The 142,916-nt window shown below is 38.7% G+C and overlaps 8 protein-coding genes across 9 annotated transcripts in view; 4 read left to right on the forward strand and 4 right to left on the reverse strand.

Annotated features, from left to right (window-relative positions):
- Positions 1-22,821, forward strand: part of LOC140941246 (1-phosphatidylinositol 4,5-bisphosphate phosphodiesterase zeta-1-like) — a 24,091-nt gene extending 1,270 nt beyond the window's left edge. The window contains exons 2-30 of the mRNA XM_073390228.1: positions 251-413; positions 1,246-1,340; positions 3,120-3,171; positions 3,465-3,565; positions 4,386-4,440; positions 5,654-5,770; positions 5,971-6,044; positions 6,416-6,489; positions 7,294-7,426; positions 7,800-7,898; positions 8,324-8,416; positions 8,941-9,083; positions 9,823-9,880; positions 10,234-10,390; positions 11,340-11,413; positions 12,117-12,188; positions 12,357-12,506; positions 13,283-13,336; positions 14,177-14,230; positions 15,383-15,469; positions 16,245-16,274; positions 16,543-16,687; positions 17,791-17,925; positions 18,344-18,430; positions 18,893-18,963; positions 19,131-19,238; positions 20,624-20,695; positions 21,007-21,106; positions 21,531-22,821. Coding sequence (XP_073246329.1) covers positions 251-413; positions 1,246-1,340; positions 3,120-3,171; positions 3,465-3,565; positions 4,386-4,440; positions 5,654-5,770; positions 5,971-6,044; positions 6,416-6,489; positions 7,294-7,426; positions 7,800-7,898; positions 8,324-8,416; positions 8,941-9,083; positions 9,823-9,880; positions 10,234-10,390; positions 11,340-11,413; positions 12,117-12,188; positions 12,357-12,506; positions 13,283-13,336; positions 14,177-14,230; positions 15,383-15,469; positions 16,245-16,274; positions 16,543-16,687; positions 17,791-17,925; positions 18,344-18,430; positions 18,893-18,963; positions 19,131-19,238; positions 20,624-20,695; positions 21,007-21,106; positions 21,531-21,673 — 2,796 coding nt within the window. The 3' untranslated portion in view covers positions 21,674-22,821. The remainder of the gene's footprint in view (positions 1-250; positions 414-1,245; positions 1,341-3,119; positions 3,172-3,464; positions 3,566-4,385; positions 4,441-5,653; positions 5,771-5,970; positions 6,045-6,415; positions 6,490-7,293; positions 7,427-7,799; positions 7,899-8,323; positions 8,417-8,940; positions 9,084-9,822; positions 9,881-10,233; positions 10,391-11,339; positions 11,414-12,116; positions 12,189-12,356; positions 12,507-13,282; positions 13,337-14,176; positions 14,231-15,382; positions 15,470-16,244; positions 16,275-16,542; positions 16,688-17,790; positions 17,926-18,343; positions 18,431-18,892; positions 18,964-19,130; positions 19,239-20,623; positions 20,696-21,006; positions 21,107-21,530) is intronic.
- A 5,862-nt stretch (positions 22,822-28,683) lies between these two features.
- On the reverse strand, positions 28,684-47,442 carry LOC140941029 (uncharacterized). The gene is made up of 9 exons (XM_073389978.1): positions 47,340-47,442; positions 38,712-38,843; positions 37,590-37,935; positions 36,569-36,610; positions 32,377-32,517; positions 32,027-32,173; positions 31,105-31,257; positions 29,507-29,676; positions 28,684-29,040 (listed from the first exon to the last, which is right to left on the reverse strand). Exons 2-9 carry the CDS (start codon positions 38,841-38,843, stop codon positions 28,876-28,878), a joined length of 1,296 nt encoding a protein of 431 aa, XP_073246079.1. The 5' UTR covers positions 47,340-47,442; the 3' UTR covers positions 28,684-28,875.
- Positions 47,443-69,743: 22,301 nt separating this feature from the next.
- LOC140941236 (uncharacterized) lies at positions 69,744-75,653 on the forward strand. Its single transcript, XM_073390214.1, has 4 exons — positions 69,744-69,892; positions 71,521-71,706; positions 74,126-74,240; positions 75,112-75,653. The coding sequence occupies exons 1-4, from the start codon at positions 69,781-69,783 to the stop codon at positions 75,413-75,415; spliced, it is 717 nt and encodes a 238-aa protein (XP_073246315.1). The 5' UTR covers positions 69,744-69,780; the 3' UTR covers positions 75,416-75,653.
- Positions 75,654-77,237: 1,584 nt separating this feature from the next.
- LOC140941735 (evolutionarily conserved signaling intermediate in Toll pathway, mitochondrial-like) lies at positions 77,238-80,737 on the reverse strand. The gene is made up of 3 exons (XM_073390749.1): positions 79,825-80,737; positions 78,381-78,573; positions 77,238-77,687 (listed from the first exon to the last, which is right to left on the reverse strand). Exons 1-3 carry the CDS (start codon positions 80,629-80,631, stop codon positions 77,548-77,550), a joined length of 1,140 nt encoding a protein of 379 aa, XP_073246850.1. The 5' UTR covers positions 80,632-80,737; the 3' UTR covers positions 77,238-77,547.
- A 453-nt stretch (positions 80,738-81,190) lies between these two features.
- Positions 81,191-86,929, forward strand: LOC140940825 (small ribosomal subunit protein uS2-like). The gene is made up of 7 exons (XM_073389783.1): positions 81,191-81,249; positions 82,587-82,759; positions 83,044-83,162; positions 84,347-84,490; positions 85,029-85,259; positions 85,765-85,866; positions 86,611-86,929. Exons 2-7 carry the CDS (start codon positions 82,627-82,629, stop codon positions 86,857-86,859), a joined length of 978 nt encoding a protein of 325 aa, XP_073245884.1. The 5' UTR covers positions 81,191-81,249; positions 82,587-82,626; the 3' UTR covers positions 86,860-86,929.
- Positions 86,930-87,649: 720 nt separating this feature from the next.
- LOC140940251 (uncharacterized) lies at positions 87,650-91,904 on the reverse strand. Its single transcript, XM_073389153.1, has 3 exons — positions 91,629-91,904; positions 90,268-91,061; positions 87,650-88,989 (listed from the first exon to the last, which is right to left on the reverse strand). The coding sequence occupies exons 1-3, from the start codon at positions 91,803-91,805 to the stop codon at positions 87,963-87,965; spliced, it is 1,998 nt and encodes a 665-aa protein (XP_073245254.1). The 5' UTR covers positions 91,806-91,904; the 3' UTR covers positions 87,650-87,962.
- Positions 91,905-91,992: 88 nt separating this feature from the next.
- On the forward strand, positions 91,993-108,453 carry LOC140940252 (cytochrome b-c1 complex subunit 2, mitochondrial-like). Its single transcript, XM_073389154.1, has 20 exons — positions 91,993-92,141; positions 92,325-92,426; positions 95,065-95,214; positions 95,957-96,021; positions 96,124-96,180; positions 97,331-97,391; positions 97,748-97,811; positions 98,023-98,056; positions 99,305-99,368; positions 99,566-99,623; positions 101,283-101,381; positions 102,384-102,447; positions 103,098-103,137; positions 103,970-104,025; positions 104,495-104,537; positions 105,139-105,219; positions 105,512-105,588; positions 106,134-106,206; positions 106,623-106,703; positions 108,204-108,453. Exons 1-20 carry the CDS (start codon positions 92,076-92,078, stop codon positions 108,288-108,290), a joined length of 1,422 nt encoding a protein of 473 aa, XP_073245255.1. The 5' UTR covers positions 91,993-92,075; the 3' UTR covers positions 108,291-108,453.
- Positions 108,454-114,652: 6,199 nt separating this feature from the next.
- The window catches only part of LOC140940068 (uncharacterized), a 66,442-nt gene continuing 38,178 nt past the window's right edge, over positions 114,653-142,916 (reverse strand). Inside the window, exons 2-3 of one of the 2 annotated variants that reach the window (XM_073388949.1) lie at positions 116,160-116,254; positions 114,653-116,085 (exon numbers count right to left, since the gene is read on the reverse strand). In XM_073388949.1, coding sequence (XP_073245050.1) covers positions 115,616-116,085; positions 116,160-116,250 — 561 coding nt within the window. In that variant the 5' untranslated portion in view covers positions 116,251-116,254 and the 3' untranslated portion in view covers positions 114,653-115,615. Of the gene's footprint in view, positions 116,086-116,159; positions 116,334-142,916 lie in introns of those variants that run through there. The other variant, XM_073388948.1, reaches the window with a different exon arrangement.

Below are 142,916 nucleotides of genomic sequence, written 5' to 3' on the forward strand. Positions count from 1 at the left end.
GTCTTTTGCAAAGGTTCTCAAATGCTCCAACAAAACAGTGGATATAGGAGCAATAACCCTAGCCTATGGTCTGGAGAACATTTGGGATCAGGGATCATGTACAGTACTGTACATCGCCTTTGACTTTTTCTCCTCTTTCCTTATTCCCTCTCCCCATGCTCCTTTTCCTTTCTCTCCCCTCTTTTTCCAACTCTGGACACTATGTTTGAAAGAGGTTGCAAGCATCAATACAAAGTTTATTATCATCCAGGAAAAACTGAAAGGAAGTCTACCATTAGCTGCCATAGACACGGTAGAGAGACTTCCTGAAGACAATTGCTCATTTAGAATCACTGGACCATTTAAGCACCCACTGATTTTACAAGCCTGTAGCAAGGAAGAGTGTCAAGAGTGGATAAAGGCAATTGAGAATGGTAAGACCACCCACAAATTTTAGCTTGTGTGGATGTGCAATAGAGAAGAGAAGTATGACATCATGTTACCAAGGTAGCAAAATTTGTGGATCACAACAAATGGGAGCTTAAGCAATGACAATGGGGACAACAATAGCAAAAAAGCAATAGGTTTATATTAGCAAAACAACAACTTTGCATGTGCATCATGCCTTTTTTTAGATTTCTTAACCTTCATTGCATGACTGTGACATGAAACTTCCTAATTCCATGCGCCTCCTTTATGGGCTGGGGGTAGGTGAACACAACACAAAATTCTCTTTTTTCTTTTTTCAACCTTTCGGATTCAACCCCAGAAAATGTCGTCAACATTAATAATATTTGACAAATTAAATGAAATTGAATATGATCGATGAAGTTTTTAACATTGGGAATTCACTTAACTCTTAATGCATATATTATTTTTAAATAGCTTATGATATTATAATATAACAAGAAAGTTAAGGTCTAAGTAAAAGAAATTGGAATCCAAGAGAAAATTTGCAGTATCCTGGTGCTTAAATTTTGTGAAAACATATATTTATGTTAACGGTAAGATATTCCAATAGCTTTAGAATATTGTAGCCCCAATATCTGTTTTTTTTTTAAAGTAATTATTGAACTGCTCACAATGATGACTTTCTTAAAGGAGATACCATGTACAGTCAGTCTTACTGAATTTTACACTCATATTTTTCTTTATACAGACCTTTTAATGGTCATAATAAACAGTATCTATGGATATAGGTCCCTTGGGCCTGGAGTGATTGTCAATTTTGGGTCTTTAAGTGTTAAAACCTTCATTACATTTTAGGAATTCAACAGTGGCGTCTAGATTCAGATTCTGGCACTCCAGGATTTAACAAGAAAGATGAAATTTACAGCTTTCAGAATGTCCCTGGGATTAAGGTATCTTAGTGAAAAGTGTTAGCAGTGATTTTTTGTTTAACAAATAAAGAAGCCTTGACGTTGCTCCGTTCTGTTGTAAAGCATGCAGGAAGCTGCTAGAGTATGAAAAAAGTAGGGGAAACATGAGACGTAGTTGAGTGTTTCTCCTTAATTCTTGAGTGGATGGATTGTACTTCCGGGCCTTTAACTGAGTAGCTAAGCAGCCAATTTTATTTGATTTTTCTCCTTTCTAATCAGGCTCATTTTTTCTAGGGCATACTTGCTTTAAGCAAAGTTAGGTTATTTAGGTTTTACACTTATTTGCTTTGGCACCCACTTCTGGTGAAGATTATTATTTGTCGATCTCTTGAGGGCTATGCTTCAAGTGACATATGACATAAATTATTTGCCTAGAAGTTCAAGTTCTACACCCAATTATAAACATGAGCTCTCTTTAATAAAATCTCAATACTGCGAAATTTGTTGTACAGTATGCTTGCATGCACCCTCATATGAGGTGCGTGTATTTACTGCTGCTATTGTTTCATTCATTTTGATTTTTTGATGGTATCGTTCTTTATCATTCACTATTGTTCATTCCAAAATGTAAATTTCAGACTTAACAGTGTCTGTCTTACCTGACATAGGCTTCGAATGGAAATAAACATCTTTTACCTTCCATCTTCAGTTTGTAAACGGCTGAGTGGTAGCAAATGTGTGAATGTTCAGCTAATGTGTAGGGTGGAAAATGAACCTTACAAAACACTATCTACATCATAAGTTACCCAATGCCTTTATAATTTAACTGCTTAGTAATGCCATATCAGAGATAGGTATAAAAAAATAACAGTAATTTAAAATAAAAAGCATATTGTTCAGGTTTTCACAATTTTTGTCGTCCATGACTGTTTGTGAAGTTGTGAACTCAGCAATCTTGTGACAGAGGATTTTTTCTTGTTTGCTCAAGAATTAAAGTCCTTGAACTCTCAATAAAAGGGCTTTTGTATGTACTTAAATGTTTTAAATCGATCTTCTGGTGAATGATTTATTACACAAAATCTTACAAATTAAAAGTAATATTTGGGAGCTGATACAACACAATGGATGCAACAGAAAAGTATTAGGCTTGTGGTTTCTCAATTAAGCGGATGACTTAATGTTTTCCCTCTCATTTAGTGATTAATACCTGCCTTTTAAGGGATTTTTTAAAAGGCAAGCTTAAAGTGTAACACCTTAGAGTTTCATTTGTTGACTAAAATATGTTGGTCAGATCAATCATGACAGAAATAACAACATGGATGTACTTCTTCAGTTTTCAAAGAACTGACAAAGGAAAATAGAAACTATAATGTCATCTGTTGAAAAAACAACTCATCCTGTCCACAAGAAAGAAGGTTACTGTTTATAATGAACATGTGCTGAACACAGTCTTTACTAACACAATAATCCTAGCAAATCAACCACAACTTTGTCAAACTTTGCTTTCTTGAGTTATTGTTCATTATGTCCTTAAACTCCAATAGTATTAAATGCTGCCAGGATTAAAGCCACTAAAGATCTTGTGATCTTTGGGTGATCAAATACTATTTTATGGTTGACTTTGATTCTATATTTGGCTCAACATTTTTGTGAAAACATTTGGTAAGGCTTTAAATTAAACTAAGATACTAACATTTATTTCTCTTTAGCTTTGATTTTTTGTGCTTGAGTGTTACATAATATACTTATAAGCAAGATCTTGTTCTTTGGATCGGAGTTGTTTTCGTGCTTTTGACTTTAGTGTTTTTGTTATTAAAACAGATGCTCTATCCATCTTTGTGCTGTCCAGTTGGAGATAAAGTGTCGTTCTCAGGTACAGTAGACAACTATTTATAGGTAACTCATTGTTAAGGCTCATTCAGTTCAAGCCATTGGATAATGAAGACCTGGGAGCGTTTTTTCTCACCCTAGATGTTATACTAGTCCATTGCAATGTTAAGCATTTTATCTGGCTGGAGAGAAATAGGAACTACAAAATAAAAAGTTACAAAAGAAAAAGAAAAACAACAACAAAAAAAACCAAGGGTAATTTTGAGACAAGTAAATTAGAAAAAAATAAATAACTTTTGACCCACTAACTGTACCCCTTTTTTCTAAATTTCTCAGCTGCCAGTGAGCTTCATCATGAGTTTCCAATGATAAAGTATGCAAGAGGAGGAAGATCCATCCCACATGAAAGAGTCTTTAAACTTGATAATGACAACTTGGTAAGAAATAAACCATTGATAGACGTTGTTATTATTAATCCACAGCAAGCAAGTGAAGCCACTCCTGTATAGCCTGAGGGGTTGTTTGAATCTTTCTCTTTTTTTTTTCTTTTTAAGGACAATAATCTTTTAATAAATAAATAAAAGTATTATATAGTATTTTTTAAACTTGATTTCAATTTGTTTTTAATGTGATGGCTATGACTCAGTTACATAGAGAGTCTACTTTTTTAAATACAAACAATGTACTTAATAATTATTTCAAACAATAGGAGGTTAGAATCAAAGCAGGTCCCCATATTACATATTACATATTTTCTTGTCAAGTTGCTCTAAGTTTTTACTTAGTAAATTCAACTCTTCTTCTGACGTGGATTTTATGATCTTCAGAAAATTACATCCTCTGAACCAAAACAAATGAAGGATTTGTGAAAGTAATGGCCCTTAACTGAAACTTTAAAAGGTATTTCATGGCTGTCACTTAGGGCCGGCGGGGGTGGGAGATTTCCTCAAACTACCATAAGTATGAACCCCAGCTATTTTCATACAAAACAAAAGGAAATCACAACCAAAAGAATTTCCTTTTTTTGTCTAATACCCTGCCTATTTATTGCACATACCTATATGTGGTAGCAACTGCAAAATAAAAGTTAAGTGACATTCCTTTATTAAAAAAAAACAAAACAACAACAACAACAACTTGCTAAACACAGAATAAACAACCACAGATACTAGTACTAGTTTTCACTTACTCATAACATTATAATAACAACTTGCTCATTTATTAGCATCTAACTGTTTTTTAAACACCTGCCTGCAGCACATTATGTGGAAGAAAAGAGGGAAAGCTCACAGTTTTAATTTCGCCAATACCTGTAAGTTCCTTTTTTAGGAAAGCTGTTGTGGTTTAATTTTATCTTTGGTTCAAAATTATTGTATAAAGAATATTTTATTGAAGAAAGTGAAAGGATAAAATAGAATTGCAACTGTTAACACTCTGTCAACACTGCTACTTATATCAATTTAGATGGCAATGTATGATTACCTTCCCTTTGTCACATCCCGGTTATACACGTATGCTTATGAAACAAACAAGTGGTCACTTTTGATGACATCATAGCAACATTCATACCCAGCTTTCACACATGCTCGACAATTGAGCAGAAAGTACCCAACTTCAAACAGCTGTTTAAACCCCAGGGGGTGGGGGGGGGGGGGAGTACTCATAAAATTTTTGTTTAGGTGTGTGCTGCCCACACAGATGTGAAACAAATTAAAATTGAGACCCCATTTAAGGCCCAAACCTTGAAAATGAGACTTAGTTTAAGAGAAAAAAGAAAACTAAGAATTAATGAAAACACAAAAAACTTCCATGAATCACTGTCCTTATACTTTGAGGTAAAGTTCAGTTTTAACAGATGATTTGTTTCTGGTGTAGCTGGGCATTTACGCACTTGAATTTTAGCTTATAGAATTACCCTACCCTATCTAAGGAGCATAACAGGAACACAGCGGCAAAAATGATACCTTTTAAGAATGGAGACCCACAAAAACCATACCCTATTGGGCAGCTCATACCCTATCCAGCTCTTACACTCACTGTATATGGGAGTACCCCACAGGGTATGGACACATCTGCTGGTCCCAATGGAGGCTCAACTGTAATACTATAATTGCTATTACTGTTGTTATGACTGTTGTTATGCTATTATTATACCACTACATGAGAAATTTCTGCAATTTGATTGGTTTAGAGCAGTGGTATTTCACCTTAATTTGAAATATATACCTACATGTGAAAATTACAAACCTTTTACGGTAGTAGTATAAACAAACAATAGCATGATTTGTACATGATAATTATTTGGAATAAACACCACTTGTGATATTTCAAAATTGTCTCAAATTAACGGCTCATGAAATTACGTATAACAATTTCGAAATTAAAAAAAAATTCGCTCACGGTATTTATGCCAAATATCACTACTAATCATGCTATTATCTATACTAACATTATCATAATCTGACATACATTTAAGTAGCAGTACTAACACTGCATTTTTGTTTTTTTTCTTTGTTGATGTAAAGTATGCCTAGATAGAGTGATTGAGGTACGATGTGGTCAGCAAACCAGAAACTTTTTCAAGTTCCCTTACACTGAGGTTGAAAGCCAGTCATTCTCGCTCATGTTTGAGAAACAGCAAGGTATTATGTTATCATTTAAATACCGTACATTTTACTGTTCAGCATGCATACATTGTAGGTTTATATTTTTTCATATCACAATTTTGATTTAATGTAGCTGTGGTATGCACCAGGGCTGGTAATTGGAAATAGGTTATAGGTAAGATAGGAGAAGTGGGGATTATTACAATGTAAGTCTTCCTTTTTTTAATGTCGTGTAGGTGAGTGGAGTCAGTTATGTTCACTGGATCTAATATGTGACTCATCTGCGGCATTTGAAAAGTGGTCTAGTGCTGTGAGTATACACCGTATGATTATAGTTAACATTTATATATTATATGCATTTATTATATAAAATTTTATCTATTAAATTATAGGTATTTAGTTCATATTTGATAAATTATGTGTGGTTGTATAATCCACACCCTTGTGCAAAAAGCTATTGACTTCATTATTTTGCATGGAAGGTCACTGGAAATTCTTCCACTGTAATCTATCAGATTCTTCTACATACCCTGATTTTGTCAGCTGGGTGAGATGAAAATTGAAAATAATCATGGAATTTTGTCTATTTCCTGATTGTTTCATAAGAAAGAAGCCCTGGCCAGGTGGCCCTTAGTGACAGCCCTGAGTTATACTAATTACACACAACAAATTTCACTTCAGATGAGGGAAATTATTTATGGCCAAGATCAAAGAGTGAACCGCCATAAGTTTGATGGTGTTGATCCAGTTGTTCTGTATCCTTTAGACATTTATTGTTATTGTATATATGCATTGGATCTCAGTCCACAATGAATGTGGTGAGGAGAATGACCTCATCTTTTGACCTCCTTGCTTTTTCATCTCCTTTTATCTTGCTGAATCTTGTATTCATTCACCACGTTGGGCAGTTTAATGTGTGATATATTGTTTTATAAATACTATGTGAGCGAAGATGAATGTGATTTTTAATAAACCAGCTTAATACTAGATTTCAGCTGATCACTTACATATGCGTGTATTATGTTTATCCTCTAACTAATAAAAAGAATCTTTAACAATGCACAAAATAACTATTTTGGGCATTGAAGAAAGCACTTTTTTACTTTTAAACTAACGTACATGTACTTATCAAGATCAGAAATTCTTTATACCAGTCTTGTGCCCAGGCATCTTAATACAAAGGCACACTAATAATAGCGTGAAATAATAATATTAGACCTTGTAGGTTCTATTTGGAGCAATACTTAGGGCGCTTTCCATGTGGCAGAACTGGCCGGCCGGACCAGTCAGTTAGGAAATGAAATGAACTTTTTCCAGAGGGTTCTGCTGAAAAACCATCACCTTTGTGCATGCCATTTAGGATTTGACTGATCCTGGTTGGATAGTTTTGATTAAAAGTGAAATTCTCATTACGACGGGAATGGTCTGGCCGGTCAGTTCTGGCATATGGAAAGCGCCCTTAGTTTGCAGTATACCTTCAATATCTAACCTAGGTACATGTGTTTAAGTGCCTTGCTTGAAAAAAGGGAGCAGAAATATTTCCTTAATAGCCTTTAAAGGTGGTTGAAGCGACATTGGTCAGTGATGTCATCACGGCGGAGTAAAGGAATTTCAGTGGATCAGGCCTTATCATTTGCTCAACACTGCTGCAGTGGAGCTAAGAAGAAACAGCAATTAAGAAATTATATAAAGGTTGTGGTTGAATATTAGACCATTCATCAGTGATCTTTGTCAGTTAAAACCTGCTGATCAGCTTTTCATTTGCTTGAGACTGCGCAATATCTAATTCAGTTTCTTGTTGAGAGGAAAAGCACTGACAGCATAGAATTAATTTAGTGGTACTTAAGTTTGAATTGTGAACGGAGGGAAGATAATAGAAGGCAAAGTGAAAATTATAGTTTTTTGTATTTTTTCTTATTTCTAATTTTTTATGATTCCCAAAATTTGTTTAAAGCTAATCAAATACATATTAAATGTTACAAGCCTGTATTATTAAAGTGTTTTGCTGTTTGTCTGAGAAATTGTTTAGTTGTAACTAACTTTATTATCCGCAATGGCTTTGCAGGATGTTCTTGAGGTGCAGTGTGGAATTATTCAACACAATGAAAATCTCTTGTGGAACTCGTTTCTGATGTTATTCAATAATCTTAATGAACAGCCAAATGTGAGTGTGATAATAAATTTTGAAACTAAAAAGCCAAGTCTGTTTGAACTGGCAGTATTCAGTACATCTCACTGGCTTTCACTTGCAGGTTTTATCCATAGGCTCAAAACTAACCAACACCTAATACAGTTAAATAAACTGTTTCACCACATGAATTAAGTACAGCTTGGTAGCTTTTATTTGGATGATCACTCTTGAGTCTTTCATCCCAGGTTCAACTTTTAGTCAAAAACCCCAAAAATCGCCTTTTGCCGATTTTTTCACCTGATTTTACATTAAATAGCCAGATTGGGTTGTTTTATGCTGAAAAGTGGATTTTTCTCAAAAAGCTTGGTACTTTCCTTAAGTTGACAATTTAAAAATTGTTAATATACTAGTAAATAGTTCCAGTGCTGACAAAATATAACTTTGCTGTCGTCTATTAGTTGCTGAAGATCTTCTTTAAGTATGCAAAGGAGCATCCCAACCTTGGTATGACACCAACTGAGTTTGCAGAGTTTCTTCACAGAGAGCAAGAGGTCAGTCACTGAGCTGTCTACTGTGTGATTGTAGGTGTCCTCATTAGGAAAATTTTGCAGGCTGAGGAGTATAAAAGCAATATTTTATTGCATTGAGATTTAGGGATGAATTTTGTTTGTCTTATTCCCCCAGCCTGGGAATCAAGTTTGAATTTTGATGATTTGCAACTGGCCCATTAGCGTAACGAGGGCTGCTCCATAAACCAGTTTGTTTATTTGTTTATTTGTTTATTTTATTTTACTGAGAAGAATTTGTGCACATGTAGTCTACATTTTTGGGCAAGTTTTCATGCTTGCTACGTGCTTTGGGGAGATCAACTAGCATCAGTGTATTCTGGGATGAATTGTATTTTCCAGAATTTACAGAATACTTCTTCTAAAGACAATAATTATCACATAACACCACAGTATAGCCAGTTCACTCCTCATAAAAGCTGGGGTAGCTGTACTTCATGAGTGATCTGATGTGAAGGAGATTATTTATGTGTTTCTTTCTATGTTGTGTTGTCATTTGTTGCTCTTAGGAGTCACTTAGTTTGCCAGCCTGTGCAAGACTGATGTCTGTCCATGACAACTTTCATATGACGTACAAACAGAGATGTGCAGGAAACGACCCAGTGTCCTTTCGACTGAGCAAGTCTTTTTTGTCATTTCATGGCTTTCTGAGGTGAACATACAGCTGATGAGAAACAAATGAGCAAGCTGACAAAAGCTGTAAAATCTTTGAAACCAAGTACTAATTCACATAAAGTGAAAAGAAAACTTCTGCAGCATTATTTTGACTCTAACATATTATTTAGTTTTAATAGCACCTTCTTGCAAGAGAGACACAAATCACACCACGAGCCACACCCTGTATTCAGCTATGTTTTGTTTGTAGTTGGTGCACTTCTCAGTAGCTTTAATCTTAGTTGACAGATTGGGCTGCTCAATTGGGGTAGTGGTGCATCATGAGGACCATGTTGAACTGAATTTTCAACCCTGAATCTGAACCTGAATCCCTACCACCTACTATTTTCTTTCCAGGAATACCATAATAGTAGCCCAAATAATTTAGCACTCCTGTTCCACACGTGTCTTGTGTTTCATGCTTAGCTACTCAGAGATATTCGCCTCTATCATTAGTCTAAAGTTCATGTTAAAATGAAGCTCATGCTTGTATGTATGTAGCTTTATTGTTGTAGTTCAATATTTTCCTTGGTTTAAATTTTATTCTCTTTTGTTTAAAACGCGTTATCATACATTACCATACCCCAAAACAAAGGAAAATAAAATTTGATCCACAACATAGCCATCTCTCACTTTGCATTAGGGTGTGTCTTATGCTTCATATTTGGCTAATTAATACTTGTTGACTTTTCTCACCACTCGCTACAAATCTCACATTTTTGTGACATGTTTTCCAGTTATCTTCGCAGTAAGGATAATTCTGCTGTCAATCCAGAGCACAACACTGTTTATCAGGTCAGCACATGTCTTTCTATCGTTGTGTCTTTCTCCAAATCGGTTTTTTGCCTCATTCTTTCTTTTTTAAGCAGCAATTTTTGAAAAGTAAGCAACAGGTTTAATTTAATCCGTTCTTAAAGTTGGTTTTTTTAAGTGTCCCTCATCTTCTTTGAATACACTATGTAGACTTCAATGGGATGTGAAACCAGATTCTCTTTTAAATTTTCTAACTACTGAGACTTACATTTTTTTCTTATTTCATCCAAACATTGAAAAATAGCCTCCAACCTTCAAGGCAAGAAGGAAACAGGTCACATTAGTTTAAAGTTAACTAAACTAAGCTTAAATGTCTTCTACCCACGTATTTGCAGGATATGGACCATCCTTTATCAGATTATTTTATCAACTCTTCTCACAACACATATTTGACGGGAAGGCAACTGAAAGGCCATTCCAGCCTTGAAGCTTATGTGAGAGCTCTGCTTCAAGGCTGTCGCTGTATTGAACTTGACTGTTGGGATGGACCAGGTACATTAACAACCCCTAGAATAACAGAAGTTCCTTTTTAGGAGATAGTGGAGCCAGAAAACATCATGAAACACGCAAAAGGACACACAGTGTGGGGGCATTGTCTATCTCCCCGTTCAGTACTGTATTGTGTTTCTCTTACTCCACTTTTACTAACAAAAAGACTACTTGTGATCAACCATTGTGATCAACGGGCCATTATACAGGGACGGTGGAGCTGGGGGGCCGCCTTCCCCCCCCCCCCCCACCACCACCACCTTTACCGAAAAAATAAAGCCTTGCTAAAAGGAGAGTCAATTCAGTCACTAATCAACACCCCCATCCCAACTCAACTGGTAAAAATGTAAAAATGTTCCCCCGTTCCAGTTTAAACATGGTCAACTTCATGTGACATTTGCAGTTTTACTTTCATTCTGTAATGCTGAAAGAAAACCACCCAAAATCCCTCTTGAACTTGTTTAAGTGGGGGCTTATAGCCAGTCCATTTAAATAATGAAGGTGCGGACCTGACGTTATGTTGTATTGAAACTTATCAAGCGAAGAAAGAAATCTGGTCACTCTGTTGGTTCTTCACAGTTTCACTGTTTACTGGCGGATCCCAGACCACCCTGATAAAATACTTCTCTTTCTTAGGCGTCAAGAATGTCGGAAGTGTATCGAAAATTTGGGCCCAAAATAATGGAATTTAAGGTCGCGGAAATTAGCGCTTCACTTAATTAACGGCACGGAAACTAACGTTAACAAATATTAACGCTACTTCAACTGACGCGAATTATTGAAATTGGCATTAAATTCATGTAGCTTTAATTTCCTATAATAAGGTAGGAAGTAGAGCACTTCACGAGCGTGTGCAGCGTAAAGCAACGCAAAGGCGTGACCTTAACAGGCCCCTGCGATGCTATACAACCACGCTTGTTAATCACAACAGAAGTTGCATTTTTCTTTTCAGATGAACCTGTCATTACTCATGGACTCACATTAACTTCCAAAGTCAGATTCAGAGATGTGGTTCAAGTTATAAGAGTAAGAAATACATAAATCAAAACCTCATTGTTGTAACAGGGCCCCAAAGACAAAATATATGATTGATCGAAAAGTTTTGGAAATACAGTAGAAACCCGGTAACACGAACTCTGAAGGGAAACGAAAAACAGTTCGAGTTAGCGGGGAATGCGAGTTAACCAGTTCGAGTTATCGGCGTTCTACTGTAACTTTCTTCGATATTCCCCACCGAAAGCGTACATTTAAGCCCTTCATGTAAGGCGACTTATGGTTAAAAAAAAAGAGAAAGCAAACCATCTGTCCTTTACGTGCCACTTATCTTATTCCAAATTGGGGACAAGATGGCGAACAAACGCAGGCGCACTCATTTGTCACTTTTTAGCTGTACAATCGTTTTTGCCAACAGTATATCGCATCGTGACTCTTGTACATGTATTCCGATTTGTATGGTAACTTAAGAGAGTGATATCGTGTCCTTATATCATAATTCGTATATTATCTTAAGAAAATGTATAATTACAGCCCTAGAATTAGCACTATACACCGGTCGTGGCCTCTGGGTCGTGGCTTAGTAAAGAACTTGTTTTGGTCTTACAAGTCACTTCAACGTACAATTTCCTAGCTTTTTGCCTGGAACTGGACAATATGTTAACAGTGGCCAAGTGTCACAAAACAAGGAACACTAATCAGAGGTTGCCAATGAATATGTTTGCTTATTTTCTAGGAATATGCTTTTGAGGCATCCGAATTTCCCTTGATTTTGTCGCTGGAGAACCACTGCAACAAGGAACAACAAGTAAGTCTCCGTTCAACATTATTGCAAGTATTTATAAAACTCATTTGTTTGGTGAGCTCCAAGACCGTTCCTCTCCAAAAACTATGGTGGCATACAGCACGCAGCGATATAAATGGGATGTCCAACAAGATGTGCTTGTCTTATTTTGAATATGTCCTCCACTTTCAGGCTATAATGGCGGACATTTTTGTAACAGAGCTTGGTGATATGTTGGCTACAACTAACCTCTGTGACGAGCTAGGTGTGAATACCCTTCCTTCTCCTAACGATCTGAAGCGTAAAATTTTGCTCAAAGGCAAAATTAAAACCAAGAAAAAGGTATAAGTAACATTCGTTTTCTTAAAAACGGCTCATATTTGAAGTAATCAATGGCTATTGCTTTTATTAGTGTTTTAAAATACTGTAAAAACCGGTGAGTAAGAACCTGTTTTGTAAGAACCTTAGGCTGAGATTGCCAGTTAGGTCCCCTCTTTACAAGAACCTGTTTAGCCTAAAATCTGAAACAGGCTCTTGTTGTTTAAAATCTATTAAAAAGTTATGTACACTTGGCCAAATAAGATAAGTCAACTTTCAGGACCCTCTTCGGAGACATAGGTGCCTTATCCCCTTCAACTGCAATGTAATGGTATGTAGATTTTACATGAGGAATAAGCTGAATTTCACTAAATACTCTTAGCTACAATTTTTTTTCTTAATAAAAGAAGATCCTATATAAAACCTAAATATGTGTTCAGCACCATTTATGTAAGAACCTGTTTAGGCTAATTTGGAAAAATGCAGGTTCTTACTCGCAGGCTTTTACTCTATTGGTATGCTAAAAGTGATCACGCTATTTTAGGCAATTTCAGCTCTTACGTCTGAAAGATCACTGTATTGACTTAAATATCAAAATAGATGTTCCAAACTGTAGAACACAGATGAAGTACAAAAGAGCCAAAAAGAAGAACGGCCGAATGAGCGAACGTGAAGAAGATTCAAAGGAATTTGCGTTTAGTTAATGTTGAATAAGGGAAAGAATCTTGTTTTATAATTTGTTTTAGACTGCGCATGTATTTCTTCCTTAAGTGTTAACCCTTCGCTTTTTTCCACCACAGCATAAAATTTCAACTTCTATCTGGCCCGGAGTGAATGTCAGTCCTATTATTTCTGTAAGTGCTATCGTTTTAGTAAAAAAATTCTTGAACTGTGATGCTACTTGTAAGGAATTCGATACCTGTAATTTGATTTGTCTTGGCGAAATTCCATTGGTTTTTGTGGAATGAAGTGACTCATGGCTGATGAGGTCTTTGTCACAGTATCTGTGTCAGTAGACTGTATTTTGCTGTGCCGTGTCCTTGGTTTTCCAGCAGTTGATTGAAAACTGCTCCAAAATTCAGTCGCAGCCAAGCCAAAAAGTGATGTCTGTCCCAGAGTGCCCTTGGAAAAACCATAACACTTTTGTAGTGACACACAATAACGAAGAGGACCCTTCAGATAATGCACTGTGCAGTTTGTTTATATAGGGTACACTGTGCACGTCGACTGTCCATCCCCTCCTTGTAAGCAACATTTTAAATGTCACGCTCGAGGCTCGAGGTTTAAACCCTGTTCTATTAATATCCCGTTTTATGTATTTATTTATTTCTGCTTTTCAACAAAACGTTTTACTTCTTTATGTAAGTTAAACACATGTCATTTTGTATCAGTTAGCAAATTTTACGTCGTAGTCGTGTGATAATGGCAAAGAAATTTCTTGTCTACTTATTTTATATTTTCTGCTGTATTTTTACATTCGTGTTGCAAATAAATAAAGGAAAAATTCATAAAACGTGTGCTGCTGATGCAGAATTATTGTTTTCCTTATTATCCTTTTTCTTTTCGGCGTTCTCGTTTTCGTCGTCGTCGTGTTTGCTTAATTTTCGGCGAGTTAAACAGGCCCTGCCTTTGGGTTTATTTAACCTTTATTAATTGACTTCACGAAATATTGACTTGTTCTTTTTTTCGTACAGAACATTTCCACAAGAGTGAAAAAAACAAGTAGGGGCGTGCTTATGTCCAGTCAGGTGAGTTTTAAGACCCTTGCAAACGGACGCATCATCGTTGGCCAACAACTCTCAACACTGTTGAATGTTACATGTTGCGTCCGTTTGCACACCCTGTTGCATGTTGTTGGATGTTGTTGCGCAAAGTTTGAAACCGGTCTAACTTTTCAGCCATGCAACAACTCCCAACAATTCTTTTGTTCCGTGATCGCCGAAGCGTAGCGCAACAATGTTGGATCCGTTTGGACACCCTGTTGCATGTTGTTGCGTCTTGTTGGGAGTTGTTGCACAGAGTTTGAAACCGGTCAAACTTTTGAGCCGGCAACTCCGAACATTTGTTCCGTGATCGCCGAAGCATAGCGCAACAATGTTGGATCCGTTTGCACAGCTCTTCCAATATTGTTAGGGCCACGCACGCGCATTACACATGGTCTCGAAAGTCTTATGGGTTGTATCCTTCCCACGATGCACTGCAGGTCCAAACATTGTTGGAAGTTGTTACATGCGTTTGCACGTAGCTTTAAGGTGATGTTAAACGAGACGATTCGCAACGACGATTTTTAGCGCAACACAGCGTTGCAACATTGTTGCGACATTGTTTCGAATGGTTGCAACATCGTTCCAACATTGCAGCGCTGTGTTGCGCTAAAAATCGTCGTTGCGAATCGATTACCTTTAATCGATGTAGGTTTGCTCTTAAGTGCAACTGTTGTTTTCGTATGTATTTACTAGTTCATGAAAGTGAAAATCAAACACACCTATTGGTAAAAATGTTTTCGTTTCGTCATCAAATGACATATTTCATGTTTGTTCCTCTTAACTGTATTATTTTGAAGTCCCATGTTCCGTTCCAGGTATTTTATCATGGTGTGACATTGTGAAGGACACCCACGAGCAACATACCGCATCACGACAGTCACTTCTTTCGTGTTTCGCCCGAATCAGAAAAAACATTTTTTTTCTTTAAAAAATAATAAAAGCAAGTATTGACTTTCGAAAGTAGTTCATGCAGAGGTATCGCGTGATAGCTTAGTTACCTTCTGCTTCTTTCCTCTGTTTTGTTTTTGTTACTCTTTGACATTCTTTAATTAGTCACTCACATGGGTAGTGACGTACAGGAAGCGTTTGAAATGTCTTGGTAACACACTGAAATCTTTCTTTTTTTTGCCGCAGTCTGAAGCAGTTTTTACTAGATCAGAATCAGCGAATTCTCTCAGTTCAGGTCGGGTGCGATCATTAACAAATGCAACGATTGCGACAGTGGTAAGACATTATTAACTGTGTTAATAACCAAGTCGTGTATGTAATTGTTTTATGGCTGGAATTTTTTTCCCAACATCGAGCGCTGTCATTGGTTACTTCAAGGTCACATGACATCTAACAATAAACTGTTTCCCGCCAAAAGCTTGTAAGTGAGTAACTTTGCAAAATTTCTGACGTCAGAGTGTATCGGTGCACTGGTTTTCGCTAATGATGGCCGCTCGGTGAGATTTACTTTCATAAATTGGTACACGTGGAAGGGTTTTCTTCGAGGGCTATTTAAGTTTTCCCCCGGGACCAATCACAAAAAAGAGTTCAATATATAACAAATAAACATGTTACGTTCATAAGAAAAAATCTCTGCGTCTCTGACGGTAGTCGAATCATTGACCCTGAGGAAACCATTCTGATGTCAGTAAATTTGTTGTCAGTTGTGTGTCATTTACTACTAGGTTTGTGTGTCACGTGCTCTGTTTACTACAGAAAAGAAAGGTTTGGATTCACTGAAACTATGCAACTGTGGGGGGACGGGTGGTAACTTTGCCGGACAAAGTAGCAGCCTCGCAATTCTCTGAAAAGCAACTGAACACATTTCTTCATAAGAAAACTCTTAATGACAATTTAACGTTAAGTGCTTTTGAATAGCTCCATGTGAAGTTCTTAATGTTGTTGGGGTTGTTGTTGTCGTTATTATTATTCTGATTATTATTATTATTGTTGTTGTATGCAAGGCCGCTTGTGTACTTATTTTGGTTTCACGTTCGATTCATAATAGGGCTCAACAAGCGAAGATCAGTACAGTATAGTAAGTACCTTGCACTGCTGTTATCCTCATGCATGTGGTAAAGTTTATTCGAGGGTGGCAATAGTTCATGATATTCATTACAGAGCGAAGAGGAGCTCTGTTTGATTTTGATTCCAATTTAATCGAGCTGTGACGTAGTCTAGAAAATTACTCCAAATTTTTAGTAAATGAAAATAGCTCTGCGAAATTATGAAATTGTTTCTTTCGTAATGTGTTGTACATAATGCTGATTACATCGTCGTTAGTGATTTGGACTGTGTTTTTGTAGATCCCGTTGGAAGATTCCATGGGCAAACTAATTGTATATTGTCGTGCAGTGCCTTACAAAAAGCATGAAATCTCAGGTGACTGCTGTGAAATGTACTCTTTCAATGACGGCTTTGCGCAAGATTTCATCACAGGTCATCCTCGAGGTACAGTGTAAATTTATAGACCACTTTACAAGGGCCATTTAAGATGTTTTCTTTTTTGATATAAGATTTTTTCTTTTCAAAAACAGACGTTTGAACGTAAGAATGTGGCCTCTGTGGAGACATGCAAAGTAATTTTTGAAGGTTATTTTTCCTGCGCGCAACAACTTAATGAAAATTTTTAGCTACCAAGTTTTTCAAATGCGTGTTGGTTATGTTTAAAGAAGAACAACTTCATGCCAAATGCGGGGTGAGATTAAAGAACTTCTATTTATTAAAGTTACTGTGTATTTGCCGTTAAAAGTAAAAAGTATAAAAGTAGAGTTCTGAAGCTTATCTGCTGAAGTTAGGGAAAAATCTGTCGTTGGATTTCGAAGTTATTTACATTTTTTATAAAAATGCGGTTTGAAATACATGCCGATATCTCAAAAAAATTATACCTACAAGAAAATACAAAACATTTTCTTTAAGTTCCATCATTCTTTTTTAAGGATACCAAAAATCATAAAAATTGGTTAAATCGTTCCTGCTGAAAAACGAGATTAAAAAACATAACCAACAAACATATAAATCGGTTCGCGCCACCTTAACTACAATACTCGTCAGATTAGTTGGGACAGTAGTGGTCAGTATTTTCTGCCCTCTCAATGTTGGTTTTTTCGAGTTGGCATGTCAGAAGCAAAAAAATCAACACTGGGAGGGTGGAACACAACTTTTTGTCGGAATATGGGTTCAGCACGGAGGTGTCCCAACTTCATAAACCAGAAACGCAAGCACAGTGAGATACGCATGCGGATTTGAGTATCACAAGATAGAGAAAGTAATCGGATGTATTGGAAAATGAACCACCTCAACGCAACATAAACGCAAGGTTCAACCCATGAAACGGACGATTTCCATTTTATTACTCTCTATATTGCGCATGCGCTTTCTTTGTGGGCGAGCACTGTTGAGTTCGTTGTTGATTTTCTCCTTTGCTCCGAGAGGATTTTTCTCTGGTACTCCGGTTTTGCCCTCCCCTCAAAAACCGACATTCAACCAGGAATACGGTAGACGAAGAACTACTAAGTGGATGTACTACTGCCGGCTTTCCCTTTTCTCGATAGATATTTTGTCGTTGGCTAATAAGCACATTGTGAGAACATACCCGAAAGGATCAAGAGTCGATTCATCAAACTATAACCCGCAGGTTATGTGGAATGCCGGACTTCAAATGGTGGCCATCAACTTTCAGAAGCCAGGTACTATATATTTCATGTGGTGTTCAAGTGACATTTTTTCATAAAGTGTTTCTTTTGTCATCGCTCGATCGACCAATTTTTGGGAAAAATGAAGAAAAGAGAACAATTTTCTTAAATTAATCCAAGAGCAAGACATCCTTTTCTTCTATTAAATCAAACGTAGTTTCCATCCATAAACGTTTGTATAACTGTATTTCAGTTAAGACGGGTTCGTGCGGGAAAACGTAAACAACACATCCTGCCATCTTTTTCTCATTTTTTCACATACTCTACTCTAACGATTTGAAGAGTGTGGTCCTGACGCTAGTTATAACTTTATTTTACGTGACCAACCAAGCCACTTAAACGAAACGGAGGCTGGTACAGAACGAGTGGCCTAACCGGTTTCTTCCATTGGATTTTTTCTTCTTTGTGCCAGACTGTGGCGTGCATCTCAATCAAGGAAAGTTCAGGAAGAACGGTGGATGTGGTTACATTTTAAAGCCGGATTCTTTGAGAAACAGGGGTAAGTAAGGGAAAAGCAACAGGAAGTGAAGTCACCAAGAGCAGGAACTCGTGCATTGCTTATACAATAGCCCATGTTCGATATATTAAAATTCTAAGATGACTCTGAGGCTTTCTGGTCATTTTTCTATAATTGACTTGGTTTTCTTTGTGCTCAAGTCACTCCTGGGTATTGCGAGACAATGGAGTCGTAAAAAATTTGCAATTTTCTACGTAAAGCGTCAGAGTCATGTTAGAATTTTAATATATCGAAAGTGGACTATTCTCAGGTTTCCAGGTCCCCAACCACGCGGATATGAAATAACGGTTGACTCTTGTTCAATTTAGATCCCTTCCCACATAAGAGTGTTAAATTTACTAAGCTCAGTCTACGCGCATTGTGATTGGCAATCCTTGTACTTAATTCTCTTCTTCTGCATGGCATCCTTTCCTGATCTTTTGTTATTCTTGCATTTCTTGACAGACAAGTCTAATTATTACCCAATGATTAAGGAAAGTCCGAAAGGTGGCAAGTCGTGTTACTTCACAATAGAGGTAAACGCCCCAGTCTGTAAATAAGACGGAGAATGGTAGTCAAGTGGTCGGTAGAAAGGATACGATCCTTGTTAGCGTTTTTTTCAACTGAAGTTTTCCATATTTTTAACAATTAACTTTACGATGTACTTGTGTTTAGCTGGATTAATTGCGCGCTTTAATGTCAGGTCTTGTCGGGACAGTATTTACATGGCGAAGAAGATTCCCAGCTTCCAATACGTGTTGATGTGGAGACAGTTGGTGTCCCAGAAGACTGTGGTATACTAAGCACCGAGGTTAGACAACTTTCTGTTAAGGTTAACTGACTGAGAATAATGGGTCAAAGAGGAAATGTTAGGGCGTTGACCGGGATATGTGAATTTCACTTTTAAGTTATTATCAGAGGTTTTAATTTAACTGTAGTCTAATTTCTGGAACGTCGGCACATTTTAATCGGCTGCCTCAAAGCAAACATTGCAGAATATTGTAATGGCGACACACCAAGAGAGCATAATTTCCTAGTATTCTTCCTTGACAACACAGAATAAAAGTTTGCGGACCTCTCCGAAAACCAGCTTCCGATTAACTTTAAGCGTTTAATTGGTCCAAAAATAACTTTGGTGACATTACATATCCAAAGGGCTAGACTGGGTGTGTCCCTCTTTGTTCCATTATTCTCTCTTGGGTTGACCTAACTGAAACAAACATAACGGCAAGACAGGCTATAAACTGTTCTGTGGAAAGTTTGATACCTCACTATCCAGTTGTTATAGTTATGTGCTGTGTTTCAGCTTTTTCCTCAATTTAAATGTTATTTTTCTTTGGTATTGCGTATGGTGATTTATTATATAAACACCAATGAAATACCAGGTGAGCTTTCGCGCGAAAACTTGATAGCATCACATGTGAAACTTCACATGTGAAAATATCACCTATGGCTACATAATAAATCGCGCCTTTCACACCCAAAAAACTATTAAACTGAAATGGTTTGGTATTTCCGCATTGGTGTTTATATTTTGTTGAAAAAATATTTCACTCGTTCGCTGCGCTCACTCGTGAAATATTTTTCAACACGAGAAGAGAAATTTCGTATCTCCAAGCGGCCATGTAATATCCTCTATGTACGATAAAAGGGCCTTTTGTAACTGGCAAAATTTCAGGTCACGTGATCAACTTTCTGTAAGCACGGAAACAATTCTTTTTGGAAAAATTGATTTCAGCAACAGCTGAAAGAGCATATAAAAATTAGGTAACTTGTCAATTTTCAACCGTATATCTCAAAAGTAGCGATTGCAACGGACTCCGAAAGTTATACGGATTTGCATGGGAAAAGCAGCTCTTGCCACCCAGTCACGGTTGAGTAGTTTTCCATTCAGATGCCTGTAAGTGTCGAAATTTTTAAACTGTCGTAAAATCTTTCCCTTGCGCATTACAGGGCTCGCATTTTTTGCTATAAACAGGAAATTTGAAGACGAGATGAAAACGGTTGCGTAGGAGGTTAAGTTGCGATTACCATTTTCTTCATTCAAGTTATTTTACGACTTCCCCCACTTCTACACATCCTCTCTTGCGTTGGATCAATATTTTCAAATAAAATGGTACGATATATCAAACAATGCGCATCATTTAAATCGAATCTAAATTCAAATTTTGATTTGTAGTTTCTTTTCTTTTACAGCCCACTATGGACAAACTGAATCCGCAGTTTCATAATGCCAAGCACCTCTTTAAAATCATTATGCCAGAGCTAGTAAGTGTGTTATATTTGACTGATTTGATAAATCAACACAGTTTATTCATTGTCCTGTACGTAGGTTATTGCGTTTAATTGATTTCAGTCTTGTAATCGGCATGGCCGGGGGCCCGGGGGGGCGGTTACTGCCATATATGGGCTCTACACTGGTATAGGCTAATGGTTCCAGGGTCCCAGCGGCACATCCCCACCCAAAAATTCCTAAAGTACCCCCCGGGGCCAGGGGATAACAACCAAGAGAACACAGCACTGGAACGAGCCCTTTCTTTAGTTTATTAATTACTAATTGTTTTTCTTTTAAATTTCAGTGCCTTGTTTACTTCAAAGTTCAATTGTTAAGCAGCAATAAAAGTAGGATACTAAGGCTGCTTTTTCAAGAAGTTATCTCTTTGGACAGCCTTAGATCAGGTAAGGATAATGATTGACTGTTATAATTGACAGCCATGGAGTGGCCAATCATAGCCAAATCATGGAAATAAATAAATAAATCAGATCCAGTCAAACAAAAAACAACAACAACAAACCCGAAAACGCGTGTTAACGACGTCTTGTGCTTGGCAGGAAAACGTTGCGTCAGTTTGAATCTTGACGTCGCAACTACGGAAATATTTCCGCAGTTGCATGGCGTCGGTTCTAAGTATTTGCGTCGAGAAATATGTGCCACTGTGGTTTGATAAGAATTATCGGCCCTCGCGAATTTACAGCATTTACAGCATTTTTTTTCGTCCACAAAAAGAAACGAGAGAAACCTTTGAAATTCTAGTTTGATTCTCAGAAATAGTCTCTGTTTAGATTTTTATTTGTTTTCACTCAGTTTTGATTTATTTATCAGGAATCCGCTACATCCGTCTTCGAAGCCTGACTGGTGTTGAGATTCCTCACAGTGGTTTGTTTGTTCGTATGAAGCTTCAGGATTTTCAACCCGCCACTTTTGAAGTCAAGGGTACCTCACGAGAAAGGCTTCTGACATTTTAGACTGATTTTTACTGAATTTTATTTTTTTCAAACTTACCTTGAACTCGCTTGACTCACAGATTTTCAGCTCAGTGAAGTCATTCAGTGAAGTCAGTCAGTCCTCTCACATTGAACATTGAAATCAATGTTTCAATTTGGCTCATTACCTCCTGGGCTATTTAACCAGTAAAAATACGTGCGACTGAGGTGGGATTAAGTTAGGCTCAGTTAATTGTGATCTGCCAGGATCTGCCTTTATATCGCCTCATGTAAAGTACTTCGGATTCCAGAATTCTAATCCGGGAAATTTTTGCTTGTGGAATCCGCAATCCTGGGCTTTGGAATCCGTAATTTAGCTCAGGGAATCCCGAATCCCGCTTACGATTCGAATCCGGAATCCAAATTCCACTGAGAACGAATCCGCAATCCAGTACTTGGGATCCGGAATCCAAAGCGTGAAATGCAGAATCCAAGACTGTCTTGGATCAACTTACATGGGTCCGCGATCAATATGTTAAGTTTTAAAAAAAGACCTGCGAGCGGAATAGCTTGTTACAGTTTAATCGAACATAACAGACAGTGTTCATATGGTCCAAAACCATTCTTAAGGGTAATTATGGGGAAAACCTTTTTACTTTTTAAATGGAACTGCGATTTTTTGTTTAATTTGACTTGCTCGAAAAAGTTGTGAAAGGTGCCTTTCCTTTGTATTGGACTTTGTGTTTATTTCTTTTTTGCGAGGTAATGGGAAAGGTAAATAACTTATATTAGATTTTAGTGAAACATTAATAACTCTTATTTTATTCAGATTGAAGTGGTTTACATGAACAAAGGATGATGATATATCTTTGTCATTTTTTTAACGGTTATCATGATATAAAAAGTACCATATCTCTATTTTCTTCCATATCGGTCGTTTTTAACTTCGTTTTACATGTCTTTCGACATTTTTCGATATGCATGCGTGCGTACTTAAGTTTCCTCAAGACAAACATGTGCAATTTTTTTGGGGGATCACACCTCTGTATCTTAAAATTACCAATCAAAACCTTTCGCTTGATTGTAATATAATTCTGAGGAAACTGTTTTTAAATCATTGTTCGTCAAAGTGTATCATACGTGCATCTCAAGGATCTGTTGACTTAAATACATATCTTTATCAAAAGGAATTATTGTTACTTCTACTTTTTTAAGTAGTAAAAAATACTTTGTGTCAATGTAAATAGCACGAAATTACTAAGTGAGGATACTTTATGTCGTACGCCCCGGGGGGTACTCCTAGGAATTCTTGGTGGGGATGTGCCGCCCGGCTATCCAAATCCTGACCTTTTAGCAACAACTACGACGGCAACGAAAACGTCAAAAGTGAACTCGCGCCCCTTCAAACTTTATCATGTTTATTCCATCTCGTTCAACTCGTCAAATGTTGGCAAAATTTTTTGGAATTTAATTCCTTAAGACTCTATCGAAGTTCAGGAAAAGATACAAAGTCTTCGTCTCACGTCCTCACAAAGCTTGAAATTAAACGCACATTCACGTCGTAATCCGAAATCGTACTGTGACGGAAATGAAATGTACAAAAAAGCGTGAAACACGTGCAAAGTCGTTATTTTGCTTATCTAAACCAGTTGCCTTTTTGCCGTTCTCGTCGCTGTCGCTGTTGCCGTAGCTTAAGTTCCCAAATGCCCAAGCTCCGGGGCCTGCATAAAAATAATGACCGAGCGCGCAGCGTGAGGTTACTATCTTTGAGAAAGTCATGTCGAGGAGCGAGGACATTATCCGATTTAATGCACCTTTCCATTGTTTTAGAACTAGTTGGTCATTATTGTGGTCACTGAGGTGGAAGAGTAGGTGTTTTTCGAAAAAACAACCTCCTGTTTCACCTCAGGGACATGCTCCTCTGTTTATCGAAAATATTAACCTGCTCAAAATAATAGACAGGTGCATTGATTTAATATAGATATGCAATGTTTTAACAATTATTGGACGAGGTTGAGCAAAATATCGTGATTTGTCTGTGGCGTGCAGATCAATTATTTGCCGAAGCCGAAGGCTGAGGTAAATGATTGATCTGCGAGACACTGACAAATCACGATATTTTGCGATAACCGAGTTCAATAATTGTTTGATCATTCGATCACCGAGTTCGTTTTTTTAATGAATATCCTTGGGAAGCGAAGCGGTCGGCCATTTTCACGCAAGAGCGATCGCACGACGGAGAAAATCACGGTTTCTTTTACGCATGAGCAGAATATTATTTGCAGCCAAATACTTAAAGCCAAACACAGCTGGACGGCATTGCGCATGAGCAGACCATTATTTGTATGCAGTTTTTTTGCAGGTCAGGTGCATGGTGGGCTCTCGGCCAATGAAAAGAAAGAAAAATTTGCTTCGAATGATAGTTACTTTTATTTTTATTCTTTTACTTCTGTAATTTAAATTAAGTAACGAATCAAGAAATAGTTATAGCATCTCTGTTACAGTCATGCAAATGAAGCTGGTTGCTGTTGTTGTTGTTGTAACAATGTGCACGCAAGAGCGTGCTCGCCCCCTGAACCATGGCAAACGATGGTAGGGGCGATTTCAGTCGCAGTTGTGATCGTTTAAAACGAATGTCATGTTTTGCTTTCTTGCTCTTTCTAGAATAAGTTTGGTAACGACATTTTTGATGAAATCATTGAAAAATAAAACTTCTTTAAAGGTCTGGACATCAAATTAGAAATTTTGTTCTTCTTAACTTATTGAACCCGTTGTTTCTACTGTTCAGTTGCCACCTTTACGTTCCACATTACGGAGTTTATAGATACAAAATGTGGTAATGTGATTAACTTATGTCTATTTAACATAGATCCGGTTTTATCAACTAAGTTGATAGGGTAGATTGGCCACCATAGGGAGGTAGAGAGGCTGATGTCTTGAGAGTTAGCTCTTCGTTAGAGCTAAGGACTAGCGCTCGAAACCTAAGTTTCTCTATCTACCTATTGAACTGGACTGGACTGGCACGAGCGCTCTTTCCGCGCTTCCGGTGCGCTCGAAGTGCCGGCGAAATTTTCCTTTTTGCAAACCTGAAATCCTATTTTCTGTCTGTAATTTCAACCGCCCTGCTTCGAACATACGAAAAACGGTGAATTCAGCGCGAGTACGAAAAGAGGTTATTCTTACCGTCAACCGTCCAAAATGCAGATTAATATTAACCGTCGAAAAGTTTCAATGTATTTCAAACCTCACTATTTCAGCTGATCTTCCAGAACTTCTGGTTCCTAAAGAATTCCAAAACTGGAAAAACCATGCAGCCCCCATGTTCTCAAAAACTCTCCCTCTAGACGTTAGAAGACCTTACAACTTGCTTATATCTAAAAATATTTCGAATTTTTATGTGATCATGAGGGCCAAGGCAACCTCAAAAACACAACAGTTAATATAAACTTATACAGAGACCTTATATTTACTTAAGGGGTTTCCATGCAGTTTTTCGGAGACCATACCGATACTTTTCAAAAACTATTAAGCTAAAGAATAATAAGTTATTAATATAAAAACTAGAGCCTTAAAAATGTGTATATTACAATACAAAATGCACTGTAACACAGGGTAAAAAAGTATGAGTACAATGTAAAAAGTTCTACAATGCAGTCCAATGTCCCCACCTTCTAGAAGTTTATGCTTAGATCCAGTATTATAATTATGAAAACTACTATTAAACAAACATTGATCCGAATGCATAAAAAGGGTATTAATACATTTGTAAGCGCTCACCGGCGCTGTAAAGGTTTCCAACGGAGTCTCCCAAGATTGTCACTTGCAGAGGCCTAACCCTAAAACAGCTTTGGCCATCCTCTTTTTTTTTTCTCCGTTTAGCATCGTCCGACCGACCCAAATTTTGGCATTTTCAAAAAAAAGGTAACGACGTAGTTCAACCATTTTTCACTTGAAATAATTTTTTTAATCTGAAAAATGAGCATAGTAACAGCATAGAGAAAAACAGGAACAAAAACAGAAACATTTTTTACAGTATATTGTGTATTTTGTTAATCCAAATATGTGAAAAGAAGATAGATCCCGACCCCGCATTTTACTGACACCCTCCAGGAAGTGACTGATCACAAAAAAAGTTGATAAATTAAAGTGTACACTAGTCACCATGACGACAGCTTTCAAAATATAAACTATCCCACTTCACCTAGATCGATGTGATGCACTTGTGGGAATTCAACACACAATAAGGCAATGATAAGTTAATAATGATTTTCTTTATACATTATCTAGCTGGTTGAAATAACGACTGCCGCAGACTCCGAGGTAGTCTGCTACACAGCCGTTTTTAGTGTCGTCACGCAATGCTCCTCCCCACTAACGGCCGCTGAAAACCGAACTACATTCCTTTCCCGTGATTAGCCAAATATAATTCAGCTCCCATTTTCTGGAAGGTGTTCGCGCCACCTTTGCGGTACTGTGACTCCTCCAATCACAGCTTTGCTTTTATCGTTGCCCCATGTGTCGAGCATAGCGTTGTGTAATAAAAATAAGTTGTGCAACCTGATTTTAAGGTATCCATTTTATTCACAACCGTTTGGGGATACCAATATGGCGGATGTGACGTCAGGTCTCTTTATATATCTCTCCCTCTCTCAGCAAAAACCTATGACTATTAGAGTGCCAACAGAAATTGTCGTTTATGTCGTTGTTTTCAGGAGCTCTATTCGAGTTCAACCAAACAAAAATCACGGAGGACGAGGGTCTAGGTTTTGATGCAAGACTGATTTTTTACGTGTTTTAATATGGAGATATCGACCTTGTTGCGGCTAGCTGAAATCAGGTGAGCCTGCGTCGCAGACGTAATTTAACCCCGGTTAGTAACGTTCGCGAAGCAAAATCCTTGTTGTGGGCCCCCAAGGGTTTGCGTTTGCGTTTCGAATTTCCTTTCAACCTGATTGGCAAATCGACAATGACTTTTTTAACAGGCCAATCATGGCGAGTACTCAAATCCTGATACACAGGAGGGGGCCCTGAACAAGGATTTCGGCGCTGGGCGCAGGCTAACCTTGTGGAAGTTTCCTATATATTATCTCGTGCTTGAATTTTAGAAATCACCATCCCGGGCCACTTATTGCTGAAAACTTATCAATAATATTTACAGCCGGAATTATTTATATGCCGATACAGTGTTCATGGGCGGATTTAAAGGTTGGCCGAGAGGACCGAAGCCACCCCTTTTTCTATGAATTTTTTTAAAATTATTTTTAAAGAGTTCTCAGTAAAATAAATAATAGCTATATTGCTGGCAAGAGTCCTAGCCGCCCCTTTCTGAATTTTCTGGATCCACCCCTGGTGTTAACATCATCATCATTGCCATCACCATAATCATCGTATACATTTCCCAACGCAAAGTAATGATAGCTGCAACCAGTTGCAAAAACGTTGAGACAATCGGACGAAAAAAAGACCTTTCTTACTTCAAATCGCTCACCTTCCGAGCATGGGCAGGCCAGTTAAGCCAAGGTACAGTGTCTTTAAGTATTTCTGCCAGTAGTTGTAGGAACCTTTTGACGTCAAATTTGATGCTGATTATCCTTAGGGCTTAAGGGGCTAAAGCGTCATTTATTTTGGGAAATGTATGTGAAGATTAACTTTTCCGTCATCTGAGATAATCAAGTCATGTAGGGCTACAAAAGTTGCTTACGACCCCACTTTCTATTACCGACAGTTAAAATCTTGAGTTCCCCATGAAGGGTAGCAAAGGTCAAAAATTAAATAGTCGTTTATGGACTTATTTTGTAAATATGGATTCTTTTTCGCATTTAGGCTTAGCGTGGAGAATATAAACGCCACTGATGAAGACCATGGGTTTGGTCCGTACTTGCCACGGATCTATACTTTCCCACCCGGTTAAAACGTGTATTGGTTTGACTTTTGGGGGTGGTTGATTGATGATTTAGTCTATGAAGGTGATGAAGCATTTAAGCTGCAGATATCTCTTGTGGATCCACCATCCCAACCCAACAATGTGATAGGAAAACAGGACACTTTAGTTGTCGTAATCAAGGACAACGATCCAGTATTTTAGCACACGTTTTTGACGTGTCAGAAGTTTGCGTGAGATTTCTGATACAAAAACGAGTGAGTAAATACTATAAAAAGCGCTTTCCAATTGGTGCTTAACATATACATATACCGTAACATTCATGAATCTGTCATAGTCTAGCTTTCATTAAATTTTTTAAGTACTGAAATGGTAAAATTTGCCGCTAAACATCGTGCAAGGAAAACAACGTAAACTTTCAAAAACTAAGAGTAAAAATATTAAGGTAACAGTACCAGTCTCATGAATTACTAGAAACTTTTTTTTCTAAAGCTACAGTTCAAAACGAGTGGAAAAAAACTAGTTTCAATAACAGACAACAAAATAGCTCCTAATGCACCTAAAGGCTGAAAATTTGACGCGAAGCCCCGACCAAGGCACTGCTGCGGCTTCTGATTGGACATATCATTGTTTTTCAAGTGGGAAAAACATTGTTCGCTATTCTGATTGGCGAACTATTATTCTCACTTGTGAAAAACATCGTTCGTTCCTCTGATTGGCTAAAACTCATTTGGAGTGAAAATTTTCTCACAAAGTTTTTCATTGAGTAGTCTCAGTATGCACATAATAAGTCCCAGTACCTAAGGCTGACGCGTTCGTTGGTTGGCACGAACTTCCTCACTACTTGAAAAGGTCTTGACCGGGTGGGTAAAAACCTCAAGCACTAGCTACAGGACGTTTTCTTGTATTAAACTAGTAGAGTTTAGGGAGTTGTTGTAGACGAAATCCTAATCATTTATCTTTTGAACTTTTACTTAAGCTTTGTTTTTCACCTTCAGTGTAGCACCTCGCTACGTATGAGGCGCGTCAAAAAGAGAAAGGTAAAAGGATAGAATTAGCCGGGGTCGTTAGAAATGTAAAATTATACCCCACATAATTTATTCCATACGAATTTGGCAGGGTGTGGTTGTTTCGGTTTGGATTCACTCACTGTTTACAGGAATACGCTACCGAGGTTTACATTTGCTGACTTAACGACTTTGCTCACAAAACTGCCTACGGGCCTTGATCAGACATTTCTCAAAATAAAATTCTAGTAAGAATTAATTTTTATTTTATGTTCTCTACTCAAATGCCTAGTCTTTGCATCGTATTTTTTTAGTAGTCAACTTTCGAATAACACTGTTTTGTTATGTCTGTTCCCTTAAACACTCAGTGTAATGATTTTAATGGTAACGCCGTGACGGTTTGCAGCCTTGCAACTGTAAACTCCCGCGTCTGCTCTCTGAATTCCTTTGATGCGAAGTTGTAGCTGTACAGCTGCGCCTTTCAAAAACGCAGGAGCATTGGGAAGTGGTCCAAGGATTACCTGAAATACAACAGAGAGAACATTTATGTCACAATTGGGCACGAGAGAGTTCGTTAGCCGGGAATAGGGCCGCATTATAAGGTATTGGTCTTGTGGTGTTATCTGCTAAGGAACTGAGGACAAACAAAAGGAAAACATGGGCTTGTGAATTAAGCAAGTCGTAGTGGCAGGATGAATACCGTCGTATTTTTTCCAGCATTTTTCATTCTCCTCACTTTCTGGTGTAACACATTTTAGAGAGTTGTCTGCACAATAGAGTCGAGTTGGTAAGATGACTCATTAATGGCAGGGACCAGATTAGGAATTGATCTTCTCATAGAATCGACATAGAAAAAGCCGAAAAAACGAAGAACTGTTAGACGCTCGAGTGAACGGAATTCTAAATGATCCTTAAGATTGGTCCTCTTTATGATATGTCTTCGTGTTCGTTTAAGAAGAAAATTCCATCAGTCATACGAAGGCCTACCTTTCTTCTTGCTGATGGTGTAATTAGTTGCTGCCCATGACTCCAAGTTACAGTTGGCACAGGCAACCCAACAACTTGACAGTCAACGGTAAGGTTTTCCCCAAAACGGTACTTGTGACTTGTGGTGTGTGTACCGTTGACCAAAAACTTCACAGACATTAATGGTTTTGCTGCATTGTTAAAAATAGTGGTACTACAGATTACGTGTCTGTTAACAATCGTAACTTTGTTGCCTTATTAGCAAATCGAGCGAGACAAAAGTTCCAGGTTCTGTGAGGCGAATATTTGAGAACTGACAATTTGACTAACAATAGACGACTGTTTAACCGTGACAATAGACGGATCGAAACTCACCAATCACTGATTACGAGTCTTCATAGCCAATAACATCACGGCTTAACTGACAGACGACCAAAAACATCGCGACATAATTGACCAATCAGATCAATAACCACAGTATAAGACCATCAACTGACGTGATACAACTCACTTTGACTCTGAAGATGACTACCGCACAGGTTGTCGAAACGTCAGTCACTGTCAACAACAACAGTCCTATTCAGGACTACGTTCACCCGGATGATCAAACTCAACCTTTTGATAAATTATTTTCTCTTGAAGTCTTGAAGATTTTAACATACTAGAAGCTCCAAACAACAAACCTAAGCATTTAATACTCAGTAACTCGTACAAGAGTTTTTAGGAGAGTCTGTTGGTGATATAAAACGATCTGCACACATGACCGGCCTCATTCGTTCTCTAATAGTGGTTAAATACATTGACTTCATGATCTCCTTCTTTTGGCGGAGTACCCGACTAAACGTCTCTACCTGCGGCAAAACATGATTCTCCAGTAAGGCCGAACGTACTTCTACGGCGCAGATGCAAATTGAAAGTCCCATTTCTCCCGCTTACAATGAGCGCTGCAAGCTCTCAGTTTTCAATTTTCGAGCCGCTGTTGAAAGTCGCCCTCTCAAGTTACACAGTTTATTCCAGTTCCCGCTCTTTCATCCTTATGGACTTGTCAGAAATTAGCAGTGGGTAGGGGAGGTGGAAACAGAGGGAGGGTCACAACTTTTCGAGACTGCAGAAAAGGGAGGGGTCATGAAAAACGGGCCGTTAAAAGGGGAACGGTCATGCAAATATGTGTCCGTGATCATGTAGAGGTTCACCCACAGAAGAAAAAAGGAGTTCTTTATTTTGTAAAAAAAAACCTGGGAGAAATAGGAGAGTCGAGTGATAAGCTGACAGAATCAGAGTAGGACTCAGCTTCATGCTGTCATCTAAAATGTATGTATATGGCATTACAAAGAACAGACTAGAAATGTATTTTGAGCTTTCATAATACTGACTCACCTAAGTGTATTGCAAGAACGAGATTTTATCATTTATGCAAGAGGGGGAGGGTCATGATATTTTAGGCCAAGGTCAAGGGGAGGGTTAGAAAATTTCACTCCCATTGCAGGGATGGGTCACCTCATTTCCGAATCCAAATTTAAAATTCCCACCCCCCTCTCCCCCTGCTAATTTCTGACAAGTCCCTTAACATTTACGGGCCACTCGTCCCCAAGCCTTGCGAATTTAGAAATAAAACTTACACTCGATCCTCAAGTTGTGTATGATCCCAGAGAAAAAGCGCACGTTTTGTACGATACACATAAATCTTCCTGCGTCTCCGAACGTAGTGTTATGGATCATCAAGTCTCCACTGTCGTCAAGTGTCAGACGCCGGTTAATGGTCTGCTTGGAACCTGTTAATGAGCGAAAGTCAACACTTTCTGAATCAAAGCCTCGCAATCCCCTAGCCCGTCTCCTCCAATCCGTTCATTTAAAAGTAAAGTAAAGTAAAAAGTAGTAAGGTAAAGTAAAGTAAAGTAAAAAGAAGTAAAGAACAGAAAGAGAGTGAGAGTAAGTAAAGTAAACTGAGTAAGTAAGAAAAGTAGAATAAAGTAAAGTTATCTAACTAAGTAAAGTAAAATAAAGGAAAGGAAAGGAAAGGAAAGGAAAAAGAAGTGAAGTGAAGTATAAAGTAAAGTAGAGTCAAGTAAAGTGAGGTAAAGTAAAGTAAAGTGAAAAGAAGTGAAGTGAAGTATAAAGTAAAGTAGAGTCAAGTAAAGTGAGGTAAAGTAAAGTAAAGTGAAAAGAAGTGAAGTGAAGCGAAGTAAAGTATAAAGCAAAGTAAAATAGAATCAAATCAGGAAAGGGAAGACAAGAAAAGTAGATGGTCCTTCCATTCAGCCGAAGGCTATTATTACACCTAAGGGCCATACGACAAAAAAATACACTTCGTTCAAAATTATCTTTACATGTTTTAAAAACTAAGGCACGTTAAAAAACTAAAACTAAAACACAAATTGCATTAAGGTTAGTTACTAAAAATTTATGATACGAAAACATGTCTTGCTTAGCGGTAGAAAGTCTAATGAACTAATGAATGAAGACACAGTTGATTGTATGTAAATATTCTGAAGTTAGCATGAAAACTTTAGGGGTATTTCATGTCGATCAGGCTTGACTTACCATCTGTTCTTTTTACGGCTATAATCCTGTTGTTTATTCGCCAACTGACAGTGACTGGGCCAGAGGCACTGTAGCGACAAGGTAATGTTGCAGTCTGAAAAAACAAAACTGTGACATTGCTGGAACGGCTTAACATCTTTGGAATATCTGCAAAAATAAAAAAATACAAGTAGCTGAATAATTTACCCCTTATGTTTTACCACACAGAAATGGTTGGTTGATATAATCAAGTCAGTCAGGTAATGCATGGTTCAATTCTACTGCAATTCAGCTTCTTAAAAGTAACCTTCTTCATTATAAATTTTTCTTTATCGAAGGGAAAGAGCGATGATATGTAATCACTCCAATACCTTTTTCACAAAGACGAAAGTCCTGTGAGGAGACCTTGTATCCCGGTGGGCACTTGCATTTGTAACCACCGTGAGTGTTAACACATCCGTCCTTCCACGCACACAGAACCTTGTCTTTATGTACAACGCATTCGTTAATATCTAAAACAAAGAACAATGCTTAATGAAGACAATGACAGGCTGCTTACAGTCTGTTTCGCTCTTCGAATATGTATCTATTGGCACATTTGGAAGAGCACATATTGGAGCTAGTCGTAGGCACGTCCATATGCGCTCACTTTTTGAGAACATGCAGGAGCCCATTTATGGAACGTGCTACTGTTCTTGAAGTGGCTAGTAACCTATAAAGGCTAACTATGAAAATACTTCAATCGTTATCAGACAAAGAAAGCCTAATACGAACCATTTTCTTTCAACCATGTTAGCACTTAGCATTAATAGATATTTTTATTATATGAAACATGATACTTAACATCAGATAATTAGTACTTAGTAATGTTATTTTATTATTTCAGTATTATTTCTTCGAAGGCATTAGCTTTTGAGCTACTCTGTAAATTTGAGGTAAAATAAAGTCATGCAATGTAATGTAAGAAAAATAAACATGTAGTCACCAGAACAACTTTTTCCATTTCCTGAGTAGCCAGTTTTGCAGGCACAGAGATAGGATCCCCAGGTATTTCTACACATAGCGTTCATGTGACATGAGTGGGTGCTGGTTGCACACTCGTCAATACAGACGGTCAGAGCCCCTGGGGACAATGTCTTACCAGGCCAGTTCCAAACGGTCGCCGCCGTTCTGGCTTCTGATTAGTGCCAGAAAAACACAAGTTTTCAGTGTGTTTTTCTGGCACCAATCAGAAGCCAAAACGGCGGCGACCGTTTGGAACTGGTCTGGTAAGACATTGTCCCCAGGGGCTCTTCTCGCCGTTCTTTACTTTTCTTCGTGCCTTATTTTTCCGCCCGTTTAGTCTTTCCCTCACCCCCACTATCTGCCCTTGGGTCTCCGAGGATGCTTCCTGGGGGGGTGTCAGTAAAATGCGGGGTCGGGGCAGGAGCCCATAACCTAATGAGGCTAAGTTACTACCGAAACAGGTAGACTGTTTTTTCGCAGAGGCGCGAAACAGTCGCCTCTGCAGAGAAACATATTTGAACTAAGCGCACGTGATTTATCCCTGACGCCTCAAATGTAAGCACACGTGATTGCATTCCTTCACATTCCTGAGAATTAAACGATGGCGGGCTTTTCCATAAACAAACAAGGAAGGTCTTATATCCGTGGTAAACACTCTATAATTTATTCCTTACGATTCGCATGAGATCATCGAAGGTAGACATCTCATTTTCGTCCACTGTAATTAGTTCGCATCGATCTTCCGGAAAAATATTATAGAACACTTTTAGCTGGATCATGTTGTATTTAATACTAAACGAAAGCGGATAAGCGACGATAGATAGCCAAAGCGCGAGCAAAAAATGCGAAGGAATGTTATCACGTGCGTTTGGCTTTGGAGATACTATCTCTATAGACACGTGACCAAAAACGATCACCTTTGTCACTAACGGCAACTGTTACGTACGTCTACGAAAAAACAGTCTACCTATTTCGGTAGTACTCAGAAATTCCAGCCGTTTCAGTAACGTGCCAACTTGCAACCGGGGGAGGGGGGTATACTCAGCCAATTTTTTTTATAGGGAAGCCTCCGCCCCAAAATCCAGCCCCTTACCCTTTAAATATACCATTTTCGATAGAAAAGGTTCCCCTTTAGTATACCTTTTATGGGCAAATGGTACCTCTTTCACATACCTAGTTCAGAACTTTTCATCCCTCTTACAGCAATGCTCTGTCGCGCGTGACCAGTAAATTCCGACAATTCAGACAACGTTTCAAGTTTTGTTTACCATATTTAGGTGTTTTGGTGTGATCTGGGAAATTCGAAACGAAATTACAAAATCCGTAGAAAGATTTGAGGATTTAACGAACTTTCACAATTTTCAGACCTATTGATTATAACGCTTTAGATCGAGAATTCAGGCCAGGTAAACCTCTCAGTACGGAAATCAGAAGACAGATAGTTGATTTGTATTTGAGCGGAGAGGGACCGAGGGAAATCTCACCAACAGTTCGTGTTACTTATCAGGGGCACCCAACGAGAAAATAGTTCAAAACAACTTATACATAGTATTGCTAAACGTATTTTAGTATTTAAACGCCAGATATAGGCATATTTTTATCCACCAAAATTTTTCATCTGTTCGGATTTCCTAGCTGAAAGTCTAGTGATCCGAAAATTATAGGGATTAAAACTTACCTTTTCGAAAATTTCAGCCAGAAAAAAGGCTCCGGAAAATTCTAGGTAACGTTTTTAGGGTAAAAATCCCTTAAAAATGGGCAATCATACCATTTTTTAGATGTTCGAAAATCCTAGGAGAGGCAGGCAAGCAAGAAATTTTACAACAAATGTTCCGAAAGTTCTAGATCTCAAGTCGTCTTCCGAAAAGAGATTTTTCCGAAATTTGATGTTGACTTATGGCGGAGTGTGTTTCATCATTCGTCATTATCTGTACGGCACATATTTTCCCCTTCGTCGAGGAGAACGGAGAAATCCTTCTAAACTTTCAGACAACGTTCTAGAATCCATAGAATTGTTCAAATTGATGAAACCTAGCATGTTTGGAAGGGAAATACGCGAAAGGTTGTTGAACGATGGCGTGTGCGATGGGAGAAACTTACCGGCTTTATCGACTGTAAACAAGGAATAAAGGTCAAGCTCCGCATAATAAATAAATAAATACTCGATAAACCAGAGGTTACATACGTCGCTATTTCTTCAGTATTTCCACAAGTATCGAACTTTCCATCTCTAATTTGAAGATCTTTTCCTGGAATTCTACATTTCAACGAAATCTCCGAAGTTTTAATGCGATCTTCGCTACGCTACTCAAAGAAGCGCGTTTATTGGAAGACTCGGATCACGTGTTCAGTTTACTGGTCACACGTGACGGAGCATCGCTGTAACTGCTGTAATTGCCCTTTCTTCAAAATATGATTAAATTACAAAACCAGAACGTTATCTCGACTTTTTCACAGCCCCGGTATAAAACGCATCTGTTAGCCCTTTTGTGCCATTTTACCGACCAAAATGACAAAATTCCCTACCCTTTCATATACATGTACTCCCTACCCTTCATATACCTGAATCCTGGAAATGGTAAAGTCTAAGGCTAGGAGAAAAGTAAACATTAAACTTGTTTACAAAATATATTATTTGATACAGCAATTTTCGTATGACTTTGAAGTGAAAACGCGCGAACAAAACAGCGAAAATAGAGCGATTTGATTCGTTTGTCGAACGGATACAAACGCGCGTGGGTTTTGGTTGGTTAAGCAAACGCTTGGCTGAAAAAACTTCATGCCCGAAGAACTTTCTAGAAATCAATCGATACTTCGCTTTGACGTCATACCGCAACACGATTGGCCAATCGAACAATGCCTTCTTCATACTGAGATTTTCTTTGGCAGGAAAACGAGGAGTCTATGTTTGATCTTTCATGTACTGGGTGATAAAACAAATAACGAACACTTACCGAAACCATTTTTCAAGGTCATACGAAAATCGCTCTATTCCTCCTCGGGATGTTGTTCTTCCCGCCTTAAGAGAATTCGAAAAGTGTTACGGTAAGGTGTTCCGTTTACACGGAATCACGCTAACCGCACGAAAATTTGAACTCCTAGCCGTTCAAAAATTTGAACGCTAAAATCGAGGTCAAATTTTTGACCGGTACGGTCGAAAATGTGAACGGCAAGGTGTGGACACCGTGGTTGCATGTATGCGTGGTTTCTCAGTTGGAAAAAGAGAGGACAATTGCAAACAGATATTGCGAGAATGGATTTACGAGTCGTGCTATTACACGCTTTACTTGGAAATATTACGGTTCGACAGCGCAAAAATATTGAACGGTTTTGTGTAAAAAAAGTGTCTGGTCAAATGTTTCAACCGGTCGAAAATTCGACCGTTTAAATGTAGCCTAACACACCCCGTATCATGCGTCATTGCTCCTTCAAAAGCTCTCACTCAGAATCTCCGCCTCAGAGAGTGGAGTCAAGCTGCGAGGCAGATGAGCAACCCACGTGACCTACCGTGTACTGACATATTCCAGAACTGACACCTTAGCAATTTACCAGCCTTACCTTGGTTACAGTTATATCCTGTGAAACCAGTTCTCCAACAAACTGTTGTATAAATAAAAATATGAGATATAAGTGAGAAGCATTAATAAGTGTTATTATTCATTCAAAATATTTCCCCAATTCTGATTGGCTAAAAGCACACGAGTAATTCACCATAACCAGTTACTGATGACCAAATTTGGAAGAATTTCGTGTTTAACAAGGAAATGACGTCAAAAATGCAGCCTTCTACAGGTTAATACACCGTTAACCGAGAAGACCTGGGGACGAGGTTGAGTTGTTTTTGTTGTGAAAACTAAGATGTCGGACACTTCACTCGTTTCAAGAGTAAGAACTACAGCTGGAACTAGGCGAAATAATTGCTAAAAACATAGTAAAAACAGCAAGAAGACAACTCGGAGGGCGACATCTGCTGTTTGGAGAATATTTGCGGAGCTGGACAAACCTAAACGTACACTATCGAAGATAAACTTAACATCGATGCAGGTAAGCATGTTTTAGCTATGTTTTTATGGTATGGTAGGAATTATTTTGAATGAATAATCAAGCAATTAATGAATTCGGCTTTCGTAGGATATGAAGAATTAAGCAGATCTTGGAGTGTGTTACCCACCTCGGCCTTCGGCCTCTATGGATAACACCCTCCTCGATCTGCTTAATTATCCATATCCTACGAAAGCCGAATTCATTAATTGCTAATTAACGAATTAATTTTTCAAAGTTTCGTTATTTTAAAATGCCAGTGGAGTGTATGCTGGAGAGATGTAAATCGTTGCATGACCAAGGATAGGTCTAAATGTGATGGTAAGAAGTATAGTATAGAGACCGAATCAACCTTCTATTTGGAAGGGAAATTACACTGACGCCGATGACGTCATAGCCTTTTGTCTTTATGCAGAGAAATCTCATTAAGATAAGGTGTGCTATTTTGAGGGTGTTTAACCGGTTTGACAGGTTCTCTAGTAATTTTTACGTTGATAAACGTTCTCAGTTAAGAGTTTTATAACTGCTGCAATTTTACCTGGTGTGCCAGCCATCTGGAATCTGGTTGATGGATGGCTAATTACTATCTTCACTTTTATGATCCCTGACCAGGGGCTCAAATTTCTCGGTATTGTACAATTCTTTCTTTTGAGTGCAGCCCATCCATCACATTTGAGTATTGCGCCATTAAACTGGGCCACAATATCTCCATTTCCATCTTGTTCTGTTACAAACTGGACATCAGAGGTCCGCAGCACTTTGCCATGGTAGGAGAAACCATTGGTCTTGAAGAATCCTCCGCCCACATTGAGATATCGCACTGTCAAACGGCCTGGTTTGCAGTACAGTGGGAACTGCACATTCGCACTGGAGCTTCTCAGTTGCTGAGGGAAAGATCCCAGGGAAGGTACTTTAGGAATTTTTGAGTGGGGATGTGCCGCTCAGACCCCAGAACCCTTAGCCTATACCAGACCCACAATCCTGGCCAAAAGGGTTTAGTACTCTTCCTTTTTCTCTCTTTTTGGTTAGGTATTTCCGAGTAACCGACAATTCTTAGTTGTAAATTCATTTCTTTCTCTCTTTATTAAGCTTCGCCAAAAAAATTATAATAATAATAGTAACATACATATACGTGGCAGGGTCACCACAGCATATAAACAAATACTGCTTTTTCTTGGTTTCACCCCCCTCCCCCCAACCGAACAAAGTTGAAGTCTAATCCTATAATCATTGCCAGATTTTGAATTGTGACACCCAAAACTGTCTAGGGGAGAGGGGGATCAGTTAAAAAATACACACATCCGTGTAGAAGACTAAGCTGACGGTCTTAAAAGTTTTGACGAGGATTGAAGTTCGGCTGAATTTTGCTACCCTAAACTAGACCTAAACTTCCAGAATCTCTCCTTATTTTCTTGAAATTACTGGTTTTCCCGGTCTAGACATAAATATTTAACCTATTGATTAGTTTGCCTTTACAGCAACACATACCTGTATATTCCATGTATCATATATGGCAGTACCCCATGCCAGTACGCCCCCGCCACCCCCCCCCCCCCCCTCCCGGGAAAGATATGAAAACAGGAACAAGATTTAAGCAAATTTCGCATTCGTAACATTTATACTATAATACATCCAATAGTTTTTCGCTGAAAATGTTTACCTGACACTTGGCTCGCTGAAATCCTGTTAAGGCTGTATCAGTCAAACCCGGTTTTCCAAAAACGTTTGCTGAGCCTTGCAGGATCAACAATACCTGGAGTAATTTGGCAGTAAACATTTTCCAAGTGAACATCTGCAAACATAAAGACAAAATAACAATTCTTTCTGCGCTGAATGATTAAATAAGGCTACATCAGCCCACACGAATCCGGATATTTTTGAAACCACATACTACTGTTACTAAGTAACATATACTGTTACTAAGTAAGTAAGTAAGTAAGTAAATAAGTATCAGTAACGTTCAAACCTCATCGTCGATGACGTGGAGAGTGATTGCCCATCAAAACTGCTCTGATCAAATGTAACGTTTTGATCAGAGATGGTAAATTGACACACTAGATGGTAAACTAGTCTAGCCGTCCAAATATTTTCTGGTATCCATGTCAGCTCGGGAATCACCTCTAAATATAAAAATCTTAGAAACCTTATATCTTCATGGTGTCCCACGCCACAGAAATTGACCACACTTAAAGGTGCTGTGTCACGGCTGTGTACGTTTATTTTCTTAATATTGCCAATTACACACACGTCCTTATTCACGATGGAACTTATCCTTAGCAAAGAAACTGCTGGCAAAGGAATAATACTGCTTCATGTCAAACCAACATGTCTTAGTCTCAAGCCTTATATAAAACGTTACAGACAACAGGAGAATGAACTTTCAAAAACACTTAGGCTGACAAGTTTTCAAAAACCACTTGTAATCCTATTCAATCTTCTTAGAATCTGCCCATCCGCGCCTTCTTTTGTAAGGGCTGTATTATTTACACCTTGTGTTAATTATGCAGTTGTGTTTATGTTTCGCTTAATTTGATGGCTTTTCCAGCCGGTTTGATAAATTTCGTGTTATACATACAGCCCGCCCCCCTGGACATATAGCCACTAATGATTACCTACAAAGAAAGCTTTTGTGAAAACTGGAGGTACGGTGACTGTGTGTATATAATCAAAATTGCAAACAATGAACGGTACTCAACTTGATGTGTCTAAAAGACGTTTAACCACTTAATCGCTCTGCTTAACTACGTCTTAAGAACGAAATGGCGATTTGTTAATTTTGACATTCACTTTAATTTCATCTGCCTTGGTGGAAAATATAATAATTGGATCCAATTCAATCAGATTAAAGCACTTAAAAACGACTCTTGAAAGATAAAGTGTTTTTTCCTGTCTTTAAAAAGCCCGGGTTAAAAAGTCAACTTGGATATTGAATGGGCTAAGATAAGTAATACAATTAAGAGCAGTTTTGGTAATTACTTAACCAGCAACGTCAACGCAATCGCTGAGGTAAAACGAATTCGCTGTCAGTCAGTTGGTGAAAACCAAGTTTTCCTAAGGTATTATTAATTCGCAGACTTGCTGAAGGTTTTGCCTTTTCAAAGAACTTTCGATTTCAAAAATGGTCGAATATATGGTAGAAACGTGCTTACTTTTGCAAGACAATATTGCGTTGGCAAAAGCACTACAGTGAAACCTGTATTAAGCGGACACCCTCTATTAAGCGGACAGTAGCCGAAGGCCCAAAATTTATTTCCCTTATTTACTTTAAATGAACCCTTTATTTAGGGGACACCTCTATTAAGCGGACGCGGACACCTAAAAAGTACCTGGAATAGTCATTTCTATTGTTACGAACATTGTAATCAAATTCCACCACCCAACATGCCAGACACCGGAAATTCGAAAGATCGCCTCGAATTTCCACCCACAACTTTTTCGATTTTTACTTTCAAAAACGTGACTTGACGAACTTATTTGATTGGTTTCACTGTACAGTACTGTTTTCTATTTTATGAACACTTATTAACAATTCCACCCAAAGCAGGGGGGAGACAGGGGGACTCGAGCCCCTCCTCCAGAATGTTTGGAAGTTAGAAACAATGTGTCAAAAAACATGCTATAAGAACAAATTCATGTACAACAACAATCAGTCTTGAATTCTTCACCTTTTTCACAACTGTTAGTGGTCTGTTAAGTAAATAACAGTTGCTTTTGCAACAGCAACGCTGGCACTCCTACCTTAAAACTGATACTATAAATCTGGTGTACGTATTTTCATAGAAGATAGATAACCACACAAATTATAGCAATGCGTACAGTATTAGCATCTATCCGGCGACATGAATCTTCGTACACCCTTTGATCATTTTTTCAAAATTTTCGACGGGTGGGGCAAAAATTTTGACTTGCCAATTTGCTCTTCCTCCAGCCCCGTTACTTAAGCATTTGCTGCGGGCCTGTATTTAACGGGAAGATAAAAATGGCCTTTCAGCCTTATTGCTTTTACTGTTTTACTGGTGAACTACATAAATAAGTGAGACAATTGCTTTATCAATGCCTATCACAATCTTTAAAAGACCTTTTAAGAGGAGATAGAAGTGATAGAATCCTCACGTACTTTGTGCGAAGTTATCTTTTTTCTTAATTTATTGTGCTGGAGAGAGTGAAAAAAGGTGGCCTCGGTTTTATTTGTTTTTTACTCAATAGTGACACATAACTGTGTTCTTGGATAAAACCTCTCTCTTCCGATCGACACTGAGCCTATAAGGACCCTATGTATTCCAATCATTTTTAGATTGGTCAATGAATGATGTGATATTTGTCGTCTGAGAAGAGTTATGGTAATACTAAAGAGTGATAGCAAGGATTTCGGCGCTGGGCGCAGGCTAACGTTGATGAAGTTTCCTATACTTTATCTCGTGGTCGAATTTTAGAAATCACCACAAACCGAAACACCGCAAGTTACCGGCCCACTTTTTGCAGATTATTGCGTTCGAGATACGAGAACGTAACCCCTAATTTGTGTTGCGTGTTCTGTGCATTATTGGGTGTCCTGTGCAATTAATAATGGAGGTTTTTTCGAGACTGCATTTGTCGTCGACACACATTTGCCTCGCTTTGAGGCGCTTGCTTACGTTTTGCCTCACTTTGACGCGCTAATTCACGCGGTGATTCGTGTGTTCTCGGCGTTCATCTTTCAAACGTTTGCTGAGGTCTGCTATTCTGTCTTCGTAAATCGTTCATCTTTTAAAAGTGTGCTGACTCTTCGTAAAACGTACATATTTAAGAGTTTGCTGAAGGTCTACTATCGATCTGTGTTTAATGAATCTTCCAAAGCGTTCATCTTTCAAAAGTGTGCTGAAGGTTTACACCCTGACTAAAATTTTACTTTGGATTAAGCCTTCATATTTTTCTTTGGAAAATGCGTGTTACGCCTGGTGCATGCATCAAACCGGGTTGTTTAGCTCGGCGTCCGTTGAGCCACAAAGTAAATTTGCCGGTGAGTTGTGAAGCTCAGGGTCTGCACGTTCTGCCACAAAGTAACTCTACTGAGTAACTCTACTGAACACTCTGCATCTGTAAGGGAACAGATCCTTAATTTAAGTAACTCTTTCAGATCTAGCACAGTTATATCGAACAACAGACACATTCTGATCGACGGAAAATCGGTGTTCTATCAAAGCCTCTTTGACAAAGGAATAATCACGCTAGAAAATCTTGTGACCGACACAAATGTTTTACTAATCAAGCAGAATCCAAATGGGTTACCTTTCACACCCCTTGAATGGTTTCACTTAATTCAAATTTTTGAGGCCCTACCGACTCAATGGCGAAAATCCTTGACATCTTGCGGACCCAAAAGTGGTAAAACCTTTTTTTTGCATGATCAAATTAAACTCTATCTTAAAAACCAAGCCGTACAGATCGAAAGCGTCCTTTCCAAGAATGTTTATTCTGAAATTAGAGCAGGATATGAAACCAGACCAACTGCACAAGCGAGATTTGAAGAACAGTTTCCTGATATAGGCCTTGATTGGCACGATATTTATAAATTGCCTTTTAATGTTCTCATAGACACCAAATCCAGAGAATTCCAGTATAGAATTTTAAACAGGTACTTGACAACAAATTCTTTTCTTCATAAAATTGGTCTAGCAAATTCACCATCATGTACATTTTGTAAACAAGAGAGCGAATCCCTTGAGCATTTGTTAATTATATGTCCCTGTACTAAGAGTTTCTGGTCGGACTTTATTACTTGGAGTAATCAATTAAACATATCCTTAAGAGACCTTTCAGACAGCGATATACTTTTTGGTTTTTGGCAAAGGAAAGAAGACTACTTGTTTATCAATCACATGTTAGTCTTAGCTAAGCAACATATTTATGATTGTCGTAACAAATGTACTTATCCTTCCTTTACAGTTTTTTTAAATAAAGTCAGTTATGTTCATCAGTTAGAAAAGAAACTTATGAATTCAAATAACAAAGTTGCCGATCAGGAAAGTAAATGGGAAAAGTTTCAGCTATTCTGCCGTGGTAGTGAGAATTAGAATGCAAAAAAAACTTATGTCCTATTTTATAGTAGTAATTGTACCTAAACAGTCTTTGTGTCAGCCATTATTTATGTATGGTAGGAAGTGTATTTTGTGTACTTGTAGTAGTATTTTATTGGTATAGATGTAGTAGTGCTTGTACAAAAAATAAGGGAAAAAAAAAAAAAAAAAAAAAAAAAAACTCTACTGAGTTGTGTAGCTCGGTGGTCGTTATTCCACAAAGTAAATCTACCGAGATGTGAAGCTCGGCGGCACGATTTCATCATGACTTGTGATATTTTCGGCACTGGACAAACGAACATTTTAGCTTTATGTTATTTATTCGGAAAAACGTGACCAGCCCACGGTAGCGCCACTCAAGCCACTGAAATCAATACACTCGACCAAATTACTGGAAAAGTTATTGACGTGAGCCGCACACACATTCTACTGAAGGCTTTGATGATTCCCTTGAAACGTGTGAAATTGAGAGTTGTAGTGTAAGTGAACCCGTGTTCAAACACAATCGTTGTGCCCCGGCATTCACCACAAAAATGTGGTCTTGGGTTCGATTGGGTCGTTCTTTAATATCATCACAGGTTAAGAAGACTTGCCAGTAACGGTTTCCGGCATTTTATAGTAAATTTCAGTAATTTTCTACATGTGGAATTCCCAATATTAAATAAAATTAACGATTACATCTAAAACTTTGTCAACTGTTTGCTTTTTAACAGTACCTGGACCGGGTTGTTAAAAAATGGGTTAAGATAACCCAGGTGAGGAGGGTTAGTGCGAAATTTGAACTCATACGTGAAAGCTTCATTTTGCCAACAAGTTGATGATTGGACGCTCTTAAAAATAACTGAGAAAATTATCCAAAGAATGTTTTTTAACAAAAGAAAAAGAAACCCGGGTTAAGCGCTGATCGGCCTTCGAACAACTGCGCCCTGTAGAACATCTATTGCGCCAGTAAAACAAAAAGTTCTTTTTACACGCCCGAAGCACTCTGACCAGTGTCTCCTCAAATAACAAGCACTTGAGACGAACCATACGATATCATGCTGATCACTAGCCTTCAAAACCTTTTCATTATGATACACAGTTTAGGTCGAGGTTTCGCTGTACGCAACCCTTACGTTCAAAATATGCTATAATCATAGTTATCTATCGCAAGAACCATCCACCTTTTGCCCTCAACTGCTACCTGTACGCCTAGCAAACATATCGAACGCACTCTCGTAAGCTCCGATTACTCCAAGTTTTTAAATAACCTGTATCAAATAGGCTGAAATGACTGGATACCTTTCGACTTCGTGTATACGATCGCTGCGGAAAAGCAAACTAAAAATTGCCGAACAGGTTGTAAGTTGCGTATGCCGCCCTTACGGTATATGAATCATTTCTTCTCTTACATTTAACGGATTGACATAAAAGAAAACACGTTTGATTTCGTGATCTAAGGTCCTTCCAATATTCAAAAAGAGAGAGAAAATCTATATAAGCTTTGATTAATTTTATTTTTTAATTTGTTTTTTATTTCCACCACTTTCAAGATTAGTCAGAAGTCATGAATCCCAGTAAATTTTAGGAGAATGATTTTTCTATCTTTTTTTCTTTTTTTAAATTTTGGGTGCGACACAGCTATCCTTAGTCTAACTGAACAATTCAAGGAAGAATTAGATAATCACAAAGTTATTAGTCTGGTGTCTATGGACCTGTCAAAAGCATTTGACACCCTTCCCCATGATCTTATTGTCAAAAAGCTTGAAGATTACGGTGGTGACTCAAAAGTTATCAATCTTGTTACGAATTATTTAAGTGACAGACATCAACCAGGGGCACCCAACGGCAATTTTCGGGAAAATATCTGTTCGGAAGACGATTTGAGATCTAGAATTTTCTACTGTTTGAATACTAAACTACGTTCAACAACGCTATGTTAAGTGGTTTTGAACTATATCCTCGTTGGGTGCCCCTGATCAACGTGTCAGATTGAGTGGACAGCACTCTTCTATGAAAACTATAATGAAGGGTGTTTTCCAGGGATCAATTTTGGGTCCCATTCTTTTTAATATTTTCATGAATGACCTGTCTTATGCTATAGATGAATGCACATTATTCTCGTACGCCGCTGACACTCAATTGTTTAAGTCTGCGGAAGATATCGACCAGGTTGAACATGCCATAAATGCCGATCTGAAAAAGGTTGATAAGTGGTATAAATTCAATTAAATGAAAAGAAATCATTCAAAATATCAAGCAATTACTTTTGGAAGGGTCGAGAGAAATCCTGTGTTGACCTGTGAAGGAGCCGTTATCCCTATTCAAGACGAAATGGAACTCCTTAGCGTCACTCTCGATAACAAGCTTAAGTTTGAGGGACAGATTCGTAAAATCTGTCGTAAAGTTAGTCAACAGGTTGCTGTTCTCGATAGTCTGAAGAAAATATTGCCTTTTGAATTGAGGATAGATATATATCGTGCTTTCATTGCACCGCATTTCAATTACTGTTCAGAGTCGTAGCATCACTGTGGTAAAAGAGGTTCCGGCAAAATTGAAAAAAATCAATGAACGAGCCCTTCGCTTTGTGACCCGTGACAAGTCAACCACCTACGAGACGTTGAACCAAACCTGAAGTCCCCACTTAATCAAAGAATTGTTAAAATGGCCACCGGTGTTTACAAAGCTATCCATGGGTATAAAGTTCCTAGAGGAATAGGAGAGCTATTGTATGAACGATCAACTAATTATAATCTTAGAGGAAAACACATCCTTGAGCTACCCAAAGTAAATACAACCACCTATGGACTTATATCGTGGCGTTATACTGCAGCTAAGATTTGGAACGCTCTTCCGGATCAGTTTCGTGCGGCTAATAAAATCGGAACATTTAAGAACTTGATGTCTAAGTTCGATTTCTCAAATTTTACATTTTAATCGCGCAAATACATGTAAATACATTTTGCTTAGTTTTAACATCATTATGTAATAATCTCGTGATCTACTCGTAGTTTTAATAATTTTTAACTGTATATATATATATATATTTTTATATAGGTTTTTATGAGAAATCTTCTCTTTCTATTATTATTTCTAGTTTATTTATTGATTTTTCGTGGCATGTCTGTAAAGTAGCTAATTAGCAAAGAACATTGACCGCGTTCAATAAAGGGTATTATATTATATATTCCAAATATCTTTTGTAGTTTAAAGATCTTCAATGTTCAAACCATTCAGAAACTCACAAAAAGATAAAAGTCTTTATTAATGACAAAATCGCGTCCACATAACAATTGTCATTGATCATTCTAGATCGCACTTCTATCTTAAAAGAAGATAACTGACTTTAAGAAAAGACAGGGCCGACGTTTATTCGAATGCAATGCCGAGTTTCTTAGCTATGATCTTCTCCAATTACTGCTTTGTTTAATTCTAAACTTAAGTCATTTTTTCTTGGTATAAGCACACTTCAGTTCTCTTAATCAGCTTGTGTGTAGTTTTTCGCTTCTTTCGCTTGTTTTTCCTCTTTTATTCTAGCATTATTTTTCTCACCTTTTCTCTCTCGTTTTTGCACTTACACGTTCAGCCTTTTCTATTTTTATCCTATTGAAGAATTGTTTTCTATGTTCCAAACAAATTGTGCGTACTAAGAGTTAAATTGCCGATGTCAGTATTGTAATTGTTAATTAGGTAACATAATTTTAAAGGTGGTCCTATTCCCTTGCCTCAAGATCATCTTTTTTAAAAATTTTATATGTATATTTTGTGTGTATAACATAAAGATAATAAAACAATAAAACAATAAAATTTTCTCTTTTTTCTTTTTCTTTACTGCGTTTCTATTCCTTTCTTTTACACTTCATTTGAGTGTCGATCTCAGTTGATTTGTGGTCAAATCTAAAATTGCAGCCAGCAATTGAGTGACCTAGCCAGCTGGTCCTTTAATTTCGAGTTACTCTTGAATTCCTTAAAACATTTCACTAAAATTTTGTGTCTTTTTATAGAAAAATATTTTGCAAGCGAGTCTTAAATCACTTGAATGAACTCTTTCTGAAACGAACCCCGTTGAGGCCAACACCGAATTGGAAACGTCCGTCGTTAGGTCTATAGGTCCCTATAAGTGTCTTTCTCTAACAAGTGTCTGTTAAGAGATAAATATGATTTTGAAGTTATTTACTAATATTCACCTACATGCTAAAAATCTATGAAACTAGAGGCATAATTTTTCCAGAAGCAAGACCAACAAAGCTTACCTTTTGCCTCAGCAAACCTGCTGCTAAAAAGGAGGAAGAGAGAAAGCAGTGACGACAACAGCACCTTATTTCCCTGCAAAGCAAATTACGTATCAGCCTTGACTCATCCAGAAAATGATAATGTGTGGATTTCCATTACTCTGCACGTAGCCCCTTTTCTTCCAGCTGGGCAAGCAAAGTTAAAACATAAACGAATTCCTGCTTCCACAGCTGTCGAAAACCAGACTGTTGTGCATAAACATTAACATAAACTGTTAACATGAACGAATTCCTGCTTCCACAGCCGTCGAAAACCAAACTGTTGTGCGCAAACTATTCCTTCGTATTATGAACCATATAATAATTATCCAATAAGCAATAACTAAATATAATTAACTTGCATTGCCCAAACAAGCTGCGTTTTACCTTCGCAGCTGGAGACATTCCCAAGGTAAACGAGCTTTTAATTAATCTTTTGATTCACACGAAACCCTGTGAAGTGATAGTCTGCAAGAAAATATTTGAAATTTTAAAATCGATGTTTAATTTGGGGTTTTTCGTTTGGTGGATGTGGTGGTTGTAAATTAAGACTGAGAGAGAACTTATTTTGACTGTTATGTTTTCGTATTAAATTACGAAACTAGCTTTATGTTTGTCTAAAGGTTACAAGCCGTCTGACATATTTGCGTTCGAGGTACGAGAACGCAGCCCCTAATTTGTGTTGGGTGTTCTGTACATTATTGGGTGGCCTGTGCAATTAAAAAGGGAGGTTTTTTCGAGATTGCATTTGTCGTCGTCGTCGACACACATTTGCCTCGCTTTGTAAATTCGTGCGTCCTCAAGCGTTTGCTGAGGTCTTTTATTCTCTCTTCGTAAAGCGTTCAACTCGTTTTAAAAGTTTGCTGAATCTTCGTAAAGCGTACATCTCAAGGGGTTTAAGGCCTGAGTTAAAGGTGTGTTGGGAGCATATGAATGATTGGCAATATCTCTCGCTAGGAGACCTAGAACAAGATGATTTCTTCCCTAAAGTAAATCTTAAGGTTTTCTTGTGCCTTAACGTTTAATTTTGGTCACGTGACATGTCGCGTGACCAAAAATAAAAAATGATGAAAATTGGCGAATTGGTGGCGAATTTACTTTGTTTGGATAAACAAATTAGCATTTCAGAAAGAGGATAAACATACCTAACTTTCTACGTTTGGAATGAATATACTCGAATTTTAAAATTAAAGTTTTAAACAATTGAAGATTAAATTTGGTCATTTAAAATGATGTTTTCCCTCATAATTTTTTATTGAAGTGTAATGTATGGTCATTCCAAACGTAAAGTGTTAGAAATATTTAATATGAATTAGAAAAATGTTATCGCTCGATTTCTTTTCTTAAACCGGCCACCAATTGGTCAATAATTTACGATTTTTAGCAAAATGATCACGTGACATATCACGTGACTTATTGACACCATATGTATACTTTAAAATGGTAAGGACAATGAGTTCTTTATGTGTGCCAAATTTTGATTCAGCGCCATCGTCTATGCCTAAGTTATAGCCAATAAATCATTTTCCACAGGTAAACCCCTTAGTCCCAGGCGTTAAACTACTTGAGTATTTCAAGACTTTAATGAAGTTCTGCTATCGATCTGTGTTTGCTGAATCTTTCAAAACGTTCATCTTTCAAAAGTTTCGACGGCCGTTGTGCCACAAAGTAAATCTACCGAGTTGTGTAGCTCGGCGGCGCCGTTTCATCATGACTTGTGATATTTTCGGCACCGGACAAACGAACATTTTAGGTCTATGTTACTTATTCGGAAAAACTTACAAACAGCCCACAGTAGCTCCACTCAAGTCACTGAAATCAACACACTCGACCAAACTACTGCACTTATTGAGACGGACCATATATTGCTGGCAAGAGTCCTAGCCGCCCCTTTCTGGATTTTCTGGATCCGCGTCTGGTGTTAACATCATCATGATTGCCATCACCATAATCAACATAATCATTTTCCAACTCAAATAAATGATAGCTGCAACCAGTTGCAAAAATGTTGAGACAATACCACGTAAAACAGACCTTTCTTACTTCAAATCGCTCACCTATCTCCACCCCTCCATTCAAAATCGTTCCTCCAAGTTTTGAACATAGTCTTGTATTGCTAACAATTTTGATAAGGGGAGGAGGGGGGATAACAAACACAAGATCACGGGCAGGCCAGTCAAGCCAAGGTACAGTGTCTCAAGTATTTCTGCAAGTGGTTGTAGCAACATTTTGAGGCAAAATTTGATGCTGATCACCCTTAGGGCTTAAAGGGTTTAAGCGTCATTTTTTGGAGGGAAATGTATGTGAAGATTAACTGTTCGTTCACCTGAAATAGTCAAGTCATATAGGGCTATAAAAGTTGCTTAAGACGTCCGAGCTTACTTTTAACATGTAATATATATTGTAAAGAGGGCACTTCTGTTGTCCTCTCATCCACGACTCCTTCGTTTCTTCACTTCCTATTACTGACAGTTAAAATCTCGAGTTCCCCGTGAAGGGTTGCAAAGGGCAAAAATTAAATCCTCGTTTATAGACTTATTTTGTAAATATGGATTCTATTTTTGCATTTAGGGTTAGGGTGGAGAATATAAACGCCACTAATGAAGACCATCGGCTTGGTTCCATTTCGCCACAGATGTATACTTTCCTACCCGGTTACAGCGTTTATTCGTTAACCTGGAGGAATTGGTTGATTAATGATTTAGTCTATAAAGGTGATGAAGCATTTAAGCTGCAGTTATCTCTTGTGGATCCAACATCACAAGCCTACGTTGTTATAGGAAAACAGGACACTTTAGTTGTCGTAATCAAAGACAATGATCCAGTTACATAGAATACTTTATGGTAAGGTATTTTAGCACTTGTCTTTGACGTGTCGGAAGAATACGTGCGATTTCTAATGCAAAAACTAGTGAGTAAATACTGTACAAAGCGCTTTCCATTTTGTGTTTCCAAGGAGCTACATGTAGTTTACGCTCAATGAACTGATGTGTGGTCATTGAACTACTGGTGTGGTTATTGATCTGTTGTGTACTTATTGAACTGCTGTGTGGTTATTGAACTAACAAAAACAAAAACTGGTTTGTTTACTTGGCAGAAGTTTTTTCAAGAACCGATGGTAAATAATTTTTTCTTAATGAGAAATGGAAAAATAGTATGAGCCTACAGTTATGTTTACTGATGCAGCAGGGGCGCACGGTTTTGGAGCTGTATTTGGTTCTCACTGGTGCTATGGTGAATGGCCTAAGGAATGGTTGGGTCAAAATCATGATTGCAATTATGGAATTTTACCCAATTGTTCTGAGTTTAATGTTGTGGGGTGACCATATTAGGGACAGGTGTATTACGTTCTTTACTGATAATGAGGCATTAGTACATGTGATAAATAAATAAGTCTACCTGTAGGGATACCTCTTTAATGATTTTTGTTCGTACATGTAAACTTGTGCTCGTTTGTTTGAAGCACAATATTTTGTTTAAAGCCAAGCATATTTCGGGTTTTAAGAACATCTTGCAGATGCACTGTCTCGTTTGCAGGATCGAACGTTTCACGAAAATCGTAGCACCAGCTTACATGGATCCCATGCCAACAGCAATCCCATCCCATCTACTCCCGGCAAACTGGCATCTATAGTTATGATCTTCTATCTGCAAGTTTACAGAAGTCTTCAGTACCAACGTACCGTAGGGCATGGAAGCTTTCTTTGTGAAGAATTTCAAATAAGTGTTTTTCAGAACTCACACATTTCTTTACCAGTGCTGCCGGCCACATTGGCATTGTTTGTTGCACATTTATTTAACAGTAGATATGCTTCCTCCACAGTAAATACTTATGTTTCGGCCCCTGGGTATTTCCATCGCTTAGCTGGTCTACGGGATCCTACCAAAACTTTTTACATTACTGAGATGCTTAACCCTTTAAGTCCCAATAGTGACTAACGCGCGTTTTTGTTTCCGACACCAAGATTAGGCACTTGGGTAGATGGAAAACTGACGCTTTCAAAAAGTATATTAGAATAACATCTCTAGAATCTGTTTCTTAATTGAATGTGTCAGAGGTTGTGATGTTGTTGCTTGCAGGGGCGGCACAACTTTGGAACCGCACTATTGATTTGATCTGAAAAGATTTTGCAGGATGCAATTTTTGTAATATTTAATATTATGTAATACCTTTACCCAGAATGAAATTTGTGCTTGGGTGGGGCGTGCCCTTGCTTTGCAAGGTCTTTGGCGGTTGATTGCCCTCACCTTTGCTGGCAATACATGTTTAATGAAAGTTTGAGTTTGTATTTGTATTGAATTTTCAGGGTTTAACAAACCGGCCATGTGCAAAATTTCACACAGCCATTTTTCTCCATCATGTTGTTTGTATTGCCTTTTCGAACAGAGCACAGCACATATTTCATTCTGATTAAGGTTTCCATTATACGACGATCAATAAATACGACATTACCTATAGACGCAATCTTGAATTCAAAATTCAAATCAGTACCCTCGATTCCATGTTCCTAGCCTCTTTCCACATTACAGTACTCATAAACTAAGTAAGGCTAAATTGTCGCATAAAATTTTTTTGGAAGACAAATAATGCGTTTAAAGAATTCTTATAAAATAAATGGTATCTATATACGGGCAAGTGTCGCAGCCGCCCCCTTCTGAATTTTAGCCCCTGTTAATTAAGTGAGACTAAATTGAATGAAAAATGAAAATAATAATAATAATAATGATAACTAAATATATGTATTTCCATTGAAAGTCTTGAGACCTAAACAATCCTTTAAAGTTAGGCTACCTATATTGATTTTGTCTTTTTTCAAGCTCTCTCCTCTCACTAGTCACCCCTCTTCAAACAGGTTTTAAATTAATCTGGGCCAGAGGCTAAGCCCGCTTTTCCACTTTTTAAAGTAAGTTTTGTTTGATGTGTGTTTGTTATCGGAGTCAGTTGATCTGGAAGAGATCTAAAGCAGTGGAGATAAGTTGAAGAAAACACAAACATAAAAAAAAAAATAATAACTTACTTCCCGGCCAGATAATATATCAGCGTGGCGGCATCTCTAGTGTCTATTCTCTTCGACACAGGCAAATTGAAACGACAGACTATACAGTCTTTTCTTCTCAACCAAAAGGTGGAGGTGACATTCGAGCGAGCCACATAACTGCCCACTCTGTTTATCTTCTCTTCGACGATCCAAAGATGTCACAACTGATATTTATATTTTTAATATTTTAAATTCTTATTTTTCATTTATTTGTCTTGTTTTTTATCTATCTTATATATTTATCTTATACATTTATTTATTTATTATTTATTTTTTTTATTATTTTCCGCCATCCGCCATCCGCCGTCCGTTTCCTCACTTTACAGACTCCCAACGTGAAGTGGTTGTGTGAATAGATAAAATAAGTAAAACTCTTAAGAGTCAATGTCAGTAAGAATCGGAGATAATCCCAAAATCACGGACACAGCTCAAAATTCGTTTTCGCTGATACTTTTTACATTGATAGAGTATTGTATCGTAGTTAACAAAATAGGGTTAGTTTTGTCTAATTTTTGCGTTCATAAGGGGAATTAAATAAAATCGGTTGGGTCCGTTTTACACCAAAATGACCTCTTTGATGAACCGAAATTTTACTATATTCGTGACTCTTTCAATTTTGCGGGGTAAAACCTATAAATGATTTCTTACTATGAATAAATAGCTTGTCCCTTGGTCAATTAAATATTGTCTATAATAACTGATAATTTATTTTATATGACTCGTAGAGAGCTTTTCGTTGAAGGCACTTCGTTGCCTTTTCTGAATCGCTCTAAAATGACATAAAAGACTTGCCTAAAACCCGGTCGGTACGCCAAAAGATATCCTCAGACTAAGCTTTCTCTACAGTTTAAGGATAGATGTTTTATGTTTCATTTTCATTTCTTTGGGATCTTTTTCAGTTTTTCGATATGACTGCCCCGAAGATTGCTAATTTGCAAGATTTTTCGATGACCACCATATTGAGACTGCGAGAAAGTACCGTACAAAAATCGTATTACTTTTGGATTAATTGAGTCTAAAATTATAAGTGCAAGTGAGATTTAGCTTGGTATATCACTAAGTCGCTGCCCTTACGTTATTTTTAAAGTTAACGGCAGTTTGGCAGTGGCTTATAGCATTGAGACTCCATGCATGATACCGTGACATTGATTTCCTACACGTCACGCACCGACCTTTGACACCGTTATTAGACTTCACATAACGTCGAATAACGTATGAGCGATTTCCGCTTTGAAATCCTCCGCTATATATTCCGTTTCCTTTAGAGGAAAGGACTTCACGAACTCTTTTTTTTTTGGACCGCACGAAGCCATTATGCAAATACAGAACACTTGTGTAAATAGTACATCGCGACTTCGCGGTTGTCAACACGGCATTTAAACTGAAACAATAAAAAATCTATGGCTAAAGATCCCTTCCAAAATGAGAAAACTTTGATTTGGACTGGCGTAAAGTCCCTGAAAATGAAAATTGGGATTGAGACTGGCATAAACAAGATGCATCAAAAATATATTTACGTTTGCAACACTTGATAATTGACTTACTTTGGCGTACTTACAACCAGTATTGTGTTATCATTGTTTCAGTCTACAAGTCTCTCTCCGAAAAACTAATTTTCACCGTAAATTTCTCAAGGAAGTAAAATAGCGCCGAGTTAATCGTTAAACGTAAACGTTGACTTACAATATTGAGCGATGGCGTGTACCTTCTCACTTTTGGTCGGTGGAGAATGTGTGGCTGATCCAAAGTCAAAGACTGCGTCGCGTAAAATCGTACCCTTGGTATCATGCTCAAAGAATATATCGAGCCACAAAAAACAGCTTCAATTCAGTGGCTGCGAAACGGAAATTGAGCTTATTCTAGCCCGCAGTGGTTGTTTCCAAAAGCTAGAAAATATCCACGACATGACTATCTGTCCGCTGCACCGCGTTAGTTTGGGTATTGGGTGGCGAAGGTCTAAGCGGGTATGCAGTGTTCCAGGCAAACTCTCTGGACACAGTGAAGAATCCAAGAAAAATGCCGAGCGGGGTTGTAGCTTGGCTCAGTCGAAGTACATATTGGAAGCCACTGGTGAATTCATTCCAGTTGGTTCAGGTAAATATAATCCTTCTTCTTTTGTAATACTTGCGGGAGTAAAACATTTGTTTATAACGTATGACGTCATATAACACATCAAACATATCTCTGCCGTCGTTAAAATGGTGAGTCAGTTCAGTTAGCTAGGCTGGTCCGTTTTATTGGAATGGTTCGGCTAATACCTTGGTTCCCTTTAAAATTTCCGTTTTGTTAAAATATGAAGCCGGACTGACCCACTTGCAGAAATCTCTCCTCAGGCAACCAGTATCTCGTCAGCCTGGTCTCTCATATAAACATAGCAAAAATTTTATCAGGACACAGGGTATAAGCCGAGCCAGCCGGATAAAGCAGGCAAGCTGGGCTAATCGGGCTGGCTCACTTCACATAAACAGGCCTTTAACCCTATGTTCACACTATGCAAGATATCTTTGTTCCGGCAAGAAAACCAAACCCGGGATAGGGCTTTTGTTCACACTCAGAACTGTGATTTCGGCGCCATTTCTGGAAAGGAGCCAAGCTGCGCCTTACCGATTTCGAAGGGTAGCGTCGCATATAGCCTACGTAGCTGGCGGTTTTTTCGATGTGTGTTTTTTTCTTCTTTTGTGGTTCGCAAAGTAAGAATTACAGCCGAGCGATACGCTGAACCAAGGTCGAAAAAGAAAACGATGAGAGAGGGGCGTGTGTAAAAATGATAAATGGCATAGCAAGAAATCAGAAATACAAGTGCGGGTGAGAAAATATAAAAAGAGTGGGTTAACATTTTTGTAATGTTTTATATTTTTTTAGCGATTTGTACTAAGTGTCGAAAGAACCTGACGAAACAAGCACATACCCCTGAAAGCAGTCTGCCACAATCAGATTTTGACGAACTTACAGAGCATCTAGGTGAGCTTACTCTGGTAAGTATGACATTCTATGATTTACGTCTACAAACTACAAAGATCTTTCCTTGTAATATTAGAAACCGTACGCAGCTAGTTTGAATCTAATTTTGAGTGCGTTCAAACTGTTTTATGTTTTACTGACAACAACAAAACTGGAAGAAGAAGTATTTTGGGGTCTTACTTCAGACTTTTTAATTTTTTTTTTTAATTTTGTGAAATTTTAGGCAGAAACTGCAGCAGCCCAAGTAATTCATGTTGATGAAAGAAGAGAGAGTATATTCATCCCAGAATCGGATTTGGAAGGTTCTGATTTTGAGAACACACCGCATAGAAGCCAAGTAGACACGGCAAAAGAGCCTTTAAAAAAGTTAAACGATTTTTTAGCCTCTCGTGATGTTAGCCCTGTTCGACATAAGTTGTCCGTTCAATGGGAAAGTGCTAACGAGCGCACAAAGAGAAGGTACAGCCGTAAAGCAAAACAAAGTGTTCAAGAGATTCTTGAAGTAATTTCTCCAGGACAAAGTGATAAATTATTGACCACATTAGGTGAAAGCTTACCATCTAAGAGAACACAAGCCGAAGAAGAAATTTTACAAGCCTTAGCAGAAAGCTATTTAAACGCAACTCACTGGAGCACGAGAAGACAAATTTTGTCCATCTTGGCAGATAAACTATCGCTTAAGGAACTGACGCATTACATTCCCGGGGTGACGCCTTACAGATTTAACATCGCGCGGCATCATAGACTGTTACATGGTAGAGGTGCGATCGTACCTACTGATATCACTAGGCGTATGAAGGTTGATTTCGCAAAAGTTGATCATTTTCTCGACTTTATTACAACTTCTCATATTGTACAAGACATGCCATTTGGAGAAAAGATGCTGAAACTTTCAACAGGGGAGGTGATTAAAACACCTAATGTCGTACGGATGCTAATACCAGAACGGATAACACAACAGTATTTTCAGTTTTGTACCGAGACCAATTTCACTCCGATGAGCAAGCGCACACAACTCCGAGTACTAGACGTTTGCTCTGCGTCAGTGCGCACCTCTCTGCAGGGCTTGGATAACTTCTCTGCACAAGGCAGTAAGTCTTAGCGAGACAGTAGACAAGATAGCAGATCAAGCAAAGTCACAAGCCTGGGCCAAGGAAATGAAACAAATACTTCGGTCTGCCAAACAATATCTGCGGTCTGATTAGAAGGTAAGGCTATCTTAATATTTGGTTTTTCTTTTAGTAGATTGTTGACTTTGTACTTTGGCTGGATTGATGCTAAATTTAAGCGAATTGGTCATAAACATGAAAGTCAACTTTCTCTGGCTACATTGTACGAACTAGTATTGAGGCTAAACCTCGAAACATTAATTAAGCTGAAGCTATCTTCAATTTGCGCCCTTTAAGCGGTTCGGACAAGCTTTAATAAGTTTCAAACTTCTTTTACTACTTTTAAAAGAATTTACCCTAAAGCAGCTGATATTAATAACGAAAAATCATAGTAAAAATTATGATGATAGTGATAACTATGATGATGACGACGATAATAATCTTTCACATTTTAGATGCACGTTACAATGGAATCAGAAGTTGCCGATCACTGTTTAACGTTTTCCCTAAGTGATCCTAAAAATAGTTGTTTTCAAGGAAAGTGTAACCATAACCACGATGAGGTCTGCTACGAATGCAATAAATTAACCGGGGTGTCTACCATAAAAGAAGCGTGCGCAGAACTTCAGTCTGAAGAAGAAAGAGATGACAGTATCTGTTTACTGGCTCAAGCTGAAAAGGACATTTTGGCATGGAAAGCTCACCAACGTTACTCCGAACAGTTAACCAGGATCAAGCAAAACATGACGTGTTAGATGTCATATTTCGGATAACCTGAGATCAGGCTCTATTTTCGTTTCGCTTTGAAAATTACATTCCGGCGGGCAAGGCGCGGTAGCCGTTAGAGAGAATGTATCTGAACCGCTCAAATTGGGCCTGATCTCAGGTTATATTTCGGAGTTCAGCATTATTAGTTATGGACTGGGCGATGAAATTCTTACCGCGAAAGTTTCGCGAATCACAGTGTGACTGGTTCGCCAAACGTGGTATTCCATGGCACATCACAGTGGCTTTTACAAGATCAGAAGCAAATGCCCCGCTTGAGAAGCTCACTTTTGTCCATCTGTTTCAGAGTTGCCCTCAGGATAGAGTTGCAGTAACCGCCATTTTACAAGATGCTATCGAGATGTTAAAGGAGCGTCGGCCACAACTGCAAAAAGTGTATTGCAAACAGGACAACGCGGGATGTTATCATTGTGGGTCAACAATTGTAGGAAGCAGGTTGAACAGTCTTGCTGATGTCAAGGTGGAGAGGTTCGACTTTTCAGATCCACAAGGGGGCAAGGGAGAAGCCGACCGCCAGGCCGCAACAATTAAAGGACATATCAATGTGTACTTAAACGAGGGGCACGATGTGAACAACGCTGCACAGATGAAAGAAGCCATTGAATCAAATGGCGGTATTCCTGGCGTTATTGTGAAGTATGTGAAGCCTCCCGAACTATCTGCTGGCAAAAACGTGATCAAATGGGACGGAATTAGTACGCTTAATAACTTCCAGTTTTGTCCAAATGGTATCACAACATGGAAGGCTTATAACATCGGGCCCGGAAAGCTGGTACCATGGAAAGACATTCAAACCGATGGTATCTTTCCTGCTACACTGAAGTTTTGGAGCCTCCTGATACCCGCTCTCAGCAGTCAAGCTTTAGAAAAATCAATCCTAGAAAGGAAGTGTAGCAAAAATCTTTGTCCGAACAACGGCTGAGTAGTCCTGACCAGCAAGAGACAGCAGGACAAGACATGGATGTAGAAAAAGAGAAAGAGGAAGTAAGCGGCCTTTTTACCTTTTTTTTTTTGCCCAGAAGATGGGTGTATTCAGACATTCCAGCGGTCCTCAAGTTTGCAAGCACATTTAGACGAAGGAAAGCACAAGCGCGCGCTAGAAAAAGAAACACTGTTTGACAAAGCCAGAAAAGGATACGCTGCGAGAATAACTGGAGCGCAAACGAAAGTTCCAACTTTTGGTTTCTACGCGGCATCGAAAATCTCAGTTGATAAACTACACTCCACACTTGAGATGGGATGGGCTCTTAAAACAACAAGGAGTAGAACCCAGTTTACAGAAGAACAAAGAAAGTTCGTCACAGAACAGTTTCTCATCGAGGAGGAGTGTGGTAAAAAGCCAGATCCACAACAGGTATCGCAAGAAATGCGAAGAGTGAGGGACGAAAAGGCTGCTCGTATTTTCAGTGGAAAGGATATTCTTTCGGAACAGCAGGTGGCAGGATTCTTCTCAAGACTGGCAGCAAGGATTCGAAAAACGTCAGCAACGTCGAACGAACAAAGTGGAAGGGAAGACGAAGAGCAGTGTGCAGTCGAGGCAGAGGCCTTACATTCGCACCTAAAGGAAGTTGTCAGCGAAGACATTGCTTTACGTCACCCCATTGTCGCCCTTTCCCGTAACATTTGCAGTTTGGTTCATACAAAGAAATTATCTACCTTAACAGTTGCAGTGCTAAGGGACATTTGTGAAGATATTGGCTTAAACGTGGATGATACGATATCACGGAGAAACGAAAAAAGCCCCTTATAAGTCGTATTACGCAGGTCGTTAAGGAGTGCTCTTGTGCTCGAGTATAATCGACTAGAACAATCGAGCTAAGAAATTGTAAGCTTGTATCCTGTTATAGCACCAACCTCGTTCCCAGGGTTCTCTCCTACCGGGTAGGAGAGAACCCTGGGAACGAGGTTGTTATAATACGTGATTATAACTTAAAGTTTTCAGGGACCACGGGTCAGGCAAAATGAAATGCCCTAATGCATCAATCAATTCCAGCTGCACCTAGTCCCCCCCGCCTGCGGGCCACTGTGGGATATTTTACCCCTTGTCGGGTCCCGGGGGTAGGGCATTAGCAAATTTTGCCTTGCCCGGAGGTCGGCCATTGGCCAACCCCTGACCACCCCGGAGGTCAGCTCGCGGGGACTGTACGCAGCTGCAATTGATGCATAAGTTCACAGCTCAGATAAAGAGACTGTACTTTTAATGCCCACTCGTTTAACCGGAATTTCCTTGCTTCTGAACAATGAACAACAAGAACAAATACAAGATAAGGCAAAGAATTGCGAACCAATTTTGTTTTTCAGCAGAGGCTTTGTACATATTAGCAGATTGCGTGGTTTTTGACCAGCCAAAAAAACTGATAGCAGCTCTGGTGACGAAAAAGAAGTTAGTTACCCTAACTTTTTCTTTTAACGAAGGATTGATATGTGAAAATCAGTAGATTTTCAAAGGCATGCAGTTTCTCCGTCATTTCTAAAAAAATGATGGTATTAGTTTCGGTTTGATATTTCTAGATATATGTGTGATTATAGTTAAAGTTGAGATCATTTAATTTACCCACATAAATTTAATTTAAGAATTGAGCCTCTGATTTAGACCGTTTTAGTGAAGGATTCACTTTGTTAAGTCAGGAAAGTTTCTTAAAATGCCGAAAAGGAGTTTGAGGAGAATTTCATTTCCGGTTCATTTGTCACACATATTGCGTGACAAATGGAATATTGTTATACGAGATGCGGGATGGAGAGTTAAAAGTGCCCATGGAATGAGACTTATCAAAACTAAAATTGAAACGGATGAGTATTGAAAGCTCAAGCGAAGGGTACACAAGTGAGACTCAGTAAAGCGCGTCAAAGTCCAAACGTTGCCAGAGTCACAGCACGGAGTCACTTTTAGTCTTAGCAGACTACGATTGTAGACAGTAATCGCCGAAGTAAGGTGCGTTTCTTGCTGCTTTTTCTTGACATTGGACTTGATTACAGGTAAATTTGGTTGATCTTAAAGCTTATGGGAGATTCTTTAGTCAAAAGAAGTGAAAAAATATGTACCGTTCGATGCCGTAGCGGTGACTTCCGTTTCGCCTGTTTCGGTAATGTAAGACATTCCAAGATGGCGGAAGGCGGAATTGTGCTCACTTTAAGAAGTATTTGTCAAAAAAGTACGAAAGATCCCAAACATATAAGCTTGTAGATAGTTAAAACTATCCTTTTAAAGAATACCAAAAGGTTTTCTGGTGTGATTCGTTGCGTACCGCGGGCATTTCTGACATGTTGTTTTGACCAGCCATTGCACCAAATTCGAGAAGGATGTTGGTGTGCTTCTTTAAAAAATCATATATTTTTTGTGAGCAGCGTTGGCGAGCTGTTTTGGGAATCAGTGGACTGAAATAGCTTTAGATTAACTGGATATCCGTGAAGACACCTTAAAACAATCGACTAAATGACTCAATAACTTCGTGAAAGTTGACAATTTTCAAGGTTATTACGACGAAAAATACCGTTTACAGTTAAAATCAAATTTCTTTGAAACGAAACAATATTTAGCGAAATAAACCTTGATTTCATATGTATAGTACCTGGGCCTACCAATGTACAAAGTAAGGGCGAAATCAAATTTTGAGCTCTGTCCGCCCGATCTTTGATCCTTACTGACATCAACTCTTAAATCCCTTTATCCATTTTTTTATTCTCCGTTTTCCCGGCCCTCTGTTAGGTCGTTCGTCATTCCCAGCCCCCCTTTAAACAACAACCAACAGTAGAAAAAAGTAGCCGATTTCGAACCTGATGTTCTGTTTATAAAAAAAAATCCTTTAAGAGCCTCTTAATTTAAAATATTACCAATTGCCACTAACAATTCGTTACCAAAGCCTCCTTTCACGTGAAAACAGGTACGTTGCTGAGAAACTATTCGGTTAAAAAAAAGAACGTGTTTTTGGCAGAAACCAATTATACTGGAACTTTCATCTAACCACCTCCCTTCACGAGTATGTCAGAAAGATTAATTTAAAATATTACCATTTAAATTGCCACTACCAAAACCTGCTTTCACGTGAAAACAGGTACGTTGCTCAGAAACTATTCGGTTAAAAAAATCTAACCACCTCCTTTCACTTATATGACACGTATGGCATCAAGAGATGAATTTTTTAAATTCATTTCTTATCCCTTTAGTACTAAGTCACGAAGTTTTTTTTATTACAAAAAGCTCTCACGACATCCGTAAAGAAGAAAGCCTTGGTTATTAAAAACCTCAGGTAACTCCCATGCGTTATATTTCTTATAAATGGCCCTCTTGCATTGTAATATGGGTACAGTGCATGAAGTGATTTGATTATAAGGTATCATTAAAGACCGTAAGGTTAAAAAGGGTTTCCGTACCTGCAGACAGCGGCGGGAAGGAGGAGCCTCATGGGCTATTGACTCAGAGCCCATTCGGGCTCAAGGAATAATTGTTAAGTACAAGGTTGTTTAAACTACGCGTACATAAGAAAAAAAAAGAAAAAAAATTAGAATGGAGAAGGGCACATTATTGTAAAACTAATTATGGCCCTTTAACAAGATTGACTTTATTCTATTATAGCTTTGTTATTCATTAAAACATCAAGTATATCTGGTTTCTGCCAAAAACACGTTCTTTTTTAGGGTTACGAATGGTCCACTCAAATTTTTAACTGCTCGCTAAATTTTACCTTTGTTCGATTTGCTTGCAAAATTTAAACGAGTGCTCGTTTGCTCGTGTTCCCCAAATTTTTGCAATTGCTTGCATGCTCGCTTTCTTGTCAGTATTGCTCGAGATTTTGTGGATCCTTCTTTGGATTAAAGTAAATGTAATTCTGTATGGTGCTTAATTAATTCCTATAAATATGGCTATCAAGTGCAGTGGAAATGCACGCAATAAATGACAACGGTAAATAATAAATAAGCTAATCTAGCTATATATGGTTAAAAAGAGAAGATATTGTTACCTTGAGTTCTTCTGAGTTTCTATACCGCTCTACTCACTGGGCTTTAATTAGGCCGGTTTGGAAGCCTTAAGATTCTTCCAAAAGAGGTTGTTCTGACACGAGGATCTTGTTCCTCTTCAAATTCTTCTTCATCCACATCAGTCATGTCCCCTTCCTCAACGCCCCTTCAGGTCTGTGAACTACACTTCCCAAACGGTTCCAATCACAAGATGTTTCTCTACCTAAGCGGTGAACTCGTAATTGAATATTGGACAATCTTCGGGATCGCTTGCGTACAGGTGTGTTTTTACTTTAGGCGAAGATCTCTTAAGGTTTTGTGCAAGCTTTCCTAAAAAAAAAGGGTCCAGTGATCTCTTTGAACTTAGCGATGAGTATCACATCGTCTTTTTAAAATATTTTCTGTTTTATTTTAAAGAAAAGGATTTCCATATGGATTGCTGCAAGTGGAAAATATAAGACGTGCTCGCTGCTCGCGAGTTGTACTCTCTGAACTGCGCGCTGCTCGCGAAGCAAATTTTTTATCTCTGCTCGTGCTCGCAAGAAAAATCGCAGTGCCCGCATGCGCGCGAATGCTCGCAAAGACCATTCGTCACCCCTTTTTTTTGATATATGTCCAGGATCGATCTTGTTAGCAATCGCAAAAGTAACAAGGACTTTTGTTGCTAGCTAAAAACACCCGTGACAAATATCGCAAAAATAACAAATGTAACAAAATACCAGACTTAGAAAAAGAAGAAGCCAAGAAGGGCCCCGAAATGTCCACAAATATCGCAAAAATCGCAAAAGTAACAAGGATTTTTCTTGATTTGCCCTCTTCTGTAAGCGACACTCCTTGCTATGTATTGTAGTTGTATGTTGATAGAAGAACGAAGCATACAAAGATTGATATTACAGTATTTTGCTACTGTCAGTAATTATAAATAGTGTCACGTTTGTAACTGATGATTTCATTTCCGCGAAAATGGAACGCATTACAAAGTTACTGGACAAGAACGTATCCCAGTTAAGATAACCATTAGTATTAGGGAAAAACAGTGATGCGCGGGTGTTCTTGGCCCCTTTCTTGCCCTTCAACAATTCTTGCCTATTCTTGTTACTCTAGCGCAATTTGTGGCATTTTGCCATATTTGTTACTAAATCTTCTCACATAGCAGTAAAATTCTTGTTACTTTTGGCAATCCCTGTTTAAAAAACTATGGGTATTGCACCGCAACATTCATGTATAATGCGCGGACCTTATGACCCGTTATCTTTCCCCCCAACTGGGTTCTTGGCCATGAAAAGTGCTTTTCACATAGCAAGAAAAATTCTTCTTACTTTTGTGATTTTTGCACCATTTGCTATTTCTTCTATACTTTTCTGATAGCAGTTTTTCTTTAAATCTTTTTTGCTAAAATTGCGAAAACAATTTGCTAGCAAATTTTTGCTAACAAGATCGATCCTGGACATAATTGTTTTTTTTAACCGAATAGTTTCTGAGCAACGTACCTGTTTTCACTTGAAAGGCGGTTTTGGTAACGAATTGTTAGTGGCAATTTAAATGGTAATATTTTATATTAAATCCATCTTTCTGCATGACATACTTGTGAAGGGAGGTGGTTAGATGAAAGTTCCAGTATAATTGGTTTCTGCCAAAAACACGTTCTTTTTTAAACCGAATAGTTTCTGAGCAACGTACTTGTTTTCACGTGAAAGGAGGTTTTGGTAACGAATTGTTAGTGGCAATTTAAATGGTAATACTTTAAATTCATCTTTCTGACATACAGTACTTGTTTTGCTCCTTTTTACTAAGGGGAAATGTCCTGTCTACTACAAGTTCATTTTTTAGGTTGCGCAAGCAAATAGACAACTTATGTCATCAAAGATGTTGGTAATCAAATGATCAAAACCGAATTAAATTATTTTTCCCATTATGAGAATGAAAGATTAGATAGTTGAACGAAAATTGGTTTTTGCAACACTTTTGATTCTTCTTTTTAAATTTACTTTGTTTTTGAAGTCCAGAGTGTTTCTGATCAAAATTCTTTTACAAATGTCATTAGATTTGTTAGTACTGAAATAATGATAACGGAATTCAATTTCATCTTTTTAATGCTTCTCCCATTAAAATAGTAAAGTAGTGCATTAAATTAGATTCTGTTCTTTTTTCATTAACAATATTCTTGAAGTCTGAGGGTTTCTTAGCAAAATTGTTTTGTACATGCTACTAGATTTGTTAGTAATGAATTAACCATAAAGGAATTCACATAAATGTAGGTGAGAAAACAGGAAGTGCTTGTCATAAGCTTGTGTCTCCTCCTTGCTCTAGCTCATCCACATTGGGTAAGTGAAACGGTTTACTATCCGGTTAAGGTGTATACGTTGTTTTAGTTAAATTCTCAACTCTAAAACTAAATGGCCCAGCTTGTTTTTACTTAACATAATGTTACAGTTTTTTTCTGAGGTAGGAAAAAAGGAAATAGAAATTTGGGGTCCGTGTTGTTTTCGTCCATTTGATTTTCATTCAATATTGAAAATTGAAAATCAAAACTTCGCGATCGTGATTTTCAATGTTTGATCCTCAAAAAGTGAAAATCAAAAATTTAAAATCTCAATTTTCAATGTTTGTTACTAAGAAAGGTAAAATTGAACATCATACTTCAATATTTTGAAAATCAAAAACTAAAAATTGAAAATGGCCAGTTAGTGGTTTTAACTTTTTGTTTTCAATTTCCTCCTCCCAAGATTCAAGCTATTAAAAATTCAAACTTAACAAAGCAATTCATGTGTAGCAAATTCTGCAAGAGACAGTGTTACTGCTGGTGAAATCCAAAATAAAAATCGTTTTTTGATTTTCGTATTTATGAACAACAAAATTGCCAACCGACCAAAAATACCTGTTATGGAAGGGGAGGGTAAAACCGGAAGTGCGCGACTGCAAAGAAGGCAGCGGTCGTCTTGAAGAGAACGAGGGTTCCGTGTCTTCGTCGCGCTTTCTTTAGAGGAAATGTTAACTCAACGCAATCTAAGACCTGCCTGTATCATGGCCGAGACGTTTTCAAAGAAATGAGCTGAATGTTTTTTCACTGGTAGTACGCTTTTGTTGTAACCTTGCAGCTTTACGCTACGCAGGGGAGAGCGTTTTAGATGAGGGACTGCGGACTGCAAACTGCGGACAACGGACTGCAGACTGGGTGTACATAAAACACGGACCAGATATATAATGCGAACTACGTGCCATGTTTTGGTCTAATAATATTGTCACTCGACCGTAACCGTGTATAAAACTCCTTTAATGTTGTTGTTAAAGTGAAGACTATGTTGGCTCTAACAAGAAAATCTTTTAGAGATCTTTTCCTTGGAATCAGCAACATTGGCGCGAGTGTTTTTTGCCTGTAATAAGGTGCTAGTGTCTTCTTAGAATCTTTTTGAGAATCGGAGTTGCAAGATTGAAAGTCGTTACAAACGGCAAAATACGCTTTTTTGATGTTTGGGTTTGCTAGCAGAGGTCTCTCACGACGACGTGAGAGACCTCTGCTAGCAGGGAAGATTCGAAGCGGACTTCGGTTAGGATTGTTTCCACAAGATCCCGGAGGTAGCCTCGTTCTGTAAGGCGAGTTACGAATTCTTTCTTCTTTAACTCCAATTATTCCATAACCGAGTTTGTTCTAAATAAGCGCAAGGCTTCTGTTCCCGCCAAATATTTTCTGGTTTTTCGTATTTCCCAGGTATTTCCTATCGAACCCTTTGTAGTTTCGTTTGCGTTATTATCTTATAGTATTTGTGGTTTTTGCCGCGGATATACCTGCGTACGTACGATTTACAAACAAAGAAATCTACTATCCTTTGTATTAGTTAGCATTGTCGAACGTGCTCAAGAAACTTTTTCAGTTCTAGTCAACGTGTCATCGTGTTAAGATCCTGAAAGTAAGGCTCAACATCAACGCTGTGAAATCCCTAAAGCGGACACAGAAGTAAGTCTTTTCTCTTTCTGCATGAGATGTTACGTTTTATAAAGCCTTTTTGCATCGTATTAATGAAATCCAAAGTTTGTTTTCGTAGTTTTAAGGTAGTTTCTAGTTAATCTAACTATAGTTTTCGCTGTATTTATTTCTTAGTTTTCGAAAGCGCTTTGTACATCGTTTTCTTCGTCTATATCTCCTAATCATCGCTTCGCTTCACATCGCCTCTTTTCAACATTGTTAACGTCTCATCGCTTCGCTTCAATAAACTTTGTTTACATCCTTATCGTCGTGAGCATCATTATTGTAGCGAAACTTCTTAAAGCGCGTCAAGAATTTTCTGTCTAAACGTGGGATTATTAAAACGATCATCCTGTGAGTAACGTTTCGAGCTCACAGCTTCTCCATATGGAAAGCCCTTCTTAACGCTGAGAGGGTAAAATGAGGAGAAATGCGTATTTTGAAACGTGTCTGTCGGCTTAAGAGGTCTCAAAATGTGTTTGAATGAATCTCGGTCCTTTAAAAACTTCAGTGTCAAGGAAAACAATCTGTTTTGATGACAGCTCGAGTGTAAAATTTATTGTTGTGCGGAAAGCTGAATTCGTGAAATCATTAAAGTTGTTGATTTCGGTTTCAGGAAGAGTCCACACTGGGAATATGCCTAAATCTCTTCCAGAGAAATGGTTTGTAAGGGCTCGCATGTAGTAGTTGTTTATCAAAGTGAGCCACGAAAATGACCGAGAAAGCATGAATTTGAATTAGTTTTCTCTTAAGATAAGTCACATTAAGTCCTCCAAATATATATGAAGTAGGTAAATTTGACTCATAATGCTCTTCGTAATGGCGACAAACGATTTCGATTTCCTCATCTTGGAGAGTGTTAGTGCAGAGAGAACACATGTCCAACGTAGCTCAAATAGAGTACCGAAGTGATGACGTCATAAAAATGAAATTTGTGAAATTATGGGATTTGTTAAGATATTCTGAAAGAACAACGTCAAAGACACCTACTCGCCAAAAATTAGCAATTCGGGGCAAATTGTCCCTGAGATATTAGCCCAGTTATGCTGTGACGACTCCATACATATCCTTCTAAATTTGGCTTGGTTCATAAGATTAGGAACCAGGTAAGATTTAGAAGGATTTGTATGGAGTCATCGGAGCATAACTGGGCTAATATCTCAGAGACAATCTGCCCCAAATTGCTAATTTTTGGCGAGTAGGCGTCTTGGACGTTTTTCTTTCGGAATATCTTAACAAATCCCATAATTTCACAAATTTCATTTTCTATGACGTCACACTTCGGTACTCTATTGCTTCACCTGGAAGTGGCGTGTTTTCAATGAAAGTGTTACACTTTCATTGAAAACTGACCTATTTCCCTTGGGAAATTTTTTGGAATTTTGACTCCCTAAAGTCCCTTTTCCTGGGTTTCTGAGTAATTCAGACAAGATATTCACTGACTGTCCAAGCCATTTTCCAGATCTATCTTAAAAAGTTTTTTTTTAAAATCAAAAATATATTTATTATACGAAGAATCTGACCGATTTCCATAAAACGGTCGAAACCGGTGTAGATCCGCGCCTGGTGTATAAAGTGTGTAGTGTCGTTGATGTAAAACTCTTGTTTTTGCGCGATTGGTCTTTTAAAAGCGAGTGCTAGTGCGATCTGTGGCGGCCACCGCTACCAGAGACGATTGGTCTGATCTGCCGACAGGAAGAGTTTTATGTATTTTGGTCATCGTGAAAAACTATGGTATTCTTGGTGGCTTTGGCTAAACTGAGCCACTTCTAATTCATTTGTCATTTCATTATAATTGTTATGACTTTTGTGGCTGTTTCGGATACAATCGGTTCATCTTAGATTCTAAAACTGGTCTTGCTATTTAAACAGGTCTTGTCAAGACGCTATGAGGGTAGGCTTGAACTTTCTTATGAGAAATGCCTCGTATAGGCGTAGATTTGGGGGTAGTTTTCACTCTTAATAATCTTGACTTCGATGCCTTTATAGTCATTGTTCTGGCAGGCGATAGAATAGATATTCCCGCGCGGAATGTAGCGAATTTGTTTAAGCAGTTTAAGTTTGAGGCCTCATTTGAACATTTTAATTTTTTAATTACTGCATCATGCTGCTGAAGGACAACCTGAACAGATTATCATTTTAGAGTGTTTTGAGGTAATGTATTGGTTGTTCTTTTCCCTCTGTAAAAATCCTTGCCTCTTTTGGTTTGCATGTGACGTAATCAAAATTTTAAACTAAGAATCATGATCAATCCTTGGGGGACTTAAGGCCCAGTTCAGACGTCGTGCTTCTGCCGTGCCGAACTAAATTCACGAATTAAGTTCGACAAAAGCACGGCGTCTGAATCAAACTTTTGAATTAAGTTCGGCAAGCAATTAAGTTCGACAAGCGCTGCCGTGCTACACGGCTCTGGCACGGCAGCGATTCAAACGTCGTGCTTCTGCCGCGCTAAACAAAATTCATAAATTATATTGATGTATTTTGGCGAGATTGCGTTCCCACGGGGAGTTGGGACAAGAATTGTTACGAGGCATCAGTAAATCCTGAATTTGGTTCGACTCTGGCACGACGTCTGAATCAAAGTTGTTTTGCTGCCGTGCTATTGTCGAACCAAATTACAATTAAGTTCGGCACGGCAGAAGCACGACGTCTGAACTGGGCCTAAGTATCATAAGAGCATATATGATCACTTAACTTTTTTGAAGTTTTCATTCTGATGGCACAGTTTGTTTTGTGAATAGAGCACTTTTGAATGTTAAAACCTTTGGGTCACACTAGACTAAAATGGCGGCCAAGAAGCTAAACTCTTGAATACATGTATTAATTCTTGCTTTAATAGCAAAGCCCATTATGACACGTTGGTCCCCCTCGGATTGACCCCAACATGGTCTCTTCCGTAAAAAGCTCTATAAATTTGGGTAAAAAGTTTCTCCGGCAAATATGCTTCAAATATCTATCTCGCGTATGAAAGAGCCGCACAGACCTGAATCTATGCCAGACGCATGCATATGTGATCTTCTTTTTATCTCTCAGATTCCTAAATATCTGTGCTGTATGGTTTTGGTTTTTGTTTTTAAAGGCGTTTTGTAAAAATCGGAAACTGAAAAAAGCCTGGTGAAGCTATTTTTAAATATAACAAAAAGACTTAAACGCCAGAGCCTGAAAGTTAATAGGGAAAATAATCAAGGTGCATGCACTTGAGATACAAACCGTTGTCGCAAATTGTTTCTTGAAACTGCCGCTACAACGATCACGTTACACGATGCAAAATTGCCAACTACAGAATCATCTTTAATAATTAACAAAGAACTGCGAGCGTGGCATTTCAAACTTATCAATGCTATTATGCAGAGGGGTGCTAAGATTATTCATATGGCCATAGTCTAGGAAGTTCCCTTTTAAGGTACATATCTCCATACTAAACTTTTTTATGCTATGGTAGCTAAGGGTGATGCTTATCTACCCTTGCAGTGCACAACAACTTTATGGCCTTTTTCCAGTTAAATCACAGAAGTTAAAACCTCTCAGAGTTATTATTGATTACAAAGGAGCGTACTTCTTTTAGTTTCAGGTTTTTAAATCTTTCTGTCGTCAAAGAAGACTGGAAGATGAATTTGCTTTTTATCGTGGTTCCTAATATCCTGGCTGTGGGTTATGCTACGCCGGACCATGAAGAAGGATTGGAAGTTGAGGATCCTGCAATCCGAGGATGGCGTAAAGGTGATCACACAAAAGGGGTCCAAAGGCTACTCCTACAAGGAAACTTTGAAGTTTAAGCGTTCTGAAATTGAAAGAAACGCAACTAAAACTAATATTCGTTGGTAGATAGTTACAACTAACAGTGACGGAAAAATTTTTAGCTGGTCTTTAGCTCAAAATTTGGCATCTCGGCCCAACATCACAGTTCTTTGGCGACACTTAGCTGGAGTTTTTAACGACACAGGTCTTGATGAAACGAGCCAATTGACCAGGAAAGAAAAAAATGGACAAGAGACAGTTTTATGAAAATGTAATCACAGAAGTTTGCCAAAATGTTTCAGAATAATAAATGAGGGTCTCAATGGTTTTAACCGTCAGACGTCAAACGGCCTAAAATTTAACCGTCAACCGTCAGAAAAGGTTAATTTTTTACCTTCAACCGTCAAAAATACAGAGTAAAACAAACCGTCCAAACGTTTCAAGGTGCCTTAAAATTCCGAAAATAAGCCCCTCCATGTATAAGCCACTCCAAATATAAGCCCCCCAAACCGATAAAGCAAAAACCCTCTGTTAAATCGCTCCTCCAAATATAAGCCCCCCGGGCGGCTTGTACTTGGAAAATTGCCCTCAAATACAAAGTAAAACAAAGCAAAAACGATAAATTTTCTTCCAACTGTAAGACTAGCCCTATAGATTTTGAAACGCAAATTTCCCTCCTTAGATAAACTCCTCCGGATATAAGCCCCTCCAAAAATAAGGCCCACAAAAAGGGCCTTTGAAATGATAAGCCCCGGGGCTTATTTTCGGAATTTTACGGTATTTCAAATCTCACTATTTCAGCTAATCTTTACGAACTTCTGCGTCCCGATAAATCTCTTAACTGTAAAAACCTAGCCCCGATTTTGCTTTAAAATCCCGGATCCTGAGGGTTATTTTTGGCATCCCGCCTCCAGCCCATACTTTCAATCCCGTGATCCCGACCCAAAATTTCGTGCAATCCCGTAATCCCGAGGGTTATTTTTGGCATCCTACCTCATGGGCATACTTCCAATCCCGAATCCCGAAAAAAACAATTGGGGACCCTCTCTAGAGGCATTACAACACCTTACAACTTGCTTATATCTAAAAACGTTTCGAAGCGGTTGTGTGTGAAAGGCCAAGGCAACCTCCAAAACACGACAGTTAATAAAATGAGTACAAAAGTTCTTGTTTACTGAAACTCTTGGGCTAAATTTCCATTAAATAACTGTAAAATGTCAAAAGCTCTTAAATTTAACCGTCAACCGTCAAAATTGGAAAAATAACCGTCAGCAGTCAAAGCTACCACCCCACTGAGACCTCAGAAGTAGCTGAAGAGCTACTGACGTGGAAGGGTTCGGTTCCCAGTCTGTGTAGGTACCGAGGCACAGATTACGCACAACAAAAGAAACAATATAGCCAAACAATAAAGCCCTGAGGAGAACTCTATTGTTTGGGTTCTTTGATTCCTTTGTGATGACGGTACCTGCAGAAAGACCCAGTGCATGGTTCTGTCTCCCGAAAGTGTTTTGAAAAATCGAATAAAAAACCTTGGTAGTAGACACAGTCCACTCTTCTCTAGGCTCCTTCCTCCCAAGGTAGGTGTAAGACACTAATTTATTATTTTACAGGCATGCGCAATACCTGTGTGAGACTGAACCAAGGGGCCAAGTGCATCAAAAGAGGTTCACCCTGTCCAAGTGGTACTGAAGCGTGCGGTGATAAGTTCTCCTGTTGGAGGAGAAACAGAAGATGCTGCTGCCCGAAACCTGAAACGACGACTGAGCCGACGATTATGCCGACGACTGCGCCGAAAGGTAAATTAAGGCCTGGTTCTATATAGTAATGATAATTGATAATGTGTCTTTATTGTTCATTAGATAAAAATACGTATCTAATTAAATTTACAAGAAAAACAAGAGAGAATGATTAAAAAGTTCAGATGAATACAGTAGAACAAGGAAGTATAAAAAGATTTAAAATGTTAAAAAAATATACATATCACTATACATAGAATTATCATAAAACATCGTATTTAAAAACTAATCTATTTACATACGTATTTTTTTAAACGTTCGGCATTTACCTTGGGCCTATGGTAGCCTGAGATCATGCCCTCTCCCTATTATCCCTTTATGTCTTTTTTTTTTTCCCTCTCGAGCCAAAGAACCAAAAAAAAAAAACGCCTGATCTCAGGTTAGGCCTATGGTAGCCTTTACGTCTTAGGTCGTACTTTTAGGTTAAATCGATCTTCTCTTGTGTTATTATCACTTGTGTTTCTTAATAAGCTCATTTTACAAGAATCAAAGTTAATGGTATCTGAGAGGAATAGCGAATGGAAAAATAAACCAAAATAGGAAAACTGATGAAACGAATCTTCGTGGCGATCAGTTGCCATGGATATCAGCTGATTTGCTGGGTGAAATTTCGCACCGAAACAAATTATTCAAGCGCCACAAGCGACATCCTGCCTCTACTTCTTGGGATGATTACAAACGGCAACGTAACAAGGTTACTTCGCTAAAGCGTAACGCTTTGAAAATGTTCTGCTGTGACACTTGCCTGAGTGCTAAACATCCGGGCGAATTTTGGAGAAAAATGAAGCCCCTTCTGGTAACTAGTTCTGGTAAAAACATACAAGGCGTCATCCTCGTTGACGGCAGTAGTGTTGTTTCCGACTCTAGGTGTGTAGCCGAAGTCTTTAGTGATTACTTTACCAATAATATTCAGGTAGAGCATAGATCTGACAATGACTAGACTGACCATCCTAGTATTAAGGCATTAAGCAACCGACGTTTCTCAAGCGAGTTTAATTACTCCCTAGTTAGTACTTCATATGTCCGTAACCTTTTGGACTACCTTGAATCCGAGAAAGACAGTTGGGGTAGATGTCATTTCACCACGACTCTTGCGTTTGGGATCCTCAGTTCTTGCCGAAGGGGTGACTAATTTGATCAGTTTCGGTATACTGAATCGCTCTTTGCCGTCTGGAAACAAGACCGCCTCACTCCTGTCTTAAAACGGGGGATTGACACAGACAAAGCAAACTACCGCCATGTCTCAATATAAGGGAGCTTTAGCAATGACGACGGCGACAGCAGAGAGAACGTCACAAAAGCATGCAAAAGGTTTGATTAGCAAAACAACAACTTTGCACATGCATCACGCTTTTTTGTACATTTCTTTGCGGTCACTGGAAGACTACGGCGTGAAAATCCCTAATTTCACCTTTTATGGAGGACGTACTATGACAAGCGACAACGAATTTTTTTTCCCTTTCAAAACTTGAGTGTGGTCCCCAAGAAATTAACTCCAGGGAAATTCTCCTACATTTGACATTTTCAGGAAATTGGAATAAGCGCGACAAAATTTGAAAAAGCGCGAATTCATTTCAAAAGTGACGTTTTCGCTGCCGTCGCCGTCGACAATGCTAAAGCTTTCTATTAACGTCGCTATCGAAGGTGTTTGAGAAAGTTATTTATGACCATAACGTTTTGTCCTCCAACTTATCTGGAATTATGAAAACCCATTCTTGCTGCACTGCACTGCTAAAAATGACTGAAGATTGGAGGAACATTATTGATAAGAGGGAAGCTGTAGGGGCGCTCGCTGTAGACTTCAGCAAAGCGTTTGACGCAAGAAACCACCGCCTTCTGCCCGCGAAATTGAAGACCTAATATGGCGGCTCTCTTCACATGCCTTGGAAATCACGTCCACTTACCTGCTGGGTCGTCAACAATGTGTCACATTAGAAGGCGTATGCTCTAACTTCAAAACAGTCAAAACTGGCGTTCCTTAGGGTTCACTATTAGGGGCGCTGCTGTTCAACATTTTCATTAATGACTCATGGGCTATTGACTCAGAGCCCATTCGGGCTCGAGGAATAATTGTTAAACATCCAATCTCTTGAAAACGAACCTAGCGAAATTTGCAGCCGTCTGAGTGAAAATTGTCAAAAGGCAGGTTTTTTGCGCCCTATAAGATCGAAAATCACACTAGCGAAGGAAAAGGACAGGAGAAAAAGAAATAGCGAGGAAGAGGAAATGAGGAGAGGAGAAAAAAAAAAGCAAAGGTTTTTCATATTGGAAATAGTTTTTGACGGACAAAAAACTGTTTGACGGAAGAGGTCTATTTGGCGGTAACGTTTTCAAAAATCCATCTAGATATATGTACAATTTATTGAGTATGTGTTGCCCGACAGTTTTTATTAAGTGCCAAGAGAAATTATTTTTTTAGGTGGTATATTCCAGTTCAACCAAGCAAAAGTCTCGTTAAGCGAGGCTGTGGGTAGTCGTGACATCTCAGTTGTGATCGAAAATATTGGAAATATCCAGTTTGGTGCTAATTTGAGGTGAGAAAACCGTTATTGAACTGCTAACCTTATGTAAGATTCTCATATATTATCTCGCAGCCACAATTTTATAAATCACCACAAACCGCAACTGACGGCAAACTTAATAAGCCGCTTTTTTGCAAACTGACTGAAATCACCATAGAGTTCAGCACTATCTCTAGACAGACCACAGGGATCCCACACAAACTGTGTGTCTGTTGAAATCTTTGAATTTAGAGGAAATTATAATCATATTATCGTAATATAATGCGATGAATTCTCATATATAACATCAAAATAAACTTCTTTTTACCTGAAATGTTGTATATTATCTTTCTTGCAGCTGAAAACGACGAATGATAGCGATTTGAAGGGCATTCAACGTTTACCTGAGCGTATGATAAAACCCTTCAAATCGCTATAATTCTTCATCTTCAGCTGCAAGAACTTTTCGTGAGCCGAACCTAATTCGAATGAACGCCGACCCAAATCATTTAGATCGACTGAATTGAGTCAGACACCGATCTTAATCCCAGCCCGACAAAATTCTAGATTAAATAAGGCGATCCTAATAGGCCATTTTCGAGTTCCAAAAAATCTCACTTTCAAAACGAGGCTCAGTGCGAAACCTTTGTTGTGAAAATGAGTTTTATTTGCATCATAATTAAAAATCATTTTCATATCAATGGCTTCGCACTTAGCCTCGCTTTGAAAATGAGATTTTTTGGAACTCGGAAATGGCCTATTAGAAGTAGTAGGTTCGGCTCATGAAATGTTCGGCGTTTGAACCGGGTCTAAGAATTCTATTATCGTTTGCTTCACCAGGAATTGAGTTGAGTTCTCTTTTTAAAGACATTTTTCTTAAATATGGCTTCTTTTTTGGTTTTAGTCTAAGCTTGGAGGACGTAAACGCCACTGTTTTTCTGGACTACCTACCAATTTCGCCATCGCAGTTTCCAAAGAGCTTGGTTTTCCCAGCCGGTGTTACGTCTATAGAGGAAATTCTTACATTTGAAATTATCAACGACGCGGCCCCCGAAGAGGATGAGGTATTTAAACTGGAGTTATCACTTGACGGCACATCTCAATCCACTGCTACCATAGGAAACCAGGACACTTTAATTGTCGTTATCAAAGATGACGATCCAATAGAAAGTGCCGTAAGTGATGAGTATAAGTGGTTTTCAAGGTGATTTAGAAGCAAACACCTATTGTTCTAAAATCCACATTGAATTGCTTTCTGAGTTTTTCGAAAACAAGCCAGGATTTTCCAAATGTAATTTTGGTACTATTGCTGTTATTATGAAAAGTATGTATGCGAGTAGATACCGTGCAGTGCAGGTCGGCAAGGCAAAGTACTGTACCTCATAAATCAGTAGTAAAGCTGTTTATTAAAAGTTATTAAAAGAGAATAAATGAGCATCCAAATGATACGTGCGATATCCTGACAGATTGATAGTAAAAAAATAATCTATTATACTTGATGTGAGACCGTTAAAAGGGCTTAGGATGTTACCTCAGTAATATAGGCGGGCGGTCAGGCGGGCGAGGGCCGAGAAATCGCGAGGAGATTGGGGCAGGAACAACGCTCGTTCGCGCGCGTTTTTGCGTAGTGCTCCCGACAAAACCGCCATGTTACTACGTTAAATATGGCCACCCCACACGAACGACTAGGTCTGCATGATATGGCCTAACAGTGATCATATTACAGGGCCCGAGCAGGAGGCAGGGCAAGGGGCCTTTTCCCACTCTTTACACTGTTTGAGCCAAATGCACAATTATTCGCCAAAAATTAAGATTTCGATTTGATGCTATACTAAGGATCTGGTAGATAAGTGATAAGTGATTTTGTAGATGAAAAGATGCATCATTATAATTAATTTGTAAACGAAACGGCAGAAGTGTGTTTCCATGTACCAAGCATATTTGTTCGGTGATTTTTTTTGCGCCAGGAATTTCATCAGCTGTTTCATGAGTAGTTTTTGCGTGAGAGTGAATTACCAACAACATAGAGCTGAGGCGATTAAAGTTTTCATTACATATACCCTACGGAACTGCTACATAACGACTGAAAAATGTCATAAAATTGCAGCTTAAATCGCCGCTTAAATTAATTTCAGCAAAAATCGCTTAAAGGTGCACGAAGCCTGTGAAACGGGCGTTAACGAAGCCATGTTCCTTGTGCCTGTAAACAGAGGATACTCTTTCTCAAAATCAACTGTCCTACAAAATCATCAGTAAGTAGCCTCTGCTTGCAGGGTCAGTGTTTGGTAAACACACCTCACGGGAAATCATGAAATTTAATTGGTCTGTTCTTATTCCAAGACTGATGGAACTTACCGACCTTTGAAGACATTACAATTTTTATAGTTACTAATAAATACGCTGTGGAAAGTAAGAGCCGAACAAAATGAAGTATTCTTTCTTTGGTTTTTCTTTTTGTGTCAGTTTTGGTTGAATGGGGATGTACATAATAATCACATTATCTGAATCATGCAACCAATGTTTCGCAGGGTTTTGTTAATGGAAGGCTTTTTTTAAGATGAGGTAGATTTTCTGAGAGGAAGATAAGGTTTACCACCACACATCCTAGCTAACATCCTACATAATCCCATCCGCAATCCAGTAACACCTAGAGGCACATTGCAGGGGCGGATCCAGGCTTTTTTTTTTCAAGGGGGTACACCACTAAGGAATGTCGTAGCTGACTGGTGATGTAAACAAATTTTAATAGCGAACACAAAGAAGAAGGCTTTTGACTAGGTAATAGCGTAATGTGAACTGTTGAGAATACACACTTATCTCCATATTTTGCAGAACACCAGTTGTACTAGAAAGTCATCTCGGGGGGGGGGGGGGGGGGAATGCACCGCCTGCACCCTCCCACTAGATCCGCCACTGCATTGATGTAAACTGATAAACAAGGAATCAGCATACTGGGATTGGAAAGCAGAAAAAAGAGCAACAGGAATTTCAGGCTGTTTCTCAAAAAGAGGAAAACTCACTGCATTCATCTTTTTGGTGATAATATGAATTCGTTCTTTGTTAGAGGACATATTTTGATCATAGCATTCTTATAAAAGCTACAACAGATCAATCTGAACAAGCACTGATATGACCTTGGATCACCCATACCCTGCCTTTGTACGCTCTCAAGTTTAGCGACCCCGCACTTGAAAAACTGTTGCGTGGGGCCTGTATTAATAATTTCACTGTCTCAGTAGCTATGTCACAGGCAATTCAGTGGCATACGGTATGAGAACCAGGCTTTATCCCACACACTTGAAAAAATCTTTAGAGGAGAAGCCAAGCAGCTTCTGAGAAGTCATCGTGGTGTAGAGTTTAGATTGAAAATAACACTGATATTTGCAAGCTCAGGGTTTTCACTCTGCAGATGGCTGATCCAGGACCTGAGAACATCTTCACTGGCATCAGGTTGGCTCATACAAATAGCAACAATATTTCCTGAAGAAAGAGAAAACAGTTTAAAGATGGCTATCATACATTTCAATATTCAAAACAGCTCCCTCAGAAAAAGGGAGAAGTAGAATGCCCAAGCAAATGCACTGCATTTGCTTGGGCAAATCAAGTCTGAGCTACTTTTTAAAATTGAGGAGAAAACGTTTTGGTAAAGACCCTCTACAATAGTATTCATTATTATTCATTCAAATTATTTTGCCATTTCTGATTGGATCAAAGCCCCTGCCTAATTCTTCATAACCAACCAGTGTTGACCAAATTTGTAAGATGTGAGCACTATAGCATTGATTTGATATTACATTGGCTTGGAAACGAGGTTAATTGATGGTATATTTGCCTGGAAATGAGGCTGCATAGGCAAAAGACCATCAATCAGCCTCACTTCCAGGCCTTCCCCTTGTGAGGTAACGGTCTCCTTGATCTGCATAATATGATTCTTCACATCATACTCAGCCTCCTTCAATAATAATGGCTAAATATACCTTTTTCAATGATTTACAAATGAAGCAACCATGTAATTTTGGCTGTGCTATAGGGCAAATAAAAATGAACAGAAAAATGATATGGACAATTACTTTTATGGTCAAATAAACTGGCCACAACTTTAAGCCAAAGAAAAAAGTTGCCTGAAATACAACATCATTGGGCCAATTTTACTTCCAAGGGTGCCTATCTCACCTTCTCCACTTTCATTATCAAGTTCTGCATCAGCTCTCAGGGTAAAGAAATGTCTTTGAAGTCTTCGTACCCAAATAAAGAAGGGTCCTTCAACGTATAAAGCTTTGTCTGACTTGTAGTTTCTCAAAAATTTCTTCTGGTCTGCTGTCTGAGCACTAACCAAAAACTCTTTTTCCTTGTTATCAGTATTGTCCTGGAACCCAAAATTAAATAGTTCATTGACTTGGTTCTTTTACTAGAACACACAAATTATTATGGAGTCATGCAATGTGTAACTTGGTCTGTCAGCAATACTCTCATTTGCTATTTTTGTTAGGGGTTACTTCAATAAAACGTTTACAAGTGTAGTTTACAAGGGTAGCCATTGTTTTCAAGTGTAAAAACAATAGCTAAACTTGTAAATTACACTCATAAAAGCTTTATTAAATTGACCCCAGTATTTCACAAATGGTAATATGAATATTGGTATGGAAATATTTTACACTGTTGAGCATAAAATGGCAAGAGCACTTTTACAAATATTTAGCCTTATGGGCATCCCATAATCACTGCTATGCCTTTTGCTCCCCCTTAGCTTGCAGGTTTAGAATCCCCACTGGCATACTACCAAAATCACTAAACTGTTCTAAGCACCACGAGAAGAAAAAAAAATGTCTGAATGTCTCACGTACCCATTCTGAGTACCCTGTTTCATCATGATACTCTTCCCAATTTTAGAATGGTGATAACAACAGTTTTAATGGTTGAAATGATCATGAATGCTAAAGGAGAACTTTTTTACAAGGCAAACCACAAAAGATGTGAGATCACTAATATCATTGATAACATTTCGGGCAGAGGTGGAGATCAGGGGCGTAGCCAGTCCACAGGTCTGTAGGTCCAGACCTACAAATTTTTGGTTTGATCACTCTACCGCTTGTAATAAATTATGCGTAATTGTTGGGGTGAGCTAAAAAACTTAAGAGCTCAAAGTGTTGGTGAGGTCAGTGCATACTAGTCATACATGCCATTTTCACGATATGTGGAAATGAAAGTCAGCCAGGCCTACAAATAGTCAAAAAGCTGGTTATGCCGCTGGGGTTGTTTCAACAGAATTCTATCCTGGCAGTTCTAGAGCATTTAAACCACAAACTGTTATCATTGCCTTAATATGGTGGAACTGGGAAGGAAAATCACATAACCAAACAGGGCACTCAGAAATTCAGTCAACTATTCAAAAATTCAATATATGCAGAAGATCACTTTTTCTGGGTGCTAACAGTTTAGGGATTTTAGTAGTACAGGATGTCACGGATTCAAATTTGGGACTCATAGAGTCTTTTCCCTGTGCTTGTGAAATGATTTGTCTAATCCTTAAATAGGGTCAGAGTTTAAGACCCTTGGTGGAACACACCTATCCAAAATAAAAGGGAGTACCCAGCCAAGGATTAAACCCTGCCAGTACCTTGAAGATAGTTATAATCTGTTCATCTTTGGTCATTCTGGTAAGTGCAAGTTTGCTAAGCTCTGTATCACTTTCAGGTAGCACTTTTGGATAAGGATTGGGGAACATTTCCTCCAACTTGTGATACCAATAAATCATCCTGCGACACTTCTGCAGTGGTTGACTAGCATGGCCAAAGATTTCATATAAAATGTCGTAAGTGTCCTCATTGGGAAGCAGCCAGTGATCTTCCATTTCCGTCAAGATTTCTAGCGCAAGCTCAGCCTGAGGATGCTTCTTTGCCCAGATGGCATCGAAAAGAGTCCTGTTGTTATACCTCCCTCTGGGAAATACATCAAGGAGCCTGTTATAAGTCTCAACATCCTTCTCAATACCAAACTCTTCCATGTAAACCACAGCAGTTTTTAGAAATTCCATATGTCCCCTCCTTGTGCGATCTTTTGCAAGAAAGTCATCGATTATGTCAAAAAAGCTTTCTTTTGATTTCTCAATTGAAGCAGCCCTTTCAAACGATGCAACGTGCTTTGATAACGCAGCTTTCACAGATTTCACTTCACTTGGCTTCACCTTCATGTGAATAATTTTATTTCTTGCTGCGTCTTCCGCTCTTATTTTAGCAAGTCTATCGGCTTGATCTTTTACAGTATTATATTGCTCCTCATACTGATCATATAAACTCCTCGCCGAGTAGATCTGCCTTCGATGGGCCAGGTATTTCCAGTGTTGAGTTCGAAGGCTGCTTGCAGCACAGATTGGATCATTGACAAACCGTCTCAAGATTGTTGCTACATTCCGAGCTCGTTGCATTATATCGTGAACTTTTTTTAAACACCACAAATTTTACAAAAATTGGCCAATAAGCCGAAGAAACAGTTTCTAAGATCACAGGATCTTGTCACTTTCGTCCACCATTTTGAATTTCAACCAAAAATTGCTTTGGAGGGTAGAGTGGGTAATGTTCCATTCAAGGACTGTCGGTGTGGGGTACTTAGGGTGGTTTCTTGTTTCCTCTCCGTATTGCATTCAGAACGACTTTCACTTTCCCTTATAAGTGAGAATCATTCTCTACGGTGGCTTCAAAGAGAAACTCTCATAAAAATACGACAGTAATTCTTTTCAAGAATCTATGCGATTTTGTTAATTTTAAACAGAATTGTTGGGGTCGATTCCAGAGGCCAGGTCTGAAAACGGGTGTGGAAAATGACAAATTTTTGGTCTGTTTAGGAGAACCAGGCGGCACACCCCCATCCCAAATTCCCAGAAATACCCTTCCGGGACTGCCGTGAAGAAGTGCCTCTCACTCCTCCCTACTTATTTTATGAAAAGCCCTTGCAAATCCATTGGTCCACCCCTGGGATGGTTAAGTACCACGTGGGTTCCTTGCATCGATCTCTTTTCTTCCAGCCCTCGGTGGCTTTTGCAAGAGTAAGAGATATACGTGAATGTTTTCTTTGTTTTACGTCTATAAAATAACGTCCTTCTTCCCGTGAAACTTCTTAAACGTATATTTATTAGCTTTGCTTCATGTTTATCTTAATTTATCGTTCGACTAAACCAAAGCTGTTTTGAAACTTCAATTGGAATAAGGAGGTCGTGAAGCGGTTGGTCTTCGAAATTAGAATCAACTGTTAAGCGTATTAAAACTTTACGTCCCGTTACAATGTTTCTTTAACAGAGAGGTTAAGGTTTGAAGGCTTTTCAACTAAGTTCAATTAATTTCTGGCAAGGTCTGTGAGAACAACTTCAGGTTAGAGTAGATCTCCTCGAGCATACATGATGTGGTGATGTAAGGGGATGATCTTCGCAGTGTATATCATCGTTATCACCCCTTTCGAATGTCAGCTGAAATCAGGTGTCATGGCATTCTTGGATGATCTCTGTACTTAACAAGGTCGTCCTAGAACATAACCACAGCTAAGGGCAAATTTATTTTACAGTGTGTAAGAAAGCCTCGCAAGTTAATTATTGATACTCGAAACTTGAATTGTGACTTGTTGATTCATCTGAATCAGAAAGCAAGCTTTCTCTCCCAGGAGTGCTTTTCTGTAAAAATATTTTGTCCCCCTTTCCATCTAGACAGCCTCTCCTTTAGACAAAGTTTGAGTACAATAACCAAATAGAGCTATGCTAAGTTACTTTCTACTTATTTGACAATTTTCAGTGTTACAGTAAGGCACAGTTTGTATATGATTAAGGAATTAAGTGGAATGTAATGCTATCACAAGGGTAAAATTGAAGGACAGCTCCTCTCAAAAAATCTCTTGGCTGTCTGTCGCTAGACTGTCCACCAACAGATTAAAAGTGACCCTGGTGTATTAAAGAAAACAGACACTGAAACTCTCTCTTCTACCTTGTCAGTTATGAACTCACATTGTTATCTCAAATTGTCAAACAGTTGGCCATTTGTCAGTTGACTGTTGGCCTCTTGTCGGCTGTTTGTTGGCTGACTGTTGGTTGTCTTTGGCAGACTGTTGGTCGACAGTCGGTTGACAGATGCCTGACAGTTTTTGGGGGAGCTCCTCTTCAATTTTACCATTACAAGAATGTCAGGGTTGTCAGAAAGTTTTGAATTAGACGACTGAGTTGTCAAAGTAAGCGTCTAGTCCAGGGATATTTTATTTAAATAATGCCATCCGTAAAAAAATGCCAAGCAGGGTAGCCGTCTGATACTAAGGAAGTAGGCGGTGATTTTTGCCGGCAGCCAGCTACTTTTGACGACCCTGCAAGAATGTACTTATTGTATATCTATCTTTGAATGCTAGGTTGTTCCGTCGTTACTTTTTTTTGGCACATCCAAGCATTATGTCTGGGGGCATTGAAGCTCTACAGTTAAAGGAAGAAGATGTTACAAAGCTACTTGCTGCTGGAGTCCATCTGGGTGCCAGCAATGTAGACTATCAAATGGAAAGTTACGTTTTCAAACGAAAACCTGATGGTAAGAAAAACTTGTGCAAGGGATTGATGTTTTTCTTCCATGCGCATAATCAGAGTGGATAATATACAGAGTCTCAGAAGCTTGTAGGTTGAAAAAGTATCATACCATGCCACCTAGTTCAAATTTATTGATGTACAAATTCTTGCATTGGTTAGGTTCTAAGGCATTGTGTCAGTACTGTGTTTGTTGCCCAATCTCTTGAAGATTTAAGCCTAGTATGTTATGCAACTGGGTAAGTACTGAAAATAAATTTAATAGAAGAGTTATTTTAAAACTTTTCCTAGGTGTTCACATCATCAATTTAAGAAAGACTTGGGAGAAGCTGCTCCTTGCAGCTCGTATCATAGTGGGCATTGAGAATCCTGCTGATGTGTGTGTGATTTCTGCCAGGCCTTATGGACAGGTAAATTTAGAACATTACACAGGGTTGGTACAGTGTCTTGAATTCTTGAAAAAAGTCTTGAAATTTGCCCAGAAATTTTCCAGACCTGGAAAAAGTCTGGAAAATGTAGTTTAAGTGTGGGAAAATGGCAAAAATTCTAGAATTTGTTTTTCAAAGCTCTAACAAGTGCTTTGGAAGAGAATTTTTTTCCTTTTGGTCAAATCTTATTCAATCTCGGCTGTAAATTTGCAGCGCACCATGAAAATAGCGTGGTTCCCTGCGTTTTTTAAGGTCTCTATTGATCACCCATTTGATAACCTTGGTCTAGAAAAATAAATTATTGTTTTGAAAAAAGTTTGGAAAAAGTCTTGAATTCTGGATCCAAAAATCTGTATGAACCCTGATTACAGTGCTTACTCAATTGGTGATTGGCCTAAGTCTAATGTTAGTCATAGATTTTGTAGCATTATCCTCATAGTGAGGGTAACTCATGAAGAATGGACTGTTTCTGGTTTCATGTACTGTAAAACATGAGTAGATGGCGTCCATGAGACGATCTTTAGATGGTGCAAAGCAACAATTATTGTGTTGAAAGGTGACATCTTCTGAGGTTGCTTAAATACTTGTCGGTGTTGTCAGTGTCTGTGTCTTGATTTAATTCTTTTTTTGGTTACATTTAATTTGCATTTGTTTTAAACTGAGTAACATAGATCTATGTTGTGCTTCATTTTTATCCTTGGTTTAAATTTCATTTTCCATTGTTTCAGACTCATTATCGTACATGGTAATGTACGATAATGAGTCTGAAACAATTATCCATGAACAAAAGAGAATAAAATTTAAACCAAGGATAAAATTGAACCACAACATAGATAACCACACTGTATACAAAAAAGAAGGGGAAAAAAGCCAAGCTGGATAAAATTACAATAGGACTATTTATTCCTGCCTTTCAAAGTGTTTGTGAGGGGGATCTTCGAGATTTTGTTCACATCTTGGGCATTATGAAGAAGTATTTAAAATGTTCAGTTTAAGTCTTTTTGATAATGTATATTTTGTAACAGAAAAACAAGAATTTGGGTTCATCAACGGAATTGATAAGGCAGGTTAGCCAGTGACTCTGGGGGATCTCAATCCCCCTACGGTGGCCAACAAGCCACTTTGGGGTAAACAAACTAATGTTATGTTATGTTGGTATTTGATAGCGTGCTATTCTAAAGTTTGCATCCCACACCGGAGCTACAGCTGTGGCTGGACGCTTCACGCCGGGTACCTTTACCAATCAAATTCAGGCGGCTTTCAAGGAACCACGACTGCTTGTTGTTTGTGACCCACGCACTGACCAACAGGTAAAAAACATTCAAGTTCATAGAAGGCAGTTAACATCAAGTTAATTATGCCTTTATTTAGAACTGATTTCTTCCTTTTCTTTTAATTATGGGTTTTGAGTACCTTTTTAAATTTTTAATGGCACTTAATTTTGCAATTTGTAAAAATTTTCGAAGACTCCCAACAATAATTTATCTGCTCCTCTTCCTTCTTAGGATTGACACTATTCAGTTATGAAAACATGTTGTCTTGAACACTTTGATAAATAATACCCTGTTAACCTTTGAAGTGTAAGGTTGTGTTTCTTCTCAAATAAACATGTTCACCAAACTTTTAAAAATTACAACTTTGGGTCACATTCAAGGCATAATGGAATAATGATCCTTTATGACTGATCAGACTGCGCCAAAACATTGATTCATTTGAAACAAGAAGTGCAATATTTTTGAGTGACTAATGTGTAATAATATACTTTGAGAACATGAATTTGGGAGTGGTGCGTAGGAGTGTCGCATCTATTTCCATGGTATCTGATACTGGTAACTATATTCTTCACAGCCCGTAACTGAAGCATCATATGTGAACATCCCAGTTATTGGATTCTGCAACACAGACTCTCCACTTTCCCATGTGGATGTAGCAATCCCGTGCAACAACAAGGGTGCTCATTCTGTCGGTCTCATGTGGTGGTTACTGGCAAGAGAAGTGTTGCGAATGCGTGGTAGCATCAGCCGTCAGCATCCTTGGGAAATCATGCCAGATCTGTACTTCTACAGGGATCCAGAAGATGTAATGATTACAAAAACAATATTTTTTATTTTGCGTTATGAATAACATAGGCATTTGACAGTGTATGAACCAATTCTCGAGACTGTTAGTGGCTCTTGTGGGTCCTCTCATGAATGGCATGTCCCTGCGAAAGAGCAGTGGAAAAGACAACAGAACAATGCCCCTTATCCCCAAAACACCTGCAGCTGCTTTATTTCTTGATCAAGAAATACAGTTCATGGGAGCTGCATGTCTTTTCTTTTCACTTGAAAGCAATCACTATTTCAGTTCAATATAGGAAGTCAGTTTAACAAAACTTTGAGGCCAGAGTGGGCTAAATTTGAATTGAATTAAACAACAGCACACTCAGGGTAGGAACAACAAACTCCTTTAATAACCAACAGTTACTGGCATTTTGGAAGAAGGCACAAGGATAATTATGATAATTAGGTTTACCTAAACTAGGAAATAAATTTATTGTATTCTGAAGTGTGGCATAAAATCAGTTCATTCTTTTCGTCGTCAGGTTGAGAAAGACGTCATGGAACGGGAACAAGAAGAACAGGTGCAGCCAGCAAGCACCTATACTAGTGATTGGGCTGGTACAGTTGATCAGGGTGCCGGAGAGGTTGGTAGTAGTGCAGTCAATTTCTTTAACCCTTTTAGTCCCGAGAGTGACCAACATCAAGTTTCCCCTAACAATATTAATACATTATAAAAAGAAAAGGTTGGGAGATTTAATAAAATGATCACCTCAGGGAAATTGCTCTGATCTTTTATCAAATTCTTGCAACTTATTCTTTAAGGAAATGTATGGAGATCAGTTTGGAGAATTTTCATTATTATTAGGGACACTCTGGATCAATCCCATGGTCGCAGGGTTCAAAAAACTCCTTTGCGGACATCTACATTAAAGGGGGAACATGCATTTACATTCACACCCAAATAAAATGAGATATTTGGACAGACTGGCCACATTGTAATTTGACTGTACAGATTATATTTTGCATTTCGTTTTAGAACTGCAAAGGGTCTGCAAGTCTGTAATAAGGAGCCATAGTAGTTTGACTGAAATTATTTCAGTCTAATGCATGTAATTCTTGCTGAGGATGCAGGTGCAGTCTTTATTAGCAAAACATTATCCAGACATGAGAGAACAAAGCAGAAAAAAGGGGAATGCTACTCTCCCTACTTTGAGCTACTCCCGTCTATCTGAATTCTCAGAATAAGTTATTATTAGCTGTGAGATTTTTGTAGGTGAGAGCTGTCCTGATAGTGGTCAATGAAAGTTGGCAAACCTAAATAAAAGGCATCCAAAGCCTAGTTTAGCACTTGTTTGAGTTTTCTTGAATTTTATTTCTGTTATTTCCAGTGGGGTGCTGAGCAGATGGGAGTTCCAGCAGTCCCATCTGGTGTGGTTGGTGGTGAGGATTGGGGTGCCTCCACCAAGGAATGGGGCAGTGAAGTTCCTGCTGCTCCAACAAAGGACTGGGCAGATGTCCCAAGCAAGGACTGGGGTGACCCTGCACCCAAAGAGTGGGGAGCTGAAGATGTGCAACCAAGCAGTGACTGGGGTACAGCTGTGGCAGATGCAACCAGTGGAGGAGCTGAATGGGCATGATTTGTTGACTAAAAGCTCACTGACTGTAACACTTTGAAAGAAGGAAAATAAACTTATTCCCATGTCTCAATACTGGCATCTGCTACTAATTTGAATTTAATGCATCTTCTTTCCCTTAATGTATGTTTTCATGGAAACCGGTCTTTTCTATACGAACTCAAGCATTAAAACTGTACAATGAATTTCGTTCAATTTAATTGCAGTTTGTGCATGAACAAGAGAAGCACTTGGGGTTGATATTCCTCTTTCTTTAAAGTAATTTTACTTGACCTGTGAAATGGAGTAAAAACTAGGGCTAATAGCCACAAGTAAGCAAGAGAAGACAATGGAATTAGTGCATGATAGCACGTAGTATCATGCTTATGGGTTAAGTAAAATCACTCTAAGCCAAGGACTTGAACCTATTTTATGCCTTGACTGAATCAACTCATGTGGAAATGACCCATCAAATGTTTTGAGCCAGGGAGTTTAAAATCTAGTGCGAAAACGGGATGCTGTAAACTGGGACTTATTTACACCAAACTCATCCAGAGGTGATATCTGGAATAATCAAGGTCTCAGTAATAATGTTATGAGCCTTGGGCCCTCGGCTTGGCTGATAACACTTACATACCATGACTATCATGGATATCCCAAAGACCTCATCCAATAACAGTTTAAAATCCAGCCCACAACTAGCTACTGCATTTGAGATGAAAATGTCCTACAGTGCAAACAAAAGCTATTTTCATTACCCTATATCTGAAACGTGAAACACACTATGGTCCTATGTAACTGGAGGATCACCATAGGCCATCAGTTGGACAGAACTGCAAAAGGTGTACTGTCCACTGGTAAATGTCTTGGCAGAATAATGATGTAATGTGGTCGTCAACAAAATTTGTTTAAACATTTATTTTATTGTGCCAAAGTGGCCTTCAAATGAACAAAAAACCCCTAAGTAACAAAACAATATGGCAGAAAATAATTCAAACACCTTACAGGATAAAACACTGTAAAAAAATCAAAATACAAAGAACTATAATGCTTCAACAAAATTCATGTAATTAGAAAATTATGTATTTCCTGTTTCCACACAAAATCCCCATGAAATATAAAACGACCTATTTTCCTCTAATCCAAGCTTGTTTAAGTACAGTGGCACTTTTAGGGGGTTTATAACTAGGCTGTAAAGACTTTTTAGATGATGCAGGTAATGATGGAAATTCCATTTCAGATACACCATTACTTTGTATTCCTACATTCCATGCTGTGCCTTCACTGTGCCACACCCCAGGGGCCTTTTTGCTTGCCTTTCCAACTTTACCTCTGCTACTGCTTTCACGTTTTGCTTTGATCTTAGCATCCTGGTGAACTGATAGAAGTTCATTTTTTCTCTCCTCGTCAGGTAACAAATCCACAAGTTCTAAAAAAACCTGTGAGAAATTTGTTGCAAAGAGTTCGCAGCAATGTGCATAGTACTCTGCTGCAGAACAATCACCTTTACGAAACTTTCCAGACACTGCCTTGAACTCATCAAACTTGGTCTTATCATATCCCAGTAAGCCCCTAATCTTCTCAATAAGCATTTGGTTTCTCTCTTGTTTACTGTTACTTGTCTTAACTTCCGGTTTAGAGACAGTGGTATCTTCCACAGGTGCAATATTTTCTTTAACCTTTCCTTTAGCTATTTGTGAGAAGGCTTGAAAGCCTGGAGGAGGCTTCGTACGGGAAGTCTTTTGTGGCACTGATAATAACGGAGGCTGACGAGCAGCTGCGGCAAAGCCAGGGGGTATGGTGTGAGGTTGTTCTTGTAATTGAGCAGAAGCCTCTAAAGAAGGAAAGTCATCTTTTGAATGCAAAGAAGAAGCATTTGCAGCTTGACCATAAGAATATGATGTAGTAGTCTTTTTGGTTTCCTTTGATTTATCAACTACACTTGAAACTTCCTGAGAACCAGCTAACACAGGAAAGTGAGCGAGTGCAGCTGCAGTTTCATTAATGTTTGCAGTGAACTCTCCATTATTGCCTCTGTCTTCGGATTTATGCTTTTTTGGTTCTTGTGGTTTGGATGATGGCGATGGCAGCTCTGAGGGATTCTCTTTGCTTAAAGAAAGTGCCATGGCAGTCTGCAGATCTAGTTTTTCATTTCTAAACAAGAGGACGAAAACACTTTTCATTACTACACGTACTCTGCAGTCAGTTTAACATAACGATCTAAAATAATATTGTATCAATAAAAAAATAACATTAATGCTTCTGTTAACAGTTCAGTCAAACCTTTGCCGAAGAACATCTCTCCTTGAAAGTTATTCAAGGCCGCCAGCAATTGCAAGGGGTGCCTAGATAGAAGCCCTACATGCAGAACTATCATTAAAGGCTGTAACTTGTAACAACTGTTATGGCTGAGCTCACTTGATGTAACAGTTGATCAAAGTGGAAAGGTGAAGACAACACTAATAAATTTTTTGGGAGATGTTTAATAAATGTATAGCCCAATCTTCGTTTCTGTTGGCTGCTTCAAAACGTAATGAAAGTACCAGCCCTGGTACATGTGGCTCTTGATCTTGTGTCAAATTCTCCTGAAAGCATTTCTACTTTGACCCAATCAACCCTTAACGGTTTAATATGATCTACAGAAAATATGATAGGCAAACTAAGCTGCACTTTCAATGCAACCATGACTGAACAGTGCGGATAACATAAGCTAATTCTGGCTCCTAACCAGCTCTAGACTGGTTTGGCTATTGTGTCAGCTTGATTTGATGTTGTGCCAAGTTTACTCAGTGTGCTTGCTTTGCAAGATGGATGAAGCTCACATTTTTTAGTGACTTATTGCAACAGCATCTTCATATAGGAGTTGCGGTTACATTTCAACGGCAGTTGTTTTCCCTCACTAAGTTAAATGCTAACCTTTCTTATTTTATACACTCGAATAACTTATGTTTTAAACATCTGCATTCACGGCTATTTACTTCAAAAGAAATAGAAACATAAGGAACTGAGCCCATTACTTTGTATGTATGGTCTAAAATGGAGTGAGCAAAGTCATTCATGCACCATAGAAAATGGGACAGTTGTCAGCAGAGGCTACTTTTTGCACACATCTATTGTGAAAGAAGAGTCTCTGCTTGTAAGGTAAGTTTTCCACTTTGATCACCCATGAGACCTCAGCTGGGTTACTGCCCTTACCAACAGCACTGCCATATATACTTCAAGGCAAGGACACGTAGAAGTGAACCTCCAAAACTTTCTAGTGTCATTGTGAATTTAATGACAGTAAGTGTCTTACGCTGAATCTACTCCAGGAAAAATGCTTGAATTGCTGTAAACTAGACCTTCTTTTGCCTTATAATGTGATTTTCTGGGAATTTCACACATTTATCACACACTATCAGTGGGCCTGATAAGAGTGAGATCTTTACACACCTGTTATCTGCAGAAGCACTTCCTCTATTAACTCCTTTATCTCTTTTTCTAATTCTCTGCTCTGAGGCCCTAACCTCAGCATAATCTCTGCCAGTTATAATGGCACCTTGATTGGCCTGAGGTCTTGGACGAGGAGCAAATGTAATGTCCACTTCAAGTTGACGAGCTTGACGAGCCTGTGCCTTTGATAAGTTCCCAGAATGCTTTGCAGCACGATGGGCTTGAAAATCAACCTTTGTACGAAAGACTGAGGTGAACTTTTCATTAACACAGTCTCCCTCTTCACAAAGGAAATGGAAATCACGAAAGTGGATGCGGAGGTTTTGATAGTTGGGAAAGTAATCCTGACTGCCGTCACGCTCACAGAAATGACACCAAAAATGATCCTTTCGTAGATGTTTGTGCAGCTCGTCATTATCCAAGAAGCGCTCATCACAAAACTCACATAGGGGATGCCCCTTGTGCGATTTGTCATCTTTGTCGCCAATTCTTCGATGTGTGGCCAAATCTGATCGAGTGTATGCTTTGAACTCAAAACTGAACTTCCGTAAATGAGCGACGCAAAGATCACAATAAAATTTTCCATGCTCCCTTTTCACATGGTCCCGTAGACGTTCAAAATACCTTTCTGGTGCACGATTTGGGCAGAATGGGCAGCGATGCTCCATAAGCTGTTTTACACTTGCTTTGATTTCCTTATTCTGGTAGAGAATCCCCGGACGCTTGTCACTAACAAAGGAGTTCCTTCTTGCAAGAAGCTTGTCATAACTGGTTTTTTCACGAGTTAGGAATACCTAAGCATCAAAAAATAATAATACAGTTTAGAGAAAAAAGCAAACACAACGGCAACACAGCCCATTTTTTAATCCATCTCCACTTCCTTGAGGGGGATAAAAAGGGAATGTTTCCTGCCAGCATTACAGCAAAATACATGACTGTACATTGTACATAATATCACTTAACGTAACACACGGGAGGAAATACATATAAGCTACACTCACAACATAAGAGGCCATACTTTAAGAATGAATGAACTTTTATAAAAATAAAATACTAATCAGCATATTTTAACACGCGGGTCCAAAATGATGTCGCGGCAAAAATACAAAAACTTTAGAACCAGCTCAATTAGTAACAAAAAGGAACCACAATCGCTTTTCTGATTTCCTTTCCAGGATACTTTCCCATCATATTTATTTGTTGCTACACTGTACCTGTAAAAAAGCCCCAGCGAAAGATAAATTCTAGGTGGTAAACAAAACGATTTGTTTTTTTAAACACAGCCTCTTACAATAAATATTTGAGCCTAACGTTAAATCCTGCTACATTTAAGTATTTTTGTTTCTTAAGAACCCTTTTACCTGAATCAGATCAGCGCGACAAATTGGACAGTAGGTCTCTTTGCAAAGGACACGCATTCGAACACAACACTTATGGCAGACTGGATGATCACAGGATCCAACGGCGTAGAACTCGACGTCTTCGCAGCAGACAACACAGAGACAGACAGAATCTTTACGAACACCTTTAGAACTCATCTTTTTTCATAAAACTCACGACTATAATAGCAAAAAAGAAGCGATAAAGAGACCTCAACACACCAAGATAAATCCGGTAAAAATGGCCGCCTAGATCACGATCAATGCCCTTATATGGATGTGAGATTGCGTCACAAACAGACCGGAAGTTGCAATAATCTGATGTGCCATTACTTTTGATCAGCGGGTTCTTGTTAAAGAATATTATGGTCTTAATTCTGTACACCGGTTCTCTGGAAAGAAACAGCGAGAGAGGATAGAGCGGTGAAAATGCTGCCTTTATGGAAGAGTGTACCAAAAGCTTCGAGAACTTTGAGCTGTAGAGCGTCACCCTTGGTTAGAAAATGCTATTATACCTTGATCTATTGCTCTCTTCTCACATTTAGCTGATTGTAAACTGAGTATAGTGTTCGCGTTTACTAGTGTAATATTTATACAACTAACCTATGTAAGCTTATATTCGATTTCTAGTGGTGTTTTTTCATCATGGATTTACTTTCACGGTTTTATTTACTGTAGAAGAGACTATATGCATATGCAGCTTCTCCTTTGAATGAGCCTTTATCGGATTTACAAACGGGAAGTGCGGACCAGGCTGATCTTGCTCCTCAGACCGTCCAGGTTTGTGAAATTGTAACATATTTAAGCCCCCACTCCCCACCCCCAGAACGATTGATTAGGTAGCAAGGGTCTTTACTTTGTCAGGAAAACAGAAAGAGCAAAGCGTAAACACATTTAACATTTCGGAAAACAAACGGGGTACAGCTAATGCAGCTACTAACTCTGAAATGACCTGTTAAGACTCTGTACTTCACATGAGCCAAATCATACTCACTGAATTAAGTTCATATGAAGTACAGCTTCTGATTCAATGTGAAACTGCTAACTGAATTTGGATTGGCTCAGCCATTCTTCACGCCCTGTCTCAGCTGGGAATACTGGCTGTGGACCGGTGGTTATTCAGACACCAAACTTCTCATGAGCTGAACCAAATGCATAATGTAGGAATGTACCGGTAATGTAAGTATGTAACTGAAAGGCACTTTTTTCCCTTTGAAATTTTATTTGGTCGGGCCCAGTGCATTTAAGCATGGTGAAGGTATGATTTCAGTACAGGCCAGGGGAATTGCAGCATTTACATGTACACGTGTGTATATTACATGCAATATGGTGGATTTATATGCAGAATACCAGCGAAAACATGCGTGTAAAATTTTACACGAACAATAATAATATTGTTTGTGTAAAATTTTACATGCAGCTTAAATTACGTGCAAGATGCATGTATTAATCACAGGGAAATTTCCTCAAACAAGCTATGTGTATTTTTTTGATGGCAGATCTAAAAGAAATCATATGATGCTAATTGATCACAGTCTCTTCACATTTAAATTTCGATATTAACTAATAGGTCTTGATTCAAAACGCAAATTATTTTGAATCATGTTTTTCACATTCAAACCAGCTTTACTAATCTATGAAAGAATCTTTTTGTAAGTTGGAACAGAAAAGTTAGAGTCTACTTCATACACTGTAGTCAGCAGTGTACTGTGTGTTTTCTTTTATTAAGTCATTGCAAGACCATTTATTTGGCCGACAACAACAGCTTTTTACCTCATGAAATTAAAAAAAACAACTTTTTAGCAGATATTCATTCCAAAACATTTTAGTTTAACCAAACTGTAGATACATGTTTTTAAGGTTAATTATTGACTAACAATGTTGCTAATTCCTTGACGGCACAGGCTGAGGTTGAATTTGGTACGCTTTTAAAGATATAAAATTTCATATAAGCTTATGTGTATTTTGTCATGTATTTTTACAGGTATGTTTTGTGCGTGTATTTCTCATGTAATTTGTGTGTAATAATTATGGTGGATTTACATGCAAGAAACACGCATGTTTATTGTCCATGGCTGTCATTAGTAGCCGATAGCTGGCTTTTTTAACGGGCTACTGCAGTAAAATCAACTGGCTACCTAAAGTTTCTAAATAATAAGTCAAATATTACAAGGAGAATTTGTGGGTGAAGAGACCGGCGACTAAAAACGTGAATGACAGCCTTGAATGTCAAGGACTGTTTTGGAATGTTTCTTTTTTTGGAATGGGAGAGGGGGAAATGTCGTTTTAGTCCAGCATACTGTGCATGTAATTAGCAGTATAGTACTTCAGCTGAGCATAATTTTGAGAATAATAAGCTGGTAGAAATGCATTACTCACCTTTACAAGTATCTGTCTGACCCTAGTTTGGTCTCGGGCCTATAACCACATTGCCACAGATCAGTCTGCATTAAAGGAGCCTTCATACAGTAGAATATTAATTTGCAACCCACTCAACTTTTAGGTTTTATAGCATTACATGTAAATAAATTAATGCCATAGCAGTTTAGGCCTTTGTCTCTTGCTAGTCTGGCTATCCTGCCTATTATAAAACATCTTGACTATCACTAGGATGATGTCCACATGCATAAAAAACTGCCACAATGCCATGCACAGTTTACTTCCATCCAGATCCCCAAAGTAAACATAAACACAAAAGCCTGATTACATGAAATCTTAAATGAAGCTTGGGTCCTACCTACATTTGATTGAAAAAGGGTAGCCTGTGTAGCTGGTGGTTTTGTTAGGGAAGGGCCCAAGCTTCACTTCCAGCAAAACTGCCAGCTTTGTACCGCAGGCTTGAAAATGAATAGATTAAAAAAATCTATATACAGAAGAATGTAAATTGTAAGACAGCTTTTGGTTGGAATAATCAAAATTCAAAAGTCACAATTTTTACTAACTGCAATGGTTTATCCAGAGGCAGTGTACGAAGAAAGCGGTGTCCGATAGCCCGGGGCTAGTGGATTTTGCTATTGGGCTAGTGATTTTTGTTCTCAACTTGCCTGACGGGCAAGTGATGGGCAAGTGCTCTTTTTTGGGGAAATTCAAATTACAGAAGGATTGTAATCAATCCTGCTAATCAAAAAGGGTTTTGGGCCTAGTTGAAATGACTTGTGGGCTAGTGCATGCTACAGGTAACTACAGCTTGCCCTAATGGCAGGCTGTAAAACTGACTCTCTTTGCACCCTGGAGAAGTGATTATTAAACTTAACCAAACTCTGATAATTATCTACTGTAATTGTTGTTGAATGGATATCTTTGATTTCAGGCCCTTCCTAGAATCTGTTTCTACTTTGGTCAAAAGCTGTAGTGGTGTTTATCTTTTTGATTTGTGCCTCAAAATAAAATAGTCTCCTTTAATGTGTCTTTCTGACAGGTTTCCACATTAGAAAATGGTCTCAAGGTTGTTTCTTTGGAAACATATTCACCAAAGAGTAGAGTAGGGCTATTTATCAATGCTGCCAGTCGCCATGAGACCTCAAACACATTGGGGATTACTCATTTGTTACGCAATGCTGCATTCTTGGTAGGTGGATGTGGATTTCACAAGTTGCAAATGTACTGTTCTGTTTAAAGAAAAATGAAAGTCCATGTGCATGTAATTTGCTGGGTTATGTGGAATGTCTTACCTGACTTTATAATATTACGTGGGAGTCTTAATCTGACATAGAGTGTCCTTCAATAAGAAACTGATGTCAGTACAACAAAAACTTAATCTCAGTATTTCCATCTCCCATAAACAGGTGGCATTACTGATTAAGATGCAATAACAACAACTACAACACAGAGATAACATAACAGTGGTCATAAAACTTGATAATAATGGGTACAATGTAATTGTTTTATTTTCAGTACAAAATACTGTCAAACCTCCACCTGCAACCACTTCTCATAAGTGACTGCCTATCGAAAATACATTGGATCTTCGATATACCAAACCTCTGTATTTTAAAGTCTTTGGTATAACAAATGATTTTCTTTACCGTAGTATTAGTTTGGAAAAGAACCTTGATATATTAATTAAACCGTCTTATAGCAGACAAGTTTTGCCAGTCCCCTAACCCTTTGTTAACTGATGATCCACTGTACCTAGATCAGTTTTCCAATCAAAGTATTACAGTTGATACACTGTACCTCTTGCAAGAGACTACCTTCTTTATTAAAGTAACCACCATATTATTCAGTCACTTATGTGAGGTCCAACAGTACTCACATACATTATACTTTTAATTGAATGATGAATTTATGATATTAATAATTATCTCTAGGGAAATGAACAGCGGTCAGGATTTAGAATTGCAAGGGAGCTGGAACACAATGGAGCTAGTCTTGAGTAAGAAATGTTAACTTGTTTTGTCAAGTGCAAGTTTTGGTAATTAGATACATGTAAAAAGTTAGTAACTGTTATTCATTGTTATTTTTATTACTTTTACAGGGCAACGTGCAACAGGGAGCACCTCATTTATTCCTCAGATTGTCTTCGCAAGAATTTGTGAGTTTTGTTTACCTTAATGTTCAACTTTCTTACACACTCTTATTGTGCTCAAGATATAAAAATTGAGTTGGTAAGAATAGCTTACTGCAGGAACATCTGGCCCTGGTTGTTCAAAAGTTGGATAGTGCTATCCACTGGATAAATCACTATCCACCAGGGTCCGGTTTCTGAAAGGCCAATTAGCTCTAATCCAGGATTAAAATTTTGTTCCGTTTTTGTAGTTTTCCTTCTTATGTATTGCTTAGAGTAACACTTTGTGTTATCATTACTGTATCTCGGAGTAAAGGTTCAACAGTCTTTTTAGTTCGAGTTGCATGTTCTTAGACAAGAAAACCTTGTTTAAGATTTAGCTTAATCCTGGGTTAAACTTAACCATTTGAGGAACCAGGCCTAGATAATTAGTACGAAACCACTGGATAGTGATTTATCCAGTGGATAGTGCTATCCACCTTTTGAACAAACGTGGCCTGGACTATTAACCAGAATGTCATAGATTTGATGTCTATTGAGAGCACTAAGTTTTTTCATGTCAATTCACCTGTGTCACTGACTGAAAAATCATACTGTGCAATATTATTATGGTACATGACCTGCCAGTTGAAATTGACAGGATTCGTATGGGTCGTGGAAAGCTGGAAAGTCATGGAATTTAAGAATTTAATTTTCCAGGCCTGGAAAGTCATTGAATTAAATTGTCAGTCCTTAAAAGTCATGGAAAATTTAAGTTTTGTTTGATAGATTAGTTACTGCAGATAATAAGGCGAGGATAATGTAAGATACAGTGGAGTGATTAAACAGCGCAAATGGCATACATTTTGGTGGACACCAGAGTGTGTATCTGTTAAACTGTTGAGGGTCAAAAAATGCCCCAAAACAAGAAAAGTTTTTAAAATTTTTGAGACTGACGGCTAAACCTAGGGTCTTGGAAAACTTGAAAAGGTCATGGGAAAGGTCATGGAAAGTCATGAAATTTGAAGAGCTCAAAGGAGTACGAAGCCTGATTGACAAGTGGAACAAACACTTAACACATTATTTTTCCATATGACTATTTTAAAAGAAAGTTGATATCTCGCATTTCATGGGATTACACCTACAAGTTAACACTTATGGGATTACACCTACAAGTTAACACTTATTCGTTTTTCAGGGAATCTGTTGTTGATAATCTTGCTGGAGCTGTAAATGACCCAGTTTTCTACCCATGGGAGGTGAGAATGGTTATTGATTTCAGTCTACTTTGTACAATATCATAGCCCTGAAGGAGGACTCCTATAAGAAAGGGTGTACCAAGGTTGAACCAAACTATGATTTATTACTACAAGTTAGGTTCAAAAATGAGGCTATGTACAAAATCTGTGCAAGAGCAGCAAATGGGATGTACAAACATCTAAAATAAAGAATTTAAACACTTCATAAGTAGGTGGAGTTATGAAGTCTGGGAGATAAGGAGTGTTGTTGACTGTGACTAACATTTTGACGGCTGGGGGGTAGTCACTTTTTATATATATGCAGGATTGGCTTGCCTATAAGTTTCGTTTTTACATTTATTGATCTTTTTTTTCAGCTTGATGAAGCAGTCAAGCGTTTGAAATTAGATCTTGCAGTAAAGGACACACAAGCAGAAATAAGTATGTTTGTCACTTGCTGTGTCAAAGTCTAGACAGAGAATTTTTGCTCAAACGTGAACTACGCTTATTTTAAGAACAACAGTGCATGCTAGTTTTCAATGCGTCACTTGCCTGGACACAGTTATGAAATAAAGTTTGTGTCTTTTGGTTATAAAGAGCTGATTATGAGAAACTTTCTTACTTATTTTTGTATTCATTATTCTTGGTGCAGATGTTGTGGAGGAACTTCACAGAATTGCTTTCAGGTTTGTTAGAATTAGTGAAGTCTTGCTTGTTTGTGTGTGTATATATAGGGCTGTCATTAGAAACCGGACATGGCAGTTAATTCAGCCGGTTACCCTTAGTCTGATCATTCAGTAAAGGCTCCTGTTAGCCAGCTCATAGATAAATTGGATAAGTGTAGATAGGGCAGTTCAATAATCAAAGTAATACTGGGAACTTGTGATACAGTTAAATAAATATAATTTTAAGCTGAATGGGGCTTTCATTCTTCTTTTGAGAATTTTGTTTTGTTTTGATAGTTGTGATGTAATCCGTTTGAGTTACAACTAATAGTGAATTAGTGGATTCGTTAATGTCGCTTTAATAATTTGGGGTCCATTTTTCGCAGCTAGGGTTTGTCATCGTATTAGCTTTTCACTGAATGAAATGCCATTGTCAGGTGGCTATTATGCGATAGCTCTTTCACACTAAATTGATTGCATCTTCTTCATGTTATTGGGAAGGAATGTACATAAAAAATTGGTACAAAATAAATCAATTATTTCATGTTGTTTGAACAATTTTTATGTCCGTTTTCCCAAATATGTTGTAGTTAACTTTTTATCTCAGGTAATTTTTAGTTTTCTTTATTTCCACTTCATTAGCTTATATTACCATACCCAAAAACAAAAGAAAAACAAAAATAACCTGGGCCTGGTTCCTGAAAGGCTGATTAGTACTTATCCAGGATTAAAATTTACTCATTTTATACTCTATGTTATCTGGCAAAAATATATGCCTTTCTAGTACCTGCTAGAATCTGTAAAACATATGTGCATAATGTGTTTGGAAGAAAACCAATGCTTATTAGGGGAGGTAGGAGTAAAATTATGTTTAATCCAAGTTTAATGAAAAAATTAATGAGTCAAGTGAGTGAGCGAATGATTGAATGATTGAGTGCCATGGAATGACTACATCATCCATGAGCTAAAAATAAATCAAACATAACACTAACACAGCTTTCCCTAAGAAGGCCAGTTGCTAAAAAACCTTAATGACAGCCCTGTGTATTTGTTACTAGTTAATTTTGATTTAACCTAGGTTGATTCTCATTTTCCAATGTCTCCTAGCCCTAGAAAACAAAGGAAATTGAGAATCAACCTACGTTAAAATTTTTTAACCTGAAATCAAATTTGTGCTGTAATATACATTTTTAACATTGTCATCATTGAACAGGATGATTTTGCTACAAGTGTTTCTTCTCATGAAGTTTTGTTTGGTCTAAATTTCAGGAAGACCTTGGGAAATTCACTGTATTGTTTACCACACAGGGCAGGCAAATTTACTTCTGATGTGGTAAGAATAGAACATTAAATTAGCTGGTAAATCTACCACTTCCTCTGTTTTGCTTTTTTCAGTTAAGAAACTGGTTTTATCAAATGTCCTTTGTTGTATGTATTATTTATAGGTGGCCAGTGGCCTTTTTTCCTGTATTTACTGTCTGGCAACTGAAATTTTACTTTAAATTTTTGCATTGGTCTTTTTTTTGATAGGTGAAAAGCTATACCAGTGAGATTTATGTAGGACAGCGCATGGCTTTGGTTGGAGTAGGTGGGTATTTAAAGGAAATTGCAAGATTGTTTGTTTGTGTTTTTTGTAGTAAATACTTATAAGACATGCAGGAACTATATTTCTGGGTCCCAATCATTCAAAGGCCATTAGGGAGCTTAAGAAACAACGGCGGCTACAGTAATGAGAACGGCAAAAAAGCAATAGGTAACTTATAGTAGCAGAACAACAACTTTACACATGGATCACGCTTTTTTGTACATTTACTAGCCGTCTTTGCACAACTACAACATGAAAGTGCCTGTAATTTCATGTTTTGTCGAGGATGGGAACACAAGACAACAACTTCCTATTTCTTTTCCTGAACTTTTATACAGTCCTTTAGAATTTAACTCCAAAAAAATTTGCCAACATTTGATGAATTAAACAAGATGGAATAAGTGCGATAAAGGTTTGAGGCAGCGTGAATGCACTTTTTAAGTGACGTTTTCGTAGCAGTCGCTCTTGTTGTTGCTTAAGCTCCCTATTACATTATCACTAACCTAGGGTTAAGTTTGGATTAACTCAGGTTTCATTTTTCTTAGTCCATTTTAACTGAACATTTTAGAATATCGAAGCTTGAAATTGCGGACAAAATAACTACTCACAACTGAATTCAAATTAAAAAACAAATTCTGAAAAAAAACCCTAAATTTTAAGGAGGTGTATCATACTTGAGTTCTGCTAAGTCTCCTTGTAGAAAAGGCTTTACCATAGGCACTTTCACAATAACAGTGTGGATTTCAAGATGAAGGAAATCGGTTATGGTTTGCTGTGATTTTCAAAGCACAAAGCTTAATTCCATGTAGGATGTCAATGACAAAAAGGAAAAAAAGACAGTTATTCGTGTCCATAGCCTTGAGCAAACTCTTTCAGCTGCTCCTCAGTACCACTGTCTTTACAGCCTGTGGCTTGTTCCAGGTCTTATTATTCATTTGTCTATTTGTATTTGAGTGAGATCCTTGCCCTGGTAGCTACAATACAAGGCTGTGCTCTAAGAAAAATTGTAGGGAGCCCAGTGCTCCGATCCTTTAAAATCTAGGATGCCCAGCATATGATATGTATGAAAAAACTAAGATTTCCTAGTCGCCTGAGAGCAAAAGGAAGGCGCCAGGGGCCACCGGGCTCTGTTAGAGCACAGCCCTGCAATAACAATGAGCTTTTGAATAAAACTTGTTATGTTTCGCTCATGGTATTTGGTGACCATTGTACAGTGGTCAAACAAATGAAATTGTGTCTTTGAGAAGTCTAAAGGGTGACTGCATCTGTGAAAGGCTTGTGAATCACGAGTCAAAGGCGAGTGATTTACCAGCTTTTTGAGTGTTCTCCCAACATCCCAATTGGGTTATCACACCAATAAAGCATGTTTAAAGCATGTTTCAGTTTTCTATGGGTTTACCGGCACAATAACCATACGTTTTAAACCAATCAGAACGTGTGTACTATCTTAGTTATTTTAAAACAGTTAGTATAGGGCAAGATTTTGGGGGAGGTTAAGCAATTTACAGGTTGACTGCTACAAGCATGGCTGTTATATACAAGTTTTGACTGTATTAGGGTGACCCTAGGAAGGGTCCCATAGGTTTCCACTTGGTACACTGTACAGGTCAAAAAGGTGTGACTAAACGTGCTTTAAAATTTCTTATAATTATCTCTGAACAGGTGTTGATCATAATGAGCTGGTAGACCTGGCAAAAGGAGCATTGTCTTTTCTTCCAGAGGGTGAAGCTGCACCTAAAGAAGCTACAAAATACCACGGAGGTAGGCAATACATTTAGTCATTGTTTCATAAAACAAAAACTGTATACTGGTAATATTATTATATCATGCCTATAGTTTTTTTTAACCCATTGTAAGCGCACTTAACAGCCATGCATAGGCTGGAAAGTTTTTTCACATGAACTTCAGTTTTGGACAAAACTGTTCAGCGAAGTTAGTGTTCTGTGTACAGAGAAACAACCAACAGAATTAGAGATCTTTGCTAACCTGATCAATCGCTCTGACCGCAGCCCTTCCCAGAATCAATTGATTTTGAGAACATGAGAGTGAAAAGCAAGTTCTGTAAATCTTTCTAGGCAATTACATTGAAGAAAGTTTTATTGTACTTAAGGCAGCTATTTTATTCAGGTACTTTTTTCGAGATTAAGGGTGGCTATTATACCTTTCATGTCAGAGACTTTCTTTTTGTTCCTGATGATTTGTTTTATTAAAAACTCACACAAAATATCGAGAATTCTTCCCGACTTTGTTTGCAAAAACAACCGATTTTCAGCTTGATGTGAAGTATATGAAAATAATTCATTTTTGAACTGCGGTTGTAGATGAAAGTGAAGAATGATCATCGCAGTAAATTTTCCAATTTAAGCAATTGGAAAGAAGAAGCCTGAAAAAAAAATCAGGGCTTCAACTCCTCACGGGAGATATGAACTCAATAAATTGACCTCGCTCCCAATGTGTTGCTTCATAGCTCAGTTGGTAGAGCAACGCACCGGCAACGCGGAGGTCACGGGTTCGAATCCTGTTGAAGCCCTAATTTTTTTTTTCAGGCTTCTTCTTTCCAATTGCTTAAATTGGAAAATTTACTGCGATGATCATTCTTCACTTTCAGATTTTCAGCTTGTTTTTTTATTTTGAGAAGATGCGTAGAGTTACCATATTGGGGAGCATGGTATAATGGCTCATATACCATGATGGCTAAGCCAATCAGAGCTCTAGAACTGCATTATCCAATGATTCAGTTTTAATATTGTTCTGTATTAACAGGAGAAGTGTTGACATTCAGGCCTGGTCCACTTGTTCATGCCATTCTTGCAACAGAAGGACCAAGGTTAGTGGGTATTGTTATTACATGCACACACTGCTACAGTAGCTTCATCTGTAGTTGGTTCAGGTTGACTTCTGAGCAGCCAGTTTTCATACTTTTTTTCAGTCGACTCTGGTCAGTGCAACACCTCCCAGTGCCCAAAGCATATCTGCTTACCAGTCGTTTCGCTACAAATCGATTCGCTGCATCATATACGGATGGCGCTGAAATTGACTTTCTGTTAAAACCGTTTAAAAGACACTTAATATTAACTACAAACCGATAATCCTAACGAGTTAATTACCATTTCACTGAGTTAATCATCGAAAATTAAATGAACATCAGCAAACTTTGGAGCAGTTTTCAACTTTGTGGTGCAGCGAAACAACTTACAACTTCGCGGCGAAACGACTTCATTATGCAGCGAAACGACCGGACACCGGATGCCTTATCCCTTATTATTTTTTGTAGTAAAACTTTGTATAGATTATTTAAGCTGGTGTAAATTTACAGAAGGAGTGTAGATGCTCGCTAGTTTGTGGCAATTAAAGATAATGCTTGCTTATTTTTCGCTAAAAATCTCAGCTTGTAAAAATAGTTACTGTAAATCAATGTCCTTTCAGGTGGACTGTGCCCTATCTAAATGAACTTCTATTGAAACTTTATTTTTTCAGCCTTGGAAGTAAAGATCTGCTTGCATTTTCAGTGTATCAGGTGAGCTCTCCCTCCAACCAATCGTGCCATATGATAAATTACGAAAAAGTGATCACTTCCAACGGCAAATCATCCTTTACTATCGGCCATCTCACCCGGTCTAGAACGGCAATGGCCGCTAAGTGCGTCCTAACTGCGAAAGTTATCTCCCTGTAACGGCCATCAATGGCGAACTATGTACCAACTGATAGAGCGATTTTCGTATGGCCTTGAAAAATGGTTTCGGTACGTGTTCGTTATTTGTTTAATCAGCCAATGGATGAAAAGATCAGAACATGGACTCTTCGTTTTCCCGCCAAAGAAAACCTTAATATGGAGAAGGCATTGTTCGATTGGCCAATCGTGTTACAGTATGACGTCAAAGCAAAGTATCGATTGATTTCTAGGAAGTTCTCGGGCAGGAAGTTTTTTCACCCGAGCGTTCGCTTAACCAACCAAAAGCCACGCGCGTTTGTATCCATTCGATGAACCAATCAAATCGCTGTATTTCCGTTCGTTTGTTGTTTCTGTTTTGTTCGCGCGTTTTCATTTCAAGGTCATACGAAAATCGCCCAAAGCTCCCAATGTTTTGTTGATGTATATTTCGTTCTGACCATTTGGGTTCTTTTAGTAAGCATTTTCCCTTTCCCTCAGAAATGATATCAAGCCCCACCTCCCCTACCCCTCCACAACCGACCTGAAGTGGCCCATGTTAAGCGTGAGGTTCCACTGATAAATAATATTTGCGATCGTCAGGTTGTTGTTTTTGAAATTCCTGTCTTATAGTTAAGTATATTTGTGTTGTGAAAAAGATACTCTTGGTTTCAATGATTGTTTTTGTCATTTGATACAGAAACTCCTGGGCGTTACACCTTACATCAAATGGGGAAGCAACGTGGCAACAAACAGGTAAAAAGCACCTGTGATCAGGTCTTATTTTTTCTCAAAATTATAAGCCGAATTTTTGTGTGCATGGCAGACTACCGCACACGAAGGGTCGAATGACCTTTGTTAATTATAGTCGTATGTGTTTTCGTCCGAGAATCGTGGGGTGCGCATCTCCTCGCGAGAGGCAACGTGAATGGTCTCTTGCGCAACTGAGGGAAACATCGAAGAGCTTATGGCATTCAATCCATGCTCTATGTAAAGTGAGCCTAAAAAATATTGGCGCATACAGCCACAACTGGACTCAAATCTTCAAGTAGGGTCTTGTGGCGCAGTTCCAGTGCGTGGGTTTTCTAATTTCATGAAAGCAGGTGCGAAATTCGTGCGGAGACGTGTTTTATCCCAGGAGAGGGATTTGCGTGTTTTCTCGCGTGAGCTCCCCACTCAGATAGACGTGTCTAGGCCTATTCAAACATGCCATTTTAATTTCTAGACTCATGAAGGCTGCAACAGAGGCTGCCAGTGGCGTTTGTGGAGTAAGTTAAACAATTTCACTGAAGAGCTTGTTTCTGATAGTTGTTTTGATTTATTTAACTTTTATTTTGATTGGTTTGTCAGACGTTTTACCGGTAGACTGATTTAGGAACACAATGTATAAAAGGTTACTAGAGCGGTTTTCACTTGACTGTCGAAAGGGATTGGTTTTGGTTTTGGTTTTGGTTTTACTACGCCCTTAGGTTGGATAGTGTATTTACTTTGGTTTTGGTTTTACGACAGTCAAGTGAAAACCGCTCTAACAGATTTCATGTAACCAATCCTACCTTGAAAAGCCAAATAAACTCCTACGTTTTACGTAAGGATATAAGATATGCAGTTTGCGGAGGTATTTTTTTACCTTGATGATGACCTAGTGTCAAAAATGTTTACAGGTTTCTTTTTTTAATATGTTTTTAGTTCACTTTTTAAACCTAAGCAAATTTTATGGACAGATATAATTTCAATCACCAAATTTCAGAGTTTTATCCACAGACACTCAGGGGCATCATAAGTTCACTGTTTTGAGCTTATAATTAGGTGGGAAATGTGGGGCAAGTTTGTGTAAGAATAATGTAATTGTATCCATTTTTACTGTATCAGGCCTCTGCTTTTAATGCCAGCTACTCGGATGGTGGTCTTTTTGGATGTTATGTTATTGCGGAGGCTGCGATTGCACCACAGGTAATAATGATATTAATAATCATCATCATAATTGTGTGGTCTTAATAGTGTCGTATTTCTATTTGTTTACAAACCAGCTAGTTCCTTTGTGAAGGATCTGGCAAAGGAGTAGCTATTGGGGAGGGGAGTAGCTCCTTGTGGAGCGGAGCGGGGGCAGGCATATGACAAGGGTGGATATGCTTGTCGTCTTGTTTAGGTGTGTATATTGTAGGAACGCTGATGTATTTTGACCTTTTGGTTCCACTGCACTGTGACAATCACTATGTCCAGCTGACTGACATTGTTTCTGCAGGTTATGAAATCAGTTATTGGCCAGTTCTCCAAGGCTTCTAAAGGAGATATCTCTGATAAAGACGTAACACGAGCTAAGTGAGTGCCGAGTCTTAGTTACTCAATGTGATATCTTCAAGGAAGAATAGTAGCCGCACCCACATTGTTTCCGATGTACCCTGCTCCACATTTTGGGAGGGAACTTTTTTTCCCCGAAAAGCCCAAAAATTAGAACAACACGTTAATTTTAATTAAATGCCAATTATGTTGTAAGATATCACCGGTAGAACAGCAACTCTACAATAAAACTCAGGAGGTTACATTTGAATGGTTTTAGAAATCAATAAAGTTTTCGCTCGAAGCGATCGCTTAACTGGATCTGCTTTTAAATTAGCGATGTTGTAATATTCTGAGATGCACTCTGCCGCTTCAAGTCTTTTGTTTTTTCTTAGGCCTAGCTGCAATTCCAAACGCAATTTTGACCGTTGATAAATTTGATGTTTCGTGTTTTTCGTTTTAATTGATGCGGAGCTATTGATACTCGTAGTGTCTCCAATTCCGGAGATATTAATAAATGAGTTGTTTTGTTTTTTGGTCCTCGATGAATCATGAAATATATAAGTATCGCAAGTTTTGTACTTTAGGAATCAGATGAAGGCGCATTTGCTTATGAACAGTGAAAGCCAAGATACACTGTTTGAAGATATTGGCTCTCAGGTGAGTTCTATTATTTATATACCAAATAAGAGAATAAATTCTAAGGCGTCTTCTCTTATTTTGCTTTGAGACGTGAACTCAATTCGTTTTTTAAACTTAGATACAGTTCTTAAGAATCAAATTCCAAAAAAATTCACCTACGTTTTACAACTTGAACTACACGGAATAAGAGCGGTAAATTTTGAATGAAACGGCGTGAATTCACTCTTTTAAAGACGTTTTCGCTACCTCCGTCGACGGTGCTTCAAATCCCTGATAATGATGATGATGATGATGATTTTTTAACATTCTTAGGAATCTTATTTGTTATGAAATTCTTGTGAATTAAAATTTATAGGTTTAAAACAGTTCAATAGTTTGTACGTTAAAATGGCGGCGAATTAACAACCTGTGCGTTATGTCTGTCTATTGTTTAGATACTAGCGAAAGGAAGTTACACGTCAGCTGAAGCAGTTGCCGCTGCAGTCGATTCCATTACAAAGAGTGACATTTTGACGGTAAGGACACCGCAGGCTCTCACCCACTTTGCTGTAGCCTTTTGTTCTGGCGCAGTTTTTTAAGATGGCTTTTCAAAATGGCAGATAAGAGACCAGGAAAATTCACCTGATTTTCATAACTCTAGATGTAGTTTTGACACATGTTTAATTCATGCCTCATGTACCCCAAGTGGGTTATCTTAGGGCGCTTTCCGTTTGTCAAAACTGACCGGCCAGACCATCCCAGTAGTAACGAGAATTTCACTTTTAATCACAACTATCCAACTAGATCAGTCAAAACCTAAATACTAATGCACAAAGGAGATGGTTTTTCAGCAAAAACTCTTGGGAAAAAGCTATTTCACTGTCAAAATGACTGCTCCAGCTATGGTCCGGCAGGCCAGTTCCGACTTTTGGAAAGCGCTGTTAGTAGATAATCAAGCCTGAGGACCAGCTTTTTGAATTGACGGTCCTGAAGAATTTCCACTCTGCCTAAGCCAGTGGCAAGACAAGACAAATTATTTTATTTGGGGTCTTATACCAGCTGGTTCATCGACTGTTTTCCAAATAATTTAAAATCACAATCTTCTATGTTAAGCTATTTATTACACTATACATAACAAGTTATTACAAATGGCGATAGTTACATACACACAGACACAGTGACATAATTATTTTGATCTATTTTTTGTCCTCCTTCTTGTTTCTTATTTTAAAGCATTCGAACACATACTTTGGGTTTCAGTCTTCTCGTCAGGGGGCATCTGTGTTGGATTAACCCGTTAAGCTCCAAGCCCCAATATCTGTGTAGAAATTCTCCAAACTGATCTCCATACATTTCTTCAATGAATTAGTTGAGAGAATTTGTTTAAAGGTCAATTCATTTTCGTGTGGGTTATCATTTTGTAAATTCTCCTAACTCTCTCTCTTGATGATGTATAGATGTTGTTAGGAGAAAACTGATATTCTTCACTCTTGGGAGTTAAAGGGTTTAGATATACTTTTGAGCTCTGACACTCTTTTTGTGGTGGTTTTGCCCTAACCACTCGTCCACGCTCAGACCAGGGCGGATAAAGGTTGGGCTATGAAACGAGCGCGTCCGAGCAAAAAGGTCTAATGCAGTGGATTCAGTTATGAGCTACAGATCAAAATGGGGGGAGGAGTTGTACAATGTCTTAAATAATAGGAGAAAATAACGAAAAACATTCAAAATTTTTGGAATTGAACTTTTTTCAAACTCACACTCAAACTAACTAAAAAGCGGTGAAAATGTTTCGCGTTTTACCAGAGCCCGAGCTGTTTGAGAAGTATGGCGGAATACTGACATTGAGCTGGCTTCAAACACAACGGAAGCGCAGAAAGAGCGCTTCTACTAATCCTACCCCGCACCACACCTCGCTTGAAGAGCGGAGTGCTCGCGGTTTGATCGCCCAACCTTTATCCGCCCTGCACGCTACTGCCCGTCCTTCCACCCCATCCCATATCCAAAGTGAGTAACTTCTGTGGCTACCTCTTTTGTAGGTGGCCAAACGCGTCTTCTCTGGCAAGCCTACGCTGTCTGCCGCAGGTGATGTGTCAACAATGCCGGGTTTGGATGAACTCTTCTGACTCGTCCTACAATCCTCATCGTTTGTGTCGCGGTGTGTTCAATAATTGGTGCATAGCTACTGGTACAGACTTATTATTTTTAACCAGACTGATCGCTTATCGCGGCCATTTCTTGTTGTAAAGAAATTAATTTTCGCCATTAAACGAATTAACTTTCTCTTAATGCTTTTCAGTTGTGGTGACAATGATGATGTGTAGGTTTTCTAGTAAGGAACAGTCCTAGGCAATTCTCTTTGTCCAATACAATGGAACCACCCTAAGAATAATTTAATATCATCGTCAACATCATCACAGGCACTTTGCATTCCCGGCGTTATCATTATCTAGGTCTTCAATCATCCAAATACATTTTCCCAATAGAGAACTCCTTGCCTCCTTTCTCGTCTGTTGTAGGCCACTTTTCCTCTTTTACTATATTCATTTCCCCCCTAAGACGAACCATTTCTACAAAAACAAATTGAATGGCACTGACAATTTTCAACAGCGGTTAGAAACATTAAAGGGGATGTGTCATGGCAGTCCGATTCATTTTGTTTAATTTTGCCAATTACTCGCCCTCAATAGCTATGGAACTTAAAGTAAGCAAAGGAATTACATGGAAATGACAAAATTGAAATTCGAGACAAACAAATATGTCTCCTGAGCATTATTTTTGAAGTTGCAAACAGCAGAGATCAACTTTGAAAAACTGTTAGGCTGAACAGTTTTCAAAAAACCTAATTTCAACCCGTTTCAATCTGCTTCAGTTTTGCCCATCCGTGGCATCTGTTGTGTTATTTTAACGTTCCTTTAATATTTTAAGCGCTTATTTTTACGTTTCTCTTAATTTAACGGGCATTTTGTAATTTCCTAATTTGGCTGAATTTCGTGACACAGCTCCTTTAAGGCTCTGTCTTCAATATACCGGATAGCTCTTTCGTCGGCACGAAATCCATATCGGATATGGAACGGTGATTCCGGAGCGAAGCTGCACCGTGCCGATTTTGAAAGTGGATCGTGCACAGATGGGATAGGTTTCTTTGCTACTCTTCGTGGGAGTGTAAACAGCTGGTGGGAGGTTGGGGGGAGGGGTACTTCCCTATATTGCGTATACCGGGATGTGCCGCTGGACAGGGTATGGTTTTTGACCTTTCTGTCCTAATCAGGGTATATAATTTCGTGTTAGTCTGTCAACAAAGTATTGCCTGCACGATTGATTTGATTTGCTAGATGAATTTTGTTTGTACTCCAAGTATACAAAAGCAGTGACTATAACGTGAAAACAAGACGGCGTGCATTTTTTCCTTTGTCCTAAACAGGGTAATAAAATTGAGGGTGTTTTCCTAAACAGGGTATGTATTTTAGGAATTTTTTTGTCCTAAACAGGGTCAGGGTTTCAAACCCTCAGCGGCTCGACTATACCCAAATATTTGTCTAGTACCCTTCCCGGGGAGGTTAACAGGTTTTCATACCAGGCCGGAGTAGTTTTCATGTCGATATGATAAGCTTTTACTTTTATTGTATACATAGCCTTAGTCGAGTGATTACCAAACAGTTTCTTCCAAGGTACCGCAACAACTCCAATGCGGTAATTTTATTTTTTAGCACCGTAAACGGTACCAATCCAGACGTGTTATCCCTCAAAAAGTATGACAAACACCTCTGTCATTTTTAAAGGGAAGTATAAACCCCGCTCCCCGGGCTTTGGGATTGCCCGGATGAACGAGAGAACGGGAAAGGAATCGCTGGGAACGGGGAAAAGGAATCTCTGCTCTTATTTCCCAGTTATGTAACTGTGGTGTCATTCAAGGTAATTCTGGCCCCTGGAACAGCCGTAAGTGTTTGCTTTTCGGCTTACATTTTTAACCTAAAAAAAATGATCTTTGTTTTGTTTATCGTGCAAATGCGCTTAGCTGTGCCGGCTAGTTTATAATGGCACCTGTAATAACTGAAATAATCATAAACAAATAAACCAAGCATAACACGATTAGAAAACCGAATTTAAGGGAGGAAATATGCAAAACAACAACTTCATTGGGGGCGACGAGACGGAGCTGCGAGATCGCGCACATGACAATAAAAAGAGCTAGCCAGACAAGGCGTAAGTTTGACTATTGTTTGTAAGAGCCGCTTTGCATGGTTCTTTAGCAGAAAGGGAGTTACGCTGCATAGGGGTTAGTAATCCAATACAAATTTTAAGTACGCCCAAAGCTAGGATTGACATAACTTCGGTTTATATTGGAATATCTGTGTTGTAAGCCTTTTCCGCCTCCGCTTCAAAGCCGTTTATATCGCTATCATTGTATTTTTTAGCGTTGAATTTTAGGAATTGATCCGCAAAATTTATGGGAGATCTTTGCATGAATTAAATGCCGGTTGTAAATATATTCATGTGTACTTAAAAAATAGTGTCGAGGTTGAAATTGCTGACACTTCTAAAGCTTAGCGCAAAGGGCGAACCCTTCCAGACATTTAGTTTGGAATGTTTTGTAATGTTTTTATTTTGTCATCATCTTCATCCTTTTCAATCTCCTGTCATCAGATCTTACTTTACTACATACAGGCCCTGAAGATAGAAGTTCTGAAACAGGCACCAGAAACAACAACAACAACAACAAATTTTATTGAAAATTGGGAAAATAACTAATTACATTACTTTCCGACCCGCAAATAGCTTATAAACTAATCGAGGCGGGGGGAGCTGAAGACATATTACAAGTACAAGATTTATATATAGATGGACTAAATAACAGTGAAGACACTACTATCGGTAAATAGAATAAACTAACATAAAACAAGACAAGTACATAACGATTACGAAGAGACGCTAACCTAAAGTATTAAATAACTTAATAAGACGGTAGACTTCGACATAATCATCTTCTGACCGCAAGAAATTTGGTAATAATTCCTTTATTTTTTACGAAAGGACGAACGGTTAAGTAAATAAGTCGGTGAATACATACACAAGCGTTAGTTTAAAACTGCATGTCTTAATCTTAAACATTTTTAAATTATGAGAAGTTCAAGAGCTCCTCCTGCAATATCCAGATCATCAGGCTTTTTAGCAGGGGGTGGGGAGGGTGGGATGCGAACCTCCTCGGCCCTAGCTTCGGCTTGGATTACCCCTGAGTCACTAGTTTGGGAGGAGATTTCATAAGGGTTCATAGAACGAAGGCAAAGCGTATATTGTTTACGGTCTGACTTCTTCTGTTGCGTTTGTTCAACGTTTTTGAGACTCAATGAAATAATTCTCTTAAGATAGATGAATTACTGGAGATAGTTCCCGATGCCCTCCAAGGCATCCTTGACCATGTTATACCTTGTGTCGTTACCGGGTACACTGCGCATTCCTCCCAGTCCAATAAGCTGTGTAGTTCAAAGCTGGGTTAAGATAACCCAGAATTAGTACGAAATTTGAATTTAAATCTGAAAACTAAAAGAGAAAATTCAGTTTAATTCTTTTTGTCTACGATTTGATGATTGGATGCTCTGAAAAGATTAGATAAGACTATCCGAGAAAATGCTTTTGAAGAAAAGAAAACGAAACCCTAATCAAAATATAACCCCGTGTTACTGCTAATCGACCTGAGAACAACTGGGCTGATCTTTAAATAAGGTCATTTTTTTTTGCTGTGCTCTTATCTCGAGAAAAACACAGTAAAATCTGCCACACGTAAGGTTACACGTAAACCTTCGCCATGTTGTGATTTATCCGCAAGAGAGCAAAGAACTGTAGGAAGACATTCACTCCTCTTCTGCTTCTCAACGTAAGGTTCTCCGGGGGGGGGGGGGGGGTACTTAAGGAATTTCTGGGTGGGGATGTACTGCTAGGACCCTGGAACTCTTAACCCATACCAGAGCTAGTTCAGCTGAATTTTGCTACCCTATAATCGAGTAAACTCCCCAAATCCTCCCTATCCTAGAGTAGCTGTTTTCCAGAAACTACTGAGGTCACTAGCACAGTCTAGCCAAAACAAAACCTTATACCACAATCCCTAGTCTAGATATAATCTTCAACCAACTGATCAGTTTCCTGAAAAATGATACCCTATTCTAGACCCAAACGCTCTGATTTATATATCCTATCCTAGAGTAAACTGCTTGAAAACCATACCTTTCACAGCGGCACATACCTATATAGCCCATACATGGCAGTACCCTCCGTGGGGGTAAGGTCTTGGTGCCTCATTTCACTTCATCCTTGGTATGACCAGTCAAGATCGTTTAACTTTAAAATCCATGGACTTTAGTTAGAGGGAAATCTTTCTTTGCTGCTCAGAAGGGAAAATGTTTTATAGGTAGGAATTCTGGAATTGTTTTAACACGTGTAGGGCGTTGCTTCGAAAGCAGATCCGATTCAGTTAAAAAACGGTTTCAGTGCATGTCAGGCATGTCCTGAATGCATGTTGAGCAATGTTTACTTTGTCTCAAAATAGTTTCGCGAGTTCACTTGGGTTAAGTAACATCTGCAAGCTGTTTATCTTACGACTCTACCTGTCGAATTGACAAATTAGATAAGTTCAGGTTCCTTTCTGCTTCAGATTAGTACATAGACATCATGTTGAGGCTTACAGCAGCGCGCACTATTGACTAAGCCGATATCATTTCAGAGGTAGATACATTTTCTTTGAGCAATTAACATGAATCGGTTATCCAATAATGAACAATTTGGCGATACACATGCACATGGGGATATAATATAATTTATATTTTTGCTTCTTTAAACGAATATGAATAACGAAATACGCTCTGGTTTTGTAAAAGTCACAATAGAATTTTACCGGGGAAGTACAAAATTAGCCGGGTTAAAATAAACTGTTCGTCAGGTACCGGGGAAGCTAAATTATCACTGTGAAGACTGAGGCGGTAAAACCACTGGTTAGGGTTTCACTGAGTCTCTTACAGAGGAGTGTATTAGATGAAATGGCGACAAACGACATAAAGATTGGTTGAATACCGACAGGGACATGGTCTTCACCTCAAAATGCGAAACGACCGTATTTGAAATTCAGACTAGGGATATACGTACCCGCCACACCCCACCAAGAGGGCCTCTAAAATGACGTCCAGAAATTTCGAATCCCCAGGCATCCCATAGTCTCAGACTTTTTGGCATGTACTCTCTTCGACAAAGAAGCTGTTTCGTATCATTTAAGGCAATCAAAAGCCGCGTGGGTGTGCTATGGGTACGCTTGGAATGCGAAATTAACTTTTTCCGCTTGTTTTGACGGTCCTTTTCTTGAGTACTTGTAGAGATGTTACTTTGTCAAATTGCTGCAGTGAACGGACTCTTTGCACACTTAAGTTGTATTTTGCATGATAACTTCTTTTAAACGTCGTTTTTATCCTATAGTCGAGGTCATGAACCTGAATAAAACGGGCGTGAATCAAAACAGGACCAGTCGACGTAATTTAGCCCGTAGATAACCTTTCTCTCGACCTCGAATTGCAAAAAGAAAATGGCAAGATTATCCACAGGTGATGTTTATTTTTTTGCCGGACAACATGTTTGATGTTGTCGCCGTTTCAAAAAATAGCTCCTGGTGATAGCTATTCATTTTTTTTCAGGTGCTTTCGGTTTGTTTTTTATGGCGTGGATCGAGTTTAAAGGTACTCGGACTTTCCTTCGATCGGATGTTGAATATTATTTATTAAAACATTCTGGAGTTTTGATAGGCCCTCGCGCCATTTACACTTAATAACGGTTTTCCTTCCTGGATGGAAGTTGGTCTATTTTTCTTCATGTTTCTTAAAACATCCAAGTCATCAGCTCAAATTTAAAAATAGCAATCCAGGCAAGAAGTTTCTTTTCCAACGTTTATGGGTTATTGCGGGTCTAGGGGCGTGAAATGCAAGGTGCAGTCCTAAAAGAAGGCTCACGAATTGTGTTTTTGTATTCGTGAATTCATAACGTACGGCAAGCCACTTTTCAATTATCCAATCGTGTTGGAAAAGCCGCGAATGTGTTCTATGAACTTGCTAATTTCTGGATGATCCCTTAAGCGTGACCGGAATATAAATGAAAGTAATTGAGAAATAATTTCGGGTGTTGTCGTTCGTTCCTTTTCAATATTACTGCAAGTTGACAGAACTTGTGGAAATATTTGAAGTGTCGCTTAAGTTTGGCTGTGTCTCAAACTTTAGACATTGTACCGTTGCGTTGTAGGGTCGGGAAACGAACGTCACTGATGTGATTAAAACCAGTTCCGCTGATGAACTGAGTACAATGGGATCTTGGCCTGTTTAATCAGAGTTCTTTTCATTTGTCCTTAAACAGGTTTGATTGTTGACCTTTCAAAAGGTTATATTAATCAATTCATTTGTGTTGATAATAATACGACAAAGGCGTGGGAAAAAATCGCAGAACATTGGTCACAGCCTTTCCGGTCATCTGTATTTTATTTACAAGCTATGAGAAAGGAATTATTTCAATGCAATTCGTACAATATTACCAATAATGGAAAAAATATTTCTATATACAAGTGGTCTTTTTTGATTATATATGTAATACTCTGTATTCTAGTTCTCAACTTTAAACTTCTTCTCGATCATGTTAAACAATGCCTTTATAAAACTGAGATTAAACATTTTCATCCGAACTTCATTACGGATAAATCAGCTAGGTTGACGATTACCCAAAGTTCTGAGCATCTGAGACCACACACTGTTTGTATATAATGTACTTGCCTCGGAGTGTCGAAACATTCATGCACACGTTGTTCGATTAAAAATGCTTATTCGTTTTACAATGGCTGTCACAGTCGCGAGAGGGATTTGACTGACAACAAGAAGTACTTACAGGATTTAACTAGCAGCTCAAAAAGCATATACGTAAGGGGCCATGTAATTTATACAGACTTTCTAGTGGTTCATGTTTCGTCATCGTGCATTTAATCATCTGTAAGGACTTTGATATTGCCTTTATGTTAAGAGCTTTGCATACATGTATGATTACTTTTTAGTATTGTATTGAAATGCGTCATCGTAATACATGTAAAAATACTTATGATCTGAACATGACGTTTTCGGGAAAGTTTTTATTAATATCTTTCACTTTCCAAAGCGCCAAATTGAGCCAAACGTAAAGAATTCAACTAACTGGACAAATATTTTACACCATAAGGACGATTCGCCCACCACCTTTCAGTAACTTCTGCTTTGTTTGGTAAATATAGATCTGAATAATACAACTGCCCTCTTCAATGTAGAAAAAAGCAGCAGAACGTTCTTGAAAAACGTAACGTAATCAATTGCTTTTATGTACACAATTTAAAGGCCGGAATATCGTCAAGGCTCTGTTTGAATTTAGATTGTTTGAGTATTGTAGTTAACATTTTAAAGTTCTATTGCGAATTTACTAACTGTTTCTGATCTTGCGCCTGAGGAAGACCTCCCACTTCGTCAGCACTTCCTTCCCCCTCAACTCCTGCCTCATGTTTCCTTATTTCTTTCAAGTACTGCTTGATCTTCCTTTTGGCTCGAAGAAGATCCTCGGTGATGAGCGAATACTCATAGTTGCAACATTTCTCGTAGAAAACTTTGAACGGTTTGCACTTGGGTAGCAGTCGCCGGTTGATTGGGTGGCTTCGTCTTGTCCAAACTGCTGTTTTCATTTGGTGCCAGTGCGAGTTGGGGAAAATGTCATCGACGTTGGGCGAATAGGTGCACGTTTCTCCGATTTTGGCCACCTTTCGCCCAAGGTTGCAGCATCGTTCTCTCCGAGTGAGCTTCCTTTCTTTGCTAACTAACTTAGGTGTGGGTTTTTCTGTTAACAACTTTGACACCGGGGCTTTCGTCGTCACCAACGCCAAATCTAAAAAGCGGCAAAAGAATAGTGTAAATCGGGGAAAAAACGGTAAAATAATCATATTGCGTAGAACTGCCAACCTTTCGGCCTGTTGTTTTTGACGACTGCAGCGTTTGCCAGGACGTTTAAGATCCCTAAAGAGAGGATACAGAAAACGGATAACAGACTCATTTTTCGGTGTACTGTTAGCGGATGAATGACTGCGTAGTATTTGCGTGAGGGTCTCGTGCTACTACGTTTTGTTTTGATATTCTACCCGGAAAGGCAGGTTGCGATGCGATATATGTTGACGTTATTGTTCATGTATAATCGCTAAGAAAAGCAAACAAACTTTAATACCATCACTTGTCATTCAGGTTGGGGGTTAACGATGATTGACAGGCGAGAAGACAAAGGAATGTTAGGGCAGTCATTACAAACAATAGCCTTTTTCGGTGATAATAGTGGCTTTCACTACAGGAATCGAAGGTTTCTTTTGCAAAAAAAAATACCCACAATTTGGTATTTCTGTTCTAGATGCGCCCAAAATAGTCTTGTCATAATTGGATTTGGCTGGATGGCAGGAGTGGCTAAACGGGGGTGGTTTTTTTATCTGCTTATTAATAGCTTGTTTCAAGATTCCACCGTGGGATTGTTTGTTTTTGTTTGTAAAAGTTCAATTACATAATTAACAGTCGCAAAAAATCCCAAAGTGGAAAAAGAGTTAACCATTCAAAGTATAGTTACGGAGATTATACTTTCTAATCCCTTTAAAGGTCTGAAAAAGTCATTTTTGTTTTTTAATCTCAATTGTTCTAAGCCGGCACACACACAGAAAGAAAACAGTGGGAAAGTTCTGTTTGACAACTATAATTTTGTATATTGGCGCCTGATTGTCTATAAAATGGAGGCAGTTTATGTTAAAGAAATAAGGCCGGGTAGGGGAAGTAAATATGCACGTCCCTAAGATAAAGGTTATACGATTGAGTCCATCGAAGAGAATTTTGGAGTTTGTTCTCATTGAGCTTCATAGAGTTTGTGGTCCTACTTGGTCTGGATCTTGTGTTGTAAAATGTTTTTTCCGCTTTGTTCATAGTCAAGCACTTGTGAATTTACAGCATCCGGAATAGAAGAAGGAAATTGTGTTGACAAGAAAACGAGAAAAAAACCTGAACTGCATACACGCTAACTGAATGGCACAGGGATCGTGTGCCGCATATCTGAACATGCCAATCTCCAAACTAAGTACCGCTGTTAGGTTTTTGGCTCCGTACCCAACAACTTATTAGACAACTGGAATGCAGGTGAAGTCGTTGATATTAAACAAAAGACATGGCATGTAGCCACTTTTGTGCTGTTAATTAAATACTATTGTTCCTTAGTGTGTAGCTTGCGCTAAACTAACAGAAATACATTCAGGCTTAATTTCTGAGTTTTGTGACTTGAAGAGGAATATGAAGAGTACGCTAACTTTGTTGTTGTCAAATAACTTAAATCGAATCTTACAAAGTATGCATGCTTTAAAGAACAAACTTTCGTTAACTAAACCCATTTTCACAACTTGCGGTGTTGGTTTCCCTTCAATGCTAAATTTACTGTTCTAAGTAATTGTTTTTATGTTGTTCGTTAAGATATGCACTGATAGTGAATTGGACCCCTGCTCGCTGTTAGAATAACACTAATCTATCTGAAATCTCAGCAGGCTTTCGTGCATTTACAATTTTATCAACAGAACTGTTCTTTGACTTACACTGAATAATCAACATAATGTAACTTTAAGCTCTGTTTACAACTTGGACATAAATGATTGCAAATGTATGTAGCGGTAAACAAAGAGAACGAGAGGTTTACCCCAGCAGTTGGAAACAAAGTACTTTTTTAAACTTTTTATTGTGCAGTGGCCAGCTGATTTCTCTTTACTGAAGCTGAAACTATGGTTGTCTTTTGAGGTCAGTGCAGGCCCCTCTTTTTGAAGGCCATGTTTGGCCCAGCTATTTCGCCGCAAGAAATCTTTTTTATCAGCTTCTTCATCCATTGAGTTCATTAATAGGTCAAGGGCGGTGACAGGGCTGAATCCTTCTGTCTCTGATCTCTTTTATATAACTACCAATTTTACAAGATTGACAAGTAAATAAACATTTCTCTTACTCTTGGCTCTCTGACGTAAACTGGTGTGAAGTGTACGTGCTGCGCGAAGCTTAATCCCTTTTGCAAACTTCAGTTAAAACTGCTGCGTCAGTAAAGTAGTTTCGTCAAATTGCCGCTGTTATCCCTTACTGAAGATCCTGAGAAACTCTTAATTTGTGAAGTACTGAACTAGTTCATGTAGCGGCTTTTTTTTTATAAAGAACGTCTTTTGCTCTCTTCGTTTAGCTATGTTCTTTAGTCTCCCTATCACTATTAACGCCCTTTTTAAAGTAATGAAAACAAACGTGACTTGGCTATCTCATGTTCCCCGGCCGCGCTTGGCACCGTTAGCACGTTTATTGAAAGTTAATCTCGAGAATGCGTCCGAATAGGGGCGTATCAGGAGTGTATAAAACCTCCCTGACAATATTTCGGAGTTTTTATGATTTTTCATTGGCCGATGGAATGTTTCCAAATAAAAGAGAAATTTAGTTGCTGTTTCCGCTGCGATGAGGCATCATATAGTTGAATAATAGCCTGCCTTGTTTGTTTTGTTGGTGTGTCTTGAGCCATAGAAAAAAAGAAGGTCACCGAGCAAACAGTTGCTTTATCTCGACAGCGGTATTCAACAAAGAAATCATCTGACATCAGGTCACGTTTACTCTTTGAGTTATAATTAATGTATTAAGATAGAGTAATAAACAACAGTAGCACAAACTGCCGTGCCAGGAAAAGGAAAAAACTTTTCCCCTCTTGCCAGCTTGTGTTTGATTGTCTTCAGGATAACGTCTGTGCCCGTTTTAAAGGATATTTTACAAAAATTGAACACAACATTAACACTAGAAACAATGGGTGTTCACTAAAACCTCCCAAAGCCAAATTAGAATTTGAACGGAGAAGTTTTGCCTTTCAAGGGGCTCTAGTTTACAATACTTTACCTCGGCATTTAAGAAATTTAAATTCTAGGTTTCTTTTTAAGAGTAATTTAAAAGAGTTTTTTAAATAGTAATCCATAATTCACAACTTTTTTCAGTCTTATAAGTCAATAATTTTTACAGATTTTGATTTTTGAATCTTAGATTTCTTAATGTTATTTTACTTTATTTTCCTCTTTAAAAATTATTCTTTATTTTTTAGTTAGTTATGAGATAATTACAAGACCCTTTTGATAACAGTTCTTTTTATTAGAACTGATAGGTTATCCCGTATAAATATTCGCGTTATTATTATTATTATTATTATTATTATTATTATTATTAGATACCTAACGGCCGCCCTGGATTCAAAACTAGATTTACTCTTATCATTCCATCTACAAACTTCGACCATGTTTGACTTCACCGTAACTCCTGCGTTAAACTAGGAGTGACGCACTTTATCACCTCTACAAAATGGCGTCACTGGCATAAAGAACAAACCTGGATGGTGGTTTTAAGAAGGGAAGGTTAATGGTGGATTGTGATGAAGAAGAGCATGATGGTAGATAAAAATAACTCAGGAACCTTCACGTTTCACATTTTGCCATGTTCCCGCCAAAATGCAGATTTGAACGTTCTGCGCATGCACACCATGTTATCCGGGAAGTTACATTTCGCAGAACGGGATCCGAGGAGCAAAACTAAAATCAACATTTTATGACTCCGGCAAATGAAATTGCAGGCAAATCTTATTATAAACGGCAGTCAGAAGTGAAAGACAATATATAATTAAATCATAGGTGTATGGAATCTAGGTAGCAGGCGTGATAATTAGAGACACCGATCTAAATTCCTATATCGTTCCAATTAAAAAAAATCATTAGTGGAGGCTGATAGCGACTAACTGAAAAGAAGATAAAATTTAATTTGTAAATTTCGAATCGCATGAAACTGACACCCTCTAAATAGAGGGTGCCAGTTTTTCGGTATCCGGGATTTCCCTTATTTGAAGCTCGGGATTCGGGATTGGAAGTATGCCCGTGAGGTGGGATACCAGAAATAACCCTCGGGATTACGGGATTGAATAACCCTATTGGAGACCCTCTAAATAAGGTCGTCCCGTCGTGCAGTCTCTTTCGCATGATCAAGTACAGTGCGCACTACTTATAAACGAGTAAATTTAAGCAGTGAATAGCAGTTAGGGCAGTTTCGGATGGTGCGCTAATCACCAAATGATGTAATACAAATACTACCACTTCCCACTCCACAGCACGATGCCAAATCGATAATAGTTCGGCAACACCAGAAACCAATCAATATTAGGAGCTTAGCTTTGGTAAGCAAGTACACACGTGCGCGCTTCCCTGAAAAAATGACGAGGGTTTATTTAAAACAACAGCAAAACGAATATAAAAAAAGATCGGAAATAAGTCATGGCAGGCGGGCCCCTGGTGATGGTTTCAAACGCCGTTTTATGCAATAGTCAGTTTTCATAGAGAAATGAAACGACTTGTGACTTAATGCTGTTGTTAGCGTTCGCAAAAAAATGGGAAATTATATCAGGGGGCGAAGCAAAAAGGAGAATATCACTTTGTTTCGGGGACAGGTGTATTTTACCTTTTATAAACTGCATGAACAGTTTGCAAATTATAGTTTACAGTCATGAAGCAGGTCATGAATACGGCTGCTAGCACAGGAGAGTCAGTAGATTGTCTAACCCTCAGAGCCTGCTGCGCAGCTGAGCTCTTTAAAAGCCGATTTCGCGTGGTATCCGGCGGATATGTGATCAAATGTACTTCCGAGTCAGGAGCCCTCCTGTCCGAGTGTATTAAAATCCAGGTGCTCAAATTGTCTTAGTTTTCCTGCAAAGAAAAACGTCCGAGGACGAAGCTGCATGATAAACGCATTAAAAAAAGGTAAAGTGTCCTCATATTACGTCGGTAGCTTGAAATCTGACTAACACACGAAACTGACTGTGCTAATCCTAACCAACTGTGCTAATCCTTCCTTCTTGCTAGAAAAGAACAGGTTAAGTATTCACTTCCTCAGTGGTACTAACGATTTGGGTGGCAAAATCAGAAACCTTTTAGTTGGATTACGAGGACGAGTTTTTAAACCAACTTGCAAAAACTCGCCACTCTTGTCCCTAAAGTCTCTCCATAGTTGGCTAGAAACGGAAAAGAGTGAGAGTGTCAGGGAAGGACATGACTGGCTTGAAACTCCAAGGTCATAGGTGCACTCAAAGGCGAACACGTACTCACAACTAGAAGCCACCATAAATATGGTGCAGGAGGGGATATCCTCTCTTGATAAAAATAATCTCCTAAATGCTCTTAGAAGTAAACAGGAGAGTGTTTTGTCGGAAACGAATTAACTACACACTGACTACAGATAATCAACTGATTGACAGCCAAGAAATCAATCTGCACTAATTATATAAGAAAATTTGAACGGAAATCAAAAGGCAGTCCAAACTCTGATATCTTTAATACTTATGGCTGGTCCTTCGACTGGTCCTAGGGGACTAAACAGTCAATTGAATCTTAATGTATAAAATATATTATATTTATATGTATAAAATATTTTATATGTGTGTCATATGACCTCAAGGTATCCAATGAGGACTTCTGTTGTTGGAGAAAAAATTCTAGCGATATTTTAAAGCAATGGAAGTCTTTTCCGTGCTCACGGCTTACATATCCCGATATAAACACGAGCGGGTGATAGCAGAATTGGAGGCAGTTATGATAGCCCGAGAAGTCTCGAAGGAGTTGATTAAAGAGAAATTCTTACTAGTTGCTAAGTGTTGTACACGAACCTCTTTCTACGCGTAATTATCAAAAATCTTTGATATATGCAGCTCTCCCCCTCCGCAGAAACTCCCACTGGGGAATAGATGATACTTATCAAATAGTAGGCGCAAGGTGGACGATGGGAAGATGCAACCTCTTCCCCAGGGCTATGGTAAGGGCGGGAATGTATTTCTTTTTAATCTAAAGCAAACCCTGAAACCAGACTGCAACGGAACTGCAAGAATCAAACCAGGGAGTAAAACAGTGACGATTATCATTTTCAAGGAGGATGTCGTTGTGAACGCTAGTGAGGGCGGTTTCGCAGCTATGAAATCACCTATAGGCTGATTGTAGAGGTTCATTAAGTTGGTTTGATTCAAGTTAGTCTTGCAGGCGAACAGCCACAACTTTCTCGATAATTTTAGAAATAACTTGGAGATTTGAGAAAGGTCTATAATTTCTAATGACTTCATGATCCAGAGAAAGTTTCTTAAGTAACGGTGATAAGACGGCAGTTTTCAAAGAAGAAGGCAATTGACTACATTCCAGCGACAAGTTTACTATCCTACATAGTGTAGGTAGAAGCAAGTCAAGGTGTTCTTTAAGTAAAGCGGCATGGAAAGGATCCCAACTGCAAGACTTAGAAATAATGGTGTGAGAAATTCTCGACGGTTCGGTGCCTAATGGATGTAGGAGAGAAGGGAGTATCCATTTTACAGTTTAGTGAAGATTTATTGCAGCCGTCAAATAGTTCAGGCGTTTCAAGGACTTCAAGTCTGATTCTTATCTTGTCTATCTTATTTTCGAAAAAGGTGACAAACTGATCAGCAGTAAAGATTACTTCATAAACTATAAACTATTACGTTTATTGCTGAACCTTTCATATTTGAAGCAGCACGGTTCAGATAGGAAGAGAGACCCTGGGAACTAGGCTATACCCTGGTTTCCATCGCCGAGAACACATGAACCGAAGAGTTGGCGTGATGAGCATATCGTTGTGGCCTGGGTTCCAGTCCTCATGTCCACGCCACGATTGAGTTATGTTGATTCTTGCCTTTACTTCAAGTCGTTTTTCTTGGGATGCTGCGGTTTTCCTCTCCCCTCAAAAACCAACATTTCTAAATTCCAATTCGGATCTGGAAACAACCTCGTTCCCAGGGTCCTCTCTTTCCCGTCCTACAGGGGCCAAGTGGAAGAGTACCCTGGGAACGACGACGATCTGGAAAGTAAATCGTAAATACCCTTGCTTTTTGGCCATCTTAGCTTAAGAGGAAACAAAAGGCAAACTGCGGTGATAAACATAAGGAAATATAAACGTATTTCTGGAGAGAAATAAAACTTTAACTTGACGTTTCGTATGTTCCAACATACATTTTCGGGAGCCCATCAGTCAGAAGTAATCGTTGAGTAACAACAGAAATTTAAATGTAGAACCAGTAACTAATTAAAGAAACAATAGATGGCATATTGTTGGAAAATTTGCATATAAATAAGGCATGTAAACTAAAACAAGGTGAAGTTTTTTACTGTTGACATTTTCATTTAGGGAAGGTTCTAAATGCTAAACAGCAGGGTCTCCTTTATCTTGCAATGGGTGTCCGACCGCCCTCTCTCAAAAATTTCAAAATTGATCCATTTCATGATCTGGAAAGTGTAACCAGGACTTGGGGACAGCTAAAGGGCCACAGGTGGATCAGTTCTTTAAACTGTCAAGGGTCACTTTCTAAAGTAAAATACGTTTGTTTTGTTTTGCCTTTTGTTTATCTGCCATTAGTGAAGAAATCCCAGGAAGGGTTATCACGTGACGTCAGGGTTTTTCAACCGATCATGGGTGGTACACTTTATTTTTGTGGAGCCAACACGTACGCTAGATAAACGTTCGTGGATGGCGCGCTCTGATTCGCTGAAAAAAAAGAAGAGGTTGTCTTACGATTTTACGGCGTGAATTCATTGAACTGAACTCAGAAAGAAGCCGCGTAATCAAGATATCTTTGTCAATTTCCCCGTATTCTCCGAAGAATTCTATTTACAGACCCAAGCAAGAATTTCCGCAGGTTTTTTCGATATATGCGTATGTGTGCCCCCCTTTAAGTATTGCTCCGTAAGGGAGGTTCCGTCATTTTGGTCTGAAAATTGGTGAGTGTTTTAAGCAGGTCCAAACATAACGCATAACAGGTTACTCTCAAGCTCTCTAATGGGAAAAGGAAACTTGACTAAATCTCCATTTGGCAGGTATCAGATTCACAATATACCAGATAGCTTTTGCGCCGACACGAAGACTAAACCGAATAGAGCTTCTATTCACACACAGTAAGGAGATGATTTCCGCGCAATTTCCGAAACAAGGCGAAACTGCGCTGTGCCAAAGAGAAGAGGGAGAGGGAAAGGAACTCTCATCCTCATCCTCATCCTCTACGCTACGCTGCGAACTTCGTCGGCAAATTATTGCAACTAACGAAGCTGGAGGATGCAAAAGGCCGAGGCAGCGTGGCCGAGTGGTCAGCGCGTCGGACTCGCAATCCGGCGGAGGGTTCGAGTCCCGTTCTGGTGACTTGCCAGATATGTTCTCAGTCGTCCCGAGTTCAAATCCTCGACCACGCTTGTAAATAGCCAACTTGTTGCCTCCTGCTATTTGGGGTTTTTAATCCTGTTATGTTCTATTTCCTATTCTATTCCTATTATTCCTATTATGTTCTATTTCCTATTCTATTTCTATTATACCAGAATTATTGGAGTGGAGTGCCTGTAAACTAGCCGGATAAGCTAAGTGCAAGTTCCACTGTAAACAAGCCTTTAAACCTTAAACTTTAAGGACAGGAGGTATCAATTGGAGAGAGCGCTGGTCTGCTGAGCGGGAGGTCGCGGGAGGGTTCAAACGTAACCCCGGCCGGACCATCACTTAGGGCTTTAAAATAACTAAGAAGAATGACATCTGCAAACAGTTAGACCTTTATAGTCTTCTCGGGTAAGGACGAAAAACCGCAGGTCCCGTCACACAGCGCTTTCACTTATCTGGTTCTTGAAGGAAGTAAACTGAGAGCCCACAACACCGTTCGAAAAGAGTATGGGACGTAGACCCCGGTGGTGTGGCCAACCTTTCCTCGGCCGGGTGGGTTATCTGTAAGGAGGGATTATTAATATAGGGTAACCTCATAATCCTCCTTCGTAATGGCTACCTTTAAAGAGCGTAAGTAATATGTAAAAGTCAAAGATCAAATCATGGAAATTAGAAATAGACACGAAAGACACCTAACGTAGTTTCAACTTTGTTACTTAACATTACCTGGGAGGCAAGGTTTTCTAAGCCTCTTAGTTCCTTCTGGGCTCCTTATCAGCTTATAATTGTATTAATTTAAATTCTGTAAACTATCTGCGGTGGCTAAAAAAAGGCTGAACTTAACATTGCACCGGTCTCAGTAAATATAACACACACTTACACTATCGGCCGAAAGTTCCGAAAGCAATACTTTCTTTGACATGCATGCTGTTTGTGACCTTTCGAATGGTGTGATATGCTGTGATGTTGCATAATCTTTCCAAGGGGTACCCATCTATGTAAGTAATATGAGTATGTTATGCTGCAAAGAGTGTGTCTGGTTATCAAACATTAGTGAGTAATATCATGTAGAAAAAAATCAAAGGAATAGGGTCCTGTCAGTTTCACCGAAGATTACAGTTATGAGGATTTACTGTTACAAAGAATTGGTCTTAAAGTTTATAAACTGTTGCGAAAATTCTTCACACTTTTGCATGGTTTCCTAGAGGGTAATGGTTCCGGAAGCAGGGCAGGCCAGAGGCGGAGCTCCAGCATCATTGAAGTTACCGAGAAAAAGTGAGTTCCTTAAGCGTGCCTAACGAAAAAGTATATCACTAAGATGGCTGTACATTGAAAACTGAATTCACTGATATTACTTGGTAAGAAGTTTCGTTTGATTACGGCCCTGCTATGGAAGACGAGCCAGACAAATGCAAAACTACTCAAACCCACAAGTCTCAGTTTTTTTTTCTCAAACTGTTCCTTAAAAATAATATTTATCCTCATATCCTTTCCTGTGGAAGGTGACTTGACAGTTCAAGGAAAAATTACACTTCCTGATATTTAAAAATGTTACATAACCATTTCCTTCCCGTAATAAAATATCTCTTTCCTTATGAAACCGCAAAGTTCTTCCTGATGCATTGTTGGTTCCATTTAGAAATACATTTTTTATGATGAACAAGGTAGTTAAGAGTTGGCTACATGTTGACATATTTGAACATAACGTTCAAGTTAGTAAGTAGAACGGCCGCCGTCTAAAATGTCAAAGTTTCACCATCCTTAGTGGTGTGCGTGTAACTTTTAAACTATTAATTTCATTATTAATAAGCAATTTCAAGGTTATTGCTGCGGGTTAGTTGGATATGATGAAATCTATTCACTGTTTTATCTTACTTTTCAAGCACTATGAAATGATGAATCGATCGCGCGAAAGATAATGATCAGCATGGTTGTCTTAAAAAATATAAAGTATATATGACGGAACCTATTAGCACCTCCCACCGCTTAAAATACCCTATACAACAAGTATAGAGAGCTTTTATCACATCATTAACACCGCACGATGCACTCACCTAGGGTGATGACCTAAATTGCGGTTTGAAGTGTTTGCATAGCATGCGATTACATTTCATTGGCTTATTAGCCACTGTCTTTGCCTCAAATTCCAACGTTATATTATTGGACTCGAACACTAGGGGCTTGTAATAATAGAACCACTTATAGATGATCTGGTATTATTTGCCACCTTTAAAAATGAGAATTATGTAGATCATGACTGAAATTTTTTAAAGCATTATTAGAAATACGTAAAGATTTCATTTTATCACCAAGAGAGCTGCAAACTCAGAAGATAGATCATGTATGATAAAATGCGGCACGAAGTGCAGAGATAATTTCTGGTTTCTGTCAAAGGCAACTCTTGATTATTTGATTCATGCAGTCAACGGTGGTCGGCTTTGGGATTTAAGACCCCGGAAACGAGCACTTGAAGGAAAAATAAACTGTCAATACGCCAAACGTAATGCTAGCTTTTTCTCAAAACATTTCCGTTGTAATTGCAAACACGTCAGTGCACAAGCGTGTCCAACCCATATTACCTTTTCCGCAAAATATGCAGCTACTTTAAAAATACACTGTCACAGTACTGATAATATTGGTTCTTTATATTTGTTTCAATGTGTTCTTAATTTAAATGTCACTGGAAAAACCGCCTAATAATATGATAATCAAGATAATCATAATGCTGATGATTTTGTTGATGATGATAATTTTTGAAGAGGACTTTGTTGGTAACATTGACTGACGTCGCAAAAACCTGTGCGGAAGACCAATGTGTGATTTTATTGTGAAGCGCATTTGAAGATTGCATAGAATTTCCGCTATACAAATTCATTATTATTATTATTACTATTATTAGGACAAATTCATGGTGTAGTGGTGACGACTTCCGCACAGGTTTTCGAAACATCAGACACTGATATCCTCGGGTCTTGTACCAACCTATTTAAGGCTATATTCAATTTATACGAGGTAGCCTTTGAGTCGGCACTACTGACCATACCAGGCTTTATGTTCAGAACGGTGATTTCGGCGCGAAAGTGGAGAGTCACCGTGTCGAAGAAGTGTTCACGCTATACGGGTGGCGATTCGTGTCGACACGAAAAGCCACCGAGTATAGCGTGAAAACAGCGTAAGACAACACTGACTCTCCCGGACAATCATATATTTTCACCCGAGACATGGGTTCCAAATATTAACTGGAAGAAGAGAAGCCTAATTCCGTGGCCAGAAATGTTTCACTCCTACTGTCTACTTCAGAATCCCATGTTATTGAGCAAAGAACGAACTTAACACAAAATTTTCTAACTTGGCCAAACCATGCAAGAGTTTTGCTCAACGCGCTAGGGCCAGAGTCCAGCGACTTTCGCTTTCCTGTAGTTCAGTCAGCCGAAAATGTGTTATTTAAGTTGCTGCGTTCTGGAGAAACCTGCTTATTAGCAACATTTTTCACTTTTGCTTTATTTTTCCGTAGTTTTCTCCTGCAGCACTCCTCGAAGCAGCGTTTTTGAGATGGGTCTTTTGTCTTGCACAGCATCAAACGTCGACGGAATCCAAGCGACGTGTGAAGTGAATTAGCAGCATCCATTCTACCCGCCTGTGTGTCCTGTGTGTTACTGGGCGGCCTGTATTTCAGCCTATGGCTGACAGACGTGTGGTGTTCTAGACCTCGTGACAGGGCTTCGATGTTACAGGTGTACATGGCTGGGTAGGAGAGGCGAACGGCTTTCCGTCCCAAATTGCAGCACAACATCGTACGACTGCAAGCTGCCACCCCCGCGTCTACATTGGGCATGCAAAGAAAAACAACAATAATATCAACAAAATTTTTAGTGGTTAAGTTATTTAACTTCAGAATACTCAGGCAAGCTTCATTTTGAGAATAACTACCCAGTCACGCACATAAATGACACTTTTCGTTAAGTTCACTCAACAGAGAGCAAGTCAAAATGTCAGGCATTTGGGCAATTTAAAAAATCACTGCCGTGAACACGGAACGTGACTACTGTCCCCTCAAATGAGGGAAAACAGTTGCGGCTAGATATCAATCTAGCAAACCTTGACACTAATCGTTGATCTCGAAATAATGAGGCTGTTATTGAACCACCCAGATGCTATACAGTATATATTCTTTGATAAAATATAATAATGTCAGTATCAAACACAATGATGTATTTTCAGTAACAATGCATAAGCCACTTGTACTAACAGATTATTTCTTGGGGCAAAATCAAGTCGAAACACATTTTTTAACAAGGTTGGTCACTTTTATCACTTAAGAATAGTTTTGAGTATTTATCAATCATTACCTTTTGCTCTCCTTTCACTGTTAGACTGGTAATTTTGAATCAGGCCAGTACTGCGTTGGCCATACGCTCATATTAACTGTATATTGTTTTCACGATGAACAAGCGTTTTTAACTGGTGCACAAAACGAAAATGCAATAACAGATTGAAACCATTTACCTTTATTCCTCCTTGTATCAGCGCGGTTTTGCGTGGGCAAATTTCCGTCGCCTGCCACAGCAATCGCGACAAAAATGAACAATGTAACGCCAACAGCAATGGCTCTGTCCATGATTCTTTACATCACTAACTTGACTCCTGTTCCGTCAGCAAATACAGACCGTGGGCACTACACGTACAAGTCTTTAAAAGAACCTGATAGTGTCAGTCGCAATTCTGGAAGGACTTGTGCTTGTCTTGCCGGTTTACAAGTCTTTCAGAACAAAAGGAAGCGCTTCGAAATCTCCGTTATGTCTTCCCCGAGGGTAGATGAACTGTGTTCGGAGATCTGTTGTAACCACCAACGACCTTTTGAGCTTTTTGACTCTCTGCTGTGGTACAATGAGCTCTAGACTATATTGGCGGACGCACGATGATCCGATGTTGATGTGCTGTTTTCAAGAGTGATTATCGATTGTGGGGGATCGCGACAGCAAAACAAAACGATTGACGTTTCGACAGCCAGTGGTCAACCCTGCGCCGGCCCCCTTAATTTGCTGTCCCTCGAGCGCGCGCCAAATTCTCCCAATCCAGTATACAGAAATGGTGCGATGCATACGTCTGCTTCCACGGAAGCGCTGTTGCATGACCCGTGACCGACTAGCTGCAGAAATGATAGTCGTCATTCTGACCTGAGTAAACGTTGAACATGAAGTCCCCAAATTGGCATATGAAAGTTGGTGCGGTTCACGTGACGTAAAAGGGTCGTGAAAACATCCTCTTCGTCTGCCGGTCAACCTGACTAGCGTGAAGCATTTACAAACAAACCCACATCTATGGAAACAATTATGTCATCCATAAACTGTGAAATATTGATTCAGCCTTTTGTTATGAAAGAGGGTTAAGGCAAAGTAATGAAAGTAGCGAGCTTGTCCAAAGGCGGGGCACCTAGAGCAACAAGTCCTCGTGGAGTGGATTTGTAGTAATACATCTTCCTTCACTTAAATCATGCAGAAAAAGTGCTATAAATGCCGTATAACTGGGAAGTATGACCAACAGAGGAGAACAAGTTCATTACTGGAGGTCCGATAAGACTCACGCCACTCGCGAGACAATGGATGGAATTATGCGGGATTCCTGAATTCCTTTCGAGACAAAAGCGCTCAATCCTTTTTGTCAGTGTTAGACTACTGTCTCTGACACTTTTAAACAATAAATAGTTTAAATAATCGCTCAATTTCTGCTGAAATTTACATAAAACAAATCCTTTCCACTTGCTGACGCATTTCTAAGAGGAGGCGGGCTGGGGGGTGTGAGTAGTCTAGTTAGCGGTTAAGCAGCGTGTGGACTTTCAGTTACACAATATACAGTGTGCGAGACAAAAAAGAGAGACCGCTGTGGAAGCCGCACAGAAGAGCCTTAAGAATATCTGAAGTAGAAGAAGGGAGCAATACCGTGTTAGTAGGAAAAAAAGTGCAGGATCGTGGAAAGTGGCGTGAAAACCGCGTGGGCTGTTTTTCGCCCTGTCGTTTTTTTGTTCTTCTGCTCTGACCCTAGCCTGCGTAGCAAGCGGTTCCGCGTGAGTTCGTCGAGAAAACTGGAACGAGAGCAAAAAAAGGAATGAAGGGGGAGGGGGTGAAGTTTCGCGCTATAACTCGACTGGAAACGCTTGCTACGCAGGCTACTCTGACCCCGAGAGCCTGGCACTGGCTAAAGGTGCAATGTATGTACAGAAAGGCTGGATCAATTTTACGTCGTCACTGTTTTCCAAAAACAGATAAGGATCCTTGTTTCTCGAAAGAAAGACAGGAAGATTTAAAAATAAATCAAAGCCTCCTGTGATCCAGCCCATGGATGAAATGGGTTAGTGCAGGAGCCGATTAAAAGATTTGGTGGGTTTTGAGTACGTATGGAAATTATTTAGCAAGAATGGAAGCTCTGTGTTAGCGATGAAAGTTGGGCCAGTAAGCGACGTGTGGAAAAAGGTTTCAAAAAGGTTGATATAAAAAGAAAGGCTATGACTGCATGTGGCTACTGCTTTACTTTTTTTTTCACTGCTTTACATTTGTAGACTGATTATTGTACCAAAAATGTGCAATGATGTACTAGAAATACGTGTCTCACTTAACCTTACAAAGTTCAGGAAATGGGTCTCCATTAGGAATAAATGGACAAAAAGCCAAGGAAAAGGGGAAAGAAAAGAAAAATTAAAAAGTAGTAAGCGAAAAAAAGAAAAACGTGACCTGGTCGAACTCATATCTCAGGCACCACAAGGCCACGAGTCCCACGAATTCGAAAGATAAAGTCCCACAGTTAAGGAATGAAAATCTTTTTCTTCTGTGGACATTCCGCCCTAAAACGTCGGCTGAAGCTCTTTGATAGTCGAGCCGACACATGGATTCAAAGATAGATTTCAAGAAAGTATTAAAGGTTTTGATGGAAAAGGGTCGAACTTAAACCCATTTCATCGCATTTGAAGGACATGTGGCAGACACAGCTGGCGAAAGGAAGTTCGTCTACATATCGCTAAACTCGGTTAGAATCACGGCAGCGTTCGTGTTACGCACACAATTCGTCTAAATAATCAGATGATTTTTCGCAGGCTAAAGAACACTTGTCTAACAATACTAGCTATTAACCTCCTATAGCACGAAAAACCATCTTTAACCCCCAGTAATCCTAGACGCACTCAGTTGCATCTACTGAGTCTACTCCAAGGAAAAGAACAACAGGGGAAGTAGGAAAAAAATGGTTAATCCAAGTTTAATGGATAAATTAATGAGAATCGAGTCAGTGAGTACTATTCAACTGCCTCCAACGACTCATGAATGAATGACTGTGTCATCCGTGAGCTTAAGAAGGGTTTTTTGACTACCACACGAGACTTGCAGTCGCTCAGATCTTATGATGACGTCTTGATATTACCATAAAGTTTCGTTGACCAACATGAATTTTCTCCTCGCAATATTGGTACATTATCAAAAGAAGAGGTTATGAGATTTAATAAAATGATCACCTCAGGGAAAATGCTTTGATCTTTTATCAAAATTCTCTTAACTAATTCTTTAAAGAAATGTATGGAGATCAGTTTGGAGAATTTGTAAGTGGATACTGGATCAATTCTGAGCTGGAGTCATTTCTTAATGCCTTTACTCATACACAAAATGCTCCTGTAGAGGTTTTGCATGCATTGTATTTAAACTTGAAAAGGTTGGCCGGCCCAACGTTTTCAAGTTTCAATCCATGCCCATCCTTGCACTCTGCTGCAACAGACGACAGGAAACAATTTCAATGCCTAAACTATACTCTTAAATAACATAACTGGGCCATTATTTTGAAATTCAACTGATGTGAGAAACGTTGTAGCTTTTTAAAGCCCTGAAGAGAGTAACTGACAGTGTGATACCTACACTCCCTTTAAGCTGCAAGTAAACGATGTGTGTAATGTGTATATCATATGAAGGTCTTGTCATTTGGCAACAGAAACATGGAAGTGTAAGGCGGTGGCCATGTATCTTGACCTAACTCCCAGTTAATCAGCCATTTAGTAGTTCCTTGCTTAAAATGTTGACAGCTGGAAAAAGTGATTTATGACATTCAACGCATTTTTAAGTATATTTAGAACGATTCGGAAGTCTTAAAAGCTACTTTAGTCTGAAGTGCTCCCAAAGATTGATCTTAGTATCACATTAAGAGGAACAAGTGCATTTTTACTGCACATATTTTCTAAGATTTTGAGATTTCTGAAATTGCACTGTGTATTCTTCTTTTCCCCTGGGGGTGCACTTCAAGGTTTTTGGTCTGTGAGCGGCTGCGTGAAATTAGACCACGCACGTTTTTTGCTGTATTGGCCTTTTCCAACCCCCATTCTCTCGTCTCAGTGAAGAAATGAACTAAAACTGTATCAAAATATGCTATAACAGAACCTCACAACGCCCTGTAGTACAGTCTTGTTATAGGCAGCGTCCTTGAGCTGGGATCCCTGGTCACTCAGTTGGAAGAGACAAAGGCTCGATTACCAGTCGCCATGTTCGGGTAGGCGCGAAGACCGGACTCGAAAGAGTACTAGTGTTGGAAATCGAGCCTAGAGAGGGAAGTCAGTACTCTAGAGTTTCTAGGTTTATCTTTATTCAATATAGCGAAAGGTTGTTTGTTCTTCTGAAAAGGACAATTTGCTTTTGTGGTGTTCTCGTTTTTTTCTGTTCTAATTAGTCTCTTTTCATGTTATAAGAGCTAGCTGCATGACACACTCCTAATGGCGATAAATATATAAAACTTCACAAAAATTTCAAATTCTCTTTTGGAAAATCCAAAAAAAGAAAAAGAACTGGTTAAAGTTCTGCTGAAGAGGTAAAGACGTTTGAATGATAACACCATGGATTGCGTCCTCAGATTTTAATTAAAACTAAGAGTGACACTGAAAACATGTCGCCATAACTTGATACATCGTTTTCACTCACGTGACCAGCAACTATACAAATTAATTGGAACAAAAGAAAGCTTTTACATAAGAAAGGAGTTCAACTCCCATAGGATTCGTTTCGAACACCAACATGGTCGCCGTTTGATCGTTTTGGAACACAATTATGGCCGTCGTGTCGTCGTGTAAAAACGCTGGATAGGAGTTAAAGGGTTAATCGATGTTCAGGCCGCGGCATGTACTTTGATTGTTAGTCTACAGATGCAATACTAAAAGCAAATTAGCATTACTACCAGACGTATTGGATATAACCCCGGGAGGGGGGGGGGGGGCACTTGAATATTTTTTGGGTGGGTATGTGCCGCCCGAGACTCCAAATTGGCACCCCGTTCTAAAAAAAAAATTCCCCTAAAATTGATACCCCGTTCTAGAAATGGGCCAATTTTTCATACTCCGTTCTAGAAAGTTTGTAAATTGAAATAGCCCTGTTTTTTTAAAAAGATATTTCTTTATTTGTTCGGCTTATACATCAAATAAATGCTTCTATTAATCGGCAACAATTGTAAGCGAAAGATCAGGCCGTGATCCACAATTTTTTATACCCCGTTCTAGAAAACGCCTCTGAAATGGATACCCCGTTCTAAATCAGGAGCTTCAAAATCACGACCCAGTTGGGCGGCACATACCCGTATAGGTAATGTATGGGAGTACCCCCCTCCCCCGGGGATATAACCTCAACTCGATATAACAGGAAAAAGGCACGGACAATTTCATCCATGCTAGGGCTTTCTTGTGGTTTGACTAGTTCTGCTCTCCGCCATCGAGTTCCTGCTTTACACGGAATCACACTCGAAAACGATGCGCTGGACCTGTTCAATCCATGATTTCTGATATGCTCTAAAAGGGTCCCAAACAGCACAACCATATTCCAGCCTTGGTCTCACTAGCGATTTGTAGGCTTGATCTTTAGCCCTCTGCGGGCAATGATGCAAGTTCCTCTTGACAAAGCGAAGTGTCGAATTGGCTGTGTTTGTAATGTTTAGGATATGTGGCTTCCAGCTTAGGTTCTCTGACAGAGAAACTCCGAGGTAAGGATAGTGGTCTACAGCCTGTAGGGTATGGCCAAGCATAGTGTATGGGTGTATAAAGGGACACTTGGTTCTGCAAACGCGTAGAACGTAACAGAACTTTGCCCATTCAACTAATTTGTAACATTTTGGATGTTTCTTGATGTTGCGGAAAGCATTGTTGGTTCGCCTGTGTGTTGTTGTGTGCGTATTGTTCAGTGTCCTTTAAATCTTTTGTATTACGTCATTTGGTGATTACACCCGTCAGCAACACCAAGAAACTACCGATATTTGCACTGAGAGTAAAAACAGGAGCCAGCGTAGAATCATTACCAACCTGTCATTTAATCCTGATATCATTGACTATAATCTATAGTCCGTCCAGGATAGGCAAAATGTAGCGTAAAGGGAAAAAGCAGTATGAAGTAGTAGTGCTCTTCCGAGAGTCATCGCCTATAGAAAGTAGAACTGTCCATTCCCGGAGAAGGTTGAAAAAACCGTTGTTAGCAGCTAGCCGGGAATAAAGCAATGGAACTAGCTAACTGATTTCTTCGATTCACTCACGGAAGTAGGCTTCTACTTTCAGTAGGGTTTGTCCACCACACTTGGTCGGCCAAAACTAAAAGAAAATGTGTGCACGCGGGGACCCGATGGTCACCTTTAGTACCCGAGTACAAGGTCTCGATCTTGTACTCAGGCACCGGCAGGAGGAGGGATGAAAGACGAGCTCTCCTAAAAATACGTGGGAGGCTACGGCAGGGTGCCTGAACTGGTGTGTCGTATTTGAAAAAAATGGTGTGTTCACACTTGTGCCCGGCAAGGACTTCACTTACTCAGGCACAAAGTGTAAACATATATAGCCTTACATAAACTTCGAAAACCACACTGATCACCAATGTAGAAAGTTATCAGCTGATCGAGCATGGCCGATCCAGTTTTCACACCCTCTCGCGGGCCACGGATGCTTACATAACGTGCGGCATTGAAATTATCATTAATTATGATAAAAATTGTAAAAAAAATTGCGAATGATTCAATTTAAGTAAGAATTATACGAAATCAAAATAAGAAAATTTACAGTCATTTAAATTAACCTCACCCGAAAAAAATAATTCACAATTTCTCTTCTCTGGGTGTCATGCACATGCAAAACTGCAAGACCGTGTGAAATAAATTAACCGAAAGTAATAAAAGAAAGGCGTCCCTCGGTGATGAACAACTAGCAGAATCATGTCTCCTTTCTTTGATGATAGCGATTATTCCCAGTGTCGACTAATAAGGAAAATAGATTTATTTATGCGCGTGTGATAATAAATTATGCATGTGGTACATTAGTGGCAAACACAAAAGTTTTCATTTTCAAATTAAGCTCCGCATAGAAAGTAATTGGTCTAGAAAATCAGGTCAACTTGCTCCCAGAATGGATGACCTTCATTCTCGCCTTTTTGGTGATCGCATTTTACGGCTCTACGTGTTTTGATTGGTCGTAATTCGGATCAGAGATTAGCGCCAGCAGATTGTTTGTTACAGTGACGAAAACTTTCCACCCCATGCGGGGCCGATTTATTCACTGTATCACAAGCCATATTTGAGGCTCTTGTTTGAAAATGGTGAATGTATTACTGTGAAAAAGAGCTTTGTATGCGAGCAGTATTCATTGCCTTAGTATTAATTGTTTTCATTAATTTGCACTGAAGTCCAGAAAACGTCGCGAACTTGGAAACGCAGGCACCTTGAGGATAGTTGTGGTGAGTACGCCTGCTAAGAGTAATCATTGTTAGACTGTTTCAGTTACTATCACATGATCGCCTTATAAGACGTACATCTCAGATGCTTATTTTGTTAGTCTTTTTAGCATCTCTTTCTTTAATTTTTTGAAGTTAATTGTAATATTTTTCCTAACTGTAATACTCATTAAGCAATCCCCGCGTGTTGTGGGATCTTCCATAAGTTCGACACAAACCGCGGTTGATCAGGGGTTGATGTTTTTTTTTCTTTTTCAGTGTACAGTTCAAACGATCATATTTTTTAAGTATTTTCTGGTGGAATTAGAGGTTTCTTGAAGAAATGCTACCTGTGTTAAGAAATTGTTTGTTTTGTTCAATGCTTTTGCAACTGATAATGAATAACACCTGTCTACACCGGCTACACCGCTGACCACCCTTTACAAATAATCGAATTATCAACATTCGTTCTTGCAGAACACATGCAAAATACATCTTCACATATCTATTGAAAATGATCTTAAAGGCATGATCAAGCTTATATTTAGAAAAAAATTGTTGTTGGGCATTCCCAAGTCAAAACAGTTTGAATTTTTCAAAGAGTCGAAATCAAAATCTCAACCTATATGGAAATCCCAGTTAAAATTAATTTCTTGTAAACTTTTAGGAACTGTCGGATATTATTGAACATTTCCAACGATCTTGTCGGTGCGTTTTCTTCTCTAGTCAGTCAATTTTGTATCATTTTAACACCTTTTTCCTTTTCCGGAAATAATGGAGGTTATGCATTTCATTACACTTGGGAGTAAACGCAATTTCTATGCAACACGCTGTTAACCCGAATTGAAACTGCCAAACTGAATATCTTTTAAATGTGAAAAGTTGTCATATCTGCCAACTGACCGACGACTGGGTTGTTTAGAAATGACAATCTTCGACTTGTGGAGGTGATATTATTCACAAGGACAAGAGGGTTTGATTAGGGGCCGCCCAAATGGGATACTTGATCAAAAATTATAGGAACACGGTATCCTTGGGGGAAAATAGAGAGCTTATAGGCGCCAGGATGTTGAGCATTAAATTAGTTTCACTTTTTGAAGGATAACTGGAAATGTTAAGGATGTAAAAGTAAGTTACAGATGTAACCGAGCCTGATAAGGGTAAATAGTTTCCAGTGCGGATAAACTTTTTCAAAACAAAAATTATCACCATACAATTTTTGGTTTAGAAGTTTCAAAAAAAATCCCGATTTTGTCTGCTAGTGTGGATAGACCCATAGTACGCCCATAGACATGAATAGGATACAATTTCGGCACTGAGATTCTAGTCAGTCCCTCCTCTGCAGAGGGGCCGAAATATGACCAGCACCAAACGCAATGACATCAGGCACTCTCCTTGTTTGAAAAGCGTAAAAAGGGAGAGGTTTGTTATAGCTATTATTTCATTTGAAATGATCTAATATGGTCTTGATTGGTAAAAAACAGGGGCGAAAGAACCACCCCCAGAACAAGGTAAGATCTTGTGCAATGTCACCTACCACTCATGTCCAATTGTCACCGCTTGTTTAAGGCCGGGGGAACTCAACAAAATCCTATACGGGGAGGCTCCGCCCCGAGGTCCGACCCCTTAACCTTTTATATACTTTTTCTGATAGAATAGGTACCCCCGTCGTATACCCTTAAAAAGGAGGTATGGGCCCCTGCTTTAATTGACAAATTATACTTCTTTTACATACTAGTTTAGAAAGCTGCATTTCCTTTAACTGCTGTAAATACACCGCCTTTTTAATATGAATAAATCACCAGAAAGTTTTCTTGTCTTTTTCACAGCCATAAAATGAGCTTTTTAGCCCCTTTAGGTCCTATCACAGACCGCAATGACTGATTTCAGTCCCCTGACCCTTTTATATACTTCAACTAGTGAAATCCCTGTACCCTTTCATATATGAAGCCTGAAAAAGATACCCCTTTCGGGCGGAGCCTCGGCCATTATAGGACGTCCCCCCCTCCCGACCCCACATTGGGTGTTCAAGTACTGTAATAAAGTTAGATTAAAATCAAGGAGCTTTAGGCGGGGCTGGAGTGGCACGAGTTGGAAATAAGAGACGTTCCATTGTCTCCACACAAAGCCTTTTCTCACAACTTGTACCAGACTCGTGTGAGTTACACCACTTAGAATTCCACTTTCACGACTTGAGAAAAGCGATCAGTATTGGAAAACCAGCCCTCTTCTTTACTGAATTTCATTAATTTTGCCGTGTGGTAAGTAAAGGTTAAACTGGTTGTTAGCCTAGGAACTTGTTGACCTTTTCAAGGCTACATCGGAGTTCGAGCATTTTTTAGTAAAGTGAGTATGGGCCAGCATTTTTCCTAACTTTGTTTTATAACTGTAAGGCAGTACTATAAACTCGAATCATGGACTCTCTTTAGCCTGGGTTGCAGCCGGACTTGACACTCCAAATCCAGATAGAGAACTCGATATACCGGTAGTCCATAATTATACAGTCTATATCTATATCAGAGATTAAACTGACTGTCTGCGACGGGCTAACTCTCTTCAGTCAACCTTTTTTTTTCTGTCTGTAATCATCCCCTTCCACCTAGCTCAAAAGTGACCAAAAGTTAATTTATCAGCCCTTAACCTTAGCTGACTCTTATGATTGGCTCCTATAACATTTTTGGCGTGCCTATCCTATTGTCCGACCAGAATTCTTTGGCGATTTCGAGTGATTGATCTAACACATAAACATAACTTGACACTCGGCCGGGTTACAAACCCGACGGCGAAGCCAAGCTCGCTGCTTTACATCAGTTTCTGTACGGACACATGTTGATGAGAGGAAATCGTTAGGTGAAAGGTAAGAATTTGTGTCCTTCTCTTTTGAGTAAGCATTGTCGTATAAGAAGTATAGCGTGATTTGTGTTTGCAACATCACCCTGTCCATCGGCTGAGCTGCGCATTGTTTATTTCGCTCTGCAGACTAACCGGGAAACTACCGGGTCGATTTCTGTAAAAGCCCGGCAGTGTTTCTTTCCAGCACCATGCGATACCCATACTGGCTAAACACGAATAAAATAATTCATTGGAACTTGCGCAGCAGATAGAGTATTTTCAAAATAATTAAATCAAGTCCACTTTGTTATACAATTTAGGTGTTCCATAATAACTAGTACTGTTTTGCGTTCTCCATTTTATAAAGACCGTTTACGCTGTTATCACTATTTTGAGTTACTTTATTAGTCTTACATTAACCGCATCGAACATCCCTTTTTTAAAACACCAGGTTCTCTCATCTCCAGACACAACCAGATTATTTCCAACTGACCCGGCTTGTTTAAAAAATGTTTGATATGTTTTCAGCTGTTTAATAAACACAACTTGACATACGGATGGACTACATTTGGCAAGACGCTTATCACAGAGTAGGCTTGCCTTCTTCTCCTTTAATTCAAAGATTTCAAGTCTTATGTCCTTATACTAAGTGCTTTTGACTATATTTTCGATGGATTTTGTATTTACGACGACTAAAGGCGATTTCTCGTGTCTAATCTTAATCCTATTTGACCCGTTCAGGGCCATTTATTTGTACAATTTTAGGACCCTAGCTTTAGGTGTCAAGTTGAGTAAAATTCATTTTTTAACTATCATATGAAATATCGGCATGTTTTTTTTCGCAAGGCTTTTAACCGCCTTATATCACAGAGCTAAACAACACGAAGGGTTTTGTTCCGTTATGTGATTAAACGCTCACTTCTCACGACATCATAGACATAAAATATAACCTTTACAAAACAATCTGAAAAGGTCACCAAAACTGAAAGCCAACTGACATCAGACCGTTTTTTTCTCTAAATAATTAGGTTTTTTCAACGGTAGTCTGTTCCATTAATCTTTGCACGAAACACTTTTTTAAAAAATTGAGTGGAAGTGAATTGATTCGTATAAAAGTTTTATACTCTCCGAAGCCAGAAATTAACCGTCGACAGCGGAATTTTCAATCACGAATTATTCTGTCGTTGCAGATCAACAGCAAAATATTATCACTCTATATATATACACCCCTTTTCGTTTTTCAGGTTTCTCATGTTTTTTCTTACAAAAATTTCCTCAATAGCACAAAACAGAATTTTTTGTTGGCTGGTTTTTTGGTCTATTAGATATTACACTTGCAATAAAAAAAATACGTCAGGAGAGGATGAACAGCCGGTTTTAAAGCGAAAAAAGAGACTTTGTTAGTGTTGCATCGAAGAAATCAAGAAAGAGGGCCATATAACTAGACCCAAACTGACATTTTTTCTTTCCTTCTCGTTAAGATTGCATTAATTAAATTTTGTCAATACATTTTTTCTCATACCGATTTTGAACTCATGTTTTTATATCAGACAACAGGATGGAATTTTAATCATCTTGTCATAATTAGGAAATTGTATTCGAATAATGGAGCACGGTAGACCTTGATAAGAATAGAAGCCCTGACTTGTGAAAAAAGATAAGAAAACTCAAATATCTCTCTTAGAAAGCAAGGCATAATTAACCACTGTTAAAAGAACTCTTTTAGTAGTAAAAATTCATTGATTACTCTTAGTAATCATAAAAATCTTTTTCCTGTCTTTTTTCGATTTTAATCCGGCATTCTCCGTAAGTGTACTTTTCAACTGTGTGTGACATCAGCCACCGGCATTCGCTAAACCAATCAAATTGCCCTCGCTTACTTTGCTTGCTTACGTTCAACCTCTCAGCCATTGTGGTCAACGAAGCAGATAAGCTGAAATGTCTGTTCCCTCCCAACTCTTGAGCTTACAAATGACGTGAAATCTAGCGTATCGAGTAATCGGCACATTGTCAAGGACACAATGCATATGAATTCATATTATCACGGAGATATGATCATCGATAAAATTTTTCAAAAGACGTCAATTATAAAACTAGTCAGAATTAAATGAAAGAAAGAAGTAGAGAGAATGAGTCTGAATTGATCTACCGTCAAAGTTTATAAGTTAACAATGCTACGCAGCTGAATATACGAAAAAAATTTGTAATTTGGTCACAACAAAATAAAAAATATCGAATTATTAAATTTTGGACGACTTGTGACCACTTGTATTTCACTCGTACTTCTGTTCAGAAGATTACACGGTGGAAACTCGGTATAACAAGCCTCTATATGACAAATTTGTCGGTATAACGAACCATTTCCTTTACTACAGTAATAACAGTAGTTTATCAAAAAGAGCCTTGAAATATCGAAGCCTCCTTATAGAGAACAAAAATTTGCCAGTCCCTTGGTTCTTCCATGTATCGAGGCTCCACTGTAACACCTAAATTACGAGCTGTGACCCCCGGCATTTTTTGTACAATCATCTGTCCCGAGGTAATCCACCCCAATAGGGAAAAATCAGCTGTGGCCGGGAACAAATGGTATTCAAAGCAAGAACGTGCAAATTAAGAGCTTTAGACAGACCTTGAGAATGAGTAGGTCCGGGGGAATGAACTCAACAAAGTTTTGTACGGGAAGGCTCCGCTCCGATGTCCAACCCCTTACCGTTTTATATACAATTTTTGACCGAAAAGGTACCCTCCCCGTATTGGCCATTATAGGGAGTACCCCCCGGATTAGGTCTACTCTCTTCTACGGTTGACATTATAAGCTGTTACAATCGGTACTGTGATATTAACCCAAAGTTTTTCAGTAATTGCTGAACCGTTGATTTAGCCGTTTCATTTCCGTCCTCATAATCAAAAGTGTTTCGTCAACCACGCCAGTATGATCAAGTAACAAATTCGCGTTGAGTTGAGCTTGTCACTTCATCCCATCCTTTCATACCTTTCTTAGTTGACCTGCCATGCATGAGTTTTGTCAAGTTTTCTCCTGCCACCCTAGTTTTTATCTCTTGTTATTTCAGTGACTGTCACCGGAGTGAAAAACAAATCGCTAGATCTCAATCTTCAAACGAACTTCTGCTCTCAAAATCTTTATCTTCCCATACAAATTTTTGCCACGATTATGTTGGTTGTTGTTGGTTTATAAAAAGCCTTTCTTTCGCTTAGTTAATAAGGTGTTCTTGCTTAAAATCTCTACACCGACAATAACAATTTATGGGCCCAGAAGTGTTATCTAGTAATACTCTTCCAAGCGTTATCATTTTCTGTTTAGCATACGAAACAAAACAAGTTGTTTAGGCTAATAGGCAGCGATTTTTCTAGAAAAAGGTAGGCCACGCCTTCGCCAAATTGATGGAGCCGAGCTGTTTTGGCCCAGTTATTATCTTCAGACATCAGTTCAAACACGGCTTCAAGCTTGCTCTCTTGTTTTCATATGACCAAACTTTTCGATCAAAAATAGAGTGCTCTTATCTGTTTACTCTGGGGATGATGTCTGGTCTTTCTTTTCAGAGGAAATTTTTGCGGCTGTTCCGTAAAAGCTTTAAAAATTAGATCTCTTTGGCACTATTTTCCTGATACACAAATTGTACTGTCTGAATACTATTTGAGTTTGTTCAACGGCGCAAATCCGTGATCTAATCTGCTAAGCATAAAATCGTCAAGTAAGAAGAGAATTAAAAGACGTTATTTCGTGTGAATCGTTGTTTGTTATTTCGTTTCGTTATATGTGTTTTTTTTGGCCGCGACTTGACCACTGTTGTTTAGTGAGTGACTTTCAAGAGTCTCGCCCCCAAACAGAGAGCCCCCTCCTTTGTACACTGACCCCTCGCTAGGATCCTGAGCGATGAACAACAAAGGCACAGCGTCTTCTCGCAGTCCACCGCTT

The sequence above is a fragment of the Porites lutea genome, chromosome 6, assembly GCF_958299795.1.
Source record: "Porites lutea chromosome 6, jaPorLute2.1, whole genome shotgun sequence".
Taxonomy (NCBI): Eukaryota; Metazoa; Cnidaria; class Anthozoa; order Scleractinia; family Poritidae; genus Porites; species Porites lutea.

Coding starts and splice junctions, on each gene's coding strand:
- LOC140941236 (XM_073390214.1), top strand. CDS start 69,781: ATGAATTTGCTTTTTATCGTGGTTCCTAATATCCTGGCTGTGGGTTAT. Junction 69,893..71,520: donor AATCCGAGGATGGCGTAAAG/GTGATCACACAA, acceptor ATTATTTTACAG/GCATGCGCAATACCTGTGTG. Junction 74,241..75,111: donor CAGTTTGGTGCTAATTTGAG/GTGAGAAAACCG, acceptor TTTTGGTTTTAG/TCTAAGCTTGGAGGACGTAA.
- LOC140940251 (XM_073389153.1), bottom strand. CDS start 91,805: ATGAGTTCTAAAGGTGTTCGTAAAGATTCTGTCTGTCTCTGTGTTGTC. Junction 91,062..91,628: donor GTCGCGCTGATCTGATTCAG/GTAAAAGGGTTC, acceptor TTTGATGCTTAG/GTATTCCTAACTCGTGAAAA. Junction 88,990..90,267: donor AGTGCTTCTGCAGATAACAG/GTGTGTAAAGAT, acceptor CCTCTTGTTTAG/AAATGAAAAACTAGATCTGC.
- LOC140941029 (XM_073389978.1), bottom strand. CDS start 38,843: ATGTTCACTTGGAAAATGTTTACTGCCAAATTACTCCAGGTATTGTTG. Junction 37,936..38,711: donor TTCAGCGAGCCAAGTGTCAG/GTAAACATTTTC, acceptor TCTTTCCCTCAG/CAACTGAGAAGCTCCAGTGC. Junction 29,677..31,104: donor ACACAACTTGAGGATCGAGT/GTAAGTTTTATT, acceptor TTAACAATGCAG/CAAAACCATTAATGTCTGTG.
- LOC140940252 (XM_073389154.1), top strand. CDS start 92,076: ATGCTGCCTTTATGGAAGAGTGTACCAAAAGCTTCGAGAACTTTGAGC. Junction 102,448..103,097: donor CTTGCAACAGAAGGACCAAG/GTTAGTGGGTAT, acceptor TTATTTTTTCAG/CCTTGGAAGTAAAGATCTGC. Junction 106,704..108,203: donor CAAAGAGTGACATTTTGACG/GTAAGGACACCG, acceptor CCTCTTTTGTAG/GTGGCCAAACGCGTCTTCTC.
- LOC140940825 (XM_073389783.1), top strand. CDS start 82,627: ATGTCTGGGGGCATTGAAGCTCTACAGTTAAAGGAAGAAGATGTTACA. Junction 82,760..83,043: donor TTTCAAACGAAAACCTGATG/GTAAGAAAAACT, acceptor AACTTTTCCTAG/GTGTTCACATCATCAATTTA. Junction 83,163..84,346: donor CTGCCAGGCCTTATGGACAG/GTAAATTTAGAA, acceptor GGTATTTGATAG/CGTGCTATTCTAAAGTTTGC.
- LOC140941735 (XM_073390749.1), bottom strand. CDS start 80,631: ATGCAACGAGCTCGGAATGTAGCAACAATCTTGAGACGGTTTGTCAAT. Junction 78,574..79,824: donor AGATTATAACTATCTTCAAG/GTACTGGCAGGG, acceptor TTTGGGTTCCAG/GACAATACTGATAACAAGGA. Junction 77,688..78,380: donor TGATAATGAAAGTGGAGAAG/GTGAGATAGGCA, acceptor CTCTTTCTTCAG/GAAATATTGTTGCTATTTGT.